The sequence below is a fragment of the Lutra lutra genome, chromosome 8, assembly GCF_902655055.1.
Source record: "Lutra lutra chromosome 8, mLutLut1.2, whole genome shotgun sequence".
NCBI classification, from domain to species: Eukaryota; Metazoa; Chordata; class Mammalia; order Carnivora; family Mustelidae; genus Lutra; species Lutra lutra.
In genome coordinates, this window is record NC_062285.1 from 98,589,864 (window position 1) to 98,710,981 (window position 121,118).

Consider the following 121,118-nt stretch of genomic DNA (forward strand, 5'->3'; position numbering starts at 1 on the left):
CACTAAGCAAATCATTCAAACTACAATTGGGAAATACTTTCTAAACACTGGGTCTTGAGAATGAGGAAACAGTAATGCAAATCTATGTGTTCACTATCCTCAAAACAGAACAGAACCTATCCTGTCATGAATGAGAAAGTCACAAGACTATTTTTATAGGAAAGCAGGTTAGGATATAGTTACAGTGAAAATCCGGATCTCCTACTTCAACCCTTTCCCACCACAGTGTGAAAAGTGAATAAAGACAGCAACATTTTTTAGAAAGTTAACTTATATTAAAAATATTTTGTTTATAAACAATTTTAATACTACAAAGTAGTATTTCAATACAAAGCAGTTCAAATATTAACTGTTCTTTAAACTGTTAAACTTTATTATAAATTAAAATTTCTTTACAAAAAAATTGCACATAATATTTGACCACTCTTAGGTTCTGATGCACTGGCATTTGCAATAGTTTCTTTAATCTTCAAGTTAAACAGTCTCGGCAAGGAGTCCAGAACGTAGAAAGGGCAATTAACAACCCTGTTAGAGCATTCAAGTGCAACTAGCAGACTTGTGGCCATGGCAGTTACACTTTCCTTAAGATGGACTGCTTAAGTTTTAAATCCTGAAATGAAGAATCTCAAAAGGTTTAAAGAAGAACTAAAAGGGACTGCCTGCATTTTACTGTAAACACAGCCCTGGAAATTAAATCCCAAACAAGAATCTCTCAGGCATCAGAGAGTGTCAAGTGAATCAGGAATAGCACAACGTAAAGAAAGGGGAAAAGTAAAAAATAAAAACAAAAACAAAGCAAAATTAAAATAAATGTCAGTCACTTTGAGGAACTATACTTACGTACATGATGTTATGAGAATCTGGCAGGGCCCAGAAGTAGGCCAAACAGGAAGTTCATTTATCCAACCGAAGAGGGTCATGTTCATTGCTTCCGGTTTTGAGGATAGTATATTGTAGGGGACTTGATATGATCAGTAATGCTTGTCTGCCTTACGCAGACCTTAGCCAGGGATCAGCCTAATCTTGAAGGATCATTCAAATAATTTTGGCAATTATTATAAGGACTTAGAACTGACTGCACCCAGTGTTCAGTGATTCTTGCTTTCTGTTTTGTAACTGTTTAAATTTAAGAGCTCATTTAGGCTGACTCCAATCTCTTGGCACTTGGAAACTAGTTTTCTCAGGTTATCAGTTTTACCTCCTTCTGATGCTTCAAACAAGAGTTGCTGTAAAAGACAGGGAAGCACAGAAGTAAGACTTAGCTAGATTTTGAGCATCACCACATCAATGGATATGGCACATGCAGAAAATTTATAGGAAAACTTCAAGATGAAATAAAAGATAAAAAGCATTACATCTTTCCACAGTGATGCACAAAGAGGTAACTTCTGTAAGGCTCTCTGATATAAACGGTGGACCTATAAGATAGATATACACACAATTCCATCAGGAAACATGATGAAAAACACCTTTATAATCCTAATTATTTAACTGGGACCTCATAATATACAAAACAGGTTTTCAAGTTTCCAAATATTTAGAGTTCTTAGCATGTAAATGTTTTTGTTTTAATCCTTTCAAACTGAGAAGTCAACAAAAGGGGCCAAACAGCGTAAAAATAAAATGACCCATCTGATAAATCAATCATAGCTTACCTCTCTTTGTCCCTTTAGAACAATCTCAGCAGCAATGGCTCTAAGAAGAAAAAAGGAATATAGAAAAGGGAAAAGAAAAATTTATATATCTTTGAATGAAATGAGATACTACCACTGGCAGAATACTGACTGTGGGAATCTGAGTACAAAACTTCCTGAAAGTAACAGGCTAAACTTCCAAGGAGGGTAACCTATAGTGAAAAGAAAAATTCAACAATTTTTATCAACTTTACAAGAATTAAGCAGACCAGTGTTTTGAACATAGATAACGTTCATGAAAAATACTCAAAATTACTAGTAAAAACACCTGACACTAATAATACCTTTGAAAGAAAGAAGACATCAGACTATAAGAGGGGGAAAACCCCCACATTTAAGAAAAAAGATGGTCTTAAAATGTGCATAATGATTTGATAACGATACTGTTATCTAAATGTTGTGCTTCAAAAAAATTAAAACTCCATCCACTCTGCTTTTAGAAGCAACTGTTAATGAGCATGCCCTTACTCTTAGGAGAAAAGCTCAGCAAGTGCCAAAAATAAATCTAAATTAGAGTAGAGATCCATCCAGGAAAAAAAAAAAAAGATGTCATTTCAGATTTACCTGTCTGGAGCAAACCTTACAAATAAAAGCAAAAGCTATAAAAACATGTACATGATTGCTGCATTACATTTTCCAGGTGGCCAGGCATGTTGGAATATTATATGTAAACATCTTGGCTTGAAGTTTCAGAATCTGAACATTGCTCTCTTCCCATTCATGTTGAAGTAGCCTGCAAAGTACATTCAGGAAAATGAACAAAGCATTGCAAGTGTAGGGAACCCCAAATGTGCTCTATGAGCAGAATGTCTGCTGAGGTTTAAGTTTTGAACAGTTTAATTCCCTCAAGGTCATTCAGAAAGGGACTGTAGAGTGCCTCTTACAGAAACTGCCCTGGGACAGGAATAGGCAAACTATCAACACGCCCAGGCCAGGCCCATGCCACATTCAACAAACTAAAATAGGTCCGTATATTCCCATTAAAGCACTCACTCCATGTTTTTCCCGCCCACAAATTTTTGAAAATGATGACTTGATATGTTAATACAATTTCCTTGTATTTTTATTTACTCAACAGAGTAAATATGAAATGTTTCTTGGGTTAAAATGTAAGAATATTGACTAGTTATTATTAAGTTCTCTATTCTGGGGATGGGGGGGAAGAAAAAGAGAAGAGTGACCACAAGGAAATAACTATCAGAACACAGAAAGAGAGCTGTACCATCAAAACCAACAATTAAACAACTTGTATTCCTAAATGCCTATCCTAGTCATAATAGTCAAAATACGACATTTTCAGTTTTTCATGTTTTACCAAAAGTGATGCTTTATTTATTTATTTTTAAAGATTTTATTTATTTACTTGACAGGGAGAGAGCATGCTAGAGCATGAGCCGGGGGAGAGGCCGAGAGAGAGGAAGAAGTAGACTCCCTGCTCACAGGGCTCAATCCCAGAACCCTGAGATCATGACCTGAGCCAAAGGTAGATGTTTAACTGACTAAGCCACCCAGGGGCCCCAAAGGTGATGCTCTGTAATAGAAATTTCCACATTAGTTTCTGCAGACTGGAATGCTTACTAAGAATTTTTATTATGAAACACTATTTTTGCCATAGCCTTAAGCCTTTCAATTTTTTTAATCTCATACCATTTTCCAACATACATGCTAAGCAGGATGTAAATAAAACACAAGGAAATACTTGATATTTTAGGTACCTTATGATCCACAAAACAAACTTAGAAACATAAGACACAACTGATACAGTGGGATGACTGCACAATTAGAAGCCAAAGCATTAGCATGGAGGGTACTGTTTTGAATTAAAATGCTCAATTCTTGAGGGTGCTCTGTCAGAGCAAAGAAATGCTCAGAAATCTCCCTCTAATTCAATGTATGAAATCCCTAGATAAGTGTTTCTCAAATATATTTGAGGGTTCAAGCTCAGGAATCTGTATTTTACTTAATTAATTAACTGACTTTTAAAGTAGGCTCAATGCCCAACATAGGGCTTGAACTCTTGATCTCTGAGGATCAAGAGTCACACACTCTACCAACTGAGCCAGCCAGGTGCCCCCGGGTATCTGTATTTTAAATGGGCATCCCAGGAGACTGAGATGCATAATAATACTCGAGCGTGACTGATCTACATGAAAACAAGTCACAGTAACCAAAATATAATAGTTAGCTGCTATCTCCACGAACACTTCATAAACCTTTTAAGTAACACTCCTTTGCTATATAAAACATGATCACTGCTTATAATGCATGTGCTAAGGACAGATGGTGTGTGCTTAGTGAATGCAGATGAACTTTACTTGAATTACATGCCCCTTATAACCTGCAGTTTTCTAAAGTGACCACATACTTATACTCTTACGTGAACAGCTGTGTACTGCTCAACAACTCTGAAACTGAAGTAGTATGTATCAATGAGAAAAGGCTAAAGAACAGACAACTCTTACCAAGTTCAAGAATAATTTTATATGAGGAGCTATATACTATTAGGCTGAGACCAAAAATAATTTTATTTTTTCTTACCTCAGTGCAAGTCCAGAATTAGTTGGCATAATTGAGCAAAACCGTTCCAAGGTTTTGGAATGCTGAGTCTTTGGAACACAGCTCAAATAAAAGAAAATAACCTGTAAAGGTTGGGGGGGGGGAAATGAATGCAACAAAATGTGAAATCCAATTACCTATGTGTTTTAATGAGAAAACCAAAATGGTCTTTAAGACATGAATGTATAAATTATAACAATGTATGATGCTGTGAGTTACAGTTCCTACCATTAATTTATATTAGTGACTTTCCAAATATGAATTAGGTAATATGATCTAGTGATGACAGCCATGGACTGAGAACACTGGCAAGAAGCCAGGAGTCCGGGTTTACATTCCTGAGTCTACCTTTACTTGCTGTATAGCTGGGCAAGTCATAGGACTAATACCTGCCACATCTTGCTCATGGAATGCCCGTGTGTAAATGACTTAATGTCCATAATGTGGTTTGAGATCCTGGGATAAAGAATGGCATAGAAGTACAAAGCATAATTGGTTATCCCATATAGCAACAAAACCATCCCACCAAAAAAGAAAATAAAATACATTTATGTTTTAGTCTACATGGAGCTTTAATAGGAGCTCTTAGCCTACACCGCACTGAATGAAAAGTGTCTCTGAAAATAAACAAAACCAAACCTGTGCTTCCCTTCCTGTAAGAAAATAACCTTATAAATACATTAGTCATATTCTACTATTAAAAATCTAAACTGTGTAATTTCAGTGTATAGCTAATATTCACTTGACAAAACAGTAACCAAAAGAAGTAGCTACACTGTACATTATGGAATTTTTCATTGAGTAAAATTTCCATCTAATCAAGAAAAACATTACTGATACTATAATTACTTCTTTCGATCTTTCTTCTTTAATATGTCTTAAACCTTAACATCTCTTCAATTTTACTTTAACATTAATGTTCTTAAATATAATAATCAATATGCACATTTTATCTTAACTTAAAGGGTTCTGTTCCTAGATTTAAGTGCTAAGTAAGAAACACAGTCAAGAATTACATTAGATGCTACAAAAGTGGTCCTAAGAAAAGCTCTTTTGATATAAAACAATAATTTTGCTGTCATTTTTAAGTCCCTTTCTTTTGCAAATATCAAAAGAAAAAAAGTTTAGGTTCTTACCCTATTATGAAATTCATAGTTGGACCAGTAATCAGCACTGCTAAAAGGAATGGGGTATCGGGCAGGGACTGTAACCAAACATCTATTCACTAAATCAGTAAAAAATTTGAATTCCTGGACTTTGTTTCTGGATCCAGCAGCTCTATTATTGGCAAAGACAAGATAACTGCCAAAAGAAAAATATTGTAATTTAGAATAATTAAGGCAGTGTTTTTCTCTGAAAGTTGATCACCCCTTTCCCCACCATATCCCTTTATTCCCAAATCCCATTCTTATTAAGAGGAACTAAACTTACTCCATCCAAATCTTCTGCACTATATCAGATCTCATGGCCACCCCTAATGCTGCCTCATATGCCTCCACTGTCTCTTTAATACTTGATTGAAGAGGATGACAAAGGCTGTTTAAAAAATGAAGGAAAACATTGTATGTCTACAGCTCAATTCAATTAGGTAAAGGAATGACAAAGTATTACTTTAAACATTACAGATATCATTACAATGGAATCCTTCTTTTGAGGTTTCTTCTTTAATAATGTATAAACCTTAGCATCCCTTCAATTTTGCTTCAATGACTTTTAACATCAATTAGTTTTAATATAGTGTAACTCAGTAATAAATAATAAATACAAGTCTAATATGCAGTATTTCTCTCCACAGTAGATAATGTCTCACCAGTAAATCAGCCACAAATAAGGAACCTGGTAGTTGAACATCTCATCATCAAAATTCCCTTTACATAAACGGGCTGGAATGTCAAGTGGTCCTGGTATATTTAAAAGATACCTGAAAACAAAACAAAACAAGAAACCCCCTCTGTTTGGAATTATGTCTATGCACACATGGATTACTAATACTTAAGAAAAACAAAAACAAAACAAAACAAAAACACCTCTGCTTCAACTTAAATGTTTTTTTAAATATTTTGAGTCTTGAGACTTTGTGTTCACATGTATACCATACTGCTTTGGTCACATCTCTAGCATCACTATTCTTTTATACCTACATGAGTAACTCCTTTTCAAAAATGAATTTATTCTATCCCCCAAATTAAACAAACCCTATAATCATCTAATTAAATCTAATTAAAAACAGAGAGCACCAAATGGGATTACCATGTCTCTAAAACTTTCCCACAACATCTATACTTTCTTGCAAAAAAAAAATTGTTCTTTAAGAGCTTGACGAAACTTGACATCTGAAAACAATCTCTTTCTCATATACATACATACACATACATACCGTTATAGTTTTCATTTTAGATATGATATCAAAGTATATTCTGTAACATACTGGTCCACAGGCACTTGTCAGAAGAGGTCCATGATCAAATAAGATTGAGAAATACTGAAAATTACAGCCCGCTTTTAAAAAGCCACAGTAGGATATTTAATAGGATATTAAAGGCTCTATGAAGTCAATCAGTAAAGAAATCTATTTGACTCTCACTAATTAAGATTTCTCCCTAATATATCTGATTTTGTGTGTCAACATTACTAACATCTGCAGGAACCATGAGTTAATCACTTAACTTCTAAAGATACTAGATTTGCCACCTGCAAAATGATGTAAGAGATGACTTCAAATCTAATCTATAAAGGACTCCATCCCTAGGCTAACTTCAGTAAAATGAATAAAATCCCAAAGTGAACTTTTGTAGCTATCTACTAAAATTCGAATTGACTTGAAATGCATGAAAATTACCTTATCTAGTTTTTTTTTTTTAAAGATATATTTATTTATTTGACAGAGAGAGAATACAAGGGGGCAAGCAGGAACAGTAGAGGAAGGGAGAGAAGTAGACTCTACCCTACATGTAGAGCTTGACGCAGGACTCCATCTCACAACCCAGAGTCAGACGCTCTAACCACTGACACACCCATACGCCTCCTCTCTGTCTTTGCAGTAAATGTTACACGGGAAATGACAGAATCCAACTCTAGGTAAATATTACAATACATACAAGGTTCTAACCATTTAGCTTTACAGTTTCTACTTATGAAGTTGAAAAAAAAATTTTTTTTTGACCCTAGTAACAGCACTGACCAGCACCATTAATAAACTTTGGCTATATTTATAAATTTTTAAAAATTATGTATCAATAAGAAATATGACAATGCTAAAAACTCTCTCACCTATCGCCGTTCTTCTAATAATGGACTCAAAAAATATTTCCTAAATTAACAGAAAAAGCACACTCTGTATGAATAAGGTCTTCAGTACTGTCTAAATAAACTAAGCACAAGATACTCTCTTTTTGTCAACTCTTAGTACACTGTGAATTATGACTATTCCCATGAAAATTTGAATAAAGCAGTGACTTAGTAAACAATGAGAAGATTATATGGAAGCACCCCATTTCCAAATTTTGACTGACAGTTATTTAGTCTGCTTCATTAAGCTGACATCAAGAAGATCTGAAGATCTTTGATTAGTTACCACAGTAGAAACTGGCAGCATCTTTTAAGCTAAACCAATTACCTCCATGCCCAAGGGATGATCAGAACCAGCAAGTCTGTAAAAAGGTCAGCTTTGGATCTGTCCTGTGCCTAGGTTTGGGACATTAAAGCACTCTAATTTAAACAGGGACAAAGTCAGCATGGGGAAGCTGAACAATCTCTAAGTTTCTTATAGAATAGTTTAATTCTTCTCCATTAATTTGTATTTTAAATTGTTCTTTTGTAATTAACTTTAAGGTATTAACCAAGATGATAGAGAGCAGAAAGAATTTCAGAAACTACTAAAATCACTATGTCAATAAACTGGTTATCATTAAGGACAGACATAAAGACTCAAGTCTAGGAAAAAACAGTGACCCCAACTTTTGCCAAATCTAAACTAAAACTGGAATGTTTGTAAAATATTCTAGGGTAGATGGATTGCCAAATTAACAAAATGTGAATTACTTCTGCTTTTATGTAACACTGCTACACTGTGGGTAGGCAGATGGAGCACCTAAATTAAGAAAAATATTTCTAAATAGTAGACTTGCATATATAAAACCAAAATGTTATCTGTACTATTTTCTACAGTAAAAATTTTTGGGAGATATTCAGCCTAGGCCATTCTTTTTTTTTTTTCTTCAATTTTTAAAAAAAGATTTTATTTACTTATTTGAGAGAGAATCAACGACCAAGAGAGAGCATCAGCAGGGGGAGGAGCAGAGGGAGAGGCAGAATGCCCACCGAGCAGGGGAGCAGGGAACCAGGGAACCACAGGGAATCTGAGGTGGGGCTCGATCCCCTCCAGGGTCATGACTTGAGCCAAAGGCAGACACTTAACATAGACTGAGTCACCCAGGTGCCCCAGGACCTTCTTTCTACTAGTTCTTCCTAACATAAAAAAGTAAAGTATATAATGATGAAGTATTTTCCTTTTGATGCTGTTTTACTTGGAATCAGCAGACTATGCCTATTTTTATAAATAAGGTTTGTGGGGTTTTTTTTTGTTTTGTTTTGAATAAATAAGGTTTTATTAGAATACAGCCATGCTCATTCATTTATATGTTGTCTCTGGCTGCTTTCTTCCTAAAACAGCATAGGTGATGGTTGGTTAGTGATAGACCATATGGCTTGCAAGCCTGAAAGATTTACTATCTGGCCCTTAAGTGAAAAACTTTGCTGATGCCTACAGAGAGATGGGAAGAAGGAAAGAGAACCCTCCCCCCTCCCCAAATAATTCTTTACGACTTCCTGTGGCCTCTTATTGTTGTTCTCTTGTTAGAGTAAGAACTCACAACCAAACAAAGGCAGTAAACACAGAGCTTTACATAAGTTACTGAGAAAATGATGCCTGAGAAAAGATTCCTTGAAAACTTCTCACTCTGTATTTCAGAGGCTAGAGTGGTTCTCTTTAGACTTAAAAAAGGTAAAAGGTGTATTATTTACATCCATTTGAGGTCAATAATCAAATTAAAATTCATTTTTTTCAAAACTCACTTGAGATTGTCTCAGGTAATTCATTGCTATAGTATTAAGTGCTAAAATTAACAATAACAATGAATTAAAAGCAGAATGAGTCACCATGATGTTAATATAAGCCTTCCTTTGTCAGTGCCTTTAATCCAAAGAATGCAAAGCACATTACATTTTTTCTCTGTTTTTATTCAGTTCTACTGCCCTCATAACAGTTCTGTTAAGAGTGTTCAAGTATTTTTTTTTTTACATTAGTCTAAGATGTAATCATCCCACAAAAAAAAAATCTATAATCTTTCCACTAAACTATATTGTCCCTTTCTTCTATAAAATCAAGAGTTCAGGGGCGCCTGGGTGGCTCAATCGTTGGGCGTCTGCCTTCAGCTCAGGTCAGGATCCCAGGGTCTTAGGATGGAGCCCCACATCAGGCTCCCTGCTTGGCAGGAAGCCTGCTTCTCCCTCTCCCACTCCCCCTGCTTGTGTTCCCTTTCTCGCTGTGTCTCTCTCTGTCAAATAAATAAATAAAATCTTAAAGAAAAAAAAAATCAAGAGTTCAACAAACTTACCGAAACAGATCCAAGTTACTATACTTCTCAAACCCAGGTTTAAAGAAGGATGCAATAAATTTCCGCAAAAATGGAAGAAGATTATCTCCTTGATTCTATTTCAAAAAGAGAAAGGAAGGATACACATTAATGTGACTTACAATGTTTAATTAAATCTTTCAAGGGAGGAAAAAGCCCTTACCTGCCCCCTACTGATTAAATTAAGTTTCTCAAATAGATGGGGGTAGAGATAACTCCTATATTCTGATCTCCAATTAAATCCAATCAACCATTAAACAGCTTAACACCCAATAAGCCACATCTAACAACTGTCTAATAAGCTTCTATTACATGTTTAGCACTGGTGCTAGGTGTGTTGCGGGCTCTAAATCTGATTAAGACATGGTCCTAGCCCTCATAAAGTCCTTATTACAGTATATAAAGCAGCTACAAATAAAACTACGAAGCCCCAGAATAAGTATGATGGTAGAACTATGCACAGAGTATTTCTAGCAAAGAGAGAAGGAATACCTAACACAGTCTCCAAAGGGAAAAAGACTAGGAAAAGCTTCCTAGAGAGGCTAATGCCTGAAACATCATGAAGAATGAATAAGAAAATGTGAAACACGAAAAAATATTTAAGAATTATGAGGCTTTTTTACCTGTAAGATGAAGAATTTGCACATATGATAAAAAACCTCTGCATTCTGAGGATTTCTTTCAAATGCAGTAAGCCACACTGCCCTGGCTTTGTCATGCTGATTTGTTTGCAAATATAAAGCAACAAGGGCTTCCAACAATTGGCAGTTCATGGGACAGGTTTCCAATAAACATTTACAAAGCTCCACTGCAGCCTCGTACCTTAGTAAGAAAAAAGCATGTCTAAACGCATGAGAAAAAAATCATTTTTAACACAAGGTTTTAACTGCTTGCTGATTAAGTTTTACCTCTCTAGAAGCTGGTGCAGAGCAATCATGTTTGTGTAAAGTGGAACGCAGACCTCTACTCTCTCCTCAACAGTAAGGCTCTCATCTGTGCAAGCTTTCACGGCATCTATCGAAAAACATCACAATAACAGAAATCAAACATAAAACGAATTATGTGACTATGTTATTTCACTCTAAGAGACCAATGAAATATGGTGGCCTACCCTTTTCTTTTGCCTGACCATCATCTTACTGTCTTTACTGAACTCCTGGCTTATTACCCGAAGGAGGTATTTTCAGGTATCTCCAAACTCTCTAAAACTCACTCAATCTCTTACTTTCACATTCCCAGTAATAAAACCATGCTATTTAAGCTCTCGCATGGATCAACATTTTCACTTAAAAAGTGTCTCTGCATTTACCTAAATGCCTTAAAAATGATCTCAAAAAAGAAAATCAATGAATTCTCTTCATCTTTTTTTGACCCAATTCAAGAGGCCCTTTCTGTTCTACAGCCATTTAAATGTCTCCCCCTAAACAAGATCTTTCATTACTCCTTCATAACACTCTTTTCCCCTTGTAAAATCCCCACTCTGCATCTCAGAAAGTGGGCCACTGTTTCACCAAACAACTGTCACCATGTTCTCCTTGCTCAGTGGTATCAAGATTGCCCAGATTTACAGAGTTTAAAAGTGAATGTCATTCTGAAACTGCACTTCTGACGTTCACTGATAAAAATCATCTAAATAAACCTAAAGGCCCAGCTCTCCATTTATTTGATTAGCATTTGATAATGTTCTTCTTCTTCATTTACATGTCCTCTTGGTCTCATTCATTGACTCCTCTCTTTCAACTTCTTACTGCTATATTCTTAAATGTCTGTTTCCTCAGAGAAAATATCTCACTGCTTCAACTATGGAATAATTTCTTGCAAAAGCATATTAAAAACTGTAAGGCATTTTTTAATACAAAAACTCCTATGTTAGTAATTTTCCAATCATTTCTCTATACATAATCACCCACTTAAGGTCCAAGGTCCACTTATCTCCTCTGCAAACAAGCATTTCCACATGACCAATTACCACAAATACTACTCCTACTACCAAAATCAATCTTCTCAAATTTACTTGTGTTCTATCCATACACTTTCTTTTTCCAAGTCTCAAAACCCTGAAATAATCTTTGAGTATTTCTTCTCTTCTTCCCTGACATTTAATCAGTCCCCACATCTCTATATGATAAACTCCAAATAGCTCCAATAAATAGTCCCTCTTTCCTGGTTACTCTTTTTGTGCTTCACTTTTGGCCATCAGCTTCTGGCTGTTTTCATACCTTTGCGATATTCCTCTTCAGCACATTCTCCCTTTCTTCAAGAACCACCATCAACAAGTCTATCACACTTACGAAGTTCTTGAAAATCTGGTATCATTCTACTTAACAAGCTTAATTCCTATTATTCTCCAGAATAAACTCTAACTTTGTTAAGGACTCTCCCTTCTCCTAATCTCCCTTCAAGTCCACTGCACCAATTTCTATGTTGCTTTTTGTTTACTTAGCTCCTCTATCAGGAATATCCTTCTTTTCCTTCCTTTCTTCACTGGTTTATTCAATACATATTTACTAAGCACTTGGTATGCTGCCAGACATTATAGGTCCTTGGGACATACAGACGTAAGTAAGACAAGGATTCCATCTTTAAGCAAGCCAAATATGTCACATCAGAGTCAAGCTTCAAAGTCCAGCTCCAAGTCCCAATTCTTCTATGAAGAATTCCTTCATCATGCCAACCTACAATAACCTCTTTCCTTTGAGTTTATGACCTGTACAATATAATTCTACAAATCACAGATATTTGTTTCTTCTGTAAGCACAGAATTTAGACTATATACCAATACAGGTACATGGTCTCATAATTTAATAATTGTATCAAATGTATAGATTTTATCTTTTTTTTTTTTTTATTTTTTTTTTTATTTTTTTTAAAAATTTTTTTTTTTTTTTTAAATATTTTATTTATTTATTTGACAGACAGAGATCATAAGCAGGCAGAGAGGCAGGCAGAGAGAGAGGAGGAAGCAGGCTCCCCGCTGAGCAGAGAGCCCGATGCGGGGCTCGATCCCAGGACCCTGGGATCATGACCTGAGCCGAAGGCCGAGGCTTTAACCCACTGAGCCACCCAGGCGCCCTAGATTTTATCTTTTGACTAGGCTATATACTTCCTACTAGGAGAAAACAGGCTTTACACCTTACTGTTTTCTAGTTACTAGAAAAGATAAGATACAATCTTTTAATGTTCAGCTTGATAGACTGCTTTAAAAAAACTACCTGGTTCTCTAATTCAGTCAACTCATTAAACCTATATATAATCTCTTGCTACCTACATATTTAGCTAGTATCTTTTACCATAATCAGAAAAATTATGTAATGCAGCACAGTTCCTGGCTTTCATATATACCAAATGTCTAATAATTTACATGACTCAATTCCTAATCATCATCTTTTCTGATCCTTAATCTTCTAAGCACTTACATAATAATGTGTCAAACTACAACTTGCAATATATACATACAGATCTGTTTCATTTAATTATGAAGACTCATAGTAAGGGATAAGCTGATGATCTAAATAACTTATAAACATTTACACTTACCTTCAAAAACTGCTAACAACATATCAGGATTAGTCTTTACATCTTGAACTGCTTGCCATGGCATTACAAATGATTCTGTGTTAACAATTCTTGAAGGATTGGCATTAGATGGATCATAAAATTTTGAAGGGAGAACGTTGAATTCAATAAGATGTATGTAGGCCAGCCATGCCAAACATCGATCACTTGTTTTAAGGTATTCAGCTACTATTCCACTATTAGCTGATTTCAAAGCATTCTAGGTAAAATGAAAAAATAATCTGTCTTTTTAAAAATAATAACTACTTTTTCTCATAAGATTCAAATGTGAAGGCAAAGAAGAATACAAACTTCCTATTTCTTTGGAGTGGTTCTTAAATACCTAAGTCAAAATAGTGACAGTCAACAACTCGACATGTCAATACCAGATTTTTACTGTGCTAAGATTTATAATAAAATTTGTGAAAAAAATTCAACTTATTTGTACGTTTTAAGTGTCCTGACATTCAAAATCTAGTAAGATAAAAAGAAAAGAGTGAAACAAACAAAAAAAGGCCCCGATACCCTCAGAGGAGATTTTCAGTATGGATTAATTATTTTCCCAAATGTCTGAATATCAAAGATTATTCTGGTGGGTACTTAACAGACGTTATTTTCATTTAAACCTCATGAACACTCTTAAAAACACATTATCTCCACTAAGCAAATAAAAAACAGTCATAAACTGACCCAACTTACTAGTAAATGGCAAAACAAGGATTCAAATCTAAAGTCTGGGTTCTTATTAAACAATGCTAACCTATAGTTTTTTAGACCTCTAAAAAACTCTCAAAGTATAGCTAAATGCTGTAACAAATGTTTACCTGTAAAACTGCAAGTGCACTCTGGCATCTTCCAGTAAATATGTGGAGCTGAACTCTAAACAAGAGGGCCTCTAAGAGCTGAAAGGACAGAATATCTGATGCTTCCCGCTTGGCTGCTCCCATCAGAAACTCCACCATTCTTTCACATACGTAATCCTTTTCTTCAAAGGTGCTTTCTAGGTGGAGAAACTGCCCAAAGAGGTTTCATATAATTATATTTCATAAAAATAAACTGTAAAGCTACAGATTTTCCACATTTCATTAAATGTTTTATTAAATCTTCAATTTCTGCAAAAAGGATAATTATAAATATGTATAAACCCATCTTCCTGGGGCATCTGTCTGGTGCCTCAGTCCGTAGAGCATGAGACTCTTATCTTGGGGTCATGAGTTCAAACCCCATGTTGGGCACAGAGCTCACTTAAAACAACAACACACACCTTCCAGTACTATAACCCGTATTTCCCTTTCTACAAGTTGGAAAATAGACTCCAATGAAACTAAAATAATACAGATGTATTCTTAGAATAACCCTGAAGCAATTTCATCTCTCCTTTCCTTGAATCATCAAATAAATGGCAGTAAGACCACGAAAGATTTTCTAAAGTTCAGGTTTATGATCACATACAATTTATACTGCTTAGGGTACGAACATATACAAATTAGATATATGTGGCAAAACAAAAGGGCCTAAGAAATTAAGAGGTCCTTTACAGACCAAACAACTTTGAGGAAAAACATTATACCCTATAAAATCTTATGAGGATCACTGGCATTAACAATGGCACAAGGTTCCAGGTCAAAAATCAAGCACCTTTCACTTCCATACCTGAGTTAGGAGAGTAAGAGAGTGGCAAGTTCATTCAGTAAGGAGTACCATGTTATCCAAATCTATCTGTTCTGAATTTCAGTTAGCAAGTAAATGATGGATCCGACAGTAACAGATTAGCTAAATCTTATGGTTGTTGAGTTTGGCTGGCAAAAATTCAGATATTAATGAATACTTTTACAAGTGGATTAATTATAATTTTATGTTTAAGCATGGGTAGGAAACACCCCATTATCTCAGAAAATAAAGAAGAAACTATTTTTTTCACTAAATCTTTGTATCTTGGCAAGTTCTGTATTAGTATGAATTATAGATTATTTTCATAAGTAATGAGAACAGGTAATAAAAACAAAATGTTTCTCAACATTCATGAAAATGTTATATAAACATAAGAAACTTTAAAAAAAAATTCTTTTTTTCATGTGCTTTACAAGAAACAATTCACTTAACTTTCGCCCAAACTTTAAAACTGCCTCTGAGTAGGTAAGTATAGAATGTTTTAAAATGTTTATAAGGTTAACAAGAAAAGTTACTTCTTCACTAAATATTTTCTTCTTGTTTATTCTGAATTTAATCCTGACCCAGGAGTGGTTTTGAGGTTATGGGACAATGAAAAATTATTATATCTATGTACAGATTAAGCATATGACTTCAGCTACGTATCAATATTTAAGATGATCCAAAGAATTATAAACACACACATAGACACACACAGAACTATGTTCTCTTTTCTACTCACAGTCCAAAAACTTTGATAATCGGGAGCATATTCAACAGCTGTTTCACACATTTCCTGCACCTCTTCCTTGGTTCCTCTTTTTGAAAATAATCTGAGGTAATGGCACCAAATCTCTGGATTGTCTTTGTTGTTTTCCAAAGCTCGAGCCAGAACATTTAAAGCAGAATCCAAGGACTCTGAACAAAGCCTATATGTTTAAAAGAGGAAACAAGAACATTTTTTTTAATGTTTTAAAATACTCTTAAATCAGGCTGATCTAATGGGTCCATTTTTTTTTTAATTAATTTTTTATTTTTTCAGCATAACAGTATTCATTATTTTTGCACCACACCCAGTGCTCCATGCAATCCGTGCCCTCTACCATACCCACCACCTGGTGCCCCCAACCTCCCACCCCCCACCCCTTCAAAATTCTCAGATCGCTTTTCAGAGTCCATAGTCTCTCATGGTTCACCTCCCCTTCCAATTTCCCTCAACTCCCTTCTCTCCATCTCCCCTTGTCCTCCATGCTATTTGTTATGCTCCACAAATAAGTGAAACCATATGATAATTGACTCTCTCTGCTTGACTTATTTCACTCAGCATCATCTCTTCCAGTCCCGTCCATGTTGCTACAAAACTTGGGTATTCATCTTTTCTTTTTTCTTTTTCTTTTTTTTTTTTTACAGCTTTATAAACATATATTTTTATCCCCAGGGGTACAGGTCTGCGAATCGCCAGGTTTACACACTTCACAGCACTCACCATAGCACATACCCTCCCCAATATCCATAACCCCACCCCCCCATTTTTTTTTTTAAAGATTTTATTTGTTTATTTGACAGAGAGAGATCACAAGTAGACAGAGAGGCAGGCAGAGAGAGAGAGAGAGAGAGAGAGGGAAGCAGGCTCCCTGCTGAGCAGAGAGCCCGATGCGGGACTCGATCCCAGGACCCTGAGATCATGACCTGAGCCGAAGGCAGCGGCCTAACCCACTGAGCCACCCAGGTGCCCCTAATGAGTCCATTTTAAAGTTCTATTTCTACTGGAACCTAATGAGGAGCTAGAATCGCCTATGACAAAAATAGATTAGGATTTTAAATCACATCAGTCCATAAAGGGTCCTAATTTCCCACAGACCTAACAATTCCTTTTTAAGCTGATATTCAGTGAGCATTTACCAGATAAAAACACAATGTTATAAAACCCTAGATTATCAACTTCAAATGCACTTTATGTCCATATTCAGCAATACCTTTTATGAGTTACACTTGTCTGGGAATGGGAAAAGTTAAACAATTCCCCCTCAAGGCCAGCTACTGCCAGCACAAAATATCAAAGCTTTCAATGTAACAGTTTTTTCAACGGTCAAAAGCTTGCTATCTCTTGAAGAAGATAATTGTCTCTCATGATCCTATTCATAAAATAATACAGTTCTTTTGGCCTTCACTCAGTAAGTGAGTCAGAAAACAGTGTAACTTATCCCACATGGAAATAAATGACACACAAAGCAAGTTAAACGAGCACTATACTCAGGTATGTGTGATATATTAGCATTCTGTATGCTGCCTTACTGAAAAAGCTTTTATACCAAGTTTTAAGACAGACATTCAGGAGGCCTTTTTTCAAAGATTAAATTATAATTTTATGTCATAGTAATAAAAGGTTATTCCTAGTAATAAAAGATTATTCCTGCTAATACTGTCAAAAAGTAGGAGTCAGAAAATGCAATAGGTTAGTGAGAAAAATTACTATTTACCTTATTTGAAGGCACATAATACCACCCACAGAAGAAAAGTCAATCAGAATTTAATGTTCCTATACAAGCTTTAAATCTCTAAATAAAAAAACTAACATATAATTTAAGTTGTTCTATTGTGATTTTATCATAATTTTAAGAGACTATCACTACTGGGGCACTTGGGTGGCACAGCCGGTTGAGTAGATGACTCTTGGTTTCAGCTCAGGTCATGATCTTGGTGTTATGAGATCAAGCCTTGTGTGGGGCTCTGTGCTCAGCTCGGAGTCTGCTTAGGACTCTCTCTCCCTCTCCCTTTGCTCCTTCCCCAGGTGTGCTTGCACACATGTGTCCTCTCTCTAAGAATAAATAAATAAATCTTAAAAAAAAAATGCTACTATCAAAACCTGCCTTTTAAAAAGAAAAACCAGGGGCGCCTGGGTGGCTCAGTGGGTTAAGCCTCTGCCTTCGGCTCGGGTCATGATCTCAGGGTCCTGGGATCGAGCCCCGCATCGGGCTCTCTGCTCAGCAGTGAGCCTGCTTCCTCCTCTCTCTGCCTTCCTCTCTGCCTACTTGTGATCTCTCTCTCTCTGTCAAATAAATAAATAAAATCTTTAAAAAAAAATAAATTAAATAAAATAAAAAGAAAAACCAATAATCAATCTTTATACCACCAGAATTTACTGTTTTAACTAATCCTACTTTGAAATAAGAGCCTACTAGAGTTAAAAACTGGGGATAATGTATTACTCTCACACTGAGCCATGCAAACAAGTCAAGATTTAGAGTTTTCTACTAGCTTTTAAACAATAAAGTGCTACTGGCTTTGTCAAAAACAAAGACTTCACTGATACCATGATGGAAACGTGATTACCATAGATGAAACAAACTTCAAACATAAAAATATAAATGTGCAACAGATGACACAAAGTTTTGAAGTGGACTTACCCCTCATTTTGATTCAAGTACTTGTACGCAAGCTTGAGCCAAAGTTGTACATGAGAAGGATTTTCAAGCACGCTTGCTTCTAAATTAGCAATATCATCAGTCTCATTTGTAAAGTATCTAACATCGTCTGGAGTGACAACCGTATCTAAAGCTGGAACATTTATTCGGTTCTCTGGCTGGAAGGCTGGAAGGAAAAGTATCATTAGCTTTATACTTTCTCTTACCCACAGACCAAGAAAAAAAACTGGCTTTGTCTTTAAAATAATCTAAATATCTAAAGATTCAAAATAAACACATCAGCTCATAGTTTTAAAGTAGACTGTAATATAATTTACAAACTGGACACTTCTAAAAGTGAAAGGGGTGTTATTAAAAACTACACCAGGATAACAAATATAAACCAGGATTCTGCTGGGCAAACCAGAAATATGGTCTCCCTACTTCAAGGTAAGCGGCTTCACCTAATAATTCACATTCACTAAACAGTAAAACAAACAAAATTATCATTTATGAAGATAATTTGTTCCATTATACTTAGAGAAAAAGTACTATATTACTGTAAATAAGCTCATGAGATCATGTATCTATTAGATATCAAATCCACAAATAGTGAACAAATTTTGCAAATTTTAGTAAGTAACACAAATTTACAATAATATAAGATGTGCTTGACAATACAGAACTCATTCATATTCACTTTGTTCATTATTTATTCATTCTGTGAGCCTATTGCATGTTAGAAAGCACAGATTCAAAAACAAAATAAAATACTACACCTGCCCTCAAGGACACAGGCCAGGCAATGGGCAATCCTGCACAATGAGGAACAGCATTAAATGCCAAAAGGCATCACTGTTCTAAGAAAAAAAAAAAAGAAAACAAAACAGAACAAAAAACAAAACAAAAAGCCCAAGCTAGCAGATACACCAAAAAATTAGTACTGTGTTAGACAAAGATAGAACACCACAATGTAATGATTCAAGGTCTTAAATTACTTCTTACCATACTTAATTGGTCCTGTAGACTGTTCCTCATCACTACTGAAGCTATTCTCTGAAACAGGTTTCCTCCAAAACTTTGGCTTCCACTTTCTTTTATCTTTGTAGGTTGTAAAAGGAGGTGCTAAAGTAGATAGGAGAAGATTATTACCTGATATAACTAGTTTTTTATAGCTTTAAAGGGTACCCAAACAATACTCAAAATGAGCTAAAATTATTCTGTTAGTCAGAAATGACATACATATGTATTTTCTGCCCTATAGAAAGAGATGGTTATTCTACTCTGTGAGCATGTTACATACATATATACACATATATATTTATTTTGGAAAACATAACATCAGAAAATTTGCTATCATAAAGAAATTACAAAGTCCTTGTGTGTCTGTGTGTGTGTGTGTGTGTGCGCGCGCGCGCGAGAGAGAGAGAGAGAGAGAGAGAGAGATAAAGAGAGAGACTCACTATGGCCTTTACTCTCGTTGATATTGCTAACAAGGAGAACAGCCATCTGGTCCATTGACATTCGATCTTTATTTACTCCAAAAAGTTTCTCAACATATTTTTCTGAAATTAGAAGAATATTATCTTCATTTATAAAAAGGATAAAAAACATGGATTACAGAGACAAAGCCAATTAAAAAATCTAAAGAGAAGAGTAATTTAAAAATTAAAAGAAAGTATATGTTACCAGTCAAAAACATATATGCCTCCTAAAAGGCAAGGCTTCCATTACCTTAACTACTATGGCAAATCTTACCACATCATGCACCCAAGTTGGGCTCAAAAAAAAAAAAAAAAAAAGTATTTACTGAAACAAACCAAACAAGTGAAAGTTAAAGTCCCAAATTGAGAAGAACTACATAGATTCAGTGACTTCATGATCACTCTGGGTTGTGGTTAACACTAAATTTAATAAACACCAATTCCTTTACTTCTAAAATACTTGCAGTTTAAGGTTGAATATTTGGTAACAAATCTAAAGAAAACCTTATCAGTATTTACTTACAATGCCACAGAAATCTATGCTTTTTATAATATCAAGGTGTATAAAGTCTTTTTTATTTCTTTGAATTTGAAACCACAATTTCCAATCCTTCTCTATTTATTAAAATAATAATGAATAAAAATAGGGCTCTACTTAAAAATCATTAATAAAATTGTTACTTAATAATAGTTATTAAAATAAAATAAATAATTAAAATTAATATTAAATATTAATAATAATAATAGTTAACAAGTATGTTACTATATTCCTTAAATAAACTGAACTATTTAGATGAATTCTGTCCAAAGAACTTCACACAACAATGGAATACCTTCTATCTGCACTATCCTATTGGTAAGCACTTAACCACTAATGAGCTACTGAGCTCAAAAGCAGCTATCAAGCACCTAAAATGTGGCTACAGCAACTAAGGAAGAAATTTTAATTAATTTGTATTTGAACAGCAAGATATGGCTAGTGACTACTGTATCAGAGCAAATCTGGATAAAATGCCATAGGTGAATGTATTGAATTATTATTACAACTCCTTAAAGATGTCAACAACTAAACAAATTTAATTGCCTACATTCAAATTTTCTCTTGGAGAACAGTAAGAGTCTTTCAATACCTGCTGCAGCAGCAATTTCGTCATCAGTGCTCGTCTCTGAACAACCAATCAGAGACAGATTATATGACAAGATGTCCTGGAATAGCTGTTTTCGGCTAAGTGTATAGTCTTGTGTATGCTGCCTAAAACAAAACGACAACACACAAAAGATAATCATGTAATATGAAACCAAAACTGTCTTTTAAATTATAAAATATTCACAAATAAAAGCTACTCACCACTGACAATCATCATCATTACATGTTCCTGTTAAATCAAAACGGCAGAAACACTGATCCGGTTCAATCATATTACTGTACGATACTGAGCTTAAGGGAAGTTTCTCCTTGGTTCGATAGTATGGACTAAATCTAAGGAGAAGAAAGGTAGACAGGGACATTATGTTCAACAAACATTCCCTAGAAAATTGGGAAATTTTTCATTTTTCTTAATTAAAATTTCTATGCTTTTGGTTTACTATTAATCTAACAATATCAAAATGAACTCTAAAAAACCAGAATATCAATGACAGGGACAACTTTTTTATATCTAGAACACAAAAGATCTAAAACAGAAAACAACAACAAAAAACCCTGTATTTCAAAAGCTCAGTTGGTTAAGTGTTTGACTGTTGGTTTCAGCTCAGGTCATGATCTCAGGGTTGTGGGACTGAGCCCTGCTGCAGGCTCCCTCTGCTTGAGATTCTCACCCTCTCTCTTTGCCCCTCCCCGTGCTCGTACTCTCTCTCTCTCTCACTCCCTAATAAAATCCTTAAAAATAGTGTTTTGTATCATAATAAAAATGATATATAACACTGGTTTTGTGGGGTTTTTTTTTTTTTTTTTTTTAAGATTTTATTTGACAGAGAGAAAAAGAAAAAGAGTGAGCATACAAGCAGGGGAGCAGCTGCAGGCAGAGGGAGAGGGAGAAGCAGGCTCCCCACTGAGCAGGGAGCCCAATGCGGGGCTGGATCCCAGGACTCCGAGATTCACAACCTGAGCTAAAAGCAGACGCTCAAAACACTGAGCCACCCAGGTGCCCCAACACGAGTATTTCTTGCACGTTACCAGCCACAAAAAAAACTAGGGGAAAAGCCTATAGTACCTGTTATGTGTTTTACAATTTTATGATTAAATCCTACCACTTACAGTCTCACAACTTCCAGAAGTCTTTTTAAAAAGACAACCTCAGGGGCGCCTGGGTGGCTCAGTGGGTTAATTTTTAAGCCGCTGCCTTCGGCTCAGGTCATGATCCCAGAGTCCTGGGATCAAGCCCCGCATCGGGCTCTCTGCTCAGCGGGGAGCCTGCTTCCTTCTCTCTCTCTGCCTGCCTCTCTGCCTACTTGTGATCTCTCTGTCAAATAAATAAATAAAATCTTTAAAAAAAAAAAAAAAAGAGACAACCTCAATAAAGTTACCATCTTTATCAATCAATTCAACCATATCAACCATAAAATCAATTTTATGGAAGCTGGCCAAAGCATTACTTAGAATAATGGTAAAATTATTTTTAAAACTTAAAAATTCTTTTTTTTTTTTTTTTTTTATAAGATTTTATTTATTTGGGCACCTGGGTGGCTCAGTGGGTTAAGCCGCTGCCTTCGGCTCAGGTCATGATCTCAGGGTCCTGGGATCGAGTCCCGCATCGGGCTCTCTGCTCAGCAGGGAGCCTGCTTCCCTTCCCCTCTCTCTGCCTGCCTCTCTGTCTACTTGTGATCTCTCTCTCTGTCAAATAAATAAATAAAATCTTTAAAAAAAAAAAAATTTTATTTATTTATTTGACAGAAAGATAGAGAGCACAAGTAAGCAGAGCGGCAGGCAGAGGGAGAGAGAGAAGCAGGCTCCCCACTAAGCAGGGAGTCCGACGCGGGGCTCAATCCCAGGACCCTGGAATCATGACCCGAGCTGAAGGCAGCTGCTTAACCAACTGAGCCACCCAGGCACCCCTAAAACTTAAAAATTCTTATTTGACTCTAATTATTTTTCCTAAAATCCCTACCAGAGATAATTCAGAGCTCTCCACAATTCCCCCCAATAACCAGAAATTAGAACTTGGTAAGAATAAACCTAGTACGAGCTAAACCTTACTTCCTGATAAGGTTCAAATCTGACAATAAGACAATTTCATTTTCCCTAAAAGGACAATTCATTTTTTAGTCACCATGATGCCTATTATTTTTTTCATTATCATGAACTAGCCAAGGTTATACTGTCATTAAGATCAAGGAGCAGTACTGAAATTCAAGCTTGTCGAATCTTTCTTTCATACCTGTAGGACTTAAAAACTAGAAGAGGACTATGGTAGGGTCTAAAAGGACACGGCTTCACTTCTACTGTTTTACTCTGTGCTGTCACAAAATCCACATCCACAGAAATCTCCTGCAAAAGAAAACAGTAATTGCACAAAGCAAAGACAGCTAGGGTGAATCCTAGACTTTATAAAGCATATGAAATGTTCAGTTACCTGACCATGCAAAGTCTTTTCTGTAATGCCTGTGGTGGTCTTTAAAATCAACTGTTTTAAGCTATCAGCTTTTGAATATAATTTCTGTAATTCACCGATTTTTAACCCTAGAAAAAGTTCTGGTTTTTCTACTGTATTCTTAGTAGGTTTGTTGATGCATTCTTTGTTAGGTGTATCAGTGTGCTTAAGGTTAGGTTTAGTAAAAGAATTCGATTCTAAAAATGATCTTCTTCGTTCCCTGTTCGAACCCGACAAAATCTCATCATCAGCATCATTTTCCTCAGTGTCCAGACTTAATTTATCTTGAGTCAAATCGTGAAGTGACGGTTGAGGTAAAGAAAATTCAGGTTCCTCTTCCACAACTGGAGCAATATTTAGTTGTTCCTTTGCTTTAAGGGCCCGGGCTTCTTTTAGTTTCTGAATTTTCAGGGCATATTCATATTCTAGCTTTTGTAATCGTCTTTTTTCCATAGCAATCAGTTCTGCTGAATGTTTTCTGGGACTTGATATTGGAGAATTGTCCAGTCTCATCATTTTGTTTGGCTGGAGGAAAAAATGATATATATATTTTACATCACTATAATTTCATAAAAAATTTTTTGGTTAAGATAAATGTGTTATCCCTACAATACAGTGCCAATATTAAAAAACTAAATCACTGACAAGAATATAATAGCTTGACAAAACTCCCCAATAGTTATGCCAGTTAATCTATAATCTATGAAAAACAAAAACTATAAAATAAAGCTTCCAAAAATGTGGACATCATTTAAAAACAAAGCTTTAGTCTGTCTGAATATGCAGGAAAAAACCCGAGTTATTTTATACATCTCTTACCCTTGGAAGTATCATGAAAACGTTTTCCTTTACAAAAATAAAATATTTCTACAAACAACTTACTCCAAGGCGATCCTGTTCCAGTTTACGTTTTCCTATTTCTTTACTAGCCACTGCCTTTGCCCGCGCAAGCTCTTCCCCATACTTTAGAGTCAAAGCTTTCTTAATGGTAACACGTTGCTGAACTTTGTGAATCTGAAAATACAGGATATTTCTGGAAATGTAAATGTAAACCTTAGGAGAGAGGAAATACCTTCTTAAACACAGAGCAGCTTTAGGGTATGCACCTGAAAATAAAAATATGCCAATATTATGTCACAATGGAAAACAGTACAAAGGTTATACATTTTGAGGTCTTTGGTTTATGGTTTTGTTTAAAAAAAAATCTGTACCATAAAAATATAAACATGAGACTACAATAACTTAATGTAAAAAAAAAAAAAAAACCAAAAACCACCAATATCTAATGTAAAAAAAGAACATTACTTGTTCCTGAAGCTTCTTTAAAAACATTCTGTTGACACTGAGAATTTTCTCTGTTGCCTGAAGTTGTTCTGTAAGTTTTGTAATCTTTGTTTCAGCATTTCGAACAGATTCTTTCTTCTTAGCTTCTTGCTGTACGAGATTCTTTAAAACAGATTCGTCTTTCATCAAGAGAATCCTAATTGGAGAAATAACAAAATTCTTATTAATGTCTTTCTAAACTAGTAGGCTAACACCATCAGAATAAAAAATTTACAAAGCAGTAGCTTGTTTTACAAAATATACTGACAGGGCGCCTGGGTGGAACAGTAGGTTAGGCATCCAACTCTTGGCTTCTCCTCAGGTCATGATCTCTGGGTGGTGAGATAGGAGCCCCACGATGGACTCTGTGCTCAGCAAGAAGTCTGCTTAGACTCTCTTCCTCTCCCTCTACCCCTACCCACTGCATGTGTACATACATTCTCTCAGATAATCTTAAAAACACATATATTGATATTAAAAGGATGGCTATTTTCATATGCACTAATCACACAGATATTCAAATAAGCATTATTCCATTTTATGAAAGCAACTATGAGTCTGATCTTTTTCTTAAAAAAAAAAAATCATTTAAGTCTGACTAATGTGAATTACAGTTGAAAAACCACTACTAGATTTGACTGAATCTGACCATACAGGACTCCTAAAAGATGAGGACTTAGGACAGAAAACTGCGATGTTTAACATCATTTATAATGCTCCTAATATACACACAAATAAACATCTGATTAACATAATCAAGCACACTTCAAATCTCTAACTCATTTTATCTAAAGCAAGGCAAGCAAGGGGAAAAGGAAGTCTAAATTTTTAAACAATATACAGATGTAAAGTTTGGAAATGAGAATAAAAACAGGACAAAAAATAAATTTATAGATACAGATTTTCATTTTCTCAACTACTAAATATTATAGTTAAGAAAATGAAGGATCTTTCCCTGAAGATATATTTCAACAATCACAACAACTGATATCTAGAAGGAATCATAAAGACAGAGAATATGTGATAGAATGGGGAACAGAAAGACAAAGAATTTTTAAAAACCTTTTCACTTTTTTTTTTTTAAGATTTTATTTATTTGACAGAGAGAGAGAGAGATCACAAGTAGGCAGAGAGGCAGACAGAGAGAGAGAGAGAGGGAAGCAGACTCCCTGCCAAGCAGAGAGCCCGATGTGAGGCTTGATCCCAGGATCCTGGGGATCATGACCTGAGCCAAAGGCAGAGGCTCAACCCACTGAGCCACCCAGGCGCCCCTACCTTATTTCACTTTTTATTGAAGCTACTAAATAAATGGAACTTAAGTGAATTTATTTTAATCTCCTTTAAAACACACACAATATCATTTCATATTGATAACGCTGGAGATTTACAGTCACCACAGCATTTCATTTATGAAGCACATTTTTCAGATCTTCAGTATCAGTAATGTCTAAGCATCACTGTGTATCATAGTTTGGCTAGCAGCAGGTTTTCTTAGTGCATAAAATAATGGCATACTTTAGATATAATAAAATGCTGAAGACATTTATAAAGACTATTTTTAAATGTATTTTATTTTGTTCAGAATACTTAATCTCCAATGTCTTGTAATGAAATGAAAAACAGATCATATTTCTGTTTACTTATAAAAAATTTACAGTCACTAAGTCCTTGAGCTATCTATGGTGCCTTACCAAAACATTTCATATTACATTGTTTTTCATGATTTAAAAAAATAAAGAGTACCAAGATGGTTATAAATTTCTACCTTTTTCCATTAACTGTGGGTAGATGAACTTTTGAAGCTTATTTTAAAAATCATTAAATTATTTATACATTGCTAACTCATCACTGCGATCAACTTTTACAATCTAACTTTGAAGTTTAAGTCAGTTAGTTAATAACAAGAGAATAAGGAACGTCTTACTTGAACAGAAACTCCCCGCCTTATGTATGTAAACCTACAGGGGGACTAGTGGAACAAAACTCACAAGTATTGATGTTAACACTTTGTTCTTCACCAACTAATGATTTCAAGGTGTGTGGAGTGAAAAAGATGTATAGCCACAATCAAATATAATCATTTCTATCAAATATATGCTAATGGTCCTCATCACAAAAAAATCTTTAACTATATATGGGGACAGATGTTACTATACTGTGGGGATCATTTCATATAGTAGTACATAAATACCATATCATTATGTAGTACACCTGAAACTAATATAATAATATATGTCAATTATACCTCAACAGAATAAATAAATTCCCCAAATATGTGAATGAATTCTAGGATTCATTATGTTCATCTTGTGAGGTACTATTTTTTTTTTAAGATTTTATTTATTTGACAGAGATCACAAGTAGGCAAAGAGGAAGGCAGAGAAAGAGGAGGGGAAAGAGGTCAAGCAGAGAGCGAGACGTGGGGCTCGATCCCAGAACCCTGGGATCATGACCTGAGCTGAAGGCAGAGGCTTTTAACCCACTGAGCCACCCAGGCGCCCTGAGGTTGTATGTCTTCAAAATTTTGAAACACCACTCAAAACACAGTGATTTCACAAAACATGTTAAGTTTAGGATTGTAACTTAATATTCACACATTCATAACAACACCATATTTGACTATGTGTATTATTGAACAGACTGGGTAATGACTCTTTTTAACAAAGCAGCCCACCTTTAACAACAACAATACGGTTCCAATGAAGGTATTTCAAAGATGTCAAAGTTTTAAAGAAAATTCCAAAACAAAGAGTTTCATCCATGTTTTTAGCAATGAATAAGCCATGTGTATATCTGAAGGGAAACAAATCTCCTTTGAAGTCTTGAAATTTTCATTTAAACATTAGTACTATTACTTTATGTAAATGTACAATTCAATAAAGTGATAGTCTTCTATAGTTTTACCAAGTATGAAAGAATCTATAATCATATAGTATACTTTTTATGACATACAGCCACAAAAATGCACCAATATAATACAGGAACATTTAAATACATACCAATATTTAATCAGATAAAGAGGCTCACCTATGTTTTTTAAGTTTTGCTTCTGCATCTGTAACCTGCTTAGTAACCATTGCTATTCTGCCAATCCCATCAATTTCCACATCAGAGTTTCCTGGGGATGATGAACTTGTCTTCAGCTGATCTGATTTAATCAAACGCTGTTTCTCTCTACTAAAATAACCAATGAAGGCAGATGAATTATACAAGAAATAAACTAAAATTATTTATCTTTAAAGCTCTATTCTATTTCATAAAATAAAAATATTAATCATATTGACTAATAATGATGACCAATATGCATGACCAAGCTGGCATTCGAAGTTGATAGTCTGCGTAGCCTAAGTATAGAGTTGTCAAATCACTTTGTTGTACACCCAAACTAGTGCAACATTATGTGTCAACTACACTTTAATTTAAAAAAAGAATATTGCTGATTCTCCTAAGTATTTTTTCAGCTTTACTGAGGTATAACTGACAAAATGATATATTTAAAGTGTAAAAATGACTTAGTGTAGTTCTCTTTTATAACAGCTGTCATTTTTCTCTAAGCTGTTTATATCTCAGTGCACCACTGTATTCAAGTCTATAAATGATTATCTGGCTCCCCCTTCTGTGAGTTATAAAAACATTAAGTCTGGATCTTGGATAAAATCAGCACCACTCATCTCCCAATGTCAATAAACTGTATAAAGACTAAGTTAAGTACTGAAATAGCACATACCTTTAAAGCTAATTACAAAAAATGCTACTCACTTGGCAATCTCTTCCTTTAACAATCTATATTCAATCTTCTTTTCTTCAGGCAAAGCTTCAGGTGTTCGCATGGGATCATTTTCTTTTTCAGATTTTGGAGGTACTTTCGGTTTTGAAGCTTGCTAGAAAATAGTTAAAGTCAACCAGATCAACAGCTTCCAATAAAACCACTGAAATTTATATTTCACATCACAACCCAGTGCACATTTATGTAGTTAGAAATAACTGAATAACTTCATAATTATTTTCTATTTGTTTTCTTAAAACAATGCAGCCTGTTAGCCACAACTTAACTGTATGATCCACTACGTCTACAGTTTTAAAATAATCAAACTAAATCATATGTAACCTACATACGTATAGTAAAAATAGGGGTAAAAGTTATATTTAGATTTTATGTTTAATAAAAACTGTTTATTGGTAATGTGATACAATTTTCAAAGCAATACATTTCCTTAGTACAGAGGACAATTATCCACTCAATTTTTACTAGTTTGAAAAAGGGACTAGTCAGTTGGAAAAAAAATGGATTTTTGATAGTTAAATCTAATTAAATTTATACATTCTTCACTCCGTAAAGTCCTAAATAACACAAATACTTAAAATATTTCCACAATTCAATATATTAAAAATCTAGACCTCTAAGGTCTAATTTTTGGGGGAGGGAAAAAAAACCTTTAATGACTATCAATAAATCATCTTTTTATCTTTCATTATTGCACTGACCTCAGCAGTTCGTCTCGCTTCTTTAATCATGGACTCCAATCCACCAAAAACACTATTTGTTGACTTGGAAGCCTCTCCATCAGACTCACTGTCATCTGAATCATTCAGTGTTACAACTACTGACTTATGCTTTGGAAGCTGCAAAAATAATATATTTGTTTCTTCTGATGACAAAAGTAACTATTTTTTCTTGGTTCTACCCCCAATTAGATGTGTTGCCTTGGACAAGTCATTTAATCTCTTGAATTTCAATTCCTAAAAATAATGGACTCCAAGTAGACAGTCTATGGTTTCTTATGGTTATGCTGAATATCTAACTTTGTCCCACTTCACCAATACTGGTGTTTTGCCCACCACATAAAATACTCTTTATTTTCTGTAGTTCTAGAAACTACTATGATCATCTTTCCATTAAGTTTTATTTTCCCCAACTTTCTTTTTTTTCTTTAATTATTTTGGGCAGGGGGAAGGGCCGAGGGAGACAGAGAAAGAATCTTAAGCAGGCGCTCTATCCCACAACCTTGAGATTACAACCTGAGCTGAAACTAAGAGTCGGATGCCTAACCGACTAACCATCCAGGCGCCCTATTTTCTCCAACTTTCTATAAAGAACTATAATGCCACCTAAATTAGCTATCTTATCAACCAAACAAAAACTTAGCAATTCTATATAGTTACTGACAAAACTTTTTGGCTTTTGTGGTTATATAGAGAGGGTAAGTGGCCAAAATTGGTTTACCTGAGGTAAGATTTCAACTTGGCTTTGGCTCCAGTTATTTTATTTCAAAGCCATTGGAAAACAAGGTAAAAAGAAACTATCATTTCAATTTATTTAATGGATATCAGTAAACATCATAAATAAATCCTGCCATTACGGTATAATCAATAATTGAAAAAAATACTAGCAAACATAAACAAAGGTGGGAGAAATAAAAAACATACATACAACTTGCTAAAAGTAACTCTAGAACAAAGAAAATCTGAATGGATTAATTTATATAGAAAAAAATGACAAAAAAAAATAATGCTTCTCCAAAAACATTATCAACTAACTACTAGTTTTCAAGCAAAGAAACTGCTCCCATTTCACTATTAATAAATAAAAATTGTTTTTACTTATATATGAATATATGTAACATATTTAAATGAACTAGGAGTTAGGGAATAAGACAGCAGCAAAATTTCATAAAAATTTCTCAGAAACTGTTTAACAGAATTAATTATGTTGCTTTGTTTTTACCGAGATCACAGTTCGTGGAAGACGAGGTCCTCTGTGAAACTTTGGATTCTGTATCCTAGGCTGAGATACTGTATTAATACTGACTATCGATAGATTGCTTCTTGGCACAGGCTGTGAATTGTTCAGAACTGGAGGTGAAGGTGGGTCACTGTTACTGGATGTTTCCTAAATAAGGAAAAAAGAAATATGAAACATTTCTAAATAAAGAAATTTCTGTCATCTTGAAAAGTCCTGCTAAATTAGCTTCAGACTTATCATTACTCTGAAAGGTTCAATGAATCCCAGAGAAAAGCAAAGCTAAAACTAGGGTCAAGAGCACCACCTAGAGGTTCAGGCACCTAAATTACCTCTGGCTTAAAAGCTCTTTTATTTGCAAGAGATTTAAGGAGCTCTTCTCTAAGCAGCATTTCTTCCTCCTCTTCCTCATCTGCAAAAGGTGGTTTTGGAGGCTGTTCTGGATCTTCAGGTGGGAGAGGTGGTAAAGGTGGTAGAGGAGGTAGAGGTTCAAGAGAAACACACAAGCCTTCCACATAAGGCTGGCTCAAAGGTGGCATAGACTAGTTATTTTTAAAAGAGAAAAAAATAGTAATTACAGCACAAATTTTACAAATTTCAAATATTTATCTCTGGAGCAACATTAAATTTAAAAAAGATAAACTTTAGGTTATTACTTTAATTGTAAGCATAAGTGAACTGTCACTTAGTAGATCTTAAAACTAAACCAAATTCAATATTCAACCATAAAAAGTATAATTTTTACAAGTAAAAAAACATTTTTTGAAACATCAAATTTTTGAAACATCTAATTTATGAACTTCAGGGTAATTATACAAACTTCTCCATTCCCCTTCTTATATTCACTCAGCTTTCCAAAAGACAGAAATCAAAGTTTACAGGGTCTCTTCTCTAGATGATTACCTGAAAACAAGTGAGGATACTGAAAACCAAAACATATGATAGATATTTAAGTAAAAAAAAAAAAAATTAGGCACCAAAGGAATTCTGGAAATAGTCCAGAGTATCTCAAGAACTATCCAGAAGAATCTCTTAGATGTTTGGGCGATGGCTTCTTAGAAAGTACTTATGCAGAAAACTAAATTTATACAAATATCGGAGTTTAGATATATTTTTGTTTCAAAGAACTACCAGAATTTCTCTCGGCATTTAGTTCATCCATTCTCCATTTCCCAAAAGGAAACATTTCAAGGAAGAAGGGGAAAAAAAAGTTTTTTTTTTTTACTCTGTGCTCTCATATCCCCTCACCTTAAGCTTCCAAGGAGGACACCAGATGTCCACCTAGGAAATGTGAAATGACAAAGAACCCATTAACCTACTGAGAGATCCGACTTGGTCTGTAGGTTCTTTCTAACTAAAAATAACCTCAGAACTTTTACTTTATGATTCTCCCACTTACTTTTTTCTTTCTTCCTTTCTTTTTTTTTTTTTTTAAATGAGGGCCTGGCAGTTCTTTTAAAAAGAAGCTGGGAAAAAAGAAACTAACTTCTACATACAATGTAACATTCTTTAGATGCAATTTCAAATTAAAAATAACTACTCATCAAAAGAGGAAAAAGGAAAAGAATTCATTTCTGAAAGTATCCTAATGCACTTAAGCCCAACTGCCAAAGAAGATAATGCAAAACAGCAGATAATCTTATTCTGCTTTAGAATAAATTTTTGGAGTAGCTACCAGCTGAGAAGTAAAATGGAAACATGCTAAGTACTGAAAGAAAATACACATAAGATTAAAAATTAGCTATGAAAAAAATCTCCAAATGGACAGCCTGCCAATATATAATTAACTATTTATTCTATAGGTTTCAGAGCTATTAATTTTGGTAAACAATTCTACTTTAAGCTCTCTTTAAACATTAACTACTTTTAGTTACGTACCAGTTTTTCAAAACAAATTAGGAAAGACACAAAACAACAGGATAATTTTCTTAAAAATCACACCAATTCACACTTACAGAAACCTGAGGTGGTGGAGGCAAAGAAATAGACGGTGCTGGAGAAAAATACCCCAGTGAACATTCAGAGAAGAATGGTGGCTGCACCGGTGAAGGGGCTGTAAAAAATTTTAAGAGTTTACAAACAAATATACTTTGAAAGGAATAAATTAAGATTATGATATGCCTGAAGAAATACAAATACACATATCTAAGCAGAGTGCAAATTAGTATCTTTAACCTCCATGAGACCTCCCTACCCATTCAATAGTGTCCTTTGTCATCAGAAAGCCAGCCTTCCAACTTAAGTTGACAATTAGTGCCTTAAAACATTCTGTTCCACTTTCACTCATCTACAGGAAAGAGAACAAGAAACGCAAGAAAAACACTTTTTCTTTTTTACAAACTATTTTTAAGGAATAATAAAACAAAAAATTCCTGAATTTGCTGAAGTGTCCTAACCAAAGGACAAACAAAAAACAAACCACTAATGTGGTAATTCCATTCCTCCCTTTATGTGGAATGAAAAAATGAACTACTTAAGTTGTATAGAAAGCAAGTAGGAGGAATGAAAAGAACTACTTCCTGCTGTATTTATCAATTAAATGCACACTCTGTCACATTTAATAATTCTGAAATAGTTAGAATCAATGCATCTCAATGAAACTGTTAGCATTTTTCTCTTCCCTGGTAGCAGATAAAAATAATAATGCATTTTACCTTCAGTGGTTTCTTAAGCCAGTGAAATACGGCAGATTTGAAGACTACTCTTGCTACCCAGTAACTATTTACCTCAGGTAAAGAAACTAACGCTTCTTTATCCCAGCTGTCTCACAAGTCAATATGGCCATTACCCACATGATTTATATGGTTAACTTGTGCCTATATGATACTATTTGAAAATTCAATTGGCCTTTAGAACATTTTACTTCTTAAAAATAAATACCGGTAGTGAATATAGCAAAAAGCTATAATTTGACAAAGGTGAGTAAAGAGTACATTCTCAACTAATTTTTTACAAAAGTTTTTGAAAGCATAGTATATAAAATTATTTTATAGAAACAGAAAGTATTAATAATATTGTTAATACTTGGGAATACAGTGAAATATCTTGAAGAACCTGGAAGCAAGAAAACTTAATACTGACCAAAGAGAGTTAAATTCTGAAATCAAAACATAATATTCTGAAACAAAACATAATATGAAACAAACATAAGCCTAAAGAGTAACCAAAAAATAAGCACTTTTGGTAAACATAACCAAAATCATATAGATTTTTCTGTTTCTGTCTAGACACAACTAAAGTAAGATTCTCATTTTGTTTTGTTCTGACAATATGACCACAGGGAGAAAAACACTGATGATATGATCTTTCAAGTAAGTGTTCCAGTTCCTAGAATGCCAACTGCATTCAGTTATCTGCTTCAGTTTTACATGTTTTAATTAGTGAGAAAATAGGTCTCCCACAGAATCACCCCTGAATAGCAACTAAAGCAAGTCTCCAGCCCTCAAGAAGAATCACATCCTAGAATATGCAATCTAACTGAACATTGCCCTGAGCAGTTCTAACCAGCCTCTACTGAGATGCCACTAGTAGTACCACTTACCATCTCCAAATTCCTACAAAGTAACATCACTGGAAGGAGAAAGGAACCCAAGAACACGAAAGATTTTTTTTTTCCCACTAAAGCAGAAATTGTCTATGATATAAAGATAACTTAAGAGATGAAAAATTTATTTTTTTTAATTTAAAAGCAGTGTTCTCCTCTTTCCCACAATCTTCATTTTTAAGATCAAACAGTTAATAGCAGACTTTAAACACTGCCTTTTTATTTAAATGCTATCTAGAAAGAAACACCTGAAAGAAAGGTTAGTATCATATATTTGAGGTTTGCTCTCAAAGTATCTCCACTAAATGTCTACGGTTTCCCAATTCACCAGCTAACATCTCTTTCATTACACATTTCTTTTAAGCTTTTGGGCAGCTTTATGATCATTGTCCATTTATGAAAATTTGTGAATATGTGAATGTTTCCAGTTTGGGCTCATACCTGGAGAATTGGTTTCACTGTCTGTATCCATAGCAACTTCTTCATAGTTATCGTACTGATAAATGCCGCCTCCACTATCAGTAGGTTGCTTATCTAAGGATCGTCTTAGGTCAGGATCTGAAGACTAATAACACAAGATATTTTTCAGTTTCAAAGCATTTTCTGTCTTAGTCTATTCTTAGGCTAGAAATTATAAAACAATTGACAGTTATCCTCTAGGGAACAGCATCAAAAATCATATTCCTCTGTAAAATAAGATGACACTAAGTTCCTGAACACTTATAGCCTCTCTGTATGAGAAACTGGATGAATAAATTCAAGTTTTATGCCATCAAGACTGTATTTTAGAGGCTCCTTGGTGGCTCCGTTGGTTGAGCATGTGACTCTTGGTTTCAGGTCATGATCTCATGATTGTGGGATCAAGCCCTGCACTGGGCTCTGTACTCAGTGCAGAGTCTGCTTCAGATTCTCTGTCCCTTTCCCTTACTTTCTCTCTCTAATGAATAAAAATCTTTTTTAAAAACCCTATATTTTAAAGTATTTTGAAAAAATACAGTAACATCTTAGTTATGAATACACTGATGACAGCTGAAAACTAGAAACTCTTAGGTGATATGTCTGTGTGTAGTTTTCTTTTTGTATTTCTTACATTTCACTCAGAGATAGTTTATAGCTAACAAAACCTATCCAGATTGGTAAGAGTAATGTACAAATACATACTTTTCTCTTTAAAAAGATTCTAACAAAGTACTCTTTAGCAGTTCCAAGTATTATAAATTCCTTGCTTAAGCAAACCTAATTTCTGACTCCTTAAAATTAAAGAGTTCTTATTCTTTAATATCCCTCTCTTCTTCAACAATTCATTCACAAGCATAATTTCAAATCTCAAAATCCTGAAATTTGTCACTGGTAATACATCACAAGATTAATTATTAAATCTCCAGTTTACTGCCTGACACCATCCATAATAAACAATGACAATTATCAATGACATTACTTGGTAAAAGTTTGCAAATGCTAAATAAGTAACTAAAAGTAAGCACAAGCACTAATGCTATGATGATTTAACTTTCTTTAAAATAGTCCATACCAATTAGTTGTGACACACTTTTAATTCTACAATACTAAACAAATGCTAAAAAAAAAAAATTAAGGAAGTTCTGCCCCTATATTTAGGGTATGGCTATTTTCCAGATAAGTCCTCACTACAATTTAGTAATCCTACTTTTTTTTTTTTTTTAAGATTTTATTTATTTATTTGACAGAGAAAGACACAGCAAGAAAGGAAACACAAGGAGGGGGAGTGGGAGAGGGAGAAGCAGGCTCCCATGCCAAGCAGGGATCCTGATGCAGGGCTCGATCCCAGAACCCTGAGATCACAACCCGTGCCAAAGGCAGCTGCTTAATGACTAAGCCACCCAGGTGCCCCAGTAATCCTACTTTCATCTAAATAGAGAAAGATGAAAAAGCCATAAGGAGACTTTGCTAACCATACTTTTTATTTTTCATTTCTTCTATTTCTAATATCTACAACAACAGAAAACTCATTCTTAATTATAACCAAACCTCCCTCCTCCCCCTAAAAGTTATAACAAGTTCTATTAAACACAAAAACTCTATACTTTTTCTTAGTTGATTGTATTTATGAAGATAATAAGGACACTTAAATTTGAATAATGTTTTGATTTTATATTTTTACACTCTTTACCTTACTTCTTGATCTCCTCTTCCCACCAACCAATTTCATGAATCGATTGTACTGCTCTTCCTGATTTGAGAGATCTCGAATTTTTCTGATTTCTTCTTCTCTTTTCCTTCTCTCTTCTTCTTCAGCTTGTTTCCGCTGATCCTCTTCTTTCTGTCTTTCCTGTTCTTTTTGTTGTTGTAGTTTCTTCCATGCTTTTGTTTGCTGCTTCCTTAATGCTTGTTTAGCTTTATATAAAAATACAGAAACATTGGTATCAGTTATAATTTTCTAGATAAAAGAAAATAAGAGCTTTATAATTTATTTTCATTGTCATTAAATCAAATATACAAATGCTCCTTCAAGTTCTGTTTATATAGGACTGTCTCCCATTCGGGGCCCTAAAGTTCCCAAACTCCAAACTTTCTGAATTAAAATCTTAAAACTGTATTGATATATGAAATCAAAAGAATTTAACAGAAATGATCACCTGTAGTGCTAACTTTTTTGGCTGAATGTGTTTTCGTACTGGTTTTAACTTTTTGCTGTACAGTTTTCGTCTTAGTCAACTTTTCTTTGCTTTCCTTCATCACCTGCTGTTCTTTTTGTTGCCATTTTTTACTGGCTGACTGAAGAGCCAAAAGACGAAGTTGTAGTTCTGACAGTTCCTCTTCATCTTCACCAAGTTTCTTTGAAAAAAGAAATAGTTGTAACTTTTTAGTTTAGTTTTATTATTTGACTTTAAACATTTCACCAAGTCAAACCTTTCCAAGGATCAGAATTTAGTTGTAAAGCAAATACTTAACGGCAATATAAGTAAAATAAGAAAACTGAACTATTTACCACAGCCCTACACCTCCAATCCCTATGATACAGACAGATCAACCTGTGGAGGGTGTGTGTGTATATCTAAGTTGAAGAGTTAGAGGGGATGAATACAACCGATGGAATAGTATGATGCAAAAGGGAAGTGTCAGAGATCAGCATTTAATTGAGCCTCCCAAGCAAGAAAGTAAAAATCTGATGACAGCAAATGCAAAATATAATTGAAAATGTCAGGTAAACAAAGCACAGATTCTTTTTTTTTTAAAGATTTTATTTATTTGACAGAGAGAGAGAGAGAGAGACACCTCACAAGTAGGCAGAGAGGTAAGCAGAAGGAGAGGGGGAAGCAGGCTCCCTGCTGAGCAGAAAGCCTGAGGCGAGGATGTGGGACTCTTGATCCTAGGACCCTGAGACCTCGACCACACGCTTAACACACTGAGCCACCCAGGCGCCCCTAAGCACAGATTCTTAATTGAAGTACATGGATATAGTGGGGATAGATGTATTTGGGAGTCCTCTGGCTTCCCTATCCTTTGAAATTAAATGCAAAACTGTTTTTCTTTTATGCATATGTATAAAAAAGGAGGGAATCAAAAGAGACTAAGAAACTAAGACTCAAAACGTCAAGGCTCATTTACCTAATAATCTTTGCTTACACATGAATTATAATCACATTTGTCTAATATCCAATTAAATTATTTAACTTCTTAAGATACTTTAACCACAAAGAAAACAGTGGGTACTTCCTACTGGTTTCACTCTACTATGAACTATTATAAATGCCTAACTGAATTGCCACCACATATTTCAGTACTTCAGTTTATCCAACAGGCTATAAGTACCCTTTCCACTGTTGGGAAATATATGTAACAAAGGAGTTGAAAAAATTATCTTTTTTTTAACTCTAAGTCACTTAAACATACCAAATTCTACTACTTGGTCCTGTAGTTCTAGAACTATGCTATCCAGTATGGTGGCAATGAGCCCCATGTGGCTATTTAAATTTAAATTAACTAAAACTGAGTAAGAAATTTAGTTCCTCAGCCACGCTAATCACATTTCAAGTGCTTAAAAGCCACATGTGGTTAATAGCTACCATATTGGAAAGTGCAAATAAAGAACATTTCCCATTATTGTAGAAAATTCTATTGGATAGTGCTGATCGAAAGCATTTAAAATAAAGCTATCGTCACTGTTCCATGGAGACTTAAGAGTCTTTGATTACTTTTTGCAACCACTCCTTTTGGAATAAAAAAAAGAAGTTACTCGTTTAGTCATACAACTATATGCTACATAAACCAGCTACCTGATGAGCAAGATTACTGAACCCCATTTAGCTCCTGGCTCTAACATTTAAGTCCTACATAACTTCAGGTAACTCACTTAATCTATCCATATAAATCTTACCTCATTTGTAAACCAAATAATGTCCCCCTAATTTATGAAGTTATTTTAAGGACATTAAAAATATATATATACATGCACACACATATGCATGCGTGTGTGTGTGTGTGTGTGTGTGTTTGTGTGTACATGGGTATATGTTGTATTATCAATCTTAAATTCAGGATCATCTCTTTTCTAAAGCTTCTAGGCTCTTTGCTTCATTTTAATTTACTCATAAAAACTAATTGAAATCTTAAAAGAAGGAACTGAAGGTATTTCAGATCTCTAATTCAACAAAGAAAAGGCTTGGGCTATTGAGAGCTACTACATGTCAAACACAGTGCCAGGTGCCTCTGTACTTTATCCTGCTCAACCTGGCCACAATCCAGAGAACAGGTGATATCACACTCATTCTGTAGAAAAGGAAATCAAGGCAAGCAAAGGCAAAGAGCTTACACAAGAACACTCAGCTAGTAAGAGGAGCTAGAACCGAATAGCAGGTTAAGGTCTAACTCCAAAGATTTCCCACACAGGATAATCCCCCAAAAGCAGGAAAACAAACTCTCTGGGTGAAAATTAAAAGTTTCAAAAAACTAACTAACAAAAAGATCATCTATGGATATATATAAAAAACACTTCAATTAAATTCAATTTAACTGAACCCAGCACAAAGATACTGAAGGACATCTCTCCAGATTTTATCTTTAAGATTTATGTCCAAATGGAAGTAATGATAAAAGAAATGACATAAAGGAAATGAGTAGAAAGCAAGACAGAACCTTCTTTCAAAAGAAAAGAGTAAAGCAGTATAAGAATCAGTCTTACAGAGACACCCAATTCCAGAAAGCAGAATCTTACCTTTTCAGATAGAATGTCTGAGGCACTAATTCTTCTTGTTAAATTTTGTTCTTTATCTTCTAATCCTTTAAAATAAAACAGCATACTTTGAATACTCCAAAAAACAGCTACCATCAATTTAAAATAAAATGCTGTATGATATTTAGTAGTAATTATTTTAAGAAGTCCCTCGTTTTCACAATCACTGACTAAGAAGGAAAGAATTCTATTAGAATGAAAATCTGACCAAACTTTTCATATCAGCCTCATTTCTGAAGTTATCAGGCAAAATGATTCAAAATATTAAATAAGTTAAAACCGTACTTTGATAAAAGGACTATGAATTAAAAGTAATTATTTCAATAACAATATTTACATTAAGTTGGCAGCACCTTATGAGCACAAAGCTACCTTAAAAACAAGTACAAACCATAAATTTCAAACTATAAATCTAACTTTACACAAAGTCTATAAAAGCAGATAATTGTTTAATTCACCAAACATGTAGTTAGACACTGTCCTACCACGGTTATGGGTCTCTACAGTACAGTTATTTCAATTCTGACTCAATACTTCCAAGATGAAAATTGGTCTTTTGCAGTCATGCTGTATTTTTTAAATTATTATCCAGAATTCCAAACTGAGCTAAAGACAATTATCAGGACATAGGTGGTAGTTAAAGCCATATAATTAAGAACACCCTTGGAGAATGGAATAGAGGGCATTCGACAGTTGAGGAAACAAAGGAAAACTTCAAAAAAAAAAAAAAAAAAAAAGGAAAGAAAATCAGAAGGTTTTAAGAAATTCTAGATGTGTATGGTATTATCAAAACCCCCAAATTTCATATTTATCAAGAACATCATCACTAAATATAGTAGATATGTCTACTCCCTTTAGAATATTCTCAACATTGTGGCCTGAATGGTCCTTTGGGAATATAAATTAATTATACCAGTCTTTTGCTCAAGATCCTTCAGTAGTTCACATTTCATTTGGAATAAAAACCAAAGTTCTTATGAGGCTCTACATGATCTATCCCAACCCATCATCTCTGACTTCTTGTCTTCCACTACTCAGCACCCGCCCCCTCTTTTTTAGGGGCAAGGCCTGTTATTCCTCAAATATGGCAGGTACCCTTCTGCCTTAACAGTAGTTATTCTAGTTTGTTGATTCTCAAACTTTACCAGGTATTAGAATCAACAAGAAGGTTTGTTAAATACAGATTCTTGGGCCCCATTTCCAGGGTTTCCAATTCAGTAGACCTAGGATAGGGCCTGGGCATTTGCATTTTTTTCTTTTCATGTTTTTTAAAATTTTAAACAATTTTTATTTATTTGAGAGAGATCGCACATGCGCTAGAAAGAGAGGGAGAGAGAGCACGCATGAGAGCGAGCTAGCGCAAGTGGGGTCAGGGGCTGAGTAGAGGGAAGGATGAGAGGCTAATCCCTGGACTCTGGGATCAGGATATGAGCCCAAGGCAGCCTTAACGGACTGCTTAACCAACTGAGCCATCCAGGCACCCCAGCATTTGCATTTTTATCAAGTTTCCTGGTAATCCTGGTCCAAGGGCCAAAGTTAGAAAATCAATACTCTAGGGGTACCTGGGTAGCTCAGTTGTTAGGCGTCTGCCTTGGCTCAGGTCATGATCCCAGAGTCCTTGGACTAAGGGCTGCATTGGGCTCCCTGCTTAGCAGGAAGCCTGCTTCTCCCTCTCCCCCTGCTTGTGTTCCCTCTCTCACTCTCTCTCTCTGTCAAATAAATAAATAAAATCTTAAAAAAAAAATCATTGCTCTAGCTATTTATTATCTGCCTAGAAAGCTCTTCTCTCGCATATCCATTTGGCTATTCCCTCATGGTCTTCAAAGCCTTGAATTTGAAGGCTTCAAATTCAGGCCTCTCCTGATCACTTATTAATACTGCAATCTGTATCTGCCACCCCCCCTACTTACCCTGCTATACTTTTTCCATAACTGTTTTTTTACTAATCATATTTATTCTCCCCCCTTTCTGAAACGCAAGTCCATGAAGGCACAAATTATTAATCTGTTCATGGACAGATTTCCCAAAGCCTGAAATAAAGTGCTCAATTTCTAAATCACTGGAAGAATGAAATAAAAAAATGAAGGAAAATTAAAATTAATTTTGTAATTACATCAAAGTATCTCTGCCCTGACTAGTTTCAGTGAAGAGCAGAAAAGCAGATGGCACTGGATTGAGAGGTAAAGTGGACAGTCAGCATGGACCAGCCTTTCAAGGAGTCTGGTTGAAAAAACAGAGGTTAAGGGAGACTACAGACTGGGAGAAATCCAAGAAAGGGAGAAATCCCTTTCCTTTGGGAAGGAAAATGCAAATAGTTCATACTAAGAACCTCTTAAGAGAAAGTGGTTAAAGATGAATCAAAATAAACAACAGACGGAGCAAGGTTCCAGAGAAGGTAGAGGTCAGAGCCAGGAATACAGATTAATACAAAGTGGCCATAAACAAAAATGAAATGAAGTGAAATGAAGTGAAAATCAATACAGTTATATGTTTACAGTAAGAAAGTGAGAAGCTGAAAGTTGAGTCAGATCACCTGAAATAGGAGGCACACCCATAGGCTGAACAATAGGAATAAAGATGAGTAAAAGCCTGAAAAAAATAATAAGGTTTAGAAGAGTTGTTGAAAGAAATGGAAAAGCATTTCTTAAAAATGTTTAAAAGCTTAAATGCTTGATGGCAGAGCTGAGAGTCTTGCTGAGGACTAGGGAAGGCAGACAGTAGGGGGTGGAGAGGATGCATATGAAGAAACTAACCAATATAATTTATTCAGATAAAATTTTAGCTTTTTTGGTTTTCCTCCAACTCCTCTTCCTTACTGCTGTCAGTTACATTTCCAAAACAGATACCTGATAACATCATTTTCCTATTTAAAAATATCTGATGGCCCACCTGACATTTAAGAAAATCTATATTCCCTAGCCAAGACATTCAAGGCCCTCTGCAATCTGATTTCAATCTACCCTTTTATAAATTTATATCCAACTCCTCCAAGAAACATACCATATATCCCACACTGTCCCCATTTCAGATCAATCTCAATTAGCCTTTAAAAGTTCTCTGTGCTTTTTATCTGCTCGTTTGGTTCCTTCATACTTCCCAAGTCGAAAAGACTAATTTTTTGAGCCACAAACCAAACATTTCCATCACTATGAAAACTTTCTAAACCCAGGGAGACATATTTGATCCTTTCCCTGTATTACTGCAGGCTTTCATACATAACTCTTATTATACTCTGTAATAGTTATTTGCGTTTTTTTTTTTCTATCCCACTGAGTTACACTTTTTGAAATTTCCTACCTGGAATCATGGTGCTAAACTGAAGAAGAAAAAAACATGTTCCTGAGAGTATGTAACCAAAACCAGTCACCACTCAGGTTTGCAATACAATGTACACATGGCTGGCCTTGAAAACTTCAAATATAAAGCGGTCCCAGAGCAAAAGTCTACTCAGGTGCCTAGCAGTGGCAAAAGAAACCCCTCTCTTGGAAATTCATCTTTGTCCCAGGCCTCAAAAAATTCCCACCAAAAAAACTGAAACTAAAATGAGCACCTTAAGAAACAAAAAAGAAGGAAGAGAAAAAGAAAAGAAAAAAACCACTAAGCATTCAAGGAAAGGTATAAAAAATGGGAACCAGAAATGAGACCCATAAAAAACTTAGGTACTGAAAATTAGCAAACAAGGGAAAGAAACAACTAAAGCAAACCTATGGTTAACATGCTTAAAGAAATAAAGATAAATTTGAAAAAATAAGCAGAAAAATCTAAAAAGAATGACCAAAGTAATTTGAAAAAAAAAAAAAAAAAAACTAAAATAAAAACTGTAACTGAATTTAAAATTCAATAGGTGAAATTAAGACAAATCAGACACAGCTAAAAAGAGAATCCATGAACTGAGAGATGCATCAGAAGAAATTATTTAGAATGTAGCAGATTTACAGAGAGATGGAAACTTAAAGGAAATTAAGAGAAATGGAAGATAAAGTAAATGATTTGATATACATATACACAGAATTCTAGAAAAGAGAATGAGAAAACATTTAAAAGATGACAATTTTTCAGAATGAAAATAAGAAGCACAACAAACTGCAAGCTATTCTGAATAAAAAGAAATCACAATCAACACATCATAAACTACAGAATATCAGAAACAAAAATTAGATTTTTAAAGCAAGCAGAGAAAGAAGATAAATTAACTTCACATTAGAAACTATTAAGCCTGATAGCTGACTTTTCACCAAAATCAATAATGGAAGCCAGACAATATCTTTAATATGTTGAGAATATAATTAGCCAATCTAGAATTCCAAACCTAGATCGCCTCTCGGCCTTTTGGCTAAGATCAAATGTAGAATTCCAAACCTAGAAAATTATCTTTAAAGAAAGGGCAAACAGATAAGTTTTCTATCCAGCAGACACATCTAAATTCTAAAAAATGTCTTTTAAGGATAAAAATTTTAGCCACAGAAAAGTGAGTGAAGAAAGTGTTAAATTATGAGCAAAGATAGGCAAATTACTAGCCTTTGTACAGGAGAGGATAAAGACCTTGATTAATTTTAAGCGCTGATAAGAAAAATTCATGTTACAATTCTGAAAGGAAACAATATGAGACAAGAACTTAATATCTAACTTCCAAACCAGTAAAAGGAAAAAAAAAATTGTAATGGGAGGGAAAAACACAAAAGAAGCATGAAAGAAAAAGAAAACAAAATCCAAGTATCAGTAATAATGATAAATGCAAATGAGCTATATTCTAATAAAGGACAAAGACTGTCAGACTAAGTTACAAAAGAAATCTAGTTCTATACTATGTACAATTGACATTTGAGACTTGAGAATATAGAAGGACTGAAAGAATGGAAAATTATATACAAGGCATTTATACTTATCGAAAGAAAGATGGTGTTAACTATTGGCACAAGATAAATCTTTCAGTCAGAAACATGACTAGAGATGAAGAAGGCCACCACACAACAACAAGAATGAGTCAATCCTCAGCCTCAAAGTATTTAAAACAAAAACTGAAAACCATAAATCCACCATCATAGTGGCTGATGTTAACAAATCTTTCAGAAATAAATCAATCAGATCAAAAAATGAATAAAGATGTGAACATAAAAAGCTTGATCTAACAATCCATGTATTCCTTTCAAACACACACAAAACACTTATAAAAAATCAACTGCAAAGTTGTAAAGCAAGTCTCTACAAATAAATATGACAATATCTATATTCTCATTCTTTCTCTAATAGCTCCTTCTCTGACAGTATGGTTGACTTAGAAACCAGTAACAAAAACTATAAAGAAGCTTCATGTTTGGAAGTTAAGAAACATACTTTCAAATAGTCTACAGGTCAAAGAAAAACAAAAATTAAAAAATATTTAGAAATGTGTGGGAAAAAATTATATATCACAAACAGCTAAAGTAAAAACTTCAAAACCCAAACCGATCTTAACAGGAGAGAGACTGAAAACTAACAAGTTTTTTGTTTTGTTTTTTTTTTTTAAGGTTTTATGTATTTATTTAATTGAGAGAGAGAGAGAGAGAATGAGAATACAAGTGGGGGGTGGGGGCGGGAGACAGAGAAGCAGGCCTCCTGCTGAATAGGGAGCCAGCCCAATGTGGGGATCAATCCCAGGACCCTATGATCATGACCTGAGCCAAAGGCTTATGCTTAAGGGCTGAGCTATCCAGGCACCACCAGTTTTAAAAGCTATGGACTTATTTCTAGGGAAATCTAAAAACTGGGGGATATAACTTACAAATGCTACAAGTAATAGAAAAGTGAGATTCTTTTTTTCTTTTTTTTAAAGATTTTATTTATTTGAGAGAGAGAGAAGCCAGGGTACAGGGAGAGGGAGAAACACACCCTGCTGAGCAGGGACCCAGGATCCTGAGATCATGACCTGAGCCAAAAGCAGACACTTAACCAACTGAGCCACCCAGGCACCCCAAAAAGTGAGATTCTTAAGAATTTTTTTTATAGAGGCGCCTGGGTGGCTCAGTGGGTTAAAGCCTCTGCCTTCAGCTCAGGTCATGATCCCAGAGTCCTGGGATCGAGGTCCGCATTGGGCTCTCTGCTCCCCGAGGAGCCTGCTTCCTCCTCTCTCTGCCTGCCTCTCTGCCTACTTGTGATCTCTGTCTGTCAAATAAACAAACAAAATCTTAAAAAAAAAAAAAAAAAAGAATTTTTTTAAATAAATTTCACAACTTATAGGAAATGGACACATTACTAGAAAAATACAGTTTATCTAAACTGCCTTAACCAGAAATAGAATGCATGAACAGTCAATAGTATAAAACCTCCTCAGAAAAATTCCATCCAGACCCAGACACTTCTACCAATAATACCTACCAAATATTCCAGGACCAATTCTTAACTTTACTCTTGAGAATAAAGAAGAAACCACTCCCCAAAACTCATTTTGACCATTATCATAACCTTATACTAAAACTTGGCAAGGAAAAAGGAATAAAAATTACAGGCTCTTAACCCAGATAAAAAAATTCTAAATAAAACATTAGCAAACCTTTATTTGTGAAGACTTTTTATTGCCCCAAACTGGAAGAACTCAAATATCCTCAAATGGAAATGGGTAAACAAACTGTACCATAACTATACAATGGCACATTCAATAATAATGAACTAGTGATATATACAACTACATGATGAATCTCAAATACATTAAGCTAACTAAATGAAGGAAGCTAGAATCAAAAGGCAATATACTGCATGACTCCATTTATACGACATTTTGGAAAAGGCAAAACTATAGAGAAAGAAAACAATCAGTAATTATATAGTGGGGTAAGGGAGGAAGGAACGGATTACAAAGGGGCATGGGACAATCTGTGAGAGTTAACAAAACTGTTCTATTATCTTAATTGAGGTGCCTGGCAATGGTTACCCAACTGCTTGCATTTGTTAAGACTTAAAGCACTACACGCTAAAAAAGGTAAATTTTACTGCATATAAATTATACCTTCATAAAAAAAAAGAAAAAATTTAACGAATCAAATCCATGATGTACAAAAATGACATAACAACTACCTGGATTTATCCTAAATATACAAGAGTAGCTTAACACTACAAAATTAACTAATATAATCTATTACACTAATACATTAAAAGATGAAAAATCAGATGTTTTTCTCAATGAAGAAAAAAGATGTGAAAAACTTCAACATCCATTCATCCTGAAAATCTCAAACAAGGAAAAGGGGGGATAAAAGCTTTCTACCCAATAAAGGATACCTCCAAAAAATCTAACATCGTGTTAAATGCAAATAATCCAAAGCATTTTGTAAGTTAGGAAACGAAAGGTCCACTGATACACTTATGTTAAAAATTGTACTAGAAGGACAAAAAGAAAGATCAGATTGAAACTAAATCTATCATTACTGAATAATATGACTGTCAATGTAGAAAGTGCAAAAAGAACTCACAGATAAAGTATTAAAATCATTTCAATGAAGCACACTACCAAAATAACTAGTTACCCCATAGAGAAAGAAGAATCTTAGCACTAATTGAAAATTTTAATTCTATTACCTTGACTAGGTTCAGTAGTGTCAGATTTCAGGGAAAGCTGTTTTGTTCCATCTTTAACTTTTTTCAACCGGTTCTTATCCCCTGGTAAAGTCAATTTTTGCCTGAGTGGTTTTAATTCAAATGCCTGAAAAGTTTTGACCTGTGTTTTCTCCTCAGGAGCTACTTCTTTACTTGGGTCTTTTGTAATACTGATATTATCAGTGCTTGTTTGGTCCTCAAAGTTCAATGTTTTAGTATCTTCCTGCATGTTCTCTTCTTTGCTACTCAAAGCTAGTTTTTCATCTTTATTGATGCATTCTAATTCCAACTGTATTTGCTTATACTTCAAAAGTAAGTCTTCAAAAGTTTCTTCTCCACAGTTTTCACTTTTTGATGAATAATTTTGTTTTCTTGATGGAGATCTTCCAAAACTTTTGGCTGAAGAGCATATTAAGGAAACAAGCTTCCGAAGTTTTTCCAGTAAATTTAATAAAAACACATTAGGTTATAGATTACTTATCTCCCTTTTTAGCGTGTTTTTCGAAAAAGATGAGTTAGTATTTTTAACTACTAAATTACATTTACTGTATGCCCAATTTCTTAATGTGCCTGTATTTCAAATTTAACAAGTAACCATACAGAACAATCCACTTAGAAAATCACTGGTATCAGTTATTACGGACAGTACCTACAGGTATTCCATCTACTTAGATTAGGGCAGCATTCCTTCTATAGTTATCAGAAAAGCCTATATAAGCTATATCTTAAAAGATTCCTTTCTAAAGGAAGAGAGGAGAAATAGAATGGTTTGTCAGATATGCATAATTTACACTCCAGATAATGAGAAGGAAACATTTCCTCTTAATTCGTTTCTTCTCTTGTCTCAAATTTTTAAAAAGATAAAAAACACTGACAACTAATAGTTAAAACTAGTTTATAAATAGGAAGCATTTTCTTAAAAACTAAATACATAAGAATCTTGAAGCTCAAGTATACTAATATGCAACATACGCACAACAAACAAGGGAATTACATTTTTTTTTAAAAGATTTAATTTATTTATTTGACAGAGAGAGAGATATCACAAGAAGGCAGAGAGTCAGGGAGAGAGAGAGGAGGAAGCAGGCTCTCTGCTGAGCAGAAAGCCAGATTCGGGGCTCGATCCCAGGACCCTGGGATCACGACCTGAGCCGAAGGCAGAGGCTTAACCCACTGAGCCACCCAGGCACCCCGGGAATTACATTATTTAAAAAAAAAATAACTTCCATAGTATTCACAATGTGTATCTTATAAATTAATTTGTCTCTGAAGATAGGGAATAATGCTACCAAAAAATGTTTTCCTCCTCTAACACAGTGATACATAGAACATAACTTTTTCCTTAGAAACAAATGGCTACAAAATTCCAAACTATAATTTTTACTCAAAATAATTCACACTGGCAAAAATTGTTACACCTCACTTCTCCAGCCTAGAAATTAACAAGATTTAAAGTACTTTATGTGACAATATGTCATTTATGGATCATTTAAAACTGGCTAGGATATAACTTTACAGTTCCCTAAAGATGGTTCCTCTGTTTAACAACCTACAGTACCAATCAACCTTCAGATATTTTAAAATTTCCCTGATGACTAATACAAGAATGGGAATCACCACCAAATTTTTTTTCACCACCATTAATTTCAGAAACTAAACTAGCATTACAACTGAAAATCTTAACAGTTCTGCAACAAAACTGTTTTAGTAAACCTCTGGTTCTGTGACCTAAGCTCTTCAGAGCCAAGTTTCTTTAAACAATATTAATCTCTCATAACCTGTCTTAACTCTTCAACCAAACAGAATCTGGCTTCTGCTAGCTGAGTTTGTTTATCCACCATGTTTTCAAACTATTTTACCTGACTTCTCCACAGCTTTGGACACTGCAAACAACTTCTCTCTTGGCTTTTCTAAGTCCACTCTCCTTTTTTCCCCTACATTCTATCTTCCTTTAAGTCTTCATGACTCCTTTCCAACTCCTATAATAATGGTGTTCTCACTATTTTAGCCTCTTTCACTTTTCCTTTTGAACATTCTAGTGCACTCCTGTATTTTATGTACTACAAGGAGAAATTTGGCCTCATGATAGATATTCTAGGTCTTATCTTCCACAAGCCATCTCCTATTCTGCTGCTGAACTAATGTATCTAGAAGACAAATCTGATCAGATCTGTCCCCTTGTTTAAATCTCATTAAGAACAGAATCCGAGGGCGCCTGGGTGGCTCAGTGGGTTGGGCCACTGCCTTCGGCTCAGGTCATGATCTCAGGGTCCTGGGATCGAGGCCCGCATCGGGCTCTCTGCTCGGCAGGGAGCCTGCTTCCTCCTCTCTCTCTACCTGCCTCTCTGCCTGCTTGTGATCTCTCTCTGTCAAATAAATAAATAAAATCTTAAGAAAAAAAATAAAAATAAAAAATAAAAAATAAAAAAAAATTAAAAAAAAAAGAACAGAATCCGAAATACTTACAATGGCATACAATGCCTTCATTTGACCTGTACTTCCTTTCCAATCTCACATTTCCCCTGTTCATCACAATTTATGCACAGCTTTGTATTTAGGTTCTTCTGTTCTTCAAATTGACCCCAATCTAAAACTCAAATGAACCTCCTATCTGAAGCCAGAGCATTACTTGCTCCCCCCACCATGATATACTTTGTACATAAATTCTGTAATTATCCTCATCTACACATCACTTTTCAATGGAGCCATCCAAAGGCATAACCACAGTGATTAAAAAAAATAAAACTGAAGACTTTGGGAAGATTTGTAGAGAGAAAAGATTCAATACACTAACAGAAAAGACAGAAAAATGAGGAAAAGCAACGGAGTTACAACTGTAACTAATCTCTGTCAAGGCTAAATAAGATCTCCTACTTCTGTCTAATACAGGACAACTGGGATGAAACCAACACTTAGAGAAGATTTAATTTTAAACTAGTTAAGATGCAATTTCTAAGTGAAATCTGGTTTAAAAAAAAAAACGCTTTCCAACTGCAAGTGAAAATGACTTTCCACTAAAAAAAAAAAAGAAAATGACTTTCTACTGATGAGAGACACTGGCCTAATTATGTTACCTCTCATATTAGAAAGTTTAAAACAGTAGTCAACCAAAGGAAACATATGCTAAGAGGGACTAACAAAGTGTCTATCACTAAGAAAAATTTTAAATGAATGATAATGAAAATAAGTGCCACATTGGAATCTGTTGTTTTTTTTTTTTTTTTTTTAAGATTTTATTTATTTGTCAGAGAGCGAACGCAAGCACAAGCAGGCAGAGTGGCAGGCAGAGGCAGAGAGAGAAGCCGGCTCCCCACTGAGCAAGAAGGCTCCATGTGGGCGGGGATCCCAGGATCCTGGGATCATGACCTGAGCAGAAGGCAGCAGCTTAACCAACTGAACCACCCAGGTGTCCTGAGTGGTTCATTTCATTTCTTTAAAGCTGCACCTAGCTTACCTTAATCATTACAGAAAAATAAGTCAAAAACAAAAAAACAAACAAAAACTACAACCCATGTTACTTCACTTCTAGATTATGGAAATGAGCCACAGTATATCCCTTATTCTTTCTTACCTTTTTTTTTTTTTTTTTTTGAAAACTCCACCCCCAATATGAGGCTTGAACTCACAACCCCAAGATCAAGAGTCACATCCTCCTCTATTGACTCATCTAGCCAGGTGCCCCACAACTCTTATTCTTTCTTAAAGTAATTATTTATAAAATAAAACTGTCATTATTATAACTGCACAGTGGATATACGAATAAGCCTGAATACAGTCTTGGTATTAAGGAATTTAAATTAATAAAATTTTGTATTACAAATTTTGTTTGCTCACATTATATAAGAGTAGCTGAAAACTATGTTTTCCTTCACAAATTCTTACAAAGAATACCACCTCTAGGATGGATTAATGATACTTCATAAGGAAAACAATGAGCAGAGGATCAAAACAAGCATCCTCTTCTTAAGTGCAGCATCTATGGAAAAGAAAGAGCAAGAGAGCTCATTTCTGCTAAGTTACTACGGAAATCGGACTGGATATATCCCTGTACTTTTTTCACATCATATGCCTGTTTATTAAAAGGAACATATAAGCTTAACAATTAATAAATATACATATGGCAAAGACCAAACTGGTATTGAATGAACGGACAGAAAGAAGGCAAAGGCAGGAGCTAAGCAAATTCCCTCATCACCACCTTCTCTAATACAGATTAAATAAAGAAAAAACTGCGCTCCCAGAGTACCTTTTACATATCTCATTTTGAAGTTTTTACATTAAACTATATATTACATTAAACTGTATTTATTCACATCTGTCTCTCCAACACAAATTCTAAGCTTCCTCTTTTATATTCTTAAAAAATATATATGTGAAGCAGCCTCTTTTTAGAATCAGAATCAACAACTAACAAATCCTTCATTTAAAAAAATATCTTGGGCAGAGTTCTTCTTTTTTTGAAAGAACATCATTTATCTTTTTAAAAGTTAAATCCCTACTTGATTTTCTTTGAAACAATACGAGGTGCTCCTAATCCAACTTTTGGTTGCAGAATTAAGTTTTTTCAGGGCACTAGCACCAGAAACTGCCACTTTGTACCTAAACTTACATTTCTTGCTCATTTATTATTCCGTCGTCTGGAAAAGATCATTTGATCCTAAGTATTCTGTAAAAATAATGTTGAATGTCTTCCAAACAAATGTCATTACATGTAAGTTTCATATAAAATATGTTAATCAATACACCATAGAAATTACAACCAATAATAACTCTACTTATAATAATTTTTATGCAGTTATCATGAAATAAAACCTAGGTCTACAAAACCCATCACAACCTAGCAAACCTTCAGATGACTGATTCCCCAGTATAAATCTTAAGTAAACTTAAGAATTACAGATAATGGGATTAGAGACAACAAAAATCAGATATTTTTGCTATTTTCCTTTCAACCTCCCCATAATCTCCCCCTTCCAGACACTCCATGGCTTTCAATATATTAAAATAGCGTTTATCTTTCTCTAACCTACATTTGAGTTATAAAATGTTCAAAACTGAACATAAGAAATAAAGAAGGTGAAGTTTTGCAGAAGGTTGTATGAATTCAATAGAGTTGGTAAAGATACGGGTCTTTCTCCCCTCCCCCACTTTAAAAGGCAGCATGTGTAAAAATTAATCAGGAAAGGTAAAAGCAGAATCACAAATAAAAACTATAGCATTACGTAGAATGGAACTTCACAATTTTCAATGTCAAAGTTCAATACAAGCAACAGTATTCCCCAAATCGTTTATGATTCCTTTTTCTCCTTCTAACAATCTAAGTCAACCTTTTATAAAAACAAAGTTCTTGTACCGGTGAAAGTAAATACTATTGAAACCTGGGTTAGCGATGTACAATTGCAAATGTGATCTCACTAACCTGTCCCCAATCCATAATACCTTAATGTTAAAAAGCAATATACCCAAAAAAACAACCTTAAGAAACAGGTCTATATAGTGTGACACACGGAGACTACCAAAGAACAACTTAAAGTATACTGACACAGTGACAAATAAGCGGTTCTGATGGTTCAGAAAAGTTACTCATCTCATAGACCTAATAATGACGCTAAAGGGAACTTTAGTAAGTGACACACCCAGGGAGGACCGCCACGTTAAGGATACAACTCTTCCGAGGTGGAGAGGGCTCTCGCCAGCTCTGACTGCTGCTGAATCCGGATCCTGCTCCTCCCAGAGGAGGTCTGCCCCCCGGCTTTCCTCCTCGCTCACCCCCTCCTCGCCCCCGACTCCAGCGACTTCCACCCCGGTAAGGCCTGCCTCGAAAGCGGAAACGGTCCAAGGCGATGTGGCTCCGTTCCCAAAAGGACGGCCGGGGGCTGCTTTCGGACAGTGAGCTCGAAGGCATCCGTACGGAGGGCGGGTGAGACCGGAACGGCTCTTTGGGTCGGTAGCTGCTGTGTCCCCTGAGGTGGCCCCGCTCCGACGCGTGCCGCGAGCGTGAGAAATTCCTCAACTGCTGCTGAGAAGAGGACGACGACGAGGAGGAGCCACCGCCTCCGCCAGATCCACCGCCCCGGGCCGGGTGAGGAGGCCTTCGCCGCGGATATGGCAACAGCCCGCCGCCACTGCTGCTGCTGCTGCTCCGGCTCCGTATCTGGCTGTTGTTATCGTCGTCGCTGATTTCCCCATCTTCTAGCTCCCCTTCTTCCTTGGGCGAGAGGCCACTGGAGGCCGGGGCCGAAATATCTGCGGTCGCCATCCCGGGAGCAGCGCCTTCCCCTCAACCTTAGCCCTCTGTCCGGGGATCCGCCCGACAATTGCTTTCCTCCCCGGTTCCCTTCTTTTCTAACGGACCCGGTCGGTGCGGCCTTACTCTACTCGGACACCTAGCGGGCTTTGCTCCCCAACTTCCCCGCACCCCAGCTCTTTCTCGCCGGACCGTCGCAACCCAGTTCCCTTCCCTAGCGCCCCCTTGCTCCTCCGCGATCGGGGCTCTTCCGCCTCGCGAGAAAGGGCCTCTGGAAGTGGCTCTGCCCGTGACGTCACTTCCTGCGGCACGCAGGAAACAAGCGTCCAGTTCACGCGATAATAATTAGGACAACGCGATGCTTAGTGGGACTTGTAGTCTTTTTTTCCTCTGTCTTCGGGTTTGTCGTTCCAACCTCTATCTCACACCCACCCCCGACTCCAGATTGGGATATCTGGGTGCGTGGCGGGGTGGGCGGTCCCATTTTTAATCTTGGCTGCAAGAGTTTCATAGTGACGGAGGGGTGGGGGAGAGACGCTTTTTTCATTGCTCCGAGGACCGCTGCCAAAGAGACGCAGTAGTCCCACTCCCGTTTTGGAAGCCGGGAGAGGGCGGCTTGTGTCCGCCATGTTGGTGAAGGTAAACGTAGGCGACCGGAGCTCCAGGACTGTCTGCTTTGCTGGCTGAAGTCTGCCATATTAATAAAGAGACAGGGAGGACTGACACCCCCCCACCCCCCCACCCCATTCACAAACCCGTTTTTCCCACTCGGCTTTTACGACTCCTCTCGGTGGGCCCGTCCCCAGCCTCGCTTGCCTAGCGTTTGCCCGAAGGAAGCGTAGCAGCCAGCGCCTCAGAACAGGCTTAAGGCAGCGCCGAATGAGGGGGAAAGGGAAATGCCGACCAATTGCGCCGCGGCGGGCTGTGCTACTACCTACAACAAGCACATTAACATCAGCTTCCACAGGTAACCTGGGCAGGGAGTGGGGGTAACGGAAACGGGAGTTCCTAGATTGGGTGTCGCTTGTGTGGAAGGAGTAAGAGGATCCTACTAATTCTAATGACTTCACTACCTAGCTAGTAGCAAGGAAGCATCAATTCTGCCCTTTGTGTGTATTTCTTAAATCTGTCCAATTTTTTTCTTCGGGGAGAGTTAATTCACTTTGTCAAAGAAATCCAAGTTCTGTATGGTGGTTACTCCTTAGAGAAAAAGTAAAAGAATATCTTAATTTTCTATTCTTTTGTGTTAGGCTGGGTCTTGACATGAATGATGCCTTAAAAGGAAGCGAAACCTTCCTGTTCCAAGTCAGCAGTCACCTTAAAAGCCTGCTGTGCTCCCATCAATATTAGGAAATTCTCACTAGCTAAATTGACATGGGAAGCATTTAGATTTCTAATAGTCACATACAGTTACTGCGGAGGAGTTGAGTCATCATTGATATCCATGGAATGAAGAGATGGTAATGAAAGTGCAGAAGATGAGCCTTCTGTTCTTACCAGAATAGAGTAATGAAAAGAACTTAGGTTTTGTTTTTCCTCCGTTTGTTGGAAGAACAGTCAAAAGTCTTTAGTTCTGTCAAATCAGAACTTTTGAAAACATTGTGAACACTGCATGAAATATAGTAAGTACTCGGTAAATGTTTACCTTCTGTGCAAGTGCCTGCCCTGTGCCTGAAGAAAAGAAGCATTGAAAAAAAAAAGCTATGTGCAAATAGTTCTGAATTTATATATCTCGCAACTTAGTACGATCTTAGAATGTGGGGAAAAAATTATATCCTTAACTATTTCCTTGCCTAATTATGACTAAATGATCCCTTATTAAAAACCGCTACCTTAAAAAAAAAATCCTTGTGATGTTTGTTTTTCAGGTATTTCATGGAAATGTAGTGCTTCATTCATTCATCCATCAAATGTGTACAGGGTTCTTATTTGCCTGAAGTTGTGCCAGCGATCCAGAAAATTTTTTTTCTTTTTTTTTTTTTTTTAAGATTTATTTGAGAGAGCTCGAGCACGCAGGCGCGGGGGAGGGGCAGAGGGAGAAGACGACTGAGCCTATCCAACAAGTGGGGAGGGCCACTGGCTGTTAGTGGCCACTGGCCACTCACTTCCCTGAGATCATGACCTGAGTCAAAATCAAGAGTTGGGGGCCTAACCGACTGAGCCACACAGGCGCCCTCCCACCCCCAACCCCCAGAAAATTCTTATACTTCTTGAATTTAGTAGGTAGTGAGAAAGAAGGATAATTATGGTTAAGTGCTACAGAAGAGACACCTCGGATACCTAACCAATAGCCTCGTAAAGTCAAAGAACATTTCTCAAAAGGATGTGAAATTTCAGATGATACTAAAGGATGACATAGATTTAGTCCTGTATGCTACTTTACTGATTTTCTCTTTTATCCAGTGAGTATTTGAGAAGACACAAAGGTTTTTAAAAGAACGGCATGATTAGATTTTCATATTAAGAAGCCTTCTGGCAGCAGTGTGGAGAATTATGGTGTACTTAAAGTGTTCAAAATGAGCTTATTACACAATTTACCTACTAATTCTTTCACAGAGAAATTCTCCTACAGTGTCAACTAAGCTAAACTATGTACTTCATTGCTGGCACAACCAGCACTAGATTGGAAGAGGTGAGAGTTAGTAGGGAAAAAACTGGAACTTAGAGTAAAACAAGGGAGCATCTACCAGTAACCTGGACTAGAGTGATACTGACAGAGATAGAAAGACATGAACAGATTTAAGAAATGTTTGAGTAGAAACTACTGTATGGTCATTTGATATGGAAGATGAGGGAGAGGGAGGAGTCGAAGGCACCAATAATCTTGAATGTTTAAGAGATACACAGTGATACAGTAACATGCATACTTGACCATTTGCCTCCTATGAAATTAACCTTTTCATGGAAACTTAGATCTTAACATTATAATAAATTACATTCCTATTTCATAAATACAATGTTTGACTAATTTCTTTCCTAGGATGTTGATAGACTTCTTTATCCCTGTGTACAAGTTATGTTCTCTAAACTCACTATCCATTTTTCTTATCTCTTTTCCCACTCCAGTCTAAATCCCCCAATAATCTTCTGAAACTGCTGTTGCTATGAATTATCACTCTTGTATTTCTTTTCATGGCATGTCCTCATTTCCTCCTTGAAATACTCTCTACTTTTGAATTATTTGACACTAATTTTGTGATTTTCATCTTCTTTGACCTGTCTTCAGTTTTCTCTGCCAGCCTCTTCCCTTCTCAGTCCTCTGACTTAGGTCTTACTATTCTTGCCAAAATGATTTCAACTGTTCCTGTGGTCTCAGTTTAACTCGTTGGTGTCTCAGTATTTCCCTTGTCTCTCTTTAGTTGCTCAGGCTCAACGTATCAAAATTTTATATTAATGAATTTGCTCTTACCACCACCCCAACCCCTGTATTCCCTTTTTCAGTAAATGAAAACATCATCCACCCAAAAGTGGGAGGTCATCCTCCCTTGACTTCTCCCCTATTCCCTCTTCTTTTTTTTTTTTTTTTAAGATTTTATTTATTTATTTGACAGAGAGAGATCACAGGTAGGCAGAGAGGCAGGCAGAGGGAGAGGGAAAGTAGGCTCCCGCTGAGCAGAGAGCCCAGATGTGGGCTGGATTCCAGGACCCTGAGATCTTGACCTGAGCAGAAGGCAGAGGCTTAACCCACTGAGCCACCCAGGTGCCTCTCCCATATTTCCTCTTGATTGGATTATTACAATAGCCTCTGAAGGGATTCACTGCTTCTATTGATGCACTCCTAGCCTCTCTTCTATAATCAATGGTATGTTCTTACAGGTTTAACAGCAGGATCTCCAGGGAAAGGGGAAAGCACTGATCTGTAGCATTTGCCCAATTTCCACAATATAAATACTCTACCATGGCTAGTTTCAAGCTATCAGTATGACATCACTAATCATACAATCAGGAAGAAATGTGCAGTACCACACACAAAACAGACAAATAATTTTCAGACTATAGATAATAGTAAAGTAATTAAGAAATGATGGGTTTCAGTATTTATTATCTTTGGTCTTCATTTCAAATGTATATTATTTTTAATAATAGCTGTGCTTAACAGCTTGTTAAAAAATTTTATGTTAATCAGCTCTCTAAATTAGGCCTTTTAATGGCCTTCTGATGCCATTTTGGATGAGTTCAAAATTACTCTTTAACTTAAAAGCCCCTCCAGCATCATTTCATGTCATAACACTCTTCACTGTCCCCGTGATACTTAACACTCTTTGACAACCCCATCCTACCTTCTCTATCTAATGCCTACTCTCTTAAAACCTCCTGACTAGATTAGCTCTTCTTATTTTATGATTCCCTGCCACCCTATACTTAACCCTTTGATAACACTCATGGCATCTGTAATTACTTTTATATTAATAAATAGCCTTTATTTAGTATTTACTGTGTACTGTGCACTGGGTGATTTACTTACATTATCTCATTTAATCCCTGGAATCATACTAGGTACAATTATTACTCCACTGAATAACTGATAAAACTGAACCCTAAAAAAGCTAAACAGTTTGCCTAATGTCACTCAGGTATTACACTGAGGGAACCAGGACTGGCACCTTGATTTGACTCCAAAGACAATGTTCTCAGCCATCCTTTCTAACTGCACCAAGCCATTTGATTCTCTATCCTTCCCATTACAATATATCCTCATGTAAAAAGTAGATACCCTAAAGCATAAAGGTAGGTAAGTTTTGTTCACCACTATGTCTTCTGCACCTAGGACAGTCTTGGAATATAAAAGGCATTCAGCTATTAATAAAGACTCAGGCAAAGTAGCATTATTTAAAACACTGATTTTCCAAAACATCTAATGTTTCTGAAAACTTGGTTCTATTATTGGTAGACAAATCCATCAATTAACCACCATGTTAATTTTTTAATACTTAGAGGAGGATTTATTATTACTTAAATTCAGCTTATGGGCTACATCACTTACCCATTGAATATGCTGAGAAAAATCCAAACTCATGAAAAAATTAAGGTAAATGCTGTATAAAAGCATTGCTTCAAATCAAATCTAAAATGATTATTTTTATTCTATTTCAACACAGGTAAACATTAGTAATGCCAAACTAATCTCATTAGTTTGTTCATTCATTGATTCACTGAGAAAGTTCATTGAGTGCTTACTTCACAGGATAAAGTAGTGAAAACCATAGCTCCTACACAGGAGAAACTTAGGATCTAGGGGTGGAAATAGAAAAGTAAACAATTAGAATATAATGGTATTCTATATGATATGGGAACATCTAGTCCAGTCCATGGAATTTCCTTAGGAATATGGGATTCCTAAATTGAATCTTAAAATAAGCAAGGAAAATTGGCTCGTTAAGGTTCAATTAGGCAATGGTTTCATAATTAGTTTTAAAAAGAGCTAGGGACACCTGGCTGGCTCAATTGGAAGAATATGCCACTCTTGATTTTGGGGTCGAGTTCAAGCCCCACACTGGGCATGGAACCTACTTTAAAAAAATTAATTTTCAATAGACATTGGGGAGGGTATGTGTTGTGGTGAGTGCTGGGTATTGTGTAAGACTGAAGAATCAGAGGCCTATACCCCTGAAACAAATAGTACATTTTTGTTAATTAAATAAAAAATAATCCAAAAAATAAAAAAGTTTCTGCAAAGGAAAAAAACAAGTTTTCTACAAAGAGCTAAAAAAATTAAAAAGTTGGGGTGCTGGGTGGCTCAGTGGGTTAAGCCTCTGCCTTCAGCTCAGGTCATGATCTTGGAGTCTCGGGATCAAGCCCCACATCGGGCTCCCTGCTCGGCGGGGAGCCTGCTTCCCCCTCTCTCTGCCTGCCTCTATGCTTACTTGTGATCTCTGTCTGTCAAATAAATAAATAAAATCTTAAAAAAAAATTAAAAAGTTAAAAAACAGTATCTGACAGTTTTCATATATTTGAAGGTTCTTATAACAATGATAATGACAATGATACTTATTTGTTCTGCATCTTTATTGAGGCCCAAACAAGAAATGTGCTGGTAAAAAGCTTGACTTTTAGCTGAGGCCACAGGAAATATTTCCAAACCATTAAATATTGGAACAGAGATCTTTGAAATGAGAATACATTATTATTAACAAGTAAGGGCTAGGCAGAGTAGATAAATCCTCCATCAGAAGTTTCTAGTGAAATAGAAAAAACTTACATATATGAAAACATGAACTGTAGAGTGACATACAGATATACTATTTTCAGATTAGGGTTTGTTTAGGTAGGGTAATAGGGACAAGAAATGGGGTTACTTACCAGTTAATCTGGTTTTTCATTTGTGCCCCTCACTACTGGTAATTTGAGCAAACCTACTATACGTAGTCTAGCAAAAGCTGTTGTTACCTAGTAAAGCTTCACTTGGGTTTCAGAGCCACATGATCTTTTAACATGATTTGAATAGTTCTTTTTAAATCTGAGTTAGTTCATAATATGTGAAGGATGAAGTAATCAAAGAAGAGCTCAACTCTAATACCTATGAATGTTGATTTCTTATGTTTTCAAGTCAGCAGACTTAACCACTAGAATTTTGGGGCAGTCCCTTATATTTTTCTCTTCCTTAACAGGTATATACTTGTTCATACCAGTATATTTTGTATTTAAAATAAATATGAAAGAAATAACATTCCTACTTGCCTTGTCAGCAGCATTTTACTTTTTGAAATAATTATGCTTTCTAGTGTACTACATAACGAGTTCATTTTTTTTCAAGATTTTATTTATTTATTTGACAGAGATCACAAGTAGGCAGAGAGGCAGGCAGAGAGAGAGGAGGAAGCAGGCTCCCCGCTGAGCAGAGAGCCCAATGCGGGTCTCGATCCCAGGACCCTGGGATCATGACCTGAGCTGAAGGCAGAGGCCTTAACCCACTGAGCCACCCAGGCGCCCCTTGAGTTCATTTTTTAAAAATATATGCAGTTTACATGGAATTAATACAGTGAGTTGTTAATTTATATACTTTTATATCGATTAAGCAAATATTTGTTGAGCCCCTACTGTTTGAAAGGCACTGTGCAAAGTGTTAAAGATAAACAGATGATATAATGAGCCCTGTCCTCAAGAAACTTATACTATACTTTTATTTCACTGGAAATTTATTAAAATGGAAAAATTATAAAAGAATGTGTTAAGTGTCGCAGTGAAAGAACACAGAGGAAGGAATACAAGACTGTGTCTAGGCTTTCCTTGATAAAATTTAATCTGCAGATATTTGAGTTTTCTTGACCATGTACATACATCAGTAGATTATAGCACTGGGAATTACTTGTGCTTGTAATGGTTCTACGTAACCTTGATCTAGATCAGTGTAGTCTTGTTTATTTTTACTGCCCATGTTAAGAACCAGGTTGAGAAGAAAGATCTCTTTAAAACCCTGAAAAATAAAAACACTTAAGTCAGTTTTTCATTAATTTTTTTGCAACTTATAAAAAATAGCATGAATTGCTTTTTGTTCCAGTGTCTGGATATTATAATTTTTTATGTAGATGGAAGACACTTTAAATCATCATCTTTTAAAATTTCTTTTAACCAGGGGCGCCTGGGTGGCTCAGTGGGTTAAAGCCTCTGCCTTCGGCTCAGGTCATGATCCCAGAGTCCTGGGATCGAGCCCCACATCGGGCTCTCTGCTCAGCGGGGAGCCTGCTTCCTCCTCTCTCTCTGTCTGCCTCTCTGCCTACTTGTGATCTCTGTCTGTCAAATAAATAAATAAAATCTTTTAAAAAAAAAATTTCTTTTAACCATTAAGGTGCAACCAGAAGTGTAATTGTTGGAATATGAGTAGCCTTTTCTTTTTTTTTTTTTTCTTAAAGGTTTCCTTTGGATCCTAAAAGAAGAAAAGAATGGATTCGCCTGCTTAGGCGCAAAAATTTTGTGCCAGGAAAACACACTTTTCTTTGTTCAAAGCACTTTGAAGCCTCCTGTTTTGACTTAACAGGACAAACTCGACGACTTAAAATGGATGCTGTTCCAACCATTTTTGATTTTTGTACCCATTTAAAGTCTATGGTAGGTAACATTTCTTTTATCCGTTTTTACCATTTTTGGTACCCATTCTTTTTTGTTTACAAATTAGAACAATTCAGAATATATCAAAATTCATATATAATACTGTGCCTCAAGAAAATCACAAAACTTCTCTTGTGCAGTAAAGGTACAGACTACAATTAGAGCTCAGGTCTCCTGACTCCGGTATTCTTTCTGCAATCCAAACTGATTTTACTTACTATATTGGAATTTTACATTACTTCGAGTTATTATCAGTAACTGAACCAATGGTAAAACAGAAATCATGAGCAATGATACCTCTAGCATCATTCTGCTCTTGATTTTAAGATAATATTCAAAATATGTGTGATGAGCTTTAAGAACAGCACATCCAGAGAATACCAGAGTTACAACAAAGAATATAAGTTCAGAGGAAGGCATCACAGAAAACTTCATCAAGCTAAGGCATTTAGCTTAGAGTTTGTGCTGGAGTTTGCGCTTAGAGTTTAGAACCTAGGAGAGGGTTCTTAACCTTGCACAGGACAATTACAACAACATGAGGAGAACAGAAGCCAATGGGTTCAGGGTAAGTGGAAAATAATCAAATGTTAGCAAGTAATACATAAAAGAAAGGAGAGAATTAAGGTAGATAATGAATGTATTAAAACAATATTTTATCTAGTTGGGAATCTAGATAAAAATCTGATCAGAGAGGAAAATTTATTTGTCCAAAAATGAATTCCTATGTTTTTAATAATATTTGTTGAATCAATAAAAGAAACAAATTTAGGAAGTTAAGACATAATCTGGGAATGGAAAGTGATTTAATATTATGGGAGTATGAATCAAGATGGTGAATGGCAGAATGGGGTGAGATCCTGTATTGTAAGTTTGCTATGTAAAGATTTTTTTGTCTTTAGATAATAAAGCAAAGAGAAAGTTAGCCAGTTACAGAAACATCAGATCTGTTAGAAAAATTATTTTGGTGGCAGAATATGAATTAGGATCAGAATGAGGTGGACATCATTAAAGAATTTTTTAATATATTCAAGCCAGGTATGATACAGGCCTGATGTGGGCAGTAGCCTTAAGCATAATGGACATGATGGTGAGCACTGTGAATTGTGTAAGACTGATGAATCACAGAAACAAATAATAAATTATATGTTAGTTTAAAAAAAAGAAAAAGAAACACACCTTAACCAAAAAGAAAAAAAAAAAAAGAGTGATGGAGAAGAAAGGATTCATGATAGAGATATTTAAGAGGTAGAATTAACTGGACTTGAGGACAATTGAGTAAAAGAGATAAAGGGGGTCCTCAGATTTGGGTATAAAGTTCCTGGCCAGATTTTAAATCTTAGAATGGAAGATGTAATTGTGAACATTTAATAAGTAAATCTATTCAGGAGCTTGATAACTTGGGGATAATTTTTTATTAAATAGAACCCCAGGTTTGAAATATCAAATTGAAAGAATAGTGTTTACCTAAAAAAGAGATTAAATCAGGATCAGAGATAAACCAACTGTCTAAATACATTACATTGGCCTTAGTGAGAAAATTGCAAATGATTTTTAAAATCTCCCTAAACTCACACTTAATAACTTGAAAGAGACCTTGCAAGTCCGTTGTCTGTTTTTAAACAATGTTTGTATCCCTCTGAAGAGAAATGACAAAATGAAATAAGGTGGCAGGAGCTACTGCAACAAGTTGAACTTGAATCCACGACTACATGAGATGGGCAGCTGATGTTTCCTATCAAACTTTTAAAATCAGTTTTTAAAAGAGCAGTTTAATTACTTTTATAAAAAACTGGACAAAATTTACTTATTTGTGATATTCCATAATTCATGTTCGACTCTCTGATTTTATTTGGCTTAGAAACTCAAGTCAAGGAATCTTTTGAAGAAAAACAACAGTTGTACCCCAACAGGACCATCTAATTTAAAATCAAACATTAGTAGTCAGCAAGTACTACTTGAACACAGTTATGCTTTTAGGAATCCTATGGAGGCAAAAAAGAGGATAATTAAACTGGAAAAAGAAATAGCAAGTTTAAGAAAGAAAATGAAAACTTGCTTACAAAAAGAACGCAGAGCAACACGAAGATGGATCAAAGCCACATGCTTGGTGAAGAATCTGGAAGCGAATAACATATTACCTAAGGGCACATCAGAACACATTTTACCAACTGCCTTAAGCAGTCTTCCTTTGGAAGATTTCAAGATTCTTGAACCTGATCAACAAGATAAAACATTACCAATTCTATAAAACATTCCTTTAAGAGTAGCTCACGAAGAACTTGATGCCCATCCTTCATTCTATTCAAAGGTAAAAATATTTAAAGAAATTATGCCAAAATTGGGTATTTAATAAAGTTTTACTTGAAGTACCATTATTACTGTATAATTTATGAAGACTTGATTATAAAAAAATGGAAACTTTCTATGAAACATATATTTGAAAAAGAATGGAAGTGCCTTACATGAGAATTATGTACTTAAAAATTTTGCTAGGAAATTGTATGTTTAACCACTGAGCCACCCAGGCGCCCGGAAATTGTATGTTTACAAGGTGTTTTGTGTTTTTGTCTTTTAAAACTACTTTTAAAGAACTGTCTATGACAATATGTTTAATTTCTATTAGAAAGAAAAATTTTTTTCCTGTATCAATGTTGAGATATTACATTCTAAATAGGATGGTAAGTAAGAATTAGCCAACATTAAATATGACTTTAAAACTGCTGGCTTTTGTATTAATTGAACTATTACTGGCACTGTGATTTGGAAATTTTATAAGGAAAAAGTCTGAGGTACAAGAAGAATTCTGTTATTTAAACTTTCTGTGTCTGCTCACTAACAAAAGCGACAAAAGTCATGGCCTCCTTCATAAAAATATTAGCTTTTAAAATAGATTATAAAATATTTTGAAAATATTTTGAATGTGAAGTGCTCTTGAGTCATCTTTGAGTTACTTTGAGGCAAAGTAAGGCCTCAAGTAACTGAGACTAGAAAAACTGATAGCCAGTTGTATGTTGTGAAATAATGTAGACATTGTGATCTAACTTTTACCTTAGTTAAACAAAAAGATATATTTATATTACTTTTTTCTCATAATAAAAATTCTACATTTTCAATTCTAAAGTTGGTCCACTAATTAGGCAATGTGATGCAAAGTTCCATGTTAGGAATACCTCCTCTACCCCCACTAATATTGTATGTATCAATATACATACCAAAACTCGTAAGCTTTTTTTTAACCCCAAAAGTCCACATTAGGATTTTATAACAGAAAAGCACTTACCATATTTTATCTTCACAATTTATAACTTAAAATGGGATCAATTTATTGTACCTATCAGCTTGTTTTTATCTCCCTTTTTAACAAGTCAAATAGAGCAACTGTGTCTCATAAGGGAAGGGAAATGTATTTTCTATAAAAATTCATGTGTCTGATAACACTATGAAAATGCTAATTATTTTACAAAATAGAATATGAGAACTATGATAGTTGCCACTTGAACTAATTAAAGAGTTCACCTTATTTCACCAGATAAATTTTTAATTTTAGTAAGAATCCTTTCCTTTAAATAGCTTTGGGCAAATCACATTAAACTTATTAATGCGTAACCAAGTTATTCATTCTTAGTTCAAGCTTCTGATACTACCATATGAAAGCAGCATGTATATGCTGAACCAAAATTGTTAGAAATTTTTTCCTTTAAGGTAATGGTCATTTTATTTTATAAAGAATGGGGGTGGGGAGATTGGGTTGTGTTTGTTTTGTTTTGTTTTTGCTGACATTTGCTTCAAGCCTAGCAGTAGTCTTTTTACAATATTAGCAACCAACCTTTCTTTCTTTCTTTTTCTTTCTTCCTTTCTTTCTTTTTTAAGATTTCACCTATTTATTTGATAGAGAGAGAGATCACAAGTAGGCAGAGAGAGGGTGGGAAGCAGGCTCTCCACTGAGCAGAGAGCCCCATGTGGGGCTCAATCCCAGGACCCTGAGATCATGACCAAGCCAAAGGCAGAGGCTCAACCCACTGAGCCACCCAGGTGCCCCAGCACCCTTTCTTTTAATAACAAATGCCTCCCAAGCAACTAGATTTCACAAAGGCAAAGGTAAGAAAAGTCTGTGTGGTTATCCTGGGGCACTTTAAAAAAATATTTATGAAAATCCTCTTGTGAGTATTATAAACCTTCTTAGTCATTTTTTCTCAAATATTGGACATAGCTCCTTGAAATTGTCATTCTGTCTTTTTTTTCTAATATGGTTTCAAATATCTCTTCACTTACTGACCATAGCTTTTATACCTCAAAATAAGCTGAGCAAATAATCATCTAAACCTAAACTGTGTTTTCCAAGTATAAATTCTCATGTGGTTCATCACCCCTACCCTATATAAAACAAAATACTAATTAATGCAGGCTTGTTCCCATCTACAATAGTATCTTGATATCTTAATATAACATTTTAAAAATCACAAAAATAAGACATAAAATACAAGCTTTTAGCAAAGTTAACTAGACTTCATTGTTATTTGAGACTACTGAATAAACTACCACTCAGTAATGTTAAAGTACATTTTTTTGGTGTTTTCTCCATGTCATTTTCATGTTACCGTCCTGATAACATGCTCCAAATTCTCCCTGAATCAAATTATTTCATTAACAAACATACATCTGTCTACCTTAAAACTAGTCTCATTCATAGAGAAAAACCTAAGTCTTTTTAAATCCTGTTTTCTGTTGTTGATAAACTTATCAGTTTGACCACCTACCATAAAAATAAAGCAGCTCTTTTTCTTCTGCTGGACCCAACACATATCCTCTGTTCATTTTATATGTTATTCATTCTATGCCTGCTAGGCGCTAACCTCTATGAAGAACCAGCCAAGGGCTAATGACTTGACTCAAAGATGACATGATTATCTGCCCTTAAGTTCCTCAAAAGTCTTCTGAGAGAAAAATATATATATTTGTAATACAATATGATAAATGCTATTAAAGAAATCTACATGAAGTGCTTTGGTAAATGCTGTTGAATTAGAATTTTAAAAGCATATAAACTTCAGACCTTTTTCCAAAAAACTTTTCCCTTGAAACAAAACTGATTTCTTCTTATGACTTACCAAAGGAGACGGAAGGATATCCGAATTGACCTGAATTATATACAGTGTTCTTTTAATGAGTTGTAAGACATTTTTCTCCTTGAAAATGAACACTGAACAAATTAGTTGTTAATGGTATCATTTTAACAGGAAAATACAACTAAATAAACTACTGTATCAGCCAAGTACTCAAGTTTATTTGACATTTGATATTTTTATAAAATAACAAACTTTGCTAAAAGATCTTTACAAATAATTTAGTTCAGAGTCTCAAGGTCAACAAATCACTACGGCATCCATTTGATGTCTTATTCTTTACAAATATTCTGTGCGGTAAGTAGCATTATCTCCAATTTACAAATGAAGAAATCCTTGTTAATGTTATTTATTTATTTAGATGTTTAAAATGTGCCAAGTGGCACAAAGGATAGAAGTGCCAGCAATCTAGGAAGTGCAATCCTAGATTGAGCAATGGTCTCCAGCCTTCAAATCCTCTACTTTGCCCTCCACATTATAACTCCCATCCAACATATGAATCATGTTACTAAAGTAGGACAAGTCATGTGTCTCAAAAAACTAAAATAAAAAAATTTATATATGTAGTTAAGATCATCTATGAAATCACTGTAGATCTTTTCTAGGTAGATTTTATAATGTTGGTATATTATCTCAGTTCTCAATGTTAGAATACGGGTAAATTTTAATTTTGGTATAATAGAGAAAATAGTTCATCTTTATGCCAGAATATGGGATTCTGTAGGTATTTAGACAGTTGAAAACTTCCTAAAATTAATGATTTTATAATGTATATTAAACAATTACTATTGTATTCTGAGAATGTTATTAAAAAATTTTTTACAAGGAAATTACTGTCATGACTTTTTTTTTTTTTTTAACAAAATACACATGAATAGCTCTGTGGAAGTCTTTCCCTTACATGGACCCACTAAAATATTTCTGTAAAAATCCTTTACCCTAAATTGAAGCAAACTGTAAACAGAATAGGGATTATGTAAAAACTAGAAGAGGAATTATCATTTTTATTTTCATGGCTCAAGTTATATCTAAGCATGCATTATAGTTTATTTGCAGTGGTTTTTTCGGGGGGTTTTTTTGTTGCTTTTGCTGTTCTTTTTTAAGATTTTATTTATTTATTTGGGAGAGAGAGCACAAGAGCACGAGCCAGGGTGGGAATGTGAGAGCAGAGGGAGAAGGCCAAGCGCGGAGCACAGAGCCCAACACGATGAGCGCAGAGGACCTGGAGATCATGACCTGAACCGAAATCAAGAGTTGGACAACTAACTGAGCCACCCTGTGCCACTGCACTGTTTCATACTGGTTATGCAATCTAAACCAGATATACAAAGGGCTATAAAAATTCTGTCTCTCCCAACAATAATTCAGAAGCTCACACAAAGATTTATTTGTAAATACAATTACCAAAGCATGATTTTAATAACAAAACAGGAAATAAGATGTGATTTTTTTTAGTTTTATTTTTCTTTAAGACTATTTGACAGAGCACAAGCAGGGGGAGCAGTAGAGGGAGAGGGAGAAGCATGCTCCTGGCTGAGCAGGGAGCTCGACGCAGGGCTCAATCCTAGGACTCGAATCATGACCTGAGCCAAAGGCAGACCCTTAACAACTGAGCTACCCAGGTGCCCCATAAGATGTGATTTTTTTTAATTCATTTTTTAATTTGATACTTTAATTCAAAAAATACTATATTAATATTCACTAAAAGACACTGAGCAAACTAGGATGAACCAAACAAGGTCTCTGTCCTCAAGACTACTGGAAGGAAATATTCCATTTGTTTACTCCTGCTCCCTACACTCTTCCTAATGTCCTTTACAATGAGTCAAATCTAATATAAGAAATCAGTCTTCAGATTGCTGCCTAGGCTTTTAAAACTTGTGCTCCAAAGGTTGAAAAAGAAAAACTTTTGAGTTTAATATCAAGAAAGGTATGTAGGATGCCTGGATGGCTCTGTTAGTTAAGCAACTGTCTTCAGGTCTGGTCATGATATTAAGGTCCTGAGATTGAGCCCTGAGTTGGATTTCCTGCTCAGTAGAGAGTCTGCTTCTCTCTCCTGCCCCTATTCTCAACTCGTGCTTGCTCACTCTCATAAATGAATGGATAAAATCCTTAAAAAAAAAAAAAAAAGAAAAAAGAAAGCAGGTACGTGCCTATCTCTTAGGTGAACTTTCAGCTTGTTTAGATACAATATTTCAAACCTTATCTCTAACTCTTCTCCATTCTCTTGGACTTCCTATTTTCATGCTCTCCTTAACCAACTACAAGTGCCCTTCCCTCAGCTTGGTCACTTAAATTTGTCATCTTTCATGTCTTAGCCCTGACAATCCCTCTTTCTATGACACTTCCCTTAACATACTGAAGTGACATTAACCCTACCCAATTATCTGGTGTGACTGATACTGGCCAGTCAACTTGCTGAGGTAATTCAATTATTTATCTGTACCAAACAGAATGAGACAAAAATAAAGTGAGCACATAATTTCTTCAGGAAGACCATATATAAATTTAGTCAAGTAAGATGGACACTACTATTTAATCCCACTTCACAGTTATTTAGATTTCTTACCAAAGAAAAGGATGTTAAGTTGTCTTGGCATGTTACTTAAATTTAGAATTGTGTGTTTTTAAAAAGTACTCAGTAGTTAAAAAACAAACAAACAAAAACTACTTTTCAAAGAAAAAGTACTCTGGACTAAAAAACATTTGGGTACTACACCTGAAACTCATTTGCCTCCTCCTCTTACATTGTCAGCAATCGAATGAAAAAGTTCAGATATGTCATAATTATCACTTAATTTTAACCCAGGCACACAAGTTAATTTCAAATGCGACATAAGCCACAAGGTTCAAACTTGATGTTAACAAGACATTCTGTTTTCTAAATGAATTGACTGAAGGCACACACTTAAAATGAGAGGTGTAGGAACAGAGTTCCACAATGTAAGTGGTGTCACGACAATAAATTTGAGCTCAAGAGCAGGAACTATGCCCCACTTTATCTTTACATCTCCAGCAACCAGCCGTGTCCCTCACATTATAGGTGCTAAACAGTGTCATTTTAAATAATGTTCTCAGTCATGAAACTGCTCCTCCAAAACAATATATCCCCTTTCCCCTTAAAAAAAAAAAAAAAAAAAAATCCATAATATTAGGTGCCCCTGGGTGGCTCAGTGGGTTAAGCCTCTGACTCTTGGTTTCAGCCCAGGTCATGATCTCAGGATCCTTAGAGCAAGCTCCGGGCTCATCAGGGAGTCTGCTTGAGGTTCTCTCTGTCCCTCCCTCCACTGTGCTCTCTCTCTAAAACAAATCAATAAATCTTTTAAAACCATATTATTATATGGCATGAACTTTTTATAGATGAAAAAGCATTTAATTACGGTTGAAATGGACTTACTGGGTTTAAATTCACTTGCACTCCTGTTTTCTATTCCTACCCTAGTGGTAGTTTCAATCTTCCCTGAGTATGTTCTCAAATGCAAGATTCTAAGACTCCAGATCACTATTCAGAGGAGAAATTCAAACCCGGGGGCCCTTGGGTGCTTCTGCTAAGCCGCAGTCCTTGGAGCCGCCTTTTAATGCTCACGTGAGTGAAGCCACGCCCTTAGATGGCGGCAGCGCATGCGCGCAGGAAAAGGAGACGCGATTCGGCATGTGGGTGAGCTTCAGGGTCCTCCGCCTGGCGGTCTGGACCTGAACTTTGGGGCGGTTCCCGCGGCTGTTGCGACGGGACCGCACCCCACCGCCCAGGGCTCACCCTCGGAACCCACCTGGTTCTGGCTGCGCGCCTTGTCTCTGTGCGACCGACGGCCCCCCCCACCCTCGACCCCGCGTCAGCGCGTGGGCGTGTGGTGGAGGCGGAGCCCGCTGTCCAGCTCCGGCGATTGGCTGATTCCGCTTTCCTTTCGCCTTCCTGGCAGCGGAGCTCAGGTGTGAAGTGACGGTGGGTGTAGGACCCAGCGCTCGTAAGGAATGAGCTTTGCTTTTCCAGTGAGACCTTAACATCGCCCACAGGAGTTTGAGCTAACCGTCAGCCGCAGTTTCCAGAAATAGTTAGGATTTATGTTATTTTTGCGGTCGGTGGAAGATGTTGGCATTTATGTTTGCCTCCGGGAATTTTTTACTGGCAACTTAAACGACTTATTTTTCCCTAGAAACACTATTCTGTCCCTCAAGGGCTCATGTTATTTTCCATGACAGGTCCTGACGACAATATTTGCAAAAAGTATATAAAGATGATAACCAATATAGTTATATTGAGCCTGATCATTTGCATTTCTTTAGCTTTCTGGATTATGTCTATGACTGCAAGCACCTATTATGGTAAGTATGAATGTTCTGAGTTGTTTTCCTCTAATCTAATTGGTGGAATTGAACATTGTATCATTAATGAAATCCAAAACTTGTGTCTTATGAGTGGTTATAAATTATGTTTTCCTAACTTCCACAGCCTGAATTTAATTTACCAACATTAAAATATAAACACTGCTTTGAAGATTTAAAAACCTTTAATAAAGGCTGCCTCTGATAATACTGGTTAAACATTTCAAAATACATTTCTACGTTGTGTGTAGTTATTACATCTACATGAGAAATAAGTGAAATGAAATACAGTTTTGTAAAACAATTGCAGTGATGCTTTTAGTAAGAATGTCTGTAAGTAGTTTATCAGTTTTAAATATCCTGTAAAAATAGCAATAAAAATAAAAGGTGGTATAATGTTTACATTTGGAGTTTTGGAGGATTTGTCTGGTCTTTGGTCACTTCAAAAGAACAGACATCTTTTTAAAATCTGAAGCCCAACTTTATAAGATATTCTGGACTCAAGCCTAGACAGTTTTGAATACTCCTTAGAGTTTAAGTATGCCTTTACAGAAATTTCCTTGGTAGTCCTATAAAAATGGAATTCTGTTCAGCTGAAAGGAAAAAGTGAGAGTGAGAAAGGGATTGCCATTTCAGACCTTAGCCTTCTTCAGAGACATGTGAATAATCGAATGAGTGGTGTTCAGGTTCAGAGGCTTTCAGACTTATTCATTCATAATGATTCACAGTAGAGCATGAGGGTTTGAAGAGAAGAGGTATGAGAGGAAATTCTTGTGTGTGCTATTATTTTGTGTTTGTTTGTGCTATTATTAAGTCTGACTTGAACTCAATGGAATAAACCTGGATTTATAGACCAAAGTGTCCCTCTGGAACCAGGCACCTGATTTTTGCATCTTAAACCACAAGAATTGTGTTCATTTTCAGAAGAAGAATTTTTGTTTTTGAACATTTGGCCTGCTTTGCCTTCCATTTTCCCATTTTTGATAGAAATGTGGGCCAAAGCAATAGTTCACATTTTTCGTCACTGTACTTAACTTAGTCTTGGTGTGTAGGAGTCTGTCAGGAACTGTGGGGATTTTAAACGAGAAAGCTCTGACCTGTCTAAAGACGGTGGTCTCTCTCCACTGTGGTCAATTCTGCCATGTGGGCCTGAGCATCCAGTTTTTAAAACAGAAGCCAAGGTTCTGGGTTTTTATATGAAATCTCCTAATCTTTAAATATTGACTCCCAACTCTTTGAAAACATTATGCTAGCCAAACAAACAAACAAACAAAAACATCTGTGAGGTGAATGCGACCTTTGGAAAAATCAGTTGCTAATTGTTGAATAGAGGTGTGTAGCCTGTAAGAATGTTACTTTAAAAAATAAATCTCTCTAAAAAGCAGAAAGAGGAATAATTGAATCCTGATAAGAAAGTAGTTTGTTCTGTACAATTCTTTTTTTTTTTTTTTTTAAGATTTTATTTATTTGACAAAGACCTAGTGAGAGGGGGAACACAAGCAAGGGAAGTGGAAGCAGGGAGCCTGATGTGGGGCTCAATCCCAGGACCCTGGGATCACAAACCCAAAGGTAGACACTTAACAACTGAGCCACCCAGGCGCCCCATGCTCTGTACAATCCTTGAGATTTAATACATGTCTCCTTTTCAAAACAGTGGGGAACAAGATATATATTTCAAATCTCCAAATATGTATGAAGTACCAAAACTTAGTACTTACTTGGTCATTTCCCAAAAGAACTGTCTCTCTGGAAATACACAAATCTTAACATATTTTACTTTGGTGACTTCATCTCGGTTTCTCTGCTTATGATAGTATTTTAATCCAGAATGCAGTTATCAAAGCTTATAGCCAAGACTTACCTGTAAATTTAATTTTTTAGGTAATTTACAGCCTGTTTCTCCTTGGCGTTGGCTGTTTTCTGTTGTTGTTCCTGTTTTGATCGTCTCTAATGGCTTTAAAAAAAAAAGTCTAGACCACAGTGGGGCTTTAGGAGGTATGTTTTTCTTTTAACTGTTTATGTAATAAGTGCTTGCTTATATAATTTAAACTCATGTTTTCTAAATTCTGAACTTAAGAGACTATAAATCCCATTATGCATTTTAGACAATGATAAAGTTGTTCCTCAGCATTCCTATTCTGTCAGAATTTCAGATACTGACATACTCAGTGCAATGTACATATTTAACTTTCAATTGATATCAAGTGGATTAATAGGATAGATTTTTTAGTTCCTTGATTATTTTGCTCTTTCAGTTGTATTAAATTACCTGCTGTCAGAAACATTGGAGCACTCCTGGTAGGTGTACAGTAGAGGAGCTGTTGGAAAGAATCATTCTAGGAAATTGCTATTAGTAGCCTCAAACAAAGCAGTCCAAACTAAGTATCCTAGATTTATTTTTCATAACTGAGTTAGGGATAGGCCAGATTTTTGTTCTTTTAGTACATATTTATTGAGTACTTACTATATGCCCCTCTTTTGGAAACTGGGGATATGGCTGTGAACAAGGCCAAGATTTCAAGTTCTGGTGGAACTTTTATTCTTTATAACAGGTAACAAAATACATAAAACTTTTTATATAATGATAAATTTTATGAGAAAAATTAAGATAATAAAGTGTGTATGTTAGGGAATGTGGGCGTTCTTTTGTATATAGGGTCAAGCATAACCCTTTACTCTAAGGAGGTAGTTTTGAACCAAAACTTGAAGAAGCTAGCAGTGAGAAGGTCAGACAAGCATGTTCCAAGCTGACAGAATAACATGTGTAAATACCCTGACATATACTCTGGCTTATTTAGGTATGAGAATAGACTCATTTGACTGGAAAATACTTAAAAAACAACAACAACAAAAAAAGGGAACATAGAAAATTAAAGAAATAGGCAAGGACCAGGTAGGTAATAAGGAGTCTTGGACACAGTAAAGATTTTTTTTTTAAGATTTATTCATTTTAGCAAAGAGAGCGTGTGTGTATGAGTAAGAGCTCAAACGAGGGAGGGGCAGCGGGAGAGAGAGAGTCCCAAGCAGACTCCCCACTGAGTACAAAGCTTGATGCAGGGCTGACCCCAGGACTCTGAGGTGATGACCTGAGCTGAAACTGATGCTCAACCAACTGAACTACTCAGGCGCTCCATAGTAAAGATTTTATTCCAAACTAGGTGGAATCTCCCCTGCCTCAAATCAAGGGGGTGACATGATCTGATGTGACATCAGGACTCTCATATAATGCTAGTGTTATAAGCCCCAAGCCATGAGGATTCCCCCTCAAATACGACATGCAGGATGAGATCACTACAGAATGACATTTATTTATTTGTTTGTTTATTTATTTTTAAATATTTTACCCATTTGACAGAGAGACACAGTGAAAGGGGAGTTGGAGTGGGAGAAGCAGACCTCCCACCAAGCAGGGAACCTGACTCGAGGCTTGATCCCAGGATCCCAGGATCATGACCTGAGCCAAAGGCAGACACTAAATGACTGAGCCACCCAGGTGCCCCCAGAATGACAATTATTTAGAACTGGGAGGTCTTTTTTTTTTTAAAGATTTTATTTATTTATTTAGAGAGAGCATGCGCTTGGGGACAGAGGGACAGAGGGAGGGGGGAAAGAGAATCTTAAGCAGACTCTGTGCTGAGTGCGCAGAGCCCAACACAGGGATCCATCTCACAACCCTGAGATCTTGACCTGACTGGAAATCAAGAGTCGGTCACTTAACTAACTGAGCCATCCAGGTGCCTCTCCTAGAAGCGTGCCTTCATGTTGAAGCCATCTACCCAACCTTCAAAATACTGCTACTGGTCATTAGTCCTAATTTAGCACTGTAAACACACTCTGCTGCCTCTGATCTCATTGAGAGATTATTTTGAGAATAAGGAGGATCACATGAGGGGACATATGGGAATGTGACTATAAACTGTAAAGCACTGAGTAGATGATTTGTTCGAAGGAGGTATTATATAGTCCACTTATTCATTGTGTTCCTTTGAACTCAGTATGGACAGTCTGTCATTGGATTTTTGGCTTGACAAGTTTTATTATTTTTTAAAGAATATATTTACTTATTTGTCATCAAGCAAAAGCAGAGGGAGCAGCACGCTGAGGGAGCAGCAGGCTCCCTGCTGAGCAAAGAGCCCAATGTGGGCCTCGATCCCAGAACCCTGAGATCATGACCTGAGCCAAAGGTCATGCTTAGGAGCCAAGGAGATGCTTAACCAACTGAGCCACACAGGCATCGCTTGACTTGACAAGTTTAAATTTAATTTCACTTACCAGGACTATTCAGCTTGGTGGCTTACTGGTTTTTTTCCCAGTCATCCATTCAACAAGCGTATTGTTAGGGTCTCCTATATGCCACATACTTTTCTCGGCACCTAGGATTTAGTGATAAACAAAATGGATAAAAATCCCATTGTCAGAGAGCTTACTGTTTTAGTCAGGGGACACAGATGATAAAAGAGATGGGTTTGAGGCATTTAATCCCCAGAGCTATATGCTGTAAGTGTAGTGGAAATGCACGCAAATGGAGAATTGTCTAGAAAGGCCAGTGGTTGTGCTTCGTGTGATTTCATAAGAGTGGCCTTGCTTTTTTTAAGTCACCAAATTGTGTCTGGTGTTCAGTCTTTCTGAAATAAAAGCGTCATTTTGTCAGATAGCCAGAGCTGATCAGACCTAATAAAACCAGTTTCTGTTGCTCATTGTCTCATGGGACTGGTATATGAGTCAGAGTTCAGACATAGTTAGGAGTTGCAGAAAGTACCAAGGTATTTTTAGACTACATGAAAGAAATCATTCTTTAAAAGTACATTGCCTTAAGATTATTTCTTCATTCTGAACCTGTCATCACCATGAACATTGATCATTTCATGTGGTATTTCAAGGTGATTGAAGTAAAAAGGATGTAGATGATTTGTAGCAGATGCTTAACTGACTGAGACGCCAACAGAAAGACTTTCTACAGAAATAGAAAGCTGGTCCCCTGTTCTATTATTTAAGAAAATACTATTTAATACTAAACACCTGTTGAATGTCTGTTCCATTAATAGTTTTGTTTAACATGTTAACAAAAATCTTTATATAACAAAACAATATATTTATCTTAAGAGTTATAGAGAATGGAAGTTATTTTTTTTGTTTTGTTTGTTTGTTTCCATTTTAACCAGGCTTCACGTTCAACACATGGCTTGAACTCACGACCAGAAGATTAAGAGTTGCGTGCTCTACTGACTGAGCTAGCCAGGCCTGAGAATGGAAATTGTTAATGATAAAGTTAGTCAGGGATGGAAGAATTTGTACTTAGAAATACAAGCAGGCAGCCTGGACAGGGCCGCACAAGATAACAGTGGCTTAGTGTGGTTGTCTCATTTTAGGAAGCCGGTCCCCAGCCCTGCAGGGCCAGAGGTGGATTCTCTTCAGACTCCCTACCCCAAACTGGAAGTTTAGTCTTAAAGCACCCAAACTTGTAAGAGACTAATTAACAAAGAATGTAAATTTCTTGAGTGCCACTGATCCGTGTGCTCAACAGCAGAGTTAGCACATTCTCTCCCCAAAAGGAGGTCTATAAAATTATTATTTAAAAAGTGCTTATAAAAGGGCACCTGAGTGGCTCAGTTAGTTAAGTGTCTGCTTTCAGCTCAGGGCATGATCCCTGGGTCCTGGGATCGGGCCCCATGTTGGGCTCCCTGCTCCAGGGAGCCTGCTTCTCTCTCTCCCTCTGCCCTTCCCCCTGCTTGTGCTCTCTTTCTCGTTCTCTCTGTGTGTCAAATAAATAAATAAAAGCTTAAAAAAAAGTGCTTATGGGGTGCCTGGCTGGCCTAGTAGAGTATGTGACTCTTGCTCTTGGGGTTGAATTCAAGCCCCACTTTGGGCAAAGAACTTTAAAAAAAAAATGTGCTTATCAGTTGGAAAGAACACTTAGAGAATGCTACCTGTTATGTAAAGAAGAAAGGAAGATAAGAAAACATGCATTATATATACTTTATAAAAAGAAACACAGTAATGATATGCTAAGAAACAATAAAGTTTGTTATCTACAAAGAATGGAGGGAGAGCAAAATGTGGAGGGAGAGGGGCAAAGGGACCTGGGAGGAAGTGACCCTTTTCTTAGTATACGTTTTTGTGTAAGTTTGACCTTTGAAAGCATGCTAGTGTTCTACATATTTAAGAAAGAAAATAGTAAGGATGGGAAAAGGGGGAATCTAAAATTGAAAGCAAACTAAAACAAATGAACCCAATTGTATTTTGAATCAATACTATAAGCATACTGGAGGGAAAAAAAGAAAACTTAGGAACATAGCATTTAACTATATTCCTTCAGTCTTAGATTAAGGGGAGGGGAGAATGCCAAACAAATCTAAATTATTTTAGTGTGGTTCTAAAAGTTTTAAATGTGATAGGGGATTGAGAAAAATGAGTGAAATTAGCATTGTTGTTTGAAACCAGGTTCTTACCATGGAAAGAGGCATTCAAATGTGGAATGGGGAAAAGCAAGAGAAAACCTGTAGAGATGGATTGTAGTTGGAGTTATTGGTGTGATCTTGTGATTTCTAAAATACGTGTGTGTGTGTGTATATATATACATGTATATATGCATATTTATATGCATGTGTGTATACCTTGTGTTCATGTGTGTGTGTGTGTGTGTGTGTGTATTCACTTGCCCTGTCCACAAAAATCAAATATACCCCAGTAGCAAAGAACACACTGTGAGCCTAGATCTTGACCCTCAATATCCTTCCCCACTAAAATGTACCAAAACTCCTTAGAGAGATGACCGGTTCCAGGACTGGGGAAAACTGGGTTTGGGAAGAGGTTAGAGCGTCTTGTTACACCAGAAAGAAAGAAAATGTGAGAAAGAAGAAAAAATGTGGGTTTATGTCATATGGTTCAGAAGTGAGCTTATCTATTTTGTCTGGTATTAGTGTAGCCACTTCTGCTCTCTTTTGGTTACTGTTTGCATGGAATATCTTTTTCAGTCCTTTTACTTTAAACCTTTAAGTCTCTATAGAGTTAAAGTGAGTTCTCTATAGACAGCATTGGACTATGTGTTTTTATTTCATTTTGTCATTCTGTGTCTTTTGATTGAAGGATTTCATCCCCTTACATTTACTTTTTTTTTTTAAGACTTTTTTTTAAAGTAATCTCTGCATCCAATGTGGGGCTTGAATTTACAGCCCCAAGATCAAGAGTTACATGCTCTACCAACTGAGCCAGCCAGGCACCCTTATTCCTTAGAATTAAAATAATTACTAAGGAGAAACTTATTTCTGTCATTTTGCTATTTGTTTCTCTTTATCTGCTTCTCTCACAGTTTTTTTTGTTGTTGTTCATTTCTTATATTACTGTCTTGTTTAGTGTTTAATTTTTTGTAGTTAAATGTTTGAATTCCTTTTTTCATTTCCTTTTGTGTATATTTTACAACTGTTTTCTTTGTGGTTCCCATGACAATTACATATAACATCCTAAAGTTAGAACATTCTTATTTGAATTTTTGCCAGCATAACATCAATAACAAACTCTCTTAATTTCTTCTGTACTTTTTTTTAAGATTTTATTTATTGGGACACCTGGGTGGCTCAGTCAGTTAAGTGTCTGCCTTCAGCTCAGGTGGTGATCCCAGGGTTCAGGGATCAAGTTCCACATTGGGTTCACTGCTTAGCGGGAAGCCTGGTTCTCCCTTTTCCTCTGACACTCCCCCTGCTTGTGCTTTCTCTCAAATAAATAAATACAAAATCTTAATTAAAAAAAAAAGATTTTTTGAAAATAGAGCTACCCTATGACCCAGCAATTGCGCTACTGGGTATTTACCCTAAAGATACAAATGTAGTGATCCGAAGGGGTACGTGCACCCGAATGTTTATAGCAGCAATGTCCACAATAGCCAAACTATGGAAAGAACCTAAACGTCCATCAACAAATGAATGGATAAAGAAGATGTGGTGTGTATATACAATGGAATACTATGCAGCCATCAAAAGAAATGAAATCTTGCCATTTGTGACAACATGGATGGAACTAGAGGGTATTATGCTTAGCGAAATAAGTCAATCAGAGAAAGACAACTATCATATGATCTCCCTGATATGAGGAAGTCAAGAAGCAACATGGGGGGTTTGGGGGATAGGAAAAGAATAAATGAAACAAGATGGGAGGGAGACAAACCATAAGAGACTCTTAATCTCACAAAACAAACTGAGGGTTGCGGGGGTGGGGGGAGAGGGTGGTTGGGTTATGGACATCGGGGAGGGCATGTGCTATGGTGAGTGCTGCGAAGTATGTAAACCTGGTGATTCACAGACCTGTACCCCTGGGACTAATAACACATTATATGTTATTTTTTTAAAAGATTTTATTTATTTATTATTTATTTATTTTTAGATTTTATTTATTTTTTGAGAGAGAGAGAGCACAAACAGGAGATGGAGAGAGAAAATCTCTCTCTTTTTTTTTAAGATTTATTTGAGAGAGAGAGTACAAGTGTATGTCGGTTGGGGAAGAGACAGAGGGAGAGGAAGAAGCAGACTACTCTGGTGAGCAGGGGAGCTTGATGCAGGCTTGAACCCAGGACTCTGGGATAATGACCTGAACTGAAAGCAGGCATTTAACTGACTGAGACACCCAGGTGTCCTGGAGAGAGCGAATCTCAGGCAAACTCCTTGCAGAGTGTAGAGCCCGTTGCGGGGCTTGATCCCAGGACCCTGAGATCATGACCTGAGCTGAAACCAAGAGTTGGATGCTTAACTGACTGCACCACCCAGACACCCCTCTCCTTTACTTTTGAAAAATGATTTGGCTGGATATAAGCTTCTTTGTTTGACAGATTTTTTTCCTTTTCTTTTCACACTTTGAGTATATCAGCCCAGTACCTTCTGGCCTCTGGCCTTCTGGCCTCCAGCTTTCTGGCCTCCAGAGTTTCTGATAAGAAACCTGTTGATAATCTTATTGAGGATCCCTCATATGTGATAAGTTGCTTACCTCTCTGTTTTCAAGATTGTCTTTGTCTTTGAACAGTTTGGTTATAACGTGTCTCAGTGTGGCTCTCTTTGAATTCATTCTACTTGGAGTTTGCTAGGCTTCTTTCTTGTATGTTTATATGTATGTCTTTCATCAAACTTTGGAATAAAAAAAAAACTTGGTAAGGTTTCAGCCATTATTTCTTCAAATAATTTCTCTGCCCCCTTTTCCTTCTCTTTTCTCCTTCTGGGCTCTCCCACATGTGTGTTGTTCTCCTTAATGGTGTCCTATATATCCCACAGGCTCTGTTCTCCTTTCTTCATTATTTTTTCTTTCTGTTTTTCATATGGGATCATTTCCATTGCCTGTCTTCAAGTTTGTTGATTCTTTCTTCTCCCTGCTCTAATGTGCCTTTGAATCTCTACTGAGTTGTTTTCAACTCCAGTATTCCCTTTCAGTTTCTCTTTAGATTTCTATCTCTTTATTAGTATTTCTATATTGTCCCATATTGTTCTCTTGACTTTCTTCATGTCTGCTTTTAGTTCTCTGAGCATCTTTAAAACGGTTGAAGTCTTTGCTTAGTAGGTCCACCATCTGGCCTTCCAGTCTCCATTCATTTTTTTTTTCCCTTTGAGTGGGCCATACTTGTCTGTTTCTTCATATGCTTCATGATATTTTTGTTGAAAACTGGACATTTAAATCTAACAGTGTGGCAGCTCTGGAAATCAGAATTTCCTCTGTCCCCAGGGTTTGCTCTTTTTCATTTTGTTTTGTCTTGCTTTTGATTGTCGCAGCTGTCTTTGTGCCAGGGATTACCTTGATGTGTAAACCTAAGATCTTCCCAGTCTTTTCTGAGCCTATACCTTTCCCTGGGTATGCACTATCACCTTCTAATTTTCCCCATAAATGGAGTTTCTTTTGAATGTCCTAGTCTTTAATGTCTGGCTTTCCAAAGGAGGAAAAACAGAAAAATGAAGGGGGGTTAGCATCAGTCTTTTAAATCCTTTGGAAGTCTCTTCAGCCAGAAAAGAAAGGGCTTGTAACAGTTGGGGGGTGAAGTGTAATAACGGCTGCCAGCCTCTATGTCTATACCTCCATAATCAGAAGCAGCAATCATTGACCAGAATACAAATCCTGAGACGTGCCTGGGTGACTTAGTTGTTAAGCATCTGTCTTTGGCTCAGGTAATGATCCCAGGGTCCTGGGATCAAGCCCTACACTGGGCTCCCTGCTTGGTGGGAAGTCTGCTTCTCCCTCTCCCACTCCCCCTGCTTGTGTTCCCTCTTTTACTGTGTTTCTCTGTCATATAAATAAATGAAATCTTTAAAAAATATCAAATCCTGGTATGTGGACGATAAGTCTTTCCTGCCCAACCTGGCTCCCACAAGCTGTGTGCAGACTGCACCTGCAGTTCCTGCCCTGCCTGCCATGGGACTGGGAGTGGGAGATGGGTAGGAGGCTACACTGTTAAGAAGTGAAATTTACCAAAAAAAAAAAAAAAAGGGGGCGCCTGGGTGGCTCAGTGGGTTAAGCCGCTGCCTTCGGCTCAGGTCATGATCTCAGAGTCCTGGGATCGAGCCCCGCATCAGGCTATCTGCTCAGCAGGGAGCCTGCTTCCTCCTCTCTCTGCCTGCCTCTCTGCCTGCCTCTCTGCCTGCTTGTGATCTCTCTGTCAAATAAATAAATAAAATCTTTAAAAAAAAAAAAAAAAGAAGTGAAATTGACCAAAGTTAAGTGCAGTTTCCCTTCCAAGCCTTCCTTTGAAAGTTACAAGCCTTCAGTAGACTCCAAAGTTCCAAAACAGTTTTGTTAGATTCTTCCAGTGCAATTGTTGTCTAGGTGGGAAGACAGATTTCCTGGTGCTTCCTACTCTTCTGTCTTCCCCAAATCCTCTGTTCCATTCATTTTTGTAGTATTAACTAACCATTGTGGTAATAGAAACAAGAGTACTCTGCTGCTTAACCACCAATTTTACTCTAAGAACATTTTCAAAATTTGTAACAAAGGCCTTTAAAGATTATCTGAGTCATTCCAGTGGGGGGTTGGGAGGCACAGAGGGAGAGGGAAAGAATCCCAATCAGGCTCCATGCCCAGAGCCTGACATCCAGGGCTCGATCTAACCACCTGAAATCATGACCTGAACCCAAATCAAGACTCTTGTCACTTAACCAATTAAGCCACCTAGGTGCTCCTATCTGAGTAATTTAAGAAGCTAATTCCAGGGTGCCTGGGTGGCTCAGTCATTAAGTGTCTGCCTTCAGCTCAGGTCATGATCCCAGGACCCTGGGATCGAGCCCCACATTGGGTTCCCTGCTTGGCAGGAAGCCTGCTTCTCCCTCTCCCACTCCCCCTGCTCATGTTCCCTCTCACTTTGTCTCATTCTGTCAAATAAATAAAATCTTAAAAAAAAAAAAAGAAGCTAATTCAGATATGCATCTTTTCTATATAATAACCTATAGGGGAGCACATGGCTGGCTCAGGTGGTTGAACATCCAACTCAATTTTGGTTCAGGTCATGATCTCAGGGTTGTGAGATCAAGCCCTGTGTCACGCTCCACACTCAGCTAGGAGTCTGCTCCTCTCCTTTACCCTCTGCCTCTACCCCCACCCCACCCACTTGCACATGCAATCATGCATGTGCACAATCTTGTTTGTTCTTCTGATTAGACTGTAGGTATTATAAGCCTTCCTTGAAATTGTTCACTCATGGAAAAATGAAGGATGTCCCCTTTCTTCTTTGTCCAAATAAAAGAAACAAAAAAAAGTCTAAAAATCTGAAATCACATTTACAGAAAGTATTCCATTTTTGATTCCACATAAAATCCAGGATTATTTTGGTAGATTTACATATTAAAACATAACTAAGAAACACTATCTCCATCTTCTCACATAGTTTATGAGGCTCAACAAAACGGCATGTGAAAGTTTTTTGAAAAGCTAGCCTGTAAGTGGAAAAAAAAGATCCAGGCTATGAAGGGAAAATATAAAAATTAGAAGCTAGAAAGACTATACAATCTAAACCTCCCTGGGAGATCCACAGTTAATTTGGAAAGTTAGCTATCTATCCAAATATTATATATAAATCACTACTATTTATTGTGTTCTACAATTTGATTATAAAAAGTATGTCTATAATGATAACATACATTCATATATTTATAGTTTGTTTGAAAGGAGGTAAAAATGTAAAAAAATTTTATCTCAATTTAATCAAACCAGTTTTTTTATTTTTTTTTTTTTTTTAAGATTTTATTTATTTATTTGAGAGAGAGACAGTGAGAGAGAGCATGAGTGAGGAGAAGGTCAGAGAGAGAAGCGGACTCCCTGTGGAGCTGGGAGCCCGATGCGGGACTCGATCCCGGGACTCCAGGATCATGACCTGAGCCGAAGGCAGTCGTCCAACCAACTGAGCCACCCAGGCGTCCCTCAAACCAGTTTTTAGTTTACTATTTGGTAATACCTGAATTGGTAAAAATGAAAATGTTTTGGAAATGTACATTTCAGGTCATAATGTAAAAAATAACTGAAAAAAGTTCCATTCTTTTTTTCACTGCATTAATGTATGGAATGAGTATAATTCTGTGTATGTATGTGTTTCTTTCAGGGCTTGTGGTTGGATTTATCCTAACCATTGCAAATTTCAGCTTTTTTACCTCTTTGCTGATGTTTTTCCTTTCTTCTTCAAAACTCACTAAATGGAAGGGAGAAATAAAGAAGCATCTAGATTCAGAATACAAAGAAGGTAAAATGAATTATGTTTGACATCACTTGTAATTTACTTTACTTATAATTTATCACTTTATTTCATCCCAAGATACTATAAGCTTATAATCAGAACATGTTTAGACTGTTGAAATAAATAAATTTTGCATGAGATTAATTTTTTTTTAAAGATTTTATTTATTTATTTGACAGATAGAGATCACAAGTAGGCAGAGAAGCAGGCAGAGAGAGAGGAGGAAGCAGGCTCCCCGCTGAGCAGAGAGCCCGATGCGGGGCTCGATCCCAGGACCCTGGGATCATGACCTGAGCCGAAGGCAGAGGCTTTAACCCACTGAGCCACCCAGGCGCCCCACATGAGATTAATTTTAAGTAGTGGCCTAATTTAGTTTATCTTACTTCAGCACAATAGTAACTGCAGAATTTTAGAAGCATTAAAATCTATCATTATTCTAAAACAATATAGAATGTAAGCAAAGGTACCATTTGATTTGTAGTCATTATTAAAATTGTAGTAATTTTTCTTTCTTTAAACTTTAAGTTCCTGTAACTGCATGATTTTCCTTCTGAAGAGAAAACATTTCTTGTCCTTTTTATCCACTTGTTTGTTTGTAGGTGGGCAGAGGAATTGGGTTCAGGTGTTCTGTAATGGAGCTGTGCCCACTGAGCTGGCCCTGCTCTACATGATAGAAAATGGCCCCGGGGAAATCCCAATAGATTTTTCCAAGCAGTATACTGCTTCCTGGATGTGTTTGTCTCTCCTGGCTGCACTGGCCTGCTCTGCTGGAGACACATGGGCTTCAGAAGTTGGTCCGGTTCTGAGTAAAAGCCCGCCAAGGCTAATAACAACCTGGGAAAAAGTTCCAGTTGGTGAGTATTTAAGTTTTTTTAAGTTCATTTCATTAAAAAATGAAATGAACAAAAAAAATCTGACTTATTGTGTTTCTGACTTAAGAGACTGTTAAGAATTTTAGTCTCCTTAACTGGAAAATTGCTGTCGGCTATTAAATTGATGATAAATAATATTTGCAGGAAATGATAGCAAGTCCTAGATAAACAATACAGAAACACAGAGACGTATCAGGAGGAGAGGAAAAAGAAGAGAATGTTAGAGTGTTTCATGAGGACCTGGTATGTGGTTAGTGCTTTAACATAGATCTCAGTTCCCTGTTACTGTTAACTACTACTACTACTATATTGTTATCTTCGTCATCACCTCCCCTCCCTTTTTTCTTCCCTTCTCCTCCTTGTCTTTTTTCTCCCCTACTTTCTCTTCTTTTTCTTCCTCATGTCCTTTTCATTTTTTTCTCTTAATCATTATCATCATCCTCTTTCATACCCTTAATATTCATGTGAATCGGTTCTTTTATTATTTCCATCTTACTAACAAGGATATTAAGAGAAGTTAAGTAACTTCACTACAGTCACATAACTTAGAAATGGCAAAACTATGATTGAAATCAGGCAGTTTGGCTTCATGGAACCATTCCCTTGCATTGCTTAGAATGTCAGGAGTTAATGAGAAAAGACTTCTTTTTAAGTAGACTGTGGTCTTTGGATTGTATGAAAGAGAACCTTTTCTTCGATTGGTCTTGATAAGATAGGTACCAATTTTGTTTGTTTGTTTCCTTGATTTTATGTGTTTGTTGATTGTTAACCGGATTATTTTATGTTTTGTTTTTTTTTTCTTCAGGGACCAATGGAGGGGTCACAATGGTGGGCCTTGCTTCCAGTCTACTTGGTGGCACCTTTGTGGGCATCACGTACTTCCTTACACAGTTGGTTTTTGTTAATGATTTAGACATTTCTGCTCCCCAGTGGCCAATTATTGCATTTGGGGGTCTGGCTGGATTACTAGGATCAATTGTAGACTCATATTTAGGAGCTACAATGCAGTTTACTGGTAAGTATATCACTTTATTATTGCAACTTGTTGGTGTAGTAAATGGGAAAGAAATATGGGGGAGAAAAACATGGCAATGAAAACAGTCCCAAAGACAGAGGAATCAAGAGGCCAGGAATGACAAGACAGAGTCTTTTCTACAATTCTGATTTAAAAAAAATTTTTTTTTTGTTAAATTAATTGAAAGAGAACTAATTCCACAGAGCAATGAGTAGAAGCTGTTTGGGGTGGATAATAGTGCAGGAAACAGATACTTTTGCTTTGGGGACTTCACCTAATCCCAAGGAAAGCAGAACATTTGGGATCAGATCATTTTAATGCTCCACCTTCCATTTGTTTTCCAAATCCCTTTGAGAGAGAATTGTTGTACTACTCTGTACACATATGACCTGTTTTTCTACTGTGACATAATGCTTTCTGTCCCCACTGAATTTTTAGCCCCAACTCAAGGTATATGGGAGAGTTGGTTTTCCCCAGAATTTTCTATGCTTTGCTTCTAAGCTTTTACTTTATGCTTTTTGCTTTATGCTTTTGCTTCTGAGGCATTGTCATTTCACTGTACTGACATAATCTGTTAGGTGTGATTTCCTCCACATTCTGACCAACCATGTTTTCTCCTTTGATTCATACAGGTAAGAGGCTGGGAGTTTGGGGAGTTTCCTTGTGTACAGTCCTTCCAGTTCTCTTCATGTACCAAGATACTGTTCCTACCCTTCTGCTTTGCTCCCCACCTATCAGAATGTTTTTTTCTTTCAGATTCATTTCTCTTATCTAAATACCAAGGAGGAAGCAGTCTGATTTTAGTTCAAGATCAAGGTCACTAACTCTACACACACACACACACACACACACTCTCTCTCTCTCTCTCTCTCTCTCTCTCTCCCCTTCCCTCTATGTTTTTGGGTCTTTCTGTTTGTTTGTTTATTTAGGAGCCTAGGTTTTATTCTACACTGGGCCCTAACTGGGGAAGTTTCTGATCATGTTGAGTGGATTGAAAAAATTAATATGGGCTGTAGGAAAGGTTAATTCCTTCAGTAAATTCTTTGTATGCCTCCTTTGTGCTGGCACCACGTTGGGTCCTGGGTTTCCATTGCGGAGGCTAAATACATGATTCCTATTCTCAAAGATCTCGCAGGTTGGTCTTGGAGACCTAGTCTTCTAGTTTCATGCTATCTCTGCTTTTAATGTTCTTCCTTCTTCCAGTGAAGGAATTCCAGCAGTGTTGAGAAAACGGTATTGAGGTGTACTAAAACTCACATTTCAAAAAAAGTCCTTGGTAATCAAGGGTTCCATATCTCTCACCTTATAATTATCCACTGAAGTCAATTTATAAGTAGTTGAGACTTTTTCAAAGATTATATTCTTTGGAGGAGAAAAGCTAATTTGTTTTAAATCAAGTCATTTGGATTTTCCACCTCACTTGCTTCTTTTCCACTCCAGGTTTAGATGAAAGCACTGGCATGGTGGTCAGTAGCCCAGCGAATGACGTGAAGTACATAGCAGGGAAACCGATTCTTGATAACAACGCGGTGAATCTGTTTTCTTCTGTCCTCATTGCCCTCTTACTCCCAACTGCTGCTTGGGGGTTTTGGCCCAGGGAGTGAACTTCTTTTCATTTACAAAGGTTGAAACTGTGGTAAATTCAGCTACACTTGCAATCCCAAGTTTCATCCCTAAGAAGAATAATTGTAATTGGCAAAGAGAAAATACTGGCTCTTCCCATATTCGTTGTGATGAGATTCCACATTTTTCCTCTCATTAATTGCCTTGAAACAGCCAACCTCTTTGTAGTGAAAGATAAGTGTACATAGAACTTACTTTTATTTTTCTTCTGCTGAATAGAGCTTCTTGAGCAATGAAGCTCTGATGTCCCTAAATATTGCTGTATGTTGGCCTAAAAGTGTAATGCCACTTATGCCAGTTGCCCAAATTTTAGTTTTGGGTGGTTTAAATTGATGTGTGTGGAAGCCTGAATAAATATACTCCTCATTTCCTCCATTATTTGCCATTTCCAGTTGTGAAAAGTGTGGAGTATGGTTCTTAGGGAGCTACTCCACATGTGTTCTTCCTTCCTCAGGGTTAGTAATGAAAAAAAAAGTAAATGTCCATTTCAGATGACCATTAGAATGCATGAAAAAAATTATTTTTAAGTAAAAGCAAAAGAGATTTATCTTCTGTCCATAAAATGTGCACCTTACTTATATTTTAGTTGATTTTTGAGCAGACATTATCTTGAATTTAATATTTTTTAATGGATTTTCTAGTTGTCTTTGAAATTTATATAGAAATCTGTTTTACTTTGGCACCCTGAACAGTTAGAGTCACTGGAAAACTATCGTAATTATTTTTTTATTTGCTACCTAGAATTGATTGGAAGATGCTATGATTTCCTATTCTGTGCTGAAGTTATGTTCTCCTGTACAATAATAGACTCAACTAAAATGAATTCTACTTTTCTGTTTTATCCTTCACTATGATTTACTGTATGCTAAAGGAGTTTGAAATGGTGTGGATTATTTTGCTGAAAGTATTTAAAAATATTTCTCATGTGATTTCCATACACCCCCCCCCATACTTTTTTGCATTGAAATTGAAACTGAAGAGAGATTCCATGAATAAGCCACCATTATTAAGAGTGGATAAAGCTTAGATTTCTTTACTGGTGACTCTACTACAGTGATAATTGAGAACTGAGTTGATTCCGGAAGAAAGAAAGAAAAAAACAAACAGTTGACACACTTAATCCTTAATCCAGGCAACAGAGAGGGTCTCAATCATTGGTTTTCACCTTTGGGTATACTTTGGAATCACCTGAGTATCTTGTCCTGGGCTTCACTTCGAAGGATTCCAATTTACCTGTTCTGGGTTAGAGCCTGGGTATTAGCACTTTTTAATAAGAGTTCTTGCTGCTGCACATGAGAATCATCTAGAGTGTTTTTTGTTTTTTTAAGATTTTTTTTTTTTTAAGTAATCTATACATTCAGCGTGAGGCTTGAACTTACAACCTCAAGATCAAGAGTTGCATGCTCTACTGACTAAGCCAGCCAGGGTAGGGCATTTTTTTTTTTTTTTCGCTTTTCCAGACAGCTTTATTGAGACACAATTGACACACAATAAGTCGTTCATAGTTAACACGCGTGTTCTGAAGAGTTTTGACACATGGCTACATTTATGAAACCATCAATGCAGTCGAGATAACATTCCTTATTAGCCACTGTCCAAAGTTTCTCCAAGAAAAATATGGAACGCTTCACGAATTTGTGTGTCATCCTTGCGCAGGGGCCATGCTAATCTTCTCTGTATCGTTCCAATTTTAGTATATGTGCTGCCGAAGCGAGCACCAGGGTAGGGCATTTTTAAAAACACTTGCCAAGGCCCCTCCCTAGATCAAGTAAATCAGAGTATCTGAAGGTGAGGCTCATGCATAGGTTATTTCTAGAAAGCTCTCCAGGAGATTCAAATTTTAAACAGGTTGAGAACTACTAAATCAGAATGGCCTAAAGCACTATGCATAAAAGAAGCTTCAAGAGTGGGACTTTGCATTTTATGCAGGCAGTATTAGTAGCAGTGCTGTATGCTGTCTTTATACAGTAATATCTTCTAATAATTATACCGTGTCTTATAGCTACATCACTTACCAGCTCATTCCTGTGTTAGTTTTCGATGCAGCCTGTTTATTCCTATAGCTGTTCCAATATGCCTTTTCTCTTTTCCTGGTGACGCATCCTCATGACATATCATGGAATAAAAATATTTTTTGCAAACATCTTTGGGTTTGATAAAATCACCATATCATTAACAGGTTAGGGAAATACTGCTTGACAAGCCTTTATTTGAAAACCTAGGGCTAATTGTGTTTTGAAATCAAAATTTTCAGATTTTATTTTATTTTTTTAAAATATTTTATTTATTTATTGGACAGTGAGAGATCACGAGTAGGCAGAGAGGCAGGCAGAGAGAGAGAGGAGGAAGCAGGCTCCCCCCCGATGTGGGGCTCGATCCCAGGACCCTGGGATCATGACCTGAGCCGAAGGCAGAGGCTTTAACCCTCTGAGCCACCCAGGCGCCCCAAAATTTTCAGGTTTTAGAACACTAATAGAGTACATATATTTTCCTCAAATTCTCAAAAGAGTCTAAGATAGCAGCCATTCTCAAATACACTAATATTTCTATGGTGAATGTATGAAGAGCACCACTAAGTGTGATAACTGAAGACTATAAAGAGCCTCAGGTCAGGTCAGTTTTGTCACCAAATTTAGGAAGAAACTTTCTGTTTGCAGAGCTTTTTTTGGATATGAGAATTATAGATAAGGAATTGTGGCTCTTTTTGCTTTTAATCTTAGCTGTATTTTATTGTAACATTCTTTGTAAGTGGATATTTAACTAGTTCATTCTATTCTTCCTCTTTACTGAGTGAACAGTTTATTTTAAAAACACTTTCATAGGGGCGCCTGGGTGGCTCAGTGGGTTAAGCCTCTGCCTTGGGCTCAGGTCACGATCTCAGGGTCCTAGGATCAAGCCCCACATTGGGCTCTCTGCTCAGCAGGGAGCCTGCTTTCCCTTCTCTCTCTGCCTGCCTCTCTGCCTACTTGTGATCTCTCTGTCAAATAAATAAATAAAATCTGTAAAAAAAAAAAAACCACTTTCATAGAATTCCATATAAAAGTATAATAAAAAAATATGTACTGCCTACCTCGGAAGCTTAAAGGTGTACATACCATTTCTTAAAACACTATTATGCAGTAGAGGAGAGGAAGGTGTATGTGGCCCAAGGCTTTTGAAGCTTTTGAAGGAGACCCGAAAATTTAAAGGAGTGGCATTTGAGGACTCATCAGTGGATGTACCAGGAGAACAATGAATTGATACAATCGGTCATTCCATTCTTCGCTTTTCTCATTACTTGGGTTATGTATGCCTCAGCCAAGCTGAATATATCTTTCTTGTTTCTTTTTTTTTTTTTTTAAGATTTTATTTATTTATTTGACAGACAGAGATCACAAGTAGGCAGAGAGGCAGGCAGAGAGAGAGGAAGGGAAGCAGGCTCCCCGCCGAGCAGAGAACCCGATGCGGGGCTCGATCCCAGGACCCTGAGATCATGACCTGAGCCGAAGGCAGCGGCTTTAATCCACTGAGCCACCCAGGCGCCCCAATCTTTCTTGTTTCTAACTCCTACCTATGTAGGGTGCTGGCTTCAGAAATGCCAACCCCATCCCAATTAGATAAAGACCTAGTATAGAGAAAAATCATGCAAAAATCATAAACTTTGCCTCATTCCTGTAGCATTAACAGATGCTCCCTGTTATGCAGTGGGTATACTGGAGCCCAATCATCTGATGTCCCTGGTGTTTCATCTGCTGTTCTGATGTCATCACAATGAGAAAAAAAGTGTTGTAGCCATCAAGTTTCAGGTGAATTATATATGCTTTAAAGATGAAAACAAAATTATGCAACTAAATTATTTAATCTCCTAATGGAGTATCTGTTGCTGTAATTCCAAATGGTCCTGAATATTTTAAAAATATGTAGATGTCCAATATATGTTTGTTAAATTAAGTTGTTTGACTGTAAACAGTGTTTTCTTTAAGAATCACTCAAAGTGGGGCGCCTGGGTGGCTCAGTGGGTTAAGCCGCTGCCTTCGGCTCGGGTCATGATCCCAGGTCCTGGGTTCGAGCCCCGAATCGGGCTTTCTGCTCGGCAGGGAGCCTGCTTCCTCCTCTCTCTCTGCCTGCCTCTCTGCCTACTTGTGATTTCTCTCTGTCAAATAAATAAATAAAATCTTAAAAAAAAAAAAGAATCACTCAAAGTTAATAATCAGGAACATTTTTCTGGAGGAAAATAAAAAAATAAAAAAAAATAAAAAAAGTTTGGCTACCTGAATTTCTGAGGACTGATGATTCCAACATTTCTCAATCATGTGATACACTATTAATGGTTCCAGAACTAATAAGTCAGGAAATGATAGTAAGGGCAAGGCTCCTAAAATTGTTTTCTCTGCCAAACTAGACATGTTAACTGTCATTCATCACCCCCTTCAAAATTTTATACATGTGGTAACCCTTTTATGTTTGGATTTTTTTTCTGGTTTTTTTTTTTTTTTTTTTGCATTTTTTATTTTTTTAAGGCATCTCTACTCCCATTGTTGGGCTTGCACTCACAACCCCAAGATCAAGAGTCACATGCTCCATTGACTGAGCCAATTTATTTGGCTTTATTTCTTTTCTTTTTCTTTTCTTTTTAATTGCTATTTAATTACTTATGTAACACACTGAATCTATTCTTTTAATTTTTTAAAGATTTTTTAAATTTTTATTTGAGAGAGAGAATGCGTCAGTGCGCAAGTAGGGGAGGGCGGAGGGAATGGGAGAGGGAGAAGCAGACTGACACAGCTCCATCCCGGGACTCAGAGGTGGAGGCCAAGAAAAACAAGGCTGTACCCACCTTGAGTCTAGCCCAATTTCCAGAGACAAATAACTCAGTTCCTTAAGCCCTAATGTCACCCTCCCCTCCATAAACAAAACTGAAGGAGGCTGAGGTAGAAGGAAAAGTAAATAAAGTTAAATTTCTTCTAAACCCAAATCTCACTAACAAGGACGCTTGATAGCAAGAATGTAACATTCCACCAGGAAAGTCCCAATTGTCTTCATGCTAGTGCCTCAAAGGGGAAAATGGCCTTGGCTTGATAGTAGCCAGGCCTTCAATATCCTGACAGTCTTCTTTACCCTGATAGCCCTTCTGAACACCCGCTTTGTCCTCACCCACCGCCGGGTCCATCCCTACTCTGCTTTTAAAAACTCTGACTGTAATCTGGCTCGGGGTCCAAGTCCTTACTCCGCTGTGTCGGGTATACTTGGGCCCAGGCTTAAGCTTTGTCAAATAAACCCTCATGCGATTGCATCGGTGCTTGGCTCCTTGATGGTCTCTTAGATGCGAAAACTTGGGTACAACAAGAGATCATGACCTGAACCAAAATCAGGCACTTAACCAAGTGAGCCATGGAGGTACCCTACACTGAATCTATTTTTTAAATATTAGAATATTAGAGATAAAGCGAAAATATCCTTTTGCCTCCACAACTCCCTCAATAAACCAAACCTTCTATCTTCACCAGAATAACTACTGTTAGAAATTTGAGATATTTTCTACACAATAATTGTTCGGGTGTATTTTTAAATCTTTTTAATTTTTAAGATTTTATTTATTTGACAGAGCACACAAGCAGCGGGAGGGGCAAGCAGAGGGAGAGGGAGAAGGAAGCTCCCCACTGAGCAAGGAGCCAGATGTGGGGGCTTCATCCCAGTAACCTGGGATCAAGACCTGAGCTGAAGGCAGATGCTGAACTGACTGAGCCACCTAGGCATCCCTGTTTTGGGTGTGTTTTAATACTTTTTTTTAATCAGTGAAATTTTGTTATAATTAATACCATCATTCTGCCGCTTTTAAGTTGGATGCCTACCTTCAAGAAAAATCTATTAAGGAAAAAAGGTTAGAAAGGTATATACCAAAATATTAATGTGTTCTTTCTAAAATTTCTACAGTCAAATGTGTTTCTTCTACCAATCAAAATATTCAAACAAAATAATCTCCGGAAATTACTCCTCTTCCCCATCTACCCCTCCCCATCATTGTTTTAAATGGTATTCCTTGGGGCACCTGGGTGGCTCAGTGGGTTAAGCCTCTGCCTTCGGCTCAGGTCATGATCTCAGGGTCCTGGAATCGAGTCCTGCATCGGGCTCTCCGCTCAGCGGAGAACCTGCTTCCTCCTCTATCTCTCTCTCTGCCTGCCTCTCTGCCTGCTTGTGATCTCTCTCTCTCTGAAATAAATAAATAAAATCTTTTTAAAAAAATAAATAAATGGTATTCCTTTTCTTTATAAACTATCTTATTAGCAATCAATTAAAAGAATAAAATGGGGGTGCCTGGGTGGCTCAGTCAGTTAAGTATCTGCCTTCAGCTCAGATCATGATCCCAGGGTTCTCGGACTGAGTCCTCATCAGGCTTGCTGTTTGGTGGGGAGCCTGCTTCTCCCTCTCCGTATGTCCCTCCCCCTGCTTATGTACTCTCTCTTAAGTAAATGAATAAAATCTTAAAAAAAAAAAAAAAAAGAAAGAAACACAACTTTGTTTGTTTGAGATTCCCTATCTTGAAGCCTGAAGCACCAGTCTAATCCAAGTTGTAAAGCTTTAACTTTAGGGGCTCCTGGCTGGCTCAGTCGGTTAAGCGTCTGCTTTCAGTCCAGGTCATGATCCCAGGGTCCTGGGATTAAGCCCCACATCTGGCTCTCTGCTTACCGGGGAGCCTGCTTCTCCTTCTCCCTCTGCCTGCTGCTCTTTCTGCCTTTGCACGCTCTTGAAAGGGTCCATAGACAAAAGGACGAGACTGATACAAAGCGAAGGTAAAGCAAAGCTTTATTTTGCGCCAAGCATGGAGAATCAAACTGACTGGCCAGGGCCGTCTCTTGCAGAGGTGACCCCCCCCCCCCCCAGCCTCACAGACTAACTTTTATAGAGTAAAGGCCATGTGATTGAGCCTGGCTACACACAGGTGGCCAATTGAATTACATTCTACCCCATAGTAGTTATTTAAACTAGCCTATCACCCTGGTCAGAATTGGCGCCCAAAAGGCAGGGCCCACATTCTTGGGTGGTTAGGGAGGTGCTTTCCTGATTGGATGTCTCCACCTGGCTGAACATGTCCTTGGCGGGTAGGGAGGTAATACATGCACTTTCCCTTGATTGGACATTTCCATCTGGCCGGACACGTCCTTGAATCTGGACTCCATTATCGGGGGCTATTTGGCCGTATTTCACCAATTCTGTTTCTAAGTGCTTTCCTCTTGGGGGAAGGGGCAGGTTCAATCTAAGTTTACTGCATAAACAACAAAATGGCTCGCTCTGGCTAAGTAGGCCCTTACAGCTCTCTCTCTCTCTCAAATAAAATCTTTTTTTTAAGACTTTATTTATTTGAGAGAGAGACAGTGAGAGAGAGCATGAGCGAGGAGAAGGTCAGAGGGAGAAGCAGACTCCCCATGGAGCTGGAAGCCCAATGTGGGACTTGATCCAGGGACTCCGGGATCATGACCTGAGCCGAAGGCAGTTGTTCAACCAACTGAGCCACCCAGGCGTCCCTCAAATAAAATCTTCTTACAAAAAAAAGAATAAAATGGGAGTTGAATATAACATAATGAAAAGTAACAGTGGATACTCAAAGCAATACTTTAATACTTTGCACTTTTGGATTGTTGCAAAAATTAATACAAGTATCACAAATTTCTACCTGAATGGTGTATTTTGAGTGTGGGGTTTTTTTTTTTCACTTTTTTCAAATTCTGATCTTAGCTGTTTGCATTTGAAATTATACATGACAAATACCGTGGCAAAATTCTCAACATGTTGTCATAGAATTCTAGAACAAAGAACCTTAAGGAATATTCTTAGCTCATTGCCCAGACTTGAAACTAAAAAATATGTATACCATCTTACATGAATGAATGTATTGTTTTCTAACATGAATGCCTCCCAACCTTTGCATACCCTGTCCTTCCTGCCTGGAATTCCTATCCTCTCTCTTCCCTTAATGACACTTCAAACATGGCTTAACGGTTTAATGGCTTAACAGTGCTTCCTTCAAGAATCTTCTCAGGTAGGGACGCCTGGGTGGCTCAGTCATCAGGTGTCTGTCTTCGGCTCAGTTTATGATCCCAGAATCCTGGGATCAAGCCCCGAGTGGAGCTCCTTGCTCAGTGGGAAGCCTGCTTCTCCCTCTCCCACTCCCCCTGCTTGTGTTTTCTCTCTTGCTGTGTCTCCGTCAAATAAATAAAGTCTTTAAAAAAAAAAAAATCTTCTCAGGGTCAATTAGGTATCCCCACACACATTCTACGCTGTAACTACAGCAGTTACCACACAATGAACATTTACTGATTCAGCATATTAATACTTAACCTTTTTCTTCAAACTACTGGTCTCCCTATTGCTAAGAACGGTGTACACGTTCTTAGAAATGCACATGTAGAAAGGGCTCTAAACATTTCCTTAGGACTAAATATAGTTTTTAAGTCCATTTGTGGGGCTAGACTAATGATAGGGATTCTATTATTTTTCTCTTAATCTCATCAGGCTACAGTGTTTTAAATAGCAATATCATATAGGATTAGCAGCACCTGGGTGGCTCAAGTGGTTAAGCATCTGACTCGATTTCAGCTCAGTCATGATCTCAGGGTCTGCCTGTCTTCCTCTCCTCCTGCCCCTCCCTCTGCTTGCATGCCCTCTCTCTCTCTCTCTCTCAAATAAATACATCTTAAAATAAAAATAAATGGTGTTACCATATAGGATTACCAGAGAATAAACTCATTAGAACTGGATGTGGTAGATACAGGTCCCCATATTTCTATTGTGATAATCTGTGTAATGCTGCATATAATAACTCAGTTATAATTCTAATAAAATTTGATCCTAAAGTTGATCTTTATAATGGACTAATATATTATTCAACAAGATTAATTCAGTTTTTTCCATAAAGTAGGGCACCAAATTGTGTCCAAGCACTAACCATTCTCAAGTGTGTTTCCTCAGTGATTAACAAGCAGCTTCTCTGTCAGTTACACAACTTGTACCCTGGCATATATTGAAATATATTTTGAAATAACCGTTTTTTTTCTCAATTTTAAGGTAATATATTCATTACACAAAATTTAAAAAAAGAAAAAGGTGTAGAAGGGAAAAAGATTTATAATCCTTCTCAAAGACAGGATTATTATTTTAGTACATTTAATATTTTAGGAAGGAAAGAAAATATCTAAATCCTTTTGTGTGTCCTGGTGCAGAAGAAATCATGATTGTTAAGTGGGTCTGGTCCCAGGCATAACATTCTGTTTTAAAGAAAAGAGCTGTTAAGCCCAGACCTTTTTTTTTTTTTTAAAGATTTTATTTATTTATTTGACAGAGAGAGACCACAAGTAGACAGAGAGGCAGGCAGAGAGAGAGGGAAGCAGGCTCCCCACTGAGCAGAGAGCCCAATGCGGGACTCGATCCCAGGACCCTGAGATCATGATCTGAGCCAGAGGCAGCAGCTCAACCCACTGAGCCACCCAGGCACCCCATAACATTCTGTTTTGATTCTCACTATATGATGTCCCGTCTCACACCTGAGCAGTGAAGTAGTGTGATAAAGGGCTTAAGGGGCACCTGGGTGGCTCAGTTGGTTAAGCATCTACCTTCAGCTCAGGTCATGATCACAGGGCCCTGGCATTGAGCCCCACCTCAGGCTCCTTGCTCAGTGGGGAGCCTCCTTCTCTCTCTCCCTCTGCTACTCCCTCTGCTTGTGCTATCTCTCTCTTTCTCTCTCTGTGTCAAATAAATAAATAAAATCTTAAAAAAGAGAGAGTTTAATCTTGAGGTAAGGAAACCTGAGTTTCAGCCTCCAGTAACCCAAAAACATTTGTGTGGTGCTTCTATGCTTTAGGTACAGTGTTTTGAAGTTGGTGAATCAAAGATGTATAGGACAAGAATCGGGCACTTCTGATAAATATGGGGGAGAGAAATGTGTGTGACTACCATGAACAAATATGTGTCTACTGTGATTTTTTTTTTTTAAATAAAGATTTTATGTATTTATTTGACAGAGAGAGAGGAGACTGCACAAGCAGAGGGAGATGGGGAGCAGCAGATGGAGAGGGAGAAGCAGGCTCTCTGAGACAGCCTGATACAGGGCTCCATCCTAGGACCCTGGTCTCATGACCTAAGCCAAAGACAGATGCTTAGCCCACTGAGCCATCCAGGCACCCCTACTGTAATTTTTTTTAAGTATTTTTATTTTTGCCTTCTGTTGCCCCTTGAATCAACTTCCCATAACCTTATATAAGAACTCCAAAAAGCCCTTGATATTTCTCTTGTTCTTAGAAACTAGAGGTAGAGTAGGTCGATGAACTGAGAGAACAGAGAACCATGTTCCTCTTTCCCACTGCAGGCTTCCAGCCTAAACCAGGTTCAAGCTGAGGGTGGGTGGGGAGACTAGGTCAAATCTGAATTAATTAATTAATTAATTAATTAATTTTTTGCTTTTTAAAAAAAAATTTATTTATTTGAGATGGAGAGAGCATGAACAGAAGAAGGGGCAGAGGGAGAGGGAGAAGAAGACTCCCTACTGAGCAGGGAGCCCGATATGGGGCTTGGTCCCAGGACCCTGAGATCACGACCTGAGCCGTAGGCAGATACTTAACTGACTAAGCCACCTAGGTGCCCCTGCTTTTGCTTTTTTAATCCAGGTTTGGCTATTCTAAGTGCTGAATTGAGACTGTTGTTAAATTGAATTTTTGCTGATACTGGTTGATATGTTGTTAAAATTCACATTTTAAAATCCTAATCCCCAATGTGATGACATTAGGAGATGGGGATTTAGGGAGGTGATTAGGTCAGGAAAAGGGCATGCACGTAAATGGAACCTGCATTGGGCTCCTGTTCAGTGGGGAGCCTGCTTCTCCCTCTCTCACTCCCCCTGCTCTTCCTCTCTCTCTGTCAAAATAAATAAAATCTTTAAAAATAAATAAGATAAAATGCATTTCAATGCTATAAATTTCCATCTAACCACTACTTTCACTGCAAGGCACAACGTTGGATAGGTTGTATTTTAATTTTTACTGATTATAAAACACCTTCTAAAATATTTTTTTATTATGAAGTAAGTTCTATTCCCTATGTGGGGCTTGAAATCATGACCCTGAGATTCAGAGTTGCATGTTCTACCAACTGAGCCAGCCAGGCGCCCCTTAAAATATTTTCTAATTCCTGTCGAGACTTATTTTTTGACCCATGTACAATTTAGAAGTGTATCGTTTAATTTCCAAATACATTGGGATTTTCCAGCTATCTTTGTCATTGACTTATAGTTTAATTACCTTGTGGCCTAAGGGCAAACTTTGTACGAAGTTTATTCTTTTAAATTTGTTAAGGTGTGTTTTATGGCCCAGAATGTGGTCTATCTTGGTGAATGTTTCATGTGATCTTGAGAAGAATGTGTATTTAGGGGCGCCTGGGTGGCTCAGTTGGTTAAGCAGCTGCCTTCAGCTCAGGTCATGATCCCAGCGTCCTGGGATCGAGTCCCACATCGGGCTCCTTGCTTGGCGGGGAGCCTGCTTCTCCCTCTGCCTCTGCCTGCCATTCTGTCCGCCTGTGCTCGCTCTCTCTCCCTCTCTCTCTGACAAATTAAAAAAAAAAAAAAAAAAAGAATGTGTATTTAACTTTTGTTGGATGAAGTATTCTATAAATGTTAATCATATTCAGTTGATTGATGTTGCTCTTCAGTTCTGCTCTATCCTTACTGATTTTTTGCTTGTCGGATCTGTCAATTACTCATAGGTATTGAAGTCTCTAACTCTAAGAGTGGATATATCTGTTTCTCCTTACAGTTCTATCAGTCTTTGCCTCACATACCTTCAAGCTCACTAATTCTTCCTTCAGCAACTGATGAGAACATCAAAGCATTCTTCATTTCTGTTTATATCTAGCATTGCCTTCTGATTCTTTCTTAGGATAGCCATCTGTCTGCTTACATTACTCATCTGTTTTTCCATATTGTCCACTTTTTTCTTTAGAGCCCTTAGTATATTAATTAATTATTTTAACTTCCTTGTCTTATAATTCCAAAATCTTTACCATATCTGAATCTGGTTCTGATGCTTGCTTTGTCTCTTAAGACTGGTTTTTTTCCTGTTAGCATGCCTTGTAATTTTTTGTTGGAAGCTGGACATGATATACCAGGTGTAGGCCTTAGTATGTGGTTTTATAATTACCTGCAAGGAGTTGCACTATGTTTAATGTTTGCTTTGCTGTGGTGTCAGAGGCTAAAATTTCCTCTAGGGTCCTTGTTTTTATCTCCCCAATTGTCTTTGGGTATTACTAGAAGAGGAATGTAAGACTGGAATCTGAAGTTTGTAGTTCTTTTAGCTTTAATCTCCTGTTATTATGCAGGAGCCCTATTGATGGGGTGGCCGAGTGTGGGAGAAGAAGTGTTCTATAATCCTAAAATTAAGTCTCAGTCTTTTAGTGAGCCTGCGTTAGGTATTCCCTTTTCCTCCATGTCAAAGGCTAGAGGAGGCTGGAGTTGGGTATTTCCTTTCCCCCAGGTAGGTTTAGGCTTTGGTTAAACGCCAGTCAGTTAGGCTCTGGTCTGGTAAAGCAGTTTTCCTTGAGGGAGAACTTTGTTAAGGATAACTGAGAGCTCTTTAACACTTTAAAAATAAATACTTTTGGGCACCTGGGTGCCTCAGTTGGTTGAGTGGCTGCCTTCAGCTCAGGTCATGAACCCAAGGTCCTGGGATCTAGCCATGGGTCGGGCTCCCTGCTCAGCAGAGCACTGCTTCTCCCTCTCCCTCTGCCTGCTTGTGCTCTCTCTCTCTCTGTGTCAAATAAATTTTAAAATCTTAAAAAATAAATAAATAAAAATGATTACTTTCCCCCCTCTCCCTGGAGGATTTTTCTTTGGTCCTTACAGTGAAAACTAGGTATAGCTCTTAGAGGTAAAATTCAGGAAAGTGTAGGGCCCCCCCTAATCCCGGACCCCTTAGGAATTTTTAACTCTCGGCCTAGTCTGCAGTGAGTTTTCCAGCAATTTGTTAGTTACAGTTTAAAGATTTCCTGCTAATTAGTGGCTCTAGCTGCTGGCTTTTGCTCCTGGGCTTCTGCTCCTATAAACTGTGTTCTGTTTGTCTCTCAGTTTTCAGGAAAGCAGTTTGCCCTGGGACTTCATTTCTCAGCTACATCTAAGAATTGTTGATTTCAATTTGTTCAGCTTTTTTCTTGTTGTGAGGTTGGAAGTGACGAGTTCCAAGCTCTTTTTGTGTTAGATGAGAATCAGAAGTCACCGGTGTGGTTTCAATGTTAACCATTTATGAACTGTGTGATAATGAGCCTCATTTTCTCATCTGTGAATAATAATACCCACTTGGCAAAGTTGCAGAGTATTTGGGTTGTATGCATGCAAATCACTTAGCATGGTATAGGAATTTAATGAGTGGTTGCTTTACTATTTGTAGATGGCATACTTTTCTGAGGAACTGGGCACATTCCAAATAGTAATCTAATCTGGATTAAGGATTAGCAACCTTTCACAATGATTAACAAAGCCTTTATTCACTTCTGCTTCCACTTGAAAACTGAAACTCACTTAGTTTTCAGTATCTTCTAGCACTCACTTTGTATTATTCAGTAAAAATTGTTTTTCTGAATGATGAGTGCATTAAATCTTCATTCATTCCATATATAAAAATAACTTTCAGGGCACCTGGGTGGCTCAGTGGGTTAAGCCTCTGTCTTCGGCTCAGGTCATGATTTCAGTGTCCTGGGATCGAGCCCCATATTGGGCTCTCTGCTCAGCAGGGAGTCTGTTTCCCCTCTCTGCCTGTTCTCTGCCTGCTTGTGATCTCTCTCTCTCTGCATCAAATAAATAAAATAAAATCTTTAAAAACATTTACTTTCTTGATCCTCTTGTTTTATATCTACAGTAGCAAATCACTTAGTACTGGAAAGTTCACTGGACTTAGAAATGGAAGAAATGAGACAGAGTCCCAATCCATCACCAACCAGTTAGCTGAATGATTTTGGGCAAGTAATTTACATACTTGAGTATCAGTTTCTTCAAACCACAAACTATTTGAAATAGACAATTAAAAACCCCTTCCAGGACTAAATTTCAATCTTTCTCCCTCTCTCTCTCTTAGGAATCTCTAACCCAACGTCAGGCCCAAAATTATGACCTCAAGATCAAGAGTCACACAGTCTTCCAACGGAGCCACCCAAGTGCCCATAAATTTCAATCTTTTAATCACTGATCAAAATTAAGAACAAACACTTTCCATTTATTAACTTATTAAATATTTATTCATGAGCTCTTGGGTATATTGCACAGTGTTAGCCATAAGGCATTAAGATAAGTAGAACAAAATAAACATAAAGCTTATAGTCTAGCTAGGAGTTAGGCATTATGCCAATAATCACACAAGCAAATAATTACACATTGTGGTAGGTTCTGTGAAGGAAACTACAGTGTTGGTGAATAGTGAGCCCTAGAGGGACTGATTTTATTGGAAGCTCAAGGAATATTTTTCTGAGCGAGTGACATCAAGCAATGGCCAGGTAAAGAAAGGGTAGGGAGTAGAGAGCATTCCTGGAACAGAAAAGCCCCGAGACAGAAAGAGTTTGACACAAAAGTAGCTGGCGAGGCTGGAGCCTGGTGAGCAGGGGGGAAATGCTGTGAGGAGTACTGGAGGAGCAAGCAGACAGGGACTGGATCCCCAAAGAGCCTTGCCTTGTCAGATTTGGGGTTCTTTCTTAGTCTGGTGGAAAATAACTGCAGCATTTTTCCAAAGTTTCTTGAATACAAGATTTAGCCTCACTCTATAGACCTCTCTTTAAAATCTGCATTCCGAAGAGCAAAAGAACCTGTCTGAAAAAAACTCATATCTACCATGACTAATACACGAGTAGATCAATAGGCAACCAGTGAATTTTCTTTGGTATAGGGTTTAAGGCAATGGTTCTCAGTCTTGGCTACAGAGTGGAATCCCTTGGGAAGTTTTTAAAAACTCCCACTGCTTTGTTCCCCCTTTTGAGAAATTTCACCTAATTAGTCTGCGGTGCAGCAAGAGAATTTCTAAAGATTTCTCAGTGATTGAAATGTCCAGCCAAAATTGGGAACAATAGTGAGGGAAAGCTAGAAAGCTCAAAGTTTTTGTTCCACCACATATGCATCTGTTTTCAGAAGGAATTTAAAAAAATAGCCCATATGCTTGCCAGGAACTGTTCTAAGTATTTCACAAAAGTAGACTCTTATAATTCTCACAATAACCGCACAAGAATGCTCTGATTATTTCCTCCCACTGGATTAATAAGGAAATTGAGACATAGAGTTTGAATAATTTGCCCAAGGCCACATCACTAGTAAACAGAGCTGGTATTTGAAATGAGGCAATCTGGCTCTAAAGTCTTCATTCTTATCTACTTTAAGATCTCTATTTTTGGAATCAGAAGACAGGTGATAACCTGCCTGTTTCCTGCAGTGCCAGTAAACTTTAATAACTGCTTGTTAGACTTCAAATTCTCCAAAAATCCAGACATGATCCCTAATAAGAAAAAAAAAAAAAAAGAAAAGCTTGATGTCAGGGCTGTGAGTTCAAGCCCCACATTGGGCATAGAGCTTATGAAAGAAAGGAGAGGAGGGGAGAGGAGAAGAGGGGGAGGGGGGATAGAAGGGAGGGGAAGAGTAAAGGAAAGAGGAAGGGGAAGGGAAAAGAAAAGGACCCTATATAGGTAAGACCAAGAAAAAAGTCATAAATAGAAAATAATCTCTGACCCCAAAGAAAACAACTCAACGTGGTTTTTTTTAAAACTACTTAATGAAATTCGAGTGCAGTACAATTACTAGAAACATAAAAAATAGAAATCTCCAACTAAATATAGATAGTAGATAAACTGAAAAAAGATTGGTCACTACAGTGGCCTAGAAGGTAAAGTTTAAGAGCCTTTCAAAGAGCAAAATAAAAGCAGACAAGGAAATCAAGAGGGAAAACAAGCAACCAGAACAGAAAGGCAAGAGACGTAACATATAAACAATGGGCACTCTGGACAGACAAGAAGAAGTATTCATGAGAGCTAAAAGACCTAATTTTGCATATTAAAAAGGCTTTCAGAATCCAGAGTAGACTAAATTGAAGAGAAAACACACATACACAATCTGAAAAAAATTCCTGAACTCTAAGACTAAAGAGCAAATACTATTCGCTACCGTTTAGAAAGAACAAATCGTTGAGAAAGAAAAAAAGAGCCAGATTGGCATTGGACTTACTGGTAATTCTAGAAGCTTGAAGGCAATAGAATAGCATCTTTAGAATGAGAAAAGGCAAGATTCTTTACATTAGCCTGTCATGTGAAAGAACAGTCTTTGAGAATGTGCGGCAATTCAGAGAATAGATCATTTACACAACTCATCTAGAAAAATATTAAAGAAGGGATAACAAATAGATAAACTCACGGGTCTGATAAGTGAAAAGAAAGCCAAAATAGATACAAGTGGGCATGAGAAAGAAGACATACAACATATTCAGCAGATATTCACAAAAATTATGAGAATACAACTAAGCAATTTTATAATAACAAATTTTGAAAGCCTTTGATGAAATGGATAATTTTCTAGCAAAATACAAATAATCAAATATGTGCACTCTGTATAAAATTGCCATCTTTATAAGAGATATAGTAAAGATGATTTTTTTTTTAATTTACTACTTGAAAAAGGTTCCAGTACCAGATGGGAGTCACAACTTTTAAAGAACAGATAATTCTGTTCTTTCTAAAGAAAGTTATTGTTTAAATTAGAAAACTTCTTCATTTACTTTAAGAAATCAGAATAAATTTTTAAAAATATATATTTTTAAATCTTTTTTAAAAAACATTTTATTTATTTATTTATTAGAGAGAGAGAACAAGCAGGGGGAGGGGCAAAGGGAGAGGACAAACAGACTCCCTACTGAACAAGGAGCCCCATGTGGGGCTCAATCCCAGGACGCTGGGATCATGACCTGAGCCAAAGGCAGACACTTAACCAACTGAGCCACCCAGATGCCCCAAAATATATATTTTTTATGAAGGCAAAATTATAGTCCTATCTTACTGATATAGTTACACAATTCTCATCCAAAATTCAGCAAATAGAATGCATATATACATGTACATATATTGAAAAATTAAAAATTAGGTTCTAGAAGGATTTGTTGTTTCAGGAATGCAATGGTGTTTGAATAACAGGAAATCTATCAACATAATCTATTACTGTAACAATAAAGAGTTAAGAGTATACATTGACATCAGTAAATGCCAAAAAGTTATTTGATGAAATTAACAGCCACCTTAATAAAAACTCAAAGTATAATAGAAAATAGAAGGAAACTACCTAAATATAACAAAGACCATTTATTTAAGAAAAGAACACCTGCTGACTCAGCTGGTAGAGCATATGACCCTTGATCTCAGGGTTGTGAGTTCAAGCCCCCACACTGGAGGTGAAGATTGTTAGGGTACGAAGTCGACCACCCCTCAATTAGACAGAGAACACTCTCGATAATGCAAGTCACACAGCGAGGTTTATTTCCAGCTAGCTGGGGTCCAAGTATCCGCCCAGTGCAGAGGGTTTCAACAAGGACCCCGAGCACTCAAAGCCAAGGGTTTATATAGCATTTTTTTTTTTAGTTTTATTTATTTATTTATTTATTTATTTGACAGAGAGAGAGAGAGAGAGAGAGAGATCACAAGTAGGCAGAGAGAGAGAGAGGAGGAAGCAGGCTCCCTGCCAAGCAGAGAGCCCGATGTGGGACTTGATCCCAGGACCCTGGGGTCATGACCTGAGCCAAAGGCAGAGGCTTAACCCACTGAGCCACCCAGGTGCCCCTATATATATAGCATTTTTTTAAAACATCCAACTCACAGTAACTTTCCATCACTTCAGAGACCATACATACTTTAGGCTTGCGCCCCCCTGGTGGTTTAGTAAGATAAGGTCCCCATGGCGCATCCCTGCCCTGGTGGTTTAAGCTGATTAGCTGCTGCCAGGGTGTTGCAGTGTGGGTACTTTCTTGGAACTAAAGCAGGGAGGGGGTCCCTGGGACTAAAGCAGGGAGGGGGTCCCTGGAACTAAAGTAAAGTAGGGGAAAGTTTAGCCCTTGGGCCTGAGATGGCTGCCCACGCTAAGATGGCTGTACTTATGCTAACCCACTCTTACAAGATTACTTAAAAATAAAATCTTAAAAAAAAACCCCTCTAAAAACAGCACAGCTAGTATTCTAAATGGCAAGCCAGGTAAGCAATTTAAATTAAAATCAGAAACTAGGCGTAGAATCACCATATTTATTATTTATTTAAGATAAAAATTTTAAAAGAGCAGTTTAAATATTCTTTCTGTTGGTGATATTATATACCTAAGTTATTCAATAAAATATTAACAGAATTAATAAGAGATTAGTAATGTATCTATGTATCAAAGCAATATACTAAATTCATTAGGTTTCTCAATTTAAATATTCTGACAGCAAGCACCTAGAAATAAAAAATGAGAAAAATATTCCACATTTTATTCATAATAGTAGAAAAACTATAAAATTCTTAGGAGTAAGTTGATTAAATATATGAAGAAAAATCTCTAAAATTTTATTGATAGGAATAATATAAAAACATTAGACCTGAAGAAATGGGAAGACACACTAGATTCTTAGATGCAAAGTTAGCTTAAAAATAATATTTCTTGGTCCCCTCTCCCCCTCAGCGCTGCCTGCAGAGCTGGCAGCCATTTGTTACTGGGCATCATGGCTGCCCTCAGACCTAGGTGAAGCCCAAGATTGTTAAAAAGAGGACCAAGGAGTTCACCCGGAACCAGTCAGACCGATATGTCAAAATAAAGCGTAAATGGCGGAAGCCGAGAGGCATTGACAATAGGGTATGCAGAAGATTCAAGGGCCAGATCTTGATGCCCAAGATTGGTTACAGGAGCAACAAGAAGACAAAGCACATGTTGCCCAGTGGCTTCAGGAAGTTCCTAGTCCACAATATCAAGGAGCTGATATCAAGTGCTGAAATCAAGCTGATATCAAGGAGTGATATCAAGTGCACAATATCAAGTGCTGCTGATGTGCAACAAATCCTACCATGCAGAGATAGCTCACAACGTCTCCTCTGAGAACTGCAAAGCTATTGTGGAAAGAACAGCCCAGCTGGCAATCAGAGTCACCAATCCCAACGCCAGGCTACGCAGCGAAGAAAATGAATAGACAGCTTGTTGTGCATGTCATATTTGTGTTAATAAAACCATAAAACTACAAAAAAAAATTTCTCCCAAAAGTAATTACTAATTTTTTTTAAAGTAAGCTCTATGCCCAATGTGGGGCTTGAACTCATGATACCAAGATCAAGAGTCACATGTTGTATGGACTGAGCCAGCCAGGAGCTCCAGTAATACATTAATTAGTTGTTACCCAAATTATGTGTATTACAGAATTGGATAAAATATAACTAACATTTATGTGGAAGGTTAAGTTCTACAGAACAGTCAAGAAAATTATGAGAGAGGGCGCCTGGGTGGCTCAGTGGGTTAAGCCGCTGCCTTCGGCTCAGGTCATGATCTCAGGGTCCTGGGATCGAGTCCCGCATCAGGTTCTCTGCTCGGCAGAAATCCTGCTTCCCTCTCTCTCTCTCTCTGCCTGCCTCTCCGCCTACTTGTGATCTCTCTCTGTCAAATAAATAAATAAAATCTTTAAAAAAAAAAGATTTAAAAAAAAAAAAGAAAATTATGAGAGAGAAGTGAGTACAGTGCATTGAGATTTGTCTTATGACATTTTGAGCATTTACTACAAATATTCTATCAAATCAATATGATACTATAAAAAGACAAATATTTGATGGATTAGAATAGGGAAAAAACTTTTATACATATACATATGTAAATATATGATACTACAGAGGTGACAGATTAACTGGAAAGATAGATTTTGTGTGTTAAAAGGCATATAACATTAAATTTACCATCTTAGCTATTTTTAAGTATACAGTTCAGTAGTGTTAAGTATATTCATATTGTAATAGATCTCTAGAACCTTTCACCTTGCAAAACTGAAACTACACGCTTCTTCCCTCCCTTCACCCCCTTCCTGTAACCCTTAACAACCACCTTCCTACTTTGTCTCTATGATTTTGACTACTTTAGAAGCTTTATATGAGTGCAATCATATGGTATTTGTCCTTTTGTGACTAGTTTATTTAGCATAATGTCTTCAGGGTTCATCCATGCTGTATGTAGCATGTGACAGGATATCCTTTCTTTAAAGCTGCATAATATTCTAGTGTGTGTGTGTGTGTGTGTGTGTGTGTGTGTGTGTGTACTACATTTTCAATTATTAATTTGTCAATGGATACTCCAGTTACTTCCATTTCTTGGCTATTGTGAATAATAATATTCAATGAACACAGATGTACAAATATCTCTGAGATCTGGCCTTGAATTAGTTTGGGTATGTACCTATGAGTGGGATTGCTGGATCATATGATTTTTTATTATTTTTTTTAGGAAACTGCATACTGTTTTCCATAGTGGTTGTACCATTTTGCATTCCCACTAACAGTACACAAGTTTTTATCCTTTTGAAGAGTATTGATTGTGGGGGCACCTGGGTGGCTCACTTGGTTAAGCATCTGCCTTCAGCTCAGGTCATGATCCCAGGGTCCTGGGATCGAGCCCCGCATCCAGCTCCTAGCTCAGCGAGAAGCCTGACTCTCTCTCTCCCTCTGCTTGCTGCTCCTCCTGCTTTGTGTTTCTCTCTGTCAAATAAGCAAATAAAATCTTTAAAAAGAGAGAGAGAGTATTGATTTTGTTAAATCTACTTGAGGATCACCTTGATCCATTTCAGGCTTATTATCGAAATTTATTATGGTAGATCAGGTCCAACAAAGACTTTACTCTGTGCTTCTTATCCCTACTAAGTCCTGGCTCTTCTGAGGGCTGTGCCCAATGCCCTGTGTAGAATGAAGTCTCTCTACCATGACTGGTGGGAACATAAACTATTCCCTATCCTGTGGGAACTCCAGGAATTGTCTGCTTACTCCTTTCCAGTGGCTATTTCCAAGATTCCTCTCACTTATATGTATATCAATTCTTAGTCATATATTTGAGGGACTCCTCTACAGTTCTCTGGAAGTTTCTCTGGGCAATGCCCTACTCTCCAGTTCTCTGTCTCAGAAGTTGTAGCCTTAACTCCGATTTCTGCCTTTTGAACTTTATTGGTAATATTCCTTTTAAATGCTGTACAGTATTGAACTGTGTTCTGGCAGGTAGTTGAACTTACTTTTGGATCAAATTCATTTTTTCGAGGTTTGATTTGAAGTGTTTTAGGTGCATGTGTGTATAGGTAGTCTTTCTTCTAGAACCAGTTCAGCTCTACCACTAAGGTGGGACCTCTGAGATCTCTACTGAATGACCCATTTATTCAATGAGATCTCTGCTTTCAGTCAGATGGGCACTAGAAAAATCTCAAGACTTGTTTGAGCTTCAGGAATTTTCTGCATTATAGCTCCTCTGTAAATGTTCCTTCCTCAGCAGTTGATCTTTGCCTGCCCTCATGGAGTTTCACCTTTCACACATCAGATCAAAAGCTTCAAAGGAAGGACACCTATGCAAATTTCTAGAGTTCTTTTTCTGGCATCTTTCCCTTCTCTTCCCTGTCCCACCAATGTTAGCTGTCTTGGCACCCCTGAACTTTAATCATTATCTTCTCATCTCAATGAAACCTTCCTGCATTGTGACCAAAAATGGTCCACAGAAAGCGGGGGCAATTTTACTGCTTTACCTAGTTGGTTTCTCCTTTGCTCAAAGATCACAGTTCTGTGCTTCCTATGTCCATTTGTTTCATTCCCCCCCTCTCCTTTTCTAGTTGTTCATAGTTAGGGAAGAGGAATCCCAGAGCAGCAGAAAGATCTAGCCTTAACTTAATCAAACTGATTCTTTGTAGCAGTCCCTGATGTTCTTGAACTTAACAGATAAAGCATCTGAAAATGGCTGATAAAAGTGTCTTTGTTCCTAAATGCAGAGAAAACACATGAGGGTGGAAGCAGTAAAATGTTATCAATGCTGCCAAGTCCATAGTTCACTGGACGTTTTTTTGTTTGTTTGTTTGTTTGTTTGTTTAAGATTTTATTTATTTATTTGACAGAGATCACAAGTAGGCAGAGAGGCAGGCAGAGAGAGAGGTGGAGGCAGGCTCCCTGCTGAGCAGAGAGCCCGATGTGGGGCTCAATCCCAGGGCCCTGGGATCATGACCTGAGCTGAAAGCAGAGGCTTAACCCACTGAGCCACCCAGGCACCCCTGTTTTGTTTTGTTTTTAATGAAAACCACACTAGGGGTGTATCATGGGGACATAAAGAAGACAAATCTCGTTAATTTCTTTTTTTTTCCACAGAGCATCCTAAGGGATTTCATTGGGAAAGAGAAGAATGGTTGAGTTTCAGCCAAGCTTCACCTCCTTTCTATTCAATTTTAATAAATAATGTAGCTCATAAAATCTGTGACTTTGAGAGGTTTTTCTGTTTGCTTGTATAAAAGTGACAACAAATAGTATAGTCATCAGTAAATGACTTTCAAGTATTCATTGATTTAACAAAATATTTTTAAATGCCTATAATGTGCCAGGCACTATAGTAGGTACTGGGCATACAAAAACAAAAAACAAGTCTCTAATGTCAGGGGGCTTATGAGATAGTAAGAAAACAAGCTCTAGAACATTTAATTATGATGCATTATATAACTGCATAAATAAGAATATATATAAGGTGGAGGAGTAAGGAGACCCTAGGCTTGCCTCATCCCTTGAAAACAGTTGGATAAGTATCAGATCATTTTGAACACCCAGGAAATTGATCTGAGAAGTGAGAGAGCAAAACTGCACAACTACGGACTGAAAAATCTGCCACATCATGGAAGGTAGGAGCTTCAGAAAGTTGATTTGGGGGAGATAAGACCTGCAGATGGGGCAAATGGGAGGGAGCCTAATCACAGAGAGAGGAGTGAGAGAGAAAGAGAGAAAAAAAGAAAGAAAGTATGCAAGGAACTGCACAAGAAAAATTCCTCGAAACCATTGACTGGGAAAGAGATTGAATACAAGTTTTTATAAACAGTGAAGCACAGAGTCTGAAGTTTGGTGGTCTACACCATCGCCAGGGTCATGCCTGGTGGGTTTAGCGGTGCTCCAGTGGGGGAGGAGGGTGGAGACCTGGGAGCTGGCAGCATGGTCTTATGATCCCCTGGGTTGCATGGGGAGAAGCAGTTCCCTTGCTTGGTGTGCATTTGGGAGTGGCAGTGTGGGGACAAAAGACCCACCGGTGCCATTGACCTGCCCCACTCCCTAGAGCAGGAACAAAGGGACAGGCTGAGGGCAGCAAACTTTGGTGCTAGCTTTTAGCTCTGCTTTACCATAAACTCTGAACTGCTGCACAGTCACACAACTGATTTCTGGAAAAAGCCAGTACTGGCCACAGAGTACCAAGATCCTCCCCCAGACGACCAGCACTGGTCTGTATCAAGCCTATCGCTAAAATCTGGAGTTTTGAACCCAGCTGTGTGCCTGAGATTAAACACAGGTGTGCTATAGCGCCTAACAGCGGGACAGCTTGGATGCAGGCAGGGTGAAGGTGAGGATCTGGCAGAAGCCAGGGACACAGGAGAGGCTATTGCTCTTCTGTGAATGCTTCATGAAGAGTGGAGGGAGCGAGCGCCTCACTCCAGGGACAAGAGAGTGGGGCGACACCATTCCCTCTCTCCCCTCATCAGCACTGACCGATTTCACGGAGAAAACAGCGCCACCCAGTGGAGGCCAGAGCTGCTTACACCAAGCCCCGCAGCCCTCTGCCCTGCAGGTACATCTCCACTAGGGCAAGTCCCCCCTGAGAATCATAGGGGCAGGCCCTCCCCCAGAAGACCAGCACAAACCCCTTGCACACACCAAGTCTACTGATCATGGAGTGCTACAAAGCTTCAGCTCTGGGGGAAATAGAATATAGCTTTATTTTATTTTATCTTACTTTATTTTATTTTATATCTAGGTTTTTAAAAAATAATTATTTTTATTAACATATAAGGTATTATTTGTCCCAGGGTTACAGGTTTGTGAATCGTCAGGCTTACACACTTTACAGCACTCACCATATCACATACCCTCCCCAATGTCCATAACCCAACCATCCTCTCCACACCCCCTTTCCCCCAGCAACCCTCAGTTTGTTTTATAAGATTAAGAGTCTCTTATGGTTTGTCTCCCTCCCAATCCCATCTTGTTTCATTTTTTACTTCCCTACCCCCCAAGCCCCTGACTCTGCCTCTCAAATTCCTCATATCAGGGAGATCATAGGACAATTGTCTTTCTCTGATTGACTTATTTCCCTCAGCATAATACCCTCTAGTTCTATCCATGTCATTGCAAATAGCAAGATTCCATTTCTCTTGATGGCTGCACTGTATTTGGATCTAGTTGTTTTTTTTTTTTTAAGGTTTTATTTATTTATTTGACAGAGAGAGATCACAAGCAGGCAGAGAGGCAGGCAGAGAGACAGGAGGAAGCAGGGTCCCTGCTGAGCAGAGAGCCCGATGCGGGACTCGATCCCAGGACTCCGAGATCATGACCTGAGCCGAAGGCAGCGGCTTAACCCACTGAGCCACCCAGGCGCCCCTGGATCTAGTTTTTAATGAGCAGACCAATACACACTGAGGTTCCTTTTTTGTTTTTGTAAGGTGTTTTGTTTTGCTTTGATCTAGCTTCTTTTTAACAACCAGACCAAAATACACCTAGGATCTAGCTTTCTGTCTGTCTGTTTGTCTGTCTGTCTTTTTCTGTCTTTCTTTCTTTCTTTTTTCCCCCTCTTCTTAATGTAGCCATTACTCTCAGGAGCAGGAATACAACAGGCTTTCCTAACAATCACATAGGTACACACAAAAATCATTGACTCAGACATAATGACAAGATGGAAGAATTCACTCCAACATAAAGAATAGGAAGAATTCACAGCCAGGGATTTAATCAATACAGATGTATTGATTAAATCAAGTAAGATGTCTGAAACCATAATTTAAAACAATAATCATAAGGATACTTGAAAAAAAAGCATTGAAGACATTAGAGAATCCCTTACTGCAGAAATAAAAGAACCTAAAACTAGTCAGGCCGAAATGAAAAATGCTATAACCAAGATGCAAAATCAAATGGATGCAATGACACTGAGAACAGATGGATTAGACAAATGAATCAGTGATACAGAAAATAAAATTATGGAAAATAATGAAGCTAAAAAAATAAGAGGGAAAGAAAGGGACTTAGGGGCTCAGTGATTCTTTAAAGTGTAAGAACATTTGTATCATAGGAGTCCCAGAAGAAGAAGAGAAAGAAAAAGAAGCAGTTTTATTTGAATATATTATAGCTGAAAACTTCCCTAATCTGGGGATGGAAACAGACACTGAAATCCAAGAAGCAGAGAGAACCCCCATTAAATCCAACAAAAGCTGCCATCACCAAGACATACTATAGTCAAATTCACAAAATACAAGGAACATAAATAAAAGGACAGGGAAAGAATCCTGAAAGCAGCAAGGGAAAAAGAGTCCTTAACCTACAAGGGAAGAGAGATTATGTTTGCAGCAGTTATGTCTATAGAAACTTCACAAGGCCAGAAGTGAGTGGCATGATATATTCAATGTGCTGAATGGGAAAAATATGCAGCCAAGAATACTTTATCCAACAAGGCTGTCACTCAGAATAGAAGGAGAGATAAAGAATTTCCCAGACAAAAACTGAAGGAATTCATGACCACTAAACCAGCCCCGCAAGAAATATTAAAGGGGATTTTTGTGGGGGAGGGGAAGACCAAAAGCAATAAAGACTAGAAAGGAACAGAGAGCATCATCAGAAATGCCAACTTAACAGGTAACACAATGTCACTAAATTCATACTTTTTAATAATCACTCTGAATATAAATGGAATAAATGCTCCAGTCAAGGGGTGCCTGAGTGGCTCAGTCATTAAGCATCTGCCTTCAGCTAAGGTCAGGATCCTAGAGTCCTGGGATCAAGCCCTGCATAGGGCTCCTTGCTCAGCGGGAAGCCTGCATCTCCCTCTCCCACTCCTGCTTGTTTTCCTTCTCTCGCTGTCTCTCTCTCTGTTAAATAAATTAATAAAATCTTTAAATAAATAAATACTCCAGTCAAAAGATATAGGGTATCAGAATGGATGAAAAAAACAAAACAGAAACAAGACCCATCTATATGCTGCCTATAAGAGATTCATTTTAGACCTAAAGACACCTGCAGATTGAAAGTGTGGGGATGGAGAATCATCTATCATGGTAATGAATGCCAAAAGAAAGCTGGAGTAGTGATATTTATATCATATGAACTAGATTTTAAAACAAACACTATAACAAGAGATGAAGAAGGGCATTATATCATAATTAGGGGGTCTACCCATCAAGATCTACCAATTGTAAATGTTTATGCCCCCAATTCGGGAGCACCCAAATATATAAATCAATTAATAACAAATATAAAGAAACTTATTGGTAATAATACAATAGTAGGGGACTTTAGCACCCCACTTACAGCAACAGAAAGATCATCTAAGCAGAAAATCAACAAGAAAAGGCTTTGAATGACACACTGGACCATACTGGACTTGTCAGATATATTCAGCTAAAGCAGAATATATCTGCTATCTGCTGCTAAAGCAGCAGAATACCATTCTTTTTGAATGCACATGGAACATTCTACATCACAACAGGTCACATACTGGGGCACATGTCAGCCCTCAACAAGTACAAAATGATTGAGAGCATATCATGCATATTTTTCATGCCACAACACTATGAATCTCAAAGTCAACTGTAAGAAAAAAATTGAAAAGGCCACAAATACAAGGAGATTAAAGAACGTATTCATTCTAATTAAGAAAAATATACATGGAAGCAAATGAAAATGAAAACACAACAGTCCAAAACCTTTGGGACACAGCAAAAGTGATCATAAGAGGGAAATACATAGCAAAACAGGCACACTGCAAGAAGCCAGAGTCTCAAATACACAACATAACCTTACACCTAAAGGAACTAGAAAAGGAAGAGCAAATAATGCCTAAAACCAGCAGACGAAGTGAAATAATAAATTTTAGTGCAGAAATAAATGATACAGAGACAAATAAAAAAACCAGTAGAGCAGGTCAACAAAACTAAGAGCTGGTTCTTTGCAAGAATTGATAAAATTGATAAACTCCTAGAAAGACATATCAAAAAGAAAAGAGAAAGAACCCAATGAATAAAATCATGAATGCAAGGGGAGATCACAACCAACACCACAGAAATATAAACAAAAGAGAATATTATGAAAAATTATCTGTCAACAAACTGGGCAATCTGGAAGAAATGGACAAATCCATAGAAACATACAAACTACCAAAACTGAATCAGGAAGAAACAGAAAATTTGAACAGAACCACAACCAGCAAGGAAATTGAATCAGTAATCAAAAATCTGCCAACGAACAAAAGTCCAGGGCCAGATGACATCCCATGGGAATTCTACCATACATGTAAAGAAGAGTTAATAACTAGTCTTCTCAAACTATTCCAAAAAACAGAAATGGAAGAAAAACTTCCAAACTCATTCTATGAGGCCAACATTATCTTGATTCTAAAAGCAAAAATCCCATTAAAAAGGAGAATTACAGAGCAACATCCCTGATGAACAGCACCCCTGATGAATGCAAAAATTTCTCAACAAGAGACTAGTAAAATGAATCCAACAGTACATTAAAAGAATGATTCACCATGATCACATGGGATTTATTCCTGGGCTGCAAAGGTGATATTAAGCAACATAATATACCACATTAATAAAAGAAAGGATAAGAACCATATGGTCTCTCTATAGATGCAGAAAAAGCATTTGACAAAATACAGCATCCTTTCTTGATAAAAATCCTCAAGAAAGTAGGTATAAATTGAACATATGTCAACATCATAAAAGCCATATATGAAAGACCCACAACTAATATTCTCAGTGGGGAAAACTGACAGCTTTTCTTCTACAATCAGGAGCAAGATAGGGATGTCCACTCTCACCATTACTATTTAACATAGTACTGGAAGTCTTAGCCTCAGCAATCAGACAACAAAAAGCAATAAAAGGCACCCAAATCAACAAGAAAGAAATCAAAGTTTCACTATTTGCAGACAACTGTGCTTTATGTAGAAAAATCCAAAAGACTCCACCAAAAATTGCTAGAACTAATACAGGAATTCAGGAAAGTCACAGGATATAAAATCAATGTACAGAAATCTGTTGCATTTCTATAAGCCAGTAATGAAGCTACAGAAAAAGAAATCAAGGAATCAATCTCATTTACAATTGCACCAAAAACAATATGATACCCAGGAATAAATCCAACCAAAGAAATAAAAGATTTGTACTCTGAAAACTATAGAACACTTATGAAAGAAATTGAAAAGGACACAAAGAAATGTGAAAAAATTCCATGCTCACGGATTGGAAGAGCAAACATTGTTAAAATGTCTATACTATCCAAAGCAATCTATACATTTAATGCAATCCCTATCAAAATACCACTAGCATTTTTCAGAGAGCTAGAATAAACAATCCTAAAATTTGTATGGAACCACAAAAGACCCTGAATAGTCAAAGCAATCCTGAAAAAAGAAATGCAAAGCAGGAGGCATCACAATTCCAGACTTCAAGCTGTAATCATCAAGACAGTATGGTATTGGCACAAAAACAGACAGATAGATCAATGGAACAGAACAAGAACCCAGAAATAGACGCACAACCATGTGGTCAACTAATCTTTGACAAAGCAAGAAAGAATACCCAATGGGAAGAAAAGATATTCTCTTCAATAAATGGTGTTGGGAAAACTGGACAGCAATATGCAGAGGAATGAAACTGGACCACTTTTCTACACCATACACAAAAATAAATTCAAAATGGATGAAAGACCTAAATGTGAGATAGGAAACCAAAAAAATCCTAGAAAACATAGTCAGCAACCTTTTTGACTTTAGCTGTAGCAACTTCTTACTAGACACATCACTGGAGGCAAGAGAAACAAAAACAAAAATGAACTACTGGGACTTCATCAAGGTAAAAAGCTTCTGCACAGTTAGGGAATAATCAATAAAACTAAAAGGCAGCCTACAGAATGGGAGAAGATATTTGAAAATGACATATCCAATAAAGGTTAGTATCCACATATATAAAGAAATTATGCAACTCAATACCAAAAAAATAAATAATCTGATTAAGAAATGGGCAGAAAACATGATAGACATTTTTCCAAAGAAGACATCCAGATAGTTAACAGACACATGGAAAGATGCTCAACATCACTCATCATCATGGAAATACAAACTATGACGAGATACCACCTTATACCTGTTAGAATGAATAAAATTAACAACACAGGAAACAACAGATGTTGGTGAGAATGTAGAGAAAGAGGAACCCTCTTACATTGTTCGTGGCAATGCAAACTGGTGCAGCCACTCTGGAAAACAGTATGGAGGTTCCTCAGAATGAAAAAAACTAGAACTACCCTATGATCCAGACATTTGTACTATGAGGCATTTACCCAGAGGATACAAAAATACAAATCTGAAGGGGTACGTGCACCCCTGATGTTTATAGTGAATTATCAACAATAGCCAAACTATGGAAAGAACCCAAGTGTCCATCAACTGAAGGACAGATAAGGAGGATGTGGTATATATACACACTGGAATATTACTCAGCTGTAAAAAAAAAAATGAAATCTTGACATTTGCAATGATGTGGATGGATCTAGAGAGTATTATACTAAGCAAAATAAGTCAACCAGAGAAAGACAAATACCATATGATTTCACCCATATCTGGGATTTAGGAAACAAAACATACGTACATGTGGGAAAGGAAAAAAAAGAGAGAGAGAGGAAAGAGGGGGAGGCAAACTATAAGAGACTCTCCCTCTCTCTCTCTTTAACCATAAGAGACTCTTAATGATAGAGAAGAAACTGAGGGTTGATGGAGGGAGGTGGGTAGGGGGTGGACTAAATGGGGGTGGGTATTAAGGAGAGCAATGCTTATGATGAGCACTGTGTTGATGTGTAAGTGATGAATCACTAAATTCTATTCCTGAAACCAATATTACACTACATGTTAACAATAACAACAAGAAAAAGTCCTCAATAATTAAAAAAAGAAAGAAAAAGAATATATATTGTGCATTATGGGAGCACAAAAAAGAGATACCTAATCCAGTTTAGATAGGAGTGGTTAATAAAGTCAAATGCAGTAGAAGGAGCGAGACGGATAATTAAGACACATCTACTGGATTTTGTAAGATAAAGATTTTTTTTTTAAAGATTTTATTTATTCATTTGACAGAGAGATCACAAGTAGGCAGAGAGGCAGGTAGAGAGAGAGGAGGAAGCAGGCTCCCTGCCGAGCAGAGAGCCCGATGTGGGACTCGATCCCAGGACCCTGAGATCATGACCTGAGCCGAAGGCAGTGGCTTAATCCACTGAGCCACCCGGGCGCCCCGAGATAAAGATTATTTTTAATCATACCCGAAGAATGCTATAGAAACAGATGGAATGGTTTTTTTAACTGAAAAAGTAGAGATAATGCAATATAACATCTTATTTAAAACACGAATTTGAAATGGAAGACTCCTTTAAAGATAGAGAGATCTAGGGGCACCTGGGTGACTCAGTCATTTAAATGCCTGCTTTTGGCTCAGTTCATGATCTCAGGGTCCTGGGATTGAGCTCTGTGTTGGGATCCCTGCTCAGTGGGGTGTCTGCTTCTCCTTCTCCCTCTCCCTTTCCCTCTCTCCCTGCTTGTGATTTCTCTCTCTGTCAAATAAGTAAAATCCTTAAAAATATGAAGATGGGTCATACAATGTGAGATTAATATCTGGAGCCATACTGTTTCCGTTTGGAAGCTGCCTTTAATATTTCCTAATGTGATTTAGTCAAGTTACTTAACCTTAACCTCTCTGTACTGTGGTTTTTCTTCTCTGTAAACTGGGGATGAAACTAATAGTACCCACAACATAGCACTGTTATTGGAATTAAATTACTAAATACATGTAAATAGAACTGTGGTACGTAAAAAAGACTGAATAATTGTAGCTATTCCTTTTATTATTAGGTAAGAGAGTTGGAAGTTGAGCAAGAATATACCTGCTGATCTAGTTTTTAGTGATCTCAGCAGAGTCATTTACTGAGAGTACCTGTTGTGGGTTTAATTAAAGCCAGGAACACCAATTAAAAGCCAGAGGTTGTCAGACCAGATTTAAAACAAAACAAAATTTAACTTTATGCCATTTATAAGAAACTCATAAACACATATTAAAAGTAGAAAGATAAGGGCGCTGGGTGGCTCAGTCTGTTAAGCATCTACCTTTGGCTCAGGTCATGATCCAGGGTCCAGGGATCGAGCTCTCTGCTCAGTGAGGAGTGTGCTTCTTCTCCCTCTGCCTGCCACTCCCCTGATTGTGTTTTCTCTCTCTCTCTCTCTCTCTGTCAAATAAATAAATAAAATCTTAAAAAAAAAAGAAGAAAGAAAAAGATAAACCATGCAAACAATAACTAAGAGTGTTAAAAAGTGTTAAAATGTGTGTGTGTGTGTGTATACACATACATATTTATTTATTTAAGATTTTATTTCTAATTATTCTCTACACCAAATATGGAGCTTGAACTCAAAACCCCTGATCAAGACTTGCACATTCCTCCAACTGAGGCAGCCAGGCACCCCTACAATAGCTATATTAATATCAGATACAGTAAACTTCAAAACAAGGAATATCAGGGATAATGAGAAGTATTACATAATAATAGAGGGATCAATTCTCCAAGAAGATGTAACAGTAGTCAATGTATATGCACTTAACAACAGAGGTTCAAAATAGATGAAACAAAAACTTGAAAAGAGAAATAAATCCACAATTGGCGTTGGAGATTTCATCACAGAAGTGTTAGATAGAAAATCAATGTAGAGAAGATCTGAATGACCCTATCAATTCACTTGACCTAACTGGCATTTATTTAAAAAAAAAAAAAAAAAAAAAACTTGTCAGTAAACTCTTTGGATATCAGCCACAGCAACTTCTTTCAAGACACGTCTCCAAAGGCAAAGGAAACAAAAGTGAAAATGAACTTTTGGGACTTCATCAAGATAAAAAGCTTCTGCACAGCAAAGGAAACAATCAATAAAATAAAGAGGCAGCCCATGGAAAAGGAGAAGATATTTGCAAATGACACTACAGAGAAAGGGCTGATATCCAAGATCTACAAAGAACTCCTCAAACTCAACCCCCCAAAAACAGATAACCATGTCAAAAAATGGGCAAAAGACATGAACAGACCCTTCTCCAAAGAAGACCTACAAGTGGCTAACAGACACATGAAAAAGTGTTCATCATTACTAACCATCAGGTAAATTCAAATCAAAACCTCATTGAAATACTACCTTACACCAGTGAGAATGGCCAAAATCAACAGGACAAGAAACAACGTGTTGGAGAGGATGTGGAGAAAGGGGAACCCTCTTATACTGCTGGTGGGAATGCAAATTGGTGCAGCCACTTTGGAAAATAGTGTGGAGATTCCTCAAAAATTAAAAATAGATGGGGCGCCTGGGTGGCTCAGTGGGTTAAGCCGCTGCCTTCGGCTCAGGTCATGATCCCAGGTCCTGGGTTCGAGCCCCGCATCGGGCTTTCTGCTCAGCGGGGAGCCTGCTTCCTCCTCTCACTCTGCCTGCCTCTCTGCCTACTTGTGATTTCTCTCTGTCAAATAAATAAATAAAACCTTTAAAAAAAAAAAAATAGAGCTACCCTATGACCCGGCAATTGCACTAGTGGATATTTACCCCAAAGATACAGATGTAGTGAAAATAAGGGCCATCTGTACCCCAATGTTCATAGCAGTAATATCCACAGTTGCCAAACTGTGGAAAGAGCTGAGATGCCATTCAACAGATGAATGGATAAAGAAGATGTGGTCCATATATACAATGGAATAGTACTAAGCCATCAGAAAGGATGAATACCTAACTTTTGTATCAACATGGACGGGACTGGAGGACACTATGCTGAGTGAAGTAAGTCAAGCAGAGAAAGTAAATTATCATATGGTTTCACTTAGTTGTGGAGGATAAGGAATAACCTGGAGAGAATTAGGAGAAGGAAAGGAAAAGTGAATTGGGGGAAGTCAGAGGGGGAGACAAAGCATGACAGACTGTGGTCTCTGAGAAACTAACTGAGGGTTTTGGAAGGAAGGAGAATGGGAGGATGGATGAGCCTCATGGTGGGTATTAAGGAGGGCCCGTATTGCATGGAGCACTGGGTGTGGTGCAGAAACAATGAATCTTGGAACACTGAAATAAATGAAATAAAATTAAGATGTTAAAAAATACATAAAAAAAGAGGGGCACCTGGGTGGCTCAGTGGGTTAAGCCTCTGCCTTCGGCCCAAGTCATGATCTCAGGGTCCTGAGATCAAGCCCCGCATCGGGCTCTCTGCTCAGCAGGGAGCCTGCTTCCCCTTCTCTCTGCCTGCCTCCCTGCCTACTTGTGATCTCTCTCTCTCTCAAATAAATAAATAAAATTTAAAAAAAAACATAAAAAAAGAAAAAAAAATTTAAAAACAAAACAAAACAAAACTTGTCCCAACAACAGAATGTACATTCCTTTCAAATACACGTAGAATGTTCTCTAAGACCAGATTCTTGACCAGGAGACAATTTAAAACAAATTTAAATAAACATTATATAAGCTATAACAAATTAAAATCCAAAAAGACATATGGCAAATCCTCAAATATCTGAAAATTATACGACACATTTACAAGTAACTATTAGTTTTACATTGCTACTATAATAAGTTGCCACAATTTTAATGGCTTAAAACAAAATACATTTATTATCTTATAGTTCCATAGGTAACACATATAACATGGGGCCCCACTTGCCTTTTCCAGCTTCCAGGGGTCACCTGCATACCTTAGTTCCTGATTCCCTTCCTATATCTTTAAATCTGGAAATGCTGGAGCACATCACTCTCACCTTGTTTTTGTTATCACATCTTTTCTGCTTCTGGCTCCCACTTAAGGATCACTGTGATTACATTGGGCCTACCTGGATAATCCAGCATAATCTCACTATTCTAAGGTCAAAAGATTAGCAATTTTAATGCCACCTGCAACCTTAATTCCCTTTTTTCATATAATGTAACACATT

At 37.0% G+C, this 121,118-nt stretch overlaps 3 protein-coding genes, 1 long non-coding RNA gene and 1 other non-coding gene across 8 annotated transcripts; 3 read left to right on the forward strand and 2 right to left on the reverse strand.

Annotated features, from left to right (window-relative positions):
* Positions 1–350: 350 nt before the first annotated feature.
* Positions 351–53,430, reverse strand: ZFC3H1 (zinc finger C3H1-type containing). Of its 2 annotated transcripts, none has more exons than XM_047740513.1 (35): positions 52,619–53,430; positions 46,937–47,353; positions 39,368–39,432; positions 36,789–36,987; positions 36,323–36,546; positions 34,615–34,738; positions 32,585–32,682; positions 30,962–31,171; positions 30,615–30,779; positions 29,375–29,512; positions 28,649–28,767; positions 27,917–28,066; positions 24,872–25,046; positions 24,449–24,580; positions 23,549–24,091; positions 23,354–23,463; positions 21,325–21,456; positions 21,107–21,228; positions 19,956–20,057; positions 19,498–19,617; positions 18,496–18,679; positions 15,831–16,017; positions 14,263–14,451; positions 13,421–13,658; positions 10,792–10,897; positions 10,507–10,705; positions 9,866–9,960; positions 6,061–6,171; positions 5,682–5,786; positions 5,387–5,552; positions 4,233–4,333; positions 2,326–2,427; positions 1,656–1,695; positions 1,356–1,418; positions 351–1,226 (listed from the first exon to the last, which is right to left on the reverse strand). In XM_047740513.1, exons 1-35 carry the CDS (start codon positions 53,211–53,213, stop codon positions 1,089–1,091), a joined length of 5,964 nt encoding a protein of 1,987 aa, XP_047596469.1. In that variant the 5' UTR covers positions 53,214–53,430; the 3' UTR covers positions 351–1,088. The 2 variants fall into 2 exon arrangements, with proteins under 2 accessions (XP_047596469.1, XP_047596468.1); XM_047740512.1 differs by having other exon boundaries at positions 28,649–28,770; positions 52,619–53,429.
* A 34-nt stretch (positions 53,431–53,464) lies between these two features.
* THAP2 (THAP domain containing 2) lies at positions 53,465–63,967 on the forward strand. 2 transcript variants are annotated; one of them, XM_047740518.1, is made up of 4 exons: positions 53,465–54,168; positions 58,139–58,230; positions 61,052–61,247; positions 63,106–63,967. In XM_047740518.1, the coding sequence occupies exons 2-4, from the start codon at positions 58,217–58,219 to the stop codon at positions 63,493–63,495; spliced, it is 600 nt and encodes a 199-aa protein (XP_047596474.1). In that variant the 5' UTR covers positions 53,465–54,168; positions 58,139–58,216; the 3' UTR covers positions 63,496–63,967. The 2 variants fall into 2 exon arrangements, with proteins under 2 accessions (XP_047596474.1, XP_047596473.1); XM_047740517.1 differs by lacking the exon at positions 58,139–58,230.
* A 6,009-nt stretch (positions 63,968–69,976) lies between these two features.
* Positions 69,977–89,032, forward strand: TMEM19 (transmembrane protein 19). Of its 2 annotated transcripts, XM_047740514.1 has the most exons (8): positions 69,977–70,028; positions 70,571–70,693; positions 72,575–72,688; positions 83,250–83,387; positions 83,981–84,235; positions 85,059–85,268; positions 86,709–88,317; positions 88,613–89,032. In XM_047740514.1, exons 1-7 carry the CDS (start codon positions 69,992–69,994, stop codon positions 86,870–86,872), a joined length of 1,041 nt encoding a protein of 346 aa, XP_047596470.1. In that variant the 5' UTR covers positions 69,977–69,991; the 3' UTR covers positions 86,873–88,317; positions 88,613–89,032. The 2 variants fall into 2 exon arrangements, with proteins under 2 accessions (XP_047596470.1, XP_047596471.1); XM_047740515.1 differs by lacking the exon at positions 69,977–70,028 and having other exon boundaries at positions 70,307–70,693.
* LOC125108053 (U6 spliceosomal RNA) lies at positions 88,503–88,609 on the reverse strand. Its single transcript, XR_007129743.1, has one exon. It is a non-coding gene; the product is annotated as a U6 spliceosomal RNA (small nuclear RNA).
* Positions 89,033–90,423: 1,391 nt separating the features above from the next.
* On the forward strand, positions 90,424–91,146 carry LOC125106460 (uncharacterized). The gene is made up of 2 exons (XR_007129325.1): positions 90,424–90,864; positions 91,074–91,146. It is a non-coding gene; the product is annotated as an uncharacterized LOC125106460 (long non-coding RNA).
* The last annotated feature ends 29,972 nt before the right edge of the window (positions 91,147–121,118 follow it).

Coding starts and splice junctions, on each gene's coding strand:
- TMEM19 (XM_047740514.1), top strand. CDS start 69,992: ATGCGCGCAGGAAAAGGAGACGCGATTCGGCATGTGG. Junction 70,029..70,570: donor AGACGCGATTCGGCATGTGG/GTGAGCTTCAGG, acceptor TTTCCATGACAG/GTCCTGACGACAATATTTGC. Junction 83,388..83,980: donor AGATTCAGAATACAAAGAAG/GTAAAATGAATT, acceptor GTTTGTTTGTAG/GTGGGCAGAGGAATTGGGTT.
- THAP2 (XM_047740517.1), top strand. CDS start 54,098: ATGCCGACCAATTGCGCCGCGGCGGGCTGTGCTACTACCTACAACAAG. Junction 54,169..61,051: donor ATTAACATCAGCTTCCACAG/GTAACCTGGGCA, acceptor TTTTTCTTAAAG/GTTTCCTTTGGATCCTAAAA. Junction 61,248..63,105: donor GTACCCATTTAAAGTCTATG/GTAGGTAACATT, acceptor TATTTGGCTTAG/AAACTCAAGTCAAGGAATCT.
- ZFC3H1 (XM_047740512.1), bottom strand. CDS start 53,213: ATGGCGACCGCAGATATTTCGGCCCCGGCCTCCAGTGGCCTCTCGCCC. Junction 29,513..30,614: donor TTCCACGAACTGTGATCTCG/GTAAAAACAAAG, acceptor TTATTTTTGCAG/CTTCCAAAGCATAAGTCAGT. Junction 20,058..21,106: donor CGAAATTGCTGCTGCAGCAG/GTATTGAAAGAC, acceptor TTCTAATTTCAG/AAAAATATGTTGAGAAACTT.